The sequence below is a fragment of the Argiope bruennichi genome, chromosome 7 (genome assembly GCF_947563725.1).
Source record: "Argiope bruennichi chromosome 7, qqArgBrue1.1, whole genome shotgun sequence".
Lineage (NCBI taxonomy): Eukaryota > Metazoa > Arthropoda > Arachnida > Araneae > Araneidae > Argiope > Argiope bruennichi.
In genome coordinates, this window is record NC_079157.1 from 121,443,303 (window position 1) to 121,587,481 (window position 144,179).

Sequence of the window (144,179 nt, forward strand, 5' to 3'; positions counted from 1 at the left end):
CTCTTCCATCCTTCTCCTTGTCTATATCTATCTCTCTCTCTCTCTCTCTCTCTATATATATATATATATATATATATATATATATATATACATACAGGTAAAGTCCATTTAAGCTCTTTAAATTCAAAATGGCATCTTGTATAACCAGGGAGAAGTAACATGCATTGTGCTGTTAGACCAGATTGACACCGTGTTGAAACTTTTAGAGGATAAACATAACGAGAGCGTTAGACCATTCAGACCCTCTCCGAGTACGAAGCTTCGTGGCCAGATCGGCAGAACGAGCCACCTATTTTTGCTGGTCTTCAGTTCGAGTCCCGAAAATAAGAATTTTTTAATATATTTTACTTTTCTTTTTTTTTAAATTTATTTTAGGTATTTTTATCCATGATTCCCACACTTAATATGAACTATTCCAAATCTTTTAATTCTAAAATAAAATTTAATGTCAAAATATTTCTCTAGTCAAGAGAAATTTTAGGAGTCAAGTTCACGCACATGCGCAGAATTCATTCCTATTCAAAGCATTGTGCTTTTAGACCAGATTGACACCGTGTTGAAACTTTTAGATTATAATCATAATGAGAGTCTTAGACCATTCAAATGCTCTCCGAGTAGGAAGCTTCGTCGCCAGATCGGCAGAACGAGCCACCTATTTTTGCTGGTCTTCAGTTCGAGTCCCGAAAATAAGAATTTTTTAATATATTTTACTTTTTTAAAAAAAATTTATTTTAGGTATTTTTATCCATGATTCCCACACTTAATATGAACTATTCCAAATCTTTTACTTCTAAAATAAAATTTAATGTCAAAATATTTTTATAATCAAGAGAAATTCTAGGAGTCAAGTTCACGCACATGCGCAGAATTCATTCCTATTCAAAGCATTGTGCTTTTAGACCAGATTAAAACTGTGTTGAAACTTTTAGAGGATAATCATAATGAGAGTCTTAGACCATTCAGACGCTCTCCGAGTACGTAGCTTCATGGCCAGATCGGCAGAACGAGCCACCTATTTTTTCTGGTCTTCAGTTCGAGTCCCGAAAATTAGAATTTTTTAATATATTTTACTTTTTTAAAAAAAATTTATTTTAGGTATTTTTATCCATGATTCCCACACTTAATATGAACTATTCCAAATCTTTTACTTCTAAAATAAAATTTAATGTCAAAATATTTTTATAATCAAGAGAAATTCTAGGAGTCAAGTTCACGCACATGCGCAGAATTCATTCCTATTCAAAGCATTGTGCTTTTAGACCAGATTAAAACCGTGTTGAAACTTTTAGAGGATAATCATAATGAGAGTCTTAGACCATTCAGACGCTCTCCGAGTACGTAGCTTCATGGCCAGATCGGCAGAACGAGCCACCTATTTTTTCTGGTCTTCAGTTCGAGTCCCGAAAATTAGAATTTTTTAATATATTTTACTTTTCTTTTTTTAAAAAATTTATTTTAGGTATTTTTATCCATGATTCCCACACTTAATATGAACTATTCCAAATCTTTTACTTCTAAAATAAAATTTAATGTCAAAATATTTCTAAAATCAAGAGAAATTTTAGGAGTCAAGTTCACGCACAGGCGCAGAATTCATTCCTATTCAAAGCATTGTGCTTTTAGACCAGATTAAAACCGTGTTGAAACTTTTAGAGGATAATCATAATGAGACCATTCAGACGCTCTCAGAGTACGTAGCTTCGTGGCCAGATCGGCAGAACGAGCCACCTATTTTTTCTGGTCTTCAGTTCGAGTCCCGAAAATTAGAATTTTTTAATATATTTTACTTTTTTTTTTAAAATTTATTTTAGGTATTTTTATCCATGATTCCCACACTTAATCTGAACTATTCCAAATTTTTTACTTCTTAGGTATTTTTATCCATGATTCCCACACTTAATCTGAACTATTCCAAATCTTTTACTTCTAAAATAAAATTTAATGCCAAAATATTTCTATAATCAAGAGAAATTTTAGGAGTCAAGTTCACGCACATGCGCAGAATTCATTCCTATTCAAAGCATTTTGCTTTTCGACCAGATTGACACCGTGTTGAAACTTTTATAGGATAATCATAATGAGAGTCTTAGACCATTCAGACCCTCTCCGAGTACGAAGCTTCGTGGCCAGATCGGCAGAACGAGCCACCTATTTTTGCTGGTCTTCAGTTCGAGTCCCGAAAATAAGAATTTTTTAATATATTTTACTTTTCTTTTTTTTAAAATTTATTTTAGGTATTTTTATCCATGATTCCCACACTTAATATGAACTATTCCAAATCTTTTAATTCTAAAATAAAATTTAATGTCAAAATATTTCTCTAGTCAAGAGAAATTTTAGGAGTGAAGTTCACGCACATGCGCAGAATTCATTCCTATTCAAAGCATTGTGCTTTTAGACCAGATTAAAACCGTGTTGAAACTTTTAGAGGATAATCATAATGAGAGCTTAGACCATTCAGACGCTCTCCGAGTACGTAGCTTCGTGGCCAGATCGGCAGAACGAGCCACCTATTTTTTCTGGTCTTCAGTTCGAGTCCCGAAAATTAGAATTTTTTAATATATTTTACTTTTCTTTTTTTTAAAAATTTATTTTAGGTATTTTTATCCATGATTCCCACTCTTAATATGAACTATTCCAAATCTTTTACTTCTAAAATAAAATTTAATGTCAAAATATTTCTAAAATCAAGAGAAATTTTAGGAGTCAAGTTCACGCACATGCGCAGAATTCATTCCTATTCAAAGCATTGTGCTTTTCGACCAGATTGACACCGTGTTGAAACTTTTATAGGATAATCATAATGAGAGTCTTAGACCATTCAGACCCTCTCCGAGTACGAAGCTTCGTGGCCAGATCGGCAGAACGAGCCACCTATTTTTGCTGGTCTTCAGTTCGAGTCCCGAAAATAAGAATTTTTTAATATATTTTACTTTTTTTTAAAAAATTTATTTTAGGTATTTTTATCCATGATTCCCACACTTAATATGAACTATTCCAATTCTTTTACTTCTAAAATAAAATTTAATGTCAAAATATTTTTATAATCAAGAGAAATTCTAGGAGTCAAGTTCACGCACATGCGCAGAATTCTTTCCTATTCAAAGCATTGTGCTTTTAGATCAGATTGACACCGTGTTGAAACTTTTAGACGATAATCATAAAGAGAGTCTTAGACCATTCAGACGCTCGCCGAGTACGAAGCTTCGTGGCCAGATCGGCAGAACGAGCCACCAATTTTTGCTGGTCTTCAGTTCGAGTCCCGAAAATAAAAATTTTTTAATATATTTTACTTTTATTTTTTTTTTTAAATATATTTTAGGTATTTTTATCCATGATTCCCACACTTAATATGAACTATTCCAAATCTTTTACTTCTAAAATAAAATTTAATGTCAAAATATTTCTCTAGTGAAGAGAAATTTTAGGAGTGAAGTTCACGCACATGTGCAGAATTCATTCCTATTCTAAGCATTGTGCTTTTAGACCAGATTGACACCGTGTTGAAATTTTTAGAGGATAATCACAATGAGAGTCTTAGACCTTTCATCGTTGTCTCAAATATGATCTAAAAGCTATGGTAAACAGAAATCCTTCAAAAATTCTTAGGGAATCAGAGCTGCAGTGAAAGCAGGTATCAAGGCTTTAAGACAGGAGACTTATTTGAGACTTTCAGTTGATTTGTACTAATAAGGAACTACTCTTCATTTCTGTTCCACTTATGATTTTGTGAAAAAGCTTAAAAAAGACATATATTGTTGTCTAAGAAAAGAAACTGCTCGCACTTTCTCTTTCAAGTGGGCAACATCATCCGATTCTCATGCAGTCAGATACAACATGTTTTATTTTAAAATGAAAAAGTCATCACTATAGTCGCAATTGGAGAGAAGAAACGTGTTTCACTTGGTAGAGTCAAGTCGGCTTTTATATTTAATGGTGTTATTAAATTCCTTTATTCCAAATATGGAAAGAAATTAAAACGACGAATATAAAAATAGACATGGCAAAATTAATTCCATACATCTGGTAGACAAGTAAAGTTAAGTAGAAGGCGTTTAACTAAATTATATTCATTTTAGTTTTTTTACCTTAAAAAATAATATTTTCTTAAAAATTTATATTTTTTCCTGATGCTGCGATACCTATATTCAAGCATTGATTCTTGGTGCTATTAAGCATTTCACTGTACAGTCGAAAGATAGAAAAAGAAAAAAAAGCCACCTTGCCTTATTCTAGCATATAAGAAAGAAGCATTCGAAAGAAATAAATGTACTCTTAAAGATTTATGTATTGAAAATAAGTGGCTATCTATATATCGTTATAAGAACAAGCTTCAAAATTTTCAACGGCAACACTAATTGTTTTCATCACATTTTATCATTACATTAAACATTTTTAAAAAATCGCTTCAATATTCTAGGTCTATTCGTTTCGAAATTATGAACTAACAAAAGTTTAACTTTCTTGTATTAAAATTAAATTTTGAACTTTTATTCATATTATAAAAAGTAACATTGTTTTTAACCAAAGCTTTTTTTGTTATGAAAATATAAGTATTCTATACATTTTGCACTCGTATTTTCTATTAAAAAAATAATTTTTAATATGCGAAAAAATTTTTAAGTTAGAGTTAAATTTTTAAAATTACAACGAACTTAAATTTGATCATTAATTAAATGGCAATGTCATTTTATTGAGGCATGCAAAATTTCACTATGGTATTAAATAGATATTATTATTATTGAAATAGATAAGTTGGAATTCTTAGCAATGAAGCTTGTTATTCTCTAATGACTAAACGGGAACTTCAGGACTACGTGTTAATAAAATTGCCATTCACTTGCCATTTAAAAATATACTTAATGATAAAAAAAATGTTATTTACGTATGTTGAATTTCATAAAAAATATTGTCTATTTTGCTCATATTTGAAGATGCCACATTTTATGCATCTTATACGAAATTTGTCCTTACATACCAAAAAAGGACATTTCAATTGATTATGCATTTTCACAAGCTCAAGGGAATACTGTAATAGATGAATAAAGTTATATCATTTGATTCAACATGTATTTTACAAAATTATCCCAGCTGAATAACGAGAAATTCGAAGGGGCTAACGAAGATCACACCAAGAGTCCAATTCTCTGAAATTTATACTTTATAAAATTATTGTTTATAATAAAAAAACGAAAAAATGTCTATATTTTAATAAAGTAATTTTTGTTTAATGAAATACGGTAGAGAAAATCAATAGGTACAAAGAGATGATATGTCTTAGCAGATTTGATGCTAGAGGTTCGCAGAAACTACATACTACAGGAATGCGTTCAAATTTGAACCGCGAATCTCAATGCATGTTCCTGTCAAGAAAAAAAAAAAGATTTGATTAAAAAAAAAAAAAGAAAAAAAATTTGATTTTTTTTTTTTTTTTTTTTTTTTTGCAAACGGTTCCCGAGTCATTTTTTAAAACTTGTATCATTCGCGAATAATTCAACTTCATGCGGATTCGATTTGCTGCACCCAGTTAAAGATTTGTCCCACAATTAAAGACCGATTTGTTGGTAAACAAACTGACAAGTTTATGTATCGAGTGAAAGGAAATGTCTCCACGTGATAGTTTCCTTTTCATATGCGGTATATTTAACGAACAAAAGTTATATGAAATAAGTTATGCTGCTATTATAATATATCTGCACAATAAGTATTTGTATAAAAAACGGTTACAAAATCGGAACGAATATGTTTTTTTTTTACTAAAGCTTAACTAGCCAAAATCGAGTTCAAGAATTTTCTTATTGTGAAAATACGTCATTATTTTTATATTAATATTCTTTAATTTTATGCTTTCTGAAGCTGCGTTGGATTTTTAATACTTCTTTGAAGTTTTATGGCATATATTTTTGTAGTTTCCATTACAGTATATTTGTTAGTAATATTTATTTCTGTCTACTATCATGGTTTTTAAAACAATTTGTTTTCTCCTCCTTTCGAATGCTCTTATTAATCTGAATTAAAAAGCAGTGGCATCATTAAAGTGGTAAAGGCAATTTGTATGATAAGAAGAATTGGAAAATATGAATTGCATTCTTCACACAATTTTTATTCTGAAATTTTAAGCTTGGTTTTATCATTTGCAACATTCCTACTGTTCATTATCCCAGTGGTTGCATATTCTTGTTACTTTATATCAAAGTATTAACTAAAGATCTCTCTCCTTTCTTTATCTTAGGCTGTCAGTGATTGCAATAGTGTAACTGAAGTTTAAGACCACTTGACTTGGCCATAGGATTGTTCTCTGCACAACAATTCTTTGGTGTTTATTTATTGGTTGTTTAAACTGTTATTGTCTAGTAATTTTTCTATAGTGACAAATATTTTATATAAATATCATAATAGTTTTATATCATTCTTCAGGTAATAAATTATTTTTACATAATTTTGTTTATGATATACATTTTACTATGGATACTTTTATTTTTTTTACTACTTCGATGATAAATTTTATATATGATGTGCTATTATTTTAATTATTCATTTTTATAACAATGAATAACTATCTTTTGAAATATAATGATATCTTGAAATTTTCTTCATTTCTTTAAATTAACTAATAATAATTTTTTTATTTGTAAATATTAATTTTGCATGCAAATGCAGATCATATAGTTAGATATCCTGTATTAAAAATAAATTTTGAAAAGAAAAATACTTTATTTCAATTTTTTTTTTTTCATTTTCTTAAAGAAATTAAAGATTGAAAATAATTCAAATAATAACAATCTCGGTAAATTTTTAAATGATTTAAATTTAAAATGTATCAGAGGATTGAAATAAAACATTCTATAATTACTAAGGTGATAATATGATGAAGATGTTTATGTTATATATTAGAACAATACATTTTTGATGCATATTGTAGTAGCCTCTATGCTTTCATGAAATTCACAAGATTACTCCTAGATGCAGAACTCCATTATACATAATGCAACCATTATGTATAATGGATTATCCATTATACATTTACTATATATATTGGCTGTTTTGTGATTGTATCTGAGGGATGCTATGGTACATAAATACCAAATATGTATATTTTCAATTTTTATTAAATGAATTTTATTTTATTGCATACATGTATAATATTTAGATTACTTATTCACATATATTTTATCGATATTTTTAAAGATAATAAAATGGAATTTATAATTATTTGGGCACTTTTCTTTTAACAAGATCTCAATCATCACCCTATTTGGCTATAAGTTTTAATGTAATAGGACGGACATTCCTTGCTAAGATTTGGTGATGACCATTTACACTTAGATTTAGGAACAGTTTTTCTTTTTGAAGGCCGTTGATGGGAAAAATGCCATTATTTATAATTTTCTATGAGGTAAATGATAACCATATTGCTTATAAAATCAGTTTCATGTTGAAAATAAGTGTTATTTTGTATATGACTTCATCTTAATCATAATTGTGAACAATAGTTATATTTACTTGCACTAATTTTTTGAAATTGTTATTTTTTATTTTATAAAGTTGTTGTTGCACTAAATTTACTGATTACTAAATTTAAATCGTTTTTGGTGATATTGTGCTTCCAGGTAAAGTTTCGAGTTATTTTGAGGACTTTTAATAACAGCTTTTCATATATTTTATAATTTAATGTTTTGTCTTTCAAAAAAAACAATAAAATCTGCTTATATTAAAATGTACTTCACTTTTACAATGTTTACAAATGTTTTTGCTTTTGCATAGAATTAGTTTATAGCTAATTTGTATTAACTACACGCTATTGTTGAAATTTTAATTTTATCCCACATTATTAGCAAATCTTATGGACATTATTGAGCATAGTGAAATTTTAGTGGATTAACCTACATTTTTGGCAGTTAATCATTAGTTCCAGTTAACAAAACATCTTTGATTTTTTTTTTTTGCTGATTGATTGTTGTCATGCAGTTAATACACAAGTACCAGTTTTGATTGTAATATAAAAATGAAACAAATTGTAATTATTTCTGTAATCACACAATCCATCGCATTTTCCTTATTTGATATCATAATCTAATGTTTTCACAATATTTTTCTGCAGTTTTTTTTTCTTTTACAAATTATTATTAAATGTACATTTGCATGTTTCTGTTTGTTCATATTATGTAACTATTCTGTTTTTGTTAAATAAAAAAAGAAGTGAATGGCTGTTAATATATCTGTTTTTATCAGAGTTTTACTGTAATCTTCACTTTTTGATCTTTGAGAGCATTGTTTGAAAGAATTGATAAAAATTGACTTTCAAACAACTTCAAAAAAATTTCTGCTTACATAATATTTTGATTTAAAAAAATTTATGATAATAAACTGATCATAGTTAACTGCGTGATAGTTAACTGCATAACTCATCTAACTAAAATAAATAGCATTTATGATATGTAAAGTATTTGGTGTTCCCATTGATGTCTAAAATAATAAAACAGACATCTGCAATCTCAGAAAAATTTTGATGCAGTTAAAAAATTCCCTTTTGAATAGTAATATTTTCTTAAAGCAATGATTTATGATCAGAATAAATGCATCTATAAAATAAAAATTGAATTTTAAAGTGTGAAATTGTAGCTTTTTAAAATTTGGCTTAGATAGCGCATCTATAAAATAGCTTTTGATAGTTGTTTTCAATATTAGCTCATTGCGATTTGTTTTTCAGTGAATAGATTTATAATTCTGCTTGATCGGAAAAATGATTTAATCAGTATGGAAAAATGTATTTTTAATAGAATACTTTATTAAAAAAAACCTGAAGGCTAAGGGGAGAGTTGGGAGGAATGGGACAGATTTCAGAAAAAAATGTTTTAATTCATTAGTTTAGATTTACCAAGAGTGCAATTTATAAAAATCTAACAGTATGCTCTTTAATTTATTTAAAAAGAATTACAAAAGCAGTAAAATACAAACAATTAGCTTTTATTTACATAGTAAAAAATTGTAACATTTTTCTCCCAACTTCCTGTATACAAGGGAGGAATGGGACAAGATTCAAGGAAATTAAAATTAATAAATATTGTATTTTGATATCTTTTTCAATCTGTGGTTTGATTTTTGGCATCCAAAGAAGAAATGTTTTGAAATCTTCATCGATCCTGCCATAACTTGAAAACTTTTATTTTCTTTTAAATTATTTCCACTGATTGCAATATGTTATTAATTAATATATTTTTTTCATTCTAGATACTTTTTTTCCATATTCGTAGTATTTTTTTTTTATGTAAAAAAAGCTAAAATTATACATTTTTTTTAATTTAGAGTGAAAAAAGTTTTAATAATTTTCATAACTTAGGTTCATTTTTTTCATTACTTAATATTTACTGTATTGCTAATTATTTTATTGTATTTTTAGTAGAATTTTCTTTTAACTAACTAAAATTAAGCGGTAAAAAAGATTTTAACTAGATTTAAAAAAAATTTATGTGAAATGATGTATACTGATCTACAGTATCTATTCATACTTTATATGATACAATTATTAACAAGTATATATATATATATACGTATAACAAAACATGTTTAGATGCACTGGTGCTCTTAAACAAATTTTTGAAAAAGAGTAAAATTTTATTTTATGCTATTTCTTTTGGTTAATGGAAAGTCAGTTTTTTTGTTGTTGTACATTATTACTTTATATAATTTAAAATATATAACATAATGTATACTAACATTTATATTTTAATAAATTTTTAAAATCATCAATATACTATTTCATTGTAACATCCCAGCAATTAATTTTTTTAAATGCATCAATTTTGCATAACGGCTACTTTTTTGATTACCACTAAGAAATCAACAGTGCTAGTAGAAAAGAATTATTTGTAAATATATGCTTTGGTTAAAACAGCAAGTTTGATTGATATTAATAATTACTATTATGAACTATTCACATTAATTCTTACTAACTGTAGTTATTATTTATAATAACTTTTAGAAGACACATTAGTATAAATAATGGTTGGTTATTATTAATACTAACCAATCAGTTGCCTAGACAATAACATACACACTGATTAGGTGCTTTATTTTCTTATCTTTTTACAACTATACACAATGTGGTGAATAAGATTCATTTTACTGAACAAATATTCTTGGTGATTGAATTTAAACTGTTAAAGATACATCTAAATAATTTTTATTTCATTTTATAATATTAATTTTATGATTTTTTTTTAAAATGAAATTTGATTTATCCTTTTCATCTCCTTCTCTTTTTTGTTTCACCATATTATAATATTTCTTCATTGCTTTGATTTGATAATGATGAAACAAAACAAAAATGTGTGTGGTGTCTTATATTTCAGCTTTAAAATATTTATAAACATAATATATACAAGAAAATTTTGAATGTTTTATTGTCCTAAATGATGTTTTTGTGATAATGCAGCTGTTGGGTGAAATATGTTATATTAAATAGTTTATATTTATGAAAACTGATAATTATTATAAAAAAATCTTTTCAGTGCATCTTTCTTCTGATTTCAGTATTTTTAGTCATGGATTTTTATTTATTTTTATTTCAAGCTTATGACTTATTTGAATTTCTCATTTTTTTAAACTTTACTATTTTGAACAGATAATAATGCTAGAATAACTTTTTTAGGGAAGCTTCAAGGTCCATCATCTAAAGCAATTTCTAGATTTTTTCCAAGCAGTTTTTCCCTTGCTGGTAAAGAGGATACACATCAAGAACTGAAATGTCCATTTTGTTCATATACAGCAGCATTCAATAGTCTCCTGAAAAGACATGTTTTAACCCATACAGGCGAAAAACCTTTCAGCTGCTCTGTGTGTCATAGAGGGTTTTCTCAGAAACAAAGTTTAAAACGGCATTTAATTTTACATTGGGAATAGACTTTGTTGGAATGATATATGAATATTTGAATATATATGAATATTGATAAAAATGAAAATTAAGGACTTAACTAAACTAAATTTAACTTAACATCTTATTCATAAATTTATTTTTAACATTCAGTTATCATATTTAAACAGAATCAAATGAAAAAAAAAACCCACAAAAATATTAAATGTTTACTATTTTTATAAAAAAATTAATTCTTATTCTTTAAGTTTTTCAGGATTTTTTTATGTAATTTAATACATATTTCGAACAAAATATATATACATTGAGACATCTTAAAATAAGAAAACAGACTTTATATTTTATGTCCTCAGATAACAAAAAAGTTATATCATTTGTAGCAAAATTCTTCAGATTGTAAGTCATCTGTAGTATGTATTTCAGTATTTAAATGATCAAGATTTTATTATTATTAGGCTGTGTAGCACTTATACCTTCCATTTATTACTAGGAAAACTGAGCTTGCATTGATAGGTTGAAGAGTGATTTGCATTCTTTTAGCAAATATTTAAATTTTCTTTTTCGGTATTGACACATAATATAATAATTACTTTGTGAATATTTACTGTAACATACACATGTTTAGAAACCATGAACACTTATGTAAGACGTGTATTTTAATTTAAACAATTCTCTGTAAATATATACTTATCTTGATTCCTTGTTTTAATCATTAATTTAAATTAAAGTCTTCTATAAAAAAAATTGGGGGCTTAAGAATGCCAAATTTGAATAGTGTATACTTCAAAATATGGAGAAATGAATTGCGGAGAAAAGGTTTGGAAATGAACAAAAGGGAAAGACAAATGAGCAATCACTTTTAAATGTATAATTCAGTTTCTGTTATTGTCAAGATACATGTAATTTATGAATTGTGAAGGGTCTAGGCATGCAAGAAGTACAAGTAATTATCATGGATACTTTTGTGAAAATGAGGTTAAGTAAAAGGTAAATTTTACTGCCTATTTCTTGTGTAAAGTCTTTTATACATTGAGGCTTTAGACAAGAAATATTATTGATATTTGACATTCTTATGACTCATAATTTTTTTTCCACTGTAAAGGTCTGTGATTAAGAATACTCGAATTTTAACCACTATGTATGTAAATATATATTCTGTCAATGTTTTTTAAGATGTAATTATGATTGTATTTTTAATATTGATATTTTTCTTTCTTTTTGCTATTAATTGCATATTTATTGATAGAGCATTAATTTTTATATCCTTATTGCATTAATTTTTTTATTTGCTGAAAGTTCTGTACTTTATTACATTACTTTAAAAAAATTAAAAACTTTTTTATTTTGTCATTGCTTTATTTTCTTCCATTAACATGAATTTGTATTATTTATTTAAAATGTCTGTTGAATTATGTATTTTTTTCTGACATTTATTTCATTTTTTGCTGCAATAATTCTCATTTAACAGTATCTACGAACTAACTTCAAAAACCAGGGTGACAAGAATCAGATAAAACAAAATTTTAACCATGCTGAAATGTTTACAAAAAGAATAAAATTATTAAATCTTTACTGTTTTTAGATTATTATTTAGAATATAGGGAAAATATGCTTTGAAGCTAATGTTTATAAGTGAATTTTTTCTTTATATGATTTGTTTAATATTTTAACTATTTCATTTTTTTTTCTAAAAGAGAAGGATTTTGGTGATACAATTTCTAATTGCCCTTTTTGTGCTCAATAATTTTTCTTCTGTAATATTAAAGTTTTATACTATTTCACTTTTTATTTTGCAAGTATATTTTGCATATAATATTTCATTCTGAGAGAAAGCAATAATAAAATCATGTTTTTTATAATATAAAGATTTTGTGTGATATTACATTTTTTTATGCAAAATTACTTTTTGAGTTTAAAGTGAATGAATTTCATATTAAAATTTCATTATTGTTTTATTAAATATGAGAATTTATAGTGAGCAGTCTATTTTACTAGCATACATGTATTGATGCTAATAATATTCTTTTTTATAGGTATTGCATTTAATTATGAACAGACATTAAGCCATGATCAAGTGCAGCTAACTTCTTTTCATGTTTCAGTAAACTTGAACCAAAATAACAAGCAAGTACATCAGTTTAAATGTCACCTTTGCAATTATTCTGCAGTATATCACAGCCATCTAAAGAGACACATTCGAATTCACACTGGTGAACGTCCTTACAAGTGTACAATGTGTGAAAAGAGTTTCAACCAAAAATGCCATTTAAAGGGTCACTTGTTCGTTCATGCCTGGAGGAAAAGCAATGATCAGAATATGGATTAGTTAAATTTTTTTACACATAAATATGTTTGCTGGTAAGTCAAAAGAAATAATTATTTAAGTTTTAGCATTTTGTGCTTTAGTTTCTCAAAAAAAGAAAAAAAAAAAGAACTTCCCAAAGATCACTAAACCAGGTATATGCCTAGTGGGTAGTGGGACCTCAAATTGAATTCTTTGTGTGTAGATCAGAAACGATAATAAGTTTAAGAAATCTACCAAAATTTATTTTCTGTCTTTTATTAAAAAAATGGAGCCAATTTAAAACTTAAATATTGAAATCGTGTCTACATAAATTTACTGGAAGGAAAGCAAGGGAAAAAAATTATTATTGACATGCCAATCAGAGGACAATAATGGACCAAATTCCATGAGTACCAGTCTTAGAAGGTATTACGAAGAAAAAGCTTTAGTGCATCGTAGTATACTTTAGAGTGAAATGTGATGAGAAGATGAAAAATATGATGTTCCCAATATCACATGTCTTCAATTTGCCACTGCAAATTATATGTATTAAAAATTTTTTTTTTTGGATAGAGAATTTATTTTATTTTTGTTACATTTGTTTAATTTTTTATGCATATTATATGTGATCCCCTTTTATTTACTTTTTTTTAAAGAATAAATGTATTATAAATAAATGTTCCCTTCCTGCATTACAAGCTAGGTATTTCAGCAAATTAAAAATGTTATTTGCAATTTTTTTATTTACTTCCTCTTTATATTTGTGCCCTATATTATAAAACAAAAGGCAGCACTGATGTTTGATAATCATTATTATTCTAAAATATTATTTATAAAATAAAACTAGTTTAATCTTATACCGTACCTCTGCTATTATGATTTCTTTAAATATTCTGTATAGAATTGTTTTTATTTATTGTTGTTACTTTTTTGTTGTTGTTTTGTTACATTTTATTGGTTTAATCTTTTATACATATTACTTGTTACCACTTTTTATAATTAGATAATAACCGTTGAATTGTTTAGATTAACTGATAATTTGTTGAAATGTTTAGGAACTTAAAAGACCAAATTTTCACAAATTTTAACCAATATTAATTCTGCAAATTTTATTTCCAAATCTTTTCTTTTTATATTTGGGTTGATTTTTTCTTTAAACTCATTAAAAAAAATATGGCATTTCTGCACAGCATGTTAAGCATTCAATACTTGCCATTCATGCCGGTTTGATGGATAACTCACCATCAAAATTCTTAAGATGAATTTTTGATAATAATGTTTTCCAAAATTCCAGAAAAAGGCCAACACGTTAACTCAAAAATGCAATGACGTAAATATATCGAATTTGGTATGAGATTTTGTGACATCAAGTGTAGTTTTGTGTCAAATTTTAGTTTCAGTCTGTTGGAGAAAGTGCGTTTAACACAGAAATTCGATTTTCGGATTCTTTTAATAACATACTAGGGATTTAAAAAAAGCACCAAGGATTAGATTATAGATTTGTTAAAAATGCTGAATCTCCGTCAATTGTTAATATTTTGTAACTATTGTACACTAATGCATTCTCTGAGATAACACTTTTTATTGCAGAGTATGTGGGAAAGTTTTAGGGAGACCATTCTCCTTGGTTATTTCTGATTATATGTCAACAAAGCCTGAATACTTCACATATTAAAAAATTAGAGTAAGATTAAACTAAACATAAATATTATTTACTACTAATAATAGAAGTATAATAATAAACTGTTGATTGCAAAATTTTTTACCTTAATATATCTCTGTTTGCCTCATAGTTTCCTGCTAAGCTTTTTTAGTTGTTGTTTTTTAAAATTCCTTTCAAAAATCCAGATATATCTTAAATTCACTCATTTAAATCTGTTTTTACAATGACTTTTTTTTATCTGCATAATATTTTTGAGATCTTTGATAGTTATTTTGTCATCAAATTTTAGTTGAAAGTATTAAAGGTTATCAACTAAATTGTGGAATTTTAACTGACGATCATAATTATTGCTTTCAACATGACTGTAGGAACACTGCATGATGAGAGTTTAAAATAAAAATAAAATAATTAAGAGTGTATGGAAAAAAAATATTTTTAAATAACTAATGACTATTTCAATATGATGTGAAGTAAACATTAAAAGTTTTTAATTTCATAAAATGGTTGTTTTTAGTTAACATTCTAATTCTGTGGAATGAATGGTATTTTTTGAAGGAGCTTTTTTTTAAAAAATTTTTTTTATTGTTGTAAAATTATAATTGTTTAATATGGTCTTGATAGATTTTTTTTAATGTTAGGAATTCCTTTGTTAAATTGTAGTAAATAATTTTTCATAATTTCAAATGCATATATCTAAATATTCATATATCACAAAATCTCATTAAATACATTCATGTAGTTGTTGTTGCTATCAATATTGTGTCAATTTTAACTCTTCAGTTTTGAGAAGAATACTTACATTCAGATTTTGGAGAAAATATTTTCATTATTAGCAGTAACATTAACAGGTTTTTCAACAGGCATTGATATTTTTTCTAATGTTTTTGCCCTTGTGTCATTTATTATTATTATTTTAAATATTTGATAAATAGTTTAGATTCTAGTTAGCTTGTGGTTTTGATTTGAAATGCATTTTCTTTATATTTTATTATCAATCTATAAATTTCAGGGATTTTACAGTGTATAAGCAAGGAATTAATTATCTCTTTTTATTTTAATGTTTTATGTATTTTCTGAAGACATTATCTAGATTTCTTAAAGGCCTATAGAATGGCTTTTAGATATAAAAGACATTTATAGAAATGACGGAATGAAAATATAAGGACAAAGTTTACTAAGCAGAAAGCCTATTGCTATTATTTATTCCAAAAGGTAGATTAGAATTGCATTAATAAAATTAAAATTTAATTTTTTTAAATAATATTATTCTTGTAAATACTCATTCTTGCAAGTACATATCATGAATCTTACCTATTTCTAGAAAATGAAAGGGAAATATTCTAAATGCTAATGAAACATGCATTATACAGCCCAATTTTTATTAATTGCCTATGACAAATTGATACACATTTTTCTTAATTATTTGTCTTTTCATGAAAATTATGTGGGATAATTTTGAATATTTCTATCTTGTATTATTATATTATCTGTCTTATTCCAGATTTTCCAAATGTTTAATTATGTTTTAACTATATTTTTAAAATTATTCCTGAAAGATACATTGTTTACATTTTATGTAATGTATTAATATATTATTTCATTTTTTATTAATGAGATTTTATTTAAATTTTTTTAGGTTAACATGGACATTGTTTGTTTCACCTGTTTTTATAGATTTAGATGTAGATTGTGCCTGAAAATAAAAATATATATTATGACTCAAGATTGTATCTTTTTATTTCAGTTTTATACTTTATGTATATTTTTCATTTTAGTCTGAACGTTAGCCTTGATACAATATAAATATGAAGCAGGTATGATTTTGAAAATGTTTATTTGTAATATCATACATTTTTTTGTTGTAAATTTTATTTTTTTGTGTGTAGCACAAATTGGGTATGACTTTCTCTCTTGTCTTTTTACATTCCATTTTAAAATGACTTGTTATTTTCTATGTTTAAGAAGAAAAAAATCTCATGCCTTATTTCTTTATGCAGGTAATATTTTGCAGTTTGCTGAAAATCCTCTCTCGTCCACAGTTGAAGATACTTCTCTGATTGATGGTATGACTTCAAATCAAAATTTTAGGAACAAAAATCAGTGCACTAAATGTTCTTATATTGCCCCATATTTCAGCAATCTTCAAAGGCATATTCGAACTCATACTGGTGAGCGGCCATTCAAATGTTCTGTGTGTAGTCAAAGCTTCACCCAAAAGGGACACCTTAAAAGACATCAAATTGTTCACAATAACATTAAAATTCAGTTTTGAAAGAGATATTGGTTAATAAAGGATATATTTTCTTCTTTGATATTCCATTTATATTTTACTAATGAATGGGATAGTTTTGTCTTATGTCATGATTTTTTAATACTGCATATTTGAACATGGATTAAAAACAATGAAATAATAAGTTAAATTTATCCAAGATTTTTTATAATATTTGAAAGAAAAATTCTTTAATTTCCCTAAAACATTCTACAAAAGTTATTGTTATATTATGATTTTTAATAAATTCAAGATTTTGTTAGAAATGTGTATCTTGGCTTATTTGAAATCTGCTTCTTCTTTATTTTAACAAAAATAACATATTTAAGCTTTAAATATGAAACATTATTTATTTTACTATAATTCTTTAGAAACATCTTTAGTAATTCATATAAATTTCTTCAGCAGTAATTTTTGAGAATTGCCTCAGTTTCTTTTTAATTCCTTTCCAAATAAACAGTAAAATTCAATTAACATTTAACATATTCAAAATTTTTAAGATTTTGAGAATCTTTTTTGTTTTTTTTATTGTATGCATTATAATGTTTCTATGTAAATTAAAAATCTTAAAAAAAAATTATTCATTTATGGTCACTAAAAACACGAAATATAGATACATTCGACTAACTAGAGCAATTCAATAATAAAAAGTTTTTATTTTTCAGTTTTAATTTTCAGTTTGAAATAAATATACTAATATTCTAATAAAAAAAGGGGATTGTAATAATTTGAATTAGCCAAGTTTCATTATATTATCTATCTATTTATGTATATATAATAAACAATGATTTTTGAGGGCTAATTCGGTAAGATTTTATAGAAAAAAAAATGCTATGCTGCTAGATATAATATATTATCGCCTTGGTTTCAAAATTGTCCATTAAAGAATGGAAATTTTTCAGGAGACACTAATAATTTTTTAAAATATCCACTAGAAGCTCTAATTAAGGTTAAAAAATGTATATTAGGAGCACTAATTCGATGAACTGTATTACGAGGGCTTAAGAATAATATATAACCAAATTAGTAAGAATATTAAGTTAATGTAAGTAAAAAGAATAAAAATAGAATCAAAAAAGAAATTATGAATCCTGCCTGAAAACTTTCTAACGGTCACCCACAGGCAGGGATTCAAATAAGGGAATTTTTTGTGAGAGGTCTGACTTTCGTCCAACAATATTGACCTCTCGTGACCCGAAAATCCCCTGAAATTGAGGCCTTAGAGATAAACCAGTTTTCACAGAAAGGCCTCAATTTCAGAGGATCTTCAGCAATTTTAGAACTCGTTTTGAATTGATTAAATAGAAAAAGTGGAATGGGATCAGGAAATAAGAGAATATTTTAGAATGAAGTTAATATGGGCTAAATTAAACTAAAAATAGGAAATTAATAAAGTTTAAATTAAATTTTAAAATATAATTAAACACATACACACATTATTAGAATCCAAGTAAATCATATTTTTATAGATTTTGAAACCGAGTCGATGATATGCTATTTTCAAAACATTAGCTTGTTGAATGATTTTGTCAAAAATTTCATAGAGATCTGCAATGTTAGTGATAAAAATTCTATTATATTTCATCTGTTTGACATAGTATTTTTTAATTCATCGTATTCACATGTACACAAATAATCAGACTTCCAGTAGGAGGATTTCGTTTAAAATACGGTTTTACTTAGTAGAAGTCCAAAGTTTAAATTAAGAAGCCAATTTTCATTTGTGTAGTTCTATGGTTTCTTATGTTTTGTGTTCATAAATGGATTCAATTCCAAAAATATTCCTCTTTTTTCATGATTCAGAGGGAACTTAAACATGGAGATTTATCAATCTCTTGGCCAAATCCTTTTGAAGATTATAGTACTTCTTTTTGTATACTTCAAGTAAAATAAATTATGATATCCTTTTTAAACACCTCCCCCCCTTCTACCTAAGCGAATTACAATAATCGAAGTACAATAATCAAAGTATTAACTTATTATGCAGGGAAACAAAACTAACAATGTGTTCGTGATATTTTTTCGCCCTTAAATGAATTGTTAATTCCGTTGTTCTGTTTACATTTGCTATTCCGATCAATATGACTCAAACATTAAATATTGACGTGAACCTATGTTCTAGAAGTCATCGGAACGAATTATGTTTGAAATAAGTAACAATTGTTTTAACAGAAGAAGTTTTGTATAGTGGAAGTATAGTACAATTAATATTTAAATTTAAATATATGTATATAAAATAAAACATTTAAATTAGAATATTTTTAAATCTTGCCTACTTTTCATTTGCAGTTTGGAAAATAATATACTTCTTGGAACTCGCAAATATTTTTATTTTTGTTTTTGCAAATGTTTTTTTTTTTTTCCTCTTTCTTGCGCGATGTATTTGTTTTATTGTCATTAATTAATGGGCAAAACTTGCATTGTGCACATTTATTATTCAGTTGTTGATTAACAATACAACTTGATAATAAATCATTTCGTTTTTTACTGTAATTGTGTTTGGTTATATTACGCGATTCTGCGTTTCTAAATAGATGTTATTTTTACTGAATATATAAAGCAATTAATGATTTGTTGTGTTTTACTAAAAAAAACTAATTACTAAAAAATTACTAAAAAAAATCTTCTTTTCATCAATTTATTTTTATTTCATTTAGTTTTACTTATTCCCAGAGAATAAATGCATTGTAAAGTTACAGTATCCATCAATTATGACATATAATTATAAGCGAGCAGTTTAGTTTCCTTTTACATGTATAGCAAGCAAGTTTATATATGCATATATTTTGTTAACGATTCGGGAAATAATGTAAAATTGTCTAGTTTGCTGAAATTTATTTCATCCAATGTTTTGATTGCAGAATCTTTCGATTTTCCGTGTGTCTTGTATGGACCAGTGTGACAATAGCAATAGAAGCATATAATGCCTAAAAAGTCGTTCTGCCTATAAAGTTCCATTCTCTTTCATATATATTTTCGTTTACGTTATTTGTCATTTTAACTATATCATTCTGGATTGTATAACATAATATGGTTTCAAAAACACCTTTTTACATTCTTTATTCTTAATGCAACGACGACGTGATGGGTATTTCAACGGAGCACCTGGACTCGTAGGTCCTTAATCTCCGAAACCTTATAATAATTTACTTGTATCTATGATTTAAACATGAATATTTAATTGCCTGGGTATCTATTGGACTCTGTAAGGGAATATGGTTATTAAGATTTAAAAAAAAAAAGGATAACATGCATAAAAATTTTATATTACTAATTATGATATATAACTGATTAATTTTAATTAGGTATCCATTACCTGCTGTAGGCACGCCTTCGTCGATTCTGTCCTGTCCGGTTAGGTAGTCAAAGGGTTAATGATCACGACTTTCCTTAATAGCCCTGATAAGGGCATGTACGGTCGATGATCATTAATTTTTACTCTTCCAGGAGGAGTGTTCTGGGTCTTCTCTTCTTCTTAGGATTTCTTGGGTTGTAGGTAGGTATATTTGCTATTGCAGGGTTATTATGATTATCTATTGTATGGAAGAAATTTATGGCTAATTTTTTTAAAGTAATTGGCTATTGTTTGTAAATGGAGTTCTTTGAGGATTTGCTTATTTCTGATGTACCATGGTACTTGGGCTATTTGTCTGGCTATTTTGTTTTGGGTTGTTTCTAGTTTGTTGATATGTGATTTGGCTGCCGCCCCCCCAAACTGGTGAAGCGTAGCTCATTAGCGGCCTGAAGATGGTTTTGTATAGCAGTAATTTATTTTTCAGAGAGAGTCTGGACCCTTTACCCATCATAGGGTATAGTTTGGATCTGCAGGCTTTGACTTTATTTCTTATATTGTCTATGTGGTCTTTGTAGGTAAGTCTTTTGTCTAGAGTTACTCCTAGGTATTTGGTATTATTGCTCCAGTTTATTCTCCTTCTCAAAAGTTTTGGGGGGTCAGGGGTATTTCTCTTTCTCGTAAAGTAGACAGCCTGGCACTTGTCCGTGTTCACCTTAACCTTCCACCTTATTAACCATTTTCCAAGATCGTCCAGGTAATCGTCTGGGTGTTTCATGACGTTGATGGATTCACCGGTGCTCATGATGGCAGTGTCATCGGCGAATAGACATAATTGGGTCTGGCAGTTCCTGGGGCTGGGAATGTCATTGATGTATATATTGAACAATATTGGTCCAATCTTGGATCCCTGCACTACTCCGGCTTCAATAATCCGTTCTGAGGAGAGATTACTCCCTACTCGAACGGTAAAGTGCCTTCCTCGTAGGTATGTAGTCTTAATGCAAAGATTTTGTGGCGCTTGGAGCTGATTTTATAACATTAGAGGAATGCAAACGGCGAAAACGTAGAAGAATTAAATATATTTAATTCTTGAATTGAATGTGCTGCACTTTATGAACAAATTACATAATAATATTTCTTTCGTAACCATAATTTTATTTTCTTAATTTGAATGTTTTTTATTTTCAAAAATATCTTTCAGTTCGCCACCAGTTGTTCCGCTTTCCAATAGGTCGTTGTGAAAAAATCCAAAATGCGTTCTCCAGTTTTTTCGATATGTGGGAACCTAAACAAAATGCTTCGTATTGTGAGGGCATACTGGAAAGTCAAGGAGAGTCCATTTGATTTCACATGGGATACAAAACACCTTTGTTGAATCACTATAGCGTTTGTGCATTTCGAAATAGCACACAAAATATCTAACAAGGAATCATGTCCAAAACAAATATCTTAACTTATCCCTATTTTTGCACAATATTACAGAAAATTGGTAGTGCTATATTTTACCAAAATTGATTAGTGCATTATGATCAGAATGTTGTACAACTCCTTGCAGTTGTTTCGAACAACATTTTTAATTTCAGTTTGAAGTAGCGAGTATGAAAATTCATAAACTGACAGTTGTTTTATGATTCCATTATACATTGTCTGTATGAGATGAAAAAAAGTATCAATACATTTTTTCAATTTATTTACAAGATATAAACTTAAAATTATGAGAACCAGTCTAAATGCGAAAGCACGCTAAAATATTATTAATTTACAAAGAACATTTAGAATTGATCTTCTTAATAAAGCAAAGTATACTAAGTTAAAAATTTTTTTTGATTTTTTTTCTTATATGAAGTACACTAAGATAAAATATTATAAATAAAAAATTCGGCATCAGTAATTTGAAAATATTTCCAAGTTTCATATCTTTCTCAATCTGAAAACGTCATTTTGGAATTATATGTTGTGGTTTGTCTTTGAAAGAGATAACTTAAAATCTTAACAAACTAGATAGATGTAATTTGGTATGCAGCTTTTGTAATAAAATTTTTTTATCAAATCATGGAATATTCTCAAAATGTCCATAAATGTATTTTTGGAATTAAAGCGTTATACTATGGGAGAATTTTACACATTATCTTTCTTTTTCTGCCAGCTATCATTTATACTGAAAGGTATTAATAAATTAAAATTGACCGCTTTTAATTGTAAAATTTTTTAAAATCCCCTTTTTAAATATTTGAAACAAAATCTTGATCTGTGTCTTAGTGAGAGATGTATAGGTGTTCTGAGTGCGTGCCAATTTTAGAGAGGGGTTGCATTATGATTACAAGGCAAAGCTACTGTAAAATTTCGTTTTTCTCTTCGAAATGCGATGAAAAATGGTAGGGAATACTCTGCTTATAGTACTTAATGATTTTACCTTTATTACTTACCAATATCGCGTGAGTTTTTTACTCACGAGGTAGTTAGAACACAATCAATAGGAAGGTACGGGGAAAAGTTCAACAAGACGTAAAGGGTTTAGAATTAATGATTTACACAAAATAAGACGGTTTCAAAAATGCTCAGAGTTTTTCCATCATAAACGAGGAATGTTTCAGGTCTTTCAGTGATAAAGCGAGCTAAAATGATTACAGATGAAAACTTTAAAGTGTTTTCTTCTGCTCCTAGTTATGATTAATTTTCGAGGTTGCAATGGCTTAATGAAGAATAAGTCCACTCCTGGGATCAGAGATAAGTATGAATAACTTTTTGTTCTTTTTCCAAAAACATTTTTCTTTGTATTCTTGGGATTTTAGTTAAGAGAATTATATATATATATATATATCAGTATTGCAATGTTTGTTGTATGAATTTATTGATAAACTTTTGTGCAAAGATTTATAAGACTAAAACTATGTTACTGTTCCCATTTTAATAAAAACATTATTATGTTTGGTCAACATTATTCATCAGATTATTTATATTCTCAACATTATTTATCCCGCTATGTTTTTGACCAGTAATATTTTTTATCCGATATAATTGGAGTAAAACGGTTATCTCTTTCAGAAGTTTAAATTAACGATTTTAAATTAAAATTAAAGAAACATTAGCTCAGTTTAAATTTTTTTTAAATTTACGTTTCATCGCTGAATTCTTTAATATTTCGCAAATATTTGAAAGTTTTGTTTACGTTTAAAAATGAAATGTATTCGCAAATAAAGACTTAAATAGTTTTTTTTTTGTATATTTCTTTAGTTATTTTTTTTTAACCTTCATTCTTTGAAAATTCTAAATCAAATTTCCTATTTGTCATAAAACTTCTAGATTTTTTTTAAATAAATGCTTATCATGATACATATGACAAAACTATTTATTCCTTCTTTAGAAAAGGAAGAAAAAAAATGAAATATGAAATTTTGTTATTTCTCACTATACATTCATTAAAAATGTATATTTAATTGAAAATAATATGTATTTTAAAATACTTGCCGAGTTGTGTATGTTTTAGTAAATCTACAAAGAATGCATGAAACTGGGATCAAATTTAAAAAAGTGATAGGGATTAAAAAAAAGATGTTTTAGGTTAAAATTAAACGAAAGAGACAATTGATAGTCATTTTTTTAAATGGTGCTTTTATTTGTATGCTAGGATACAATGTAATCAAAATCTTCTTTACAATAATAATTATGGGAAAAGAAAATCTTGCATAATCTTACAAAATTACGGTGTTTTAGATTTAAATTAATCCAAAGTGACAAATGGGAATCCTTTTTATAAATTATAAAGGTTCTTTTATTTTCTTTATAATAATTATAGTAGGAAGAATAAATCTTGAAAAAATATCGTATGATTTGTTTAAAAATTTCTCTGAAAACTGTAATAATGAATAACTAAAATCTCAGATTGAATTTTCTTTCTTTCTTTCTTCTTCTTCTTCTTCTTCTTTTTTTTTTTTTTTGCTTTGTACACAAATTAAATAATTTAATTCAACTAAAACCGAGCTTTGTAATATTGATTTTCTTTTCTTTTTGTAATTCTACATATTTTCTCTTAAATCCTCTAAAAAGGCTTTTCTACATTTTTTCATATTTAAATTAGAAATAAATTATCTGAAATCCAGATATTTCTTTGAGCTAATGTTTAGCATATCGGAGAAGAAATATTATGAGAAAAAAAAAAGCTAAATATATTATATTCAAACTAAACTTGTAAAACTTTTTGCAATGCTTTCTAACTTTTTGAACTTTTTAAATGTTATTGAAGGAAGGTTTTCTTTTTTTTTCTCTTTTAAAATAATTAATAAAATAATTTTCCTAAGTAGGAATTGACTTAATTTTTTTTATATATTACTTGTTGTATTTAATTTCTGATTTCAATAAAAAAAATAGTCCATGTCCGATTTTTGGTATTTATGTATTTGCCGCATGTCAGGGATTAACAGCAAAATATTGCATATTTAGTAAAAGTGCTAAATTCACGCCAAAAGTTAATATTTCTTATTGTGCCATACAAGATATTTGTGGCCTTACCCAAGATCCACAATTAAAAAAAAAAAAAAAAAGAATTGTAATCTGCTGTCGCAAATTTCAAGTTATCATGTGAGAACATTTTTTCGATGAATTGTTTACAGCTAGAAAGCGATATTTGAAACTCAGAATCGAAACGGAGACGTTTTGCGTTGAACGTTGACGGTTGTGATTCAGAATCCAAATGGACACGTTCTATGTTTGAAGTTGAGTGTTGCGATTGAGAATCTGCAACACACCGCATACGCTTACGTTTTCTTGGTTTCCGTTGTAAAGCTATTTTATGTCCATGTTTAATTCGATCAGCTTCTGATTTTAAATTTTCATCATTCGTTTTTGTTTCTGAAGGTTTCGACCTCTGTTTGCTCTTTCGTTTCCTTTCCTTTTTTCTTTGCAAGGCTTCATCGGGAGAAAGCTTAGGACGCCCCATTTATGATTTATTCATTGCCTACGCGATTTCGAGCTTCACCCCCCTAATCAACACAATATCATGTTCTTTTTCCGTTCTCGTTTCCGTTTCTCGACTCTTAATAACGTAAGCTACGTAAATGTGGTATCGTTCGATAAAGGACATTGAATAGAATGTATCGATTCCAGTCATAGGGTTTTCGCAAAAATGAGGTCGAAAACCTCGTTCGAAAATTCAAATTTTTATAACTTTGAGAGTCCGTAACTTGCGAATCATTTGGAGTAGCAACGTGAAACTCATATCGTTATGTGCATTTCGGCGAGTACTATCCAACGATACGAGCAAATGCAATGTAATTCGAATTTGTAAATTTCGAGATCCGATCGTTGACCCTATAGAAACCAGAGTTTCGGTAAAACTGTCATTCGACTCTATTCATCGAGACGAGTGTTTAGACGGGTCGTACTCGTCTCTACGTTGCATAGAATCTGAAATATAACAACTTCCGATCTGACCGGAAGTTGACGTCATCGACATTCCGAGACCCATAGGAACTCTATGGTATCTATCTGACATTGATTTGACCACTATTAAGCAAAATCCGTACTGCGCATGCGCATGCGGGATTAGAGGACCCGGGGGTACTTCTAAGTGAAAACCCCATTTCTTTAACATATGTAGTTTACGAAATATAACGGAAATCTGCGCATGCGCAGTAGATGACTCCATGGAAGATCTTCTATTGCCCCGTAGGATTACTGTGATGAAATCCCCATGTCTCTAAAAATGTAGTTTACGAGATATAACGAAAACGATCTGCGCATGCGCATTAGATGACTCCATGGGAGGTCTATAGTCTCGTAGGATTGCTATGGTGAAAACCCCATGTCTCTAACAGCAGGTCAACTTTTTACAAACGCATCTACTTTCAAAGAAGCATATGTAATAAATAATGCAATACTGGTAAAAGCAGGTGAAGCAGATGAAGATGAATATTGCCATTTACGCTTTATTCATTGCCTACGCAATTTCGAGCTTCAATTATACGTTGCCTTCAATTGTTCAAAATTCCGTAACGAAAACAAATCATGTGCTCACATGATAATAAATGAAAATATTTTTTAGAGATTGGCTTGATGTATTTCTATCTTATATCACCTGAAACTTCTTTCTATATAAAAGTAATGAATTAAAATTTTATTTTATTATTTTTTTGCTTTGCATGTTATCAATTTACTTGCATTTATGCATTGTCATGCTTGAAATTCAGTTAATCCTTTCTTTACGGGCAATACAAATTCTATATCGGTAAAATATTTATCTTCTTTTTAAGGAGATAAACTTCTTCTTCTACATCATTACAGCCTTAAAAACCCTTTTACATTCATTCAATTTTTAACAGTTTGCCTTTCAATCTCCCCTTATATGGGTTTAATTCCAGGCAATGGGCCGCGGTGGCCTAGATGTAAATTCTCGGCTTCGGAAACAGAGGACTCAAGGTTCATGACTCGGTTCCACTGAAGAACCGTCGTGCAAGCGGGTCTGGAGCACGCTAATCCTTCCGGGCCAAACGTCCTTCCGTTGGTGTGGTGTGGAAAGGGGGGCGTGCCAGCTCAGGTATCGTCCTCGTCATCTGATTGCGGTTCAAAACTACGAAGTCCGTCTCGAAATAGCCCTAATATTGCTTTAAAACGGGACGTTAATATAACTAAACCAAACTCCAGACGATATTTTACTTCATGCACGAGTACTAAATTTATTATTGGTGAAAGAGAATAAGAATATATTATCCCATGGGCAAAGCTCTTATCTTTCGATAAATACAAAAATGATAAAGCATCTTAACATTTCTTAACCAAAATTTTTTTAAAAAAGAATTCGAGGATTTATTCTTTTATAATTCATGTATTTATTGAAATAAAGCACTCAATAACTCATAATGAATCTTAATCCTTTTATATCAGGAATCGTGATAATTCTTTTACGAATATTATCATCAACCCGGGGAAAAATTCGTTGACATGCTCATTTATCAACGAAATAAATTTACAAATAGAAATTAATATCCCCGTGCTTGGTAACAAGAAGACATCATCTTAATCTTGATTATTCCGTGACTTGTGGTAATTGATAGTTACAGTGTTTGGTGTGTTCTATCGAGGGCTGCGTATAATTTAATTTGAGCTTTGTTTCTAATCTCGATATGCATAATTTTGAATTTTTTTTATTCATAGAAGTTAATCGTAAGATATTTTGACAAGTGAAAAATTAAACGAATTAATTTTAATCCATGTTTTGAATTGGCTCTTTTTGATTTTTTTTTGATGGCGCATTTGAAATGTATCTCACAAAGCATTTGCTTGTGAATGAAGTTTCTAGTGAAGAAAAGAAAGACACAGAATTGTAGGAATATTTGTAAATTTGTATGTTCAAAAGCAATTATTAATTTTCTACGAAATGCATTGCTGCAAACATTGTTCCATAAAAGGATGGAAGCTTACTTCTGGACTCTTCTCTTTTATTTCGTGGAATAAAGCCATGCGAATTCCTTTATTCCAATGTATCTATAAGTTATTATGACCAATTATTACATATCTGCATAAACTTCGATGGCCGGGAGCCATATGTTATAACTATGCTCCTTGTGCTTCATGTGAAATATGTTGTTTTACGGGATAACCAATCATAATTGATAGTGGGATCCTTCATGAAACCAGAGGGATTGTCTCCGAAAAACTTTCTCGCGCACTCTCTTATAAAGATGTTATATCACTGAATTCCTTGCATGGCACTGGCATGCAATGTTTATTACAAAATACTAACCTTTGGCATCAATTTAATACTATTACTAAATCCATTGTGTGATTTTTGGCGAGTGTTTTGTCGATTTATATCTACACGCGGTCAAATTATCTAATTATCAAATTTGTGTCTCTGACGCGTTCTCCTCAACCGATTGAAACAAAAATTAGATGTCGAACTATACTTAAAGTCACAGAATCTCGTACCAAATTTGACATATTTTAGTCATTGTGTTTACGAGTCACGTTTACATGTTTCTGTTGTTGTTTCTTATGGCACTTCCTATGGACAAGCCCGCTGTTATGAAAACAGCGATTTAAGCCGGTGGAGGAGCGTCTCTTGTTTTTTTAGTAGCGCCAACAAGGGCCAAGAGTACGACTTTGCTACTCACGCATCACTCATTCGCTTGCACAACCCCTTTGCACAGGAGGGTACATTCACACATCTCACAGATAGAACAACGGAAGAACAACCATGCCCAAACCGGGACTCGAACCCAGGGCGCCCAGATCACGGGGAAGATGCCTACGCCTACCCCTATGCCTACGCCGGCTTACATGTTTCTGAAAGTACAGACCGACAGACTGTGAACCCTTAGTTGGATTTGGTTCAAAATTTGACAGATGTCTACACTATAGATGTTAAATCTGTGTACCGAAATCTATCCATTTATCTTTTTTTGTTTTGTAATTATCGTGTTAACCTATATCCGAACAGCTTGACAGACAGACTTACTCATAGCAGATTTTACTGAAAATTTGATAGAAATCTGCAACTGCGGTGTAAATACCAAATACCAAATTTCATGTGTCTAGATCTAAGAGTTTCTGTGTTATTTTAGTCATAGACGGACATTTTCGAACTCGGGAAGATCTATAACTGGAGATTCGTCAAAATCTCGAGTTTAAATTTTTTGACGATTACTATTCTTCCTCTGTATTTCTTATATGAGAAAGTAAAAAGAAGCTTTTAACCAGTGCAGCATCATTTATTAAACTACGAGGAAAACACGAAAGGACTCTTACTTATGAGGTTATTTCATATTTAATCCCTCGCACACGGAGGCATCCTCTTAGGACCCACTCATGACGGTACATCATCTTGTCGTTTATTGATTTATTTTTTAATTTGGACTGTCGGAGCTACTTAGAAGATGTAGATTATTTTTTCCCGGATAGTTTCACTAAAAACGATCATATATAGTTATTTTTTAATCAACAAACAAGTTCTTGTACTAGGTGAATGATTATGCATCGAATTACTTTTTCAAGTGCAAAGGGTTAAAGTGGGCTATCGGGGGATTACGCATTACCTAATCTTTCAAATTTTTCAAGGCACCTGAAATATGGGAATGGAAAGACCGCGAATAAGCGCAGTTATGTAGCTAAAATCATTTTTGGCCTTATTGCATCTTCTGTTTTCCGGAAAATATGACTCATTATAGGAATGTGGTCAACACAAGTGCGATCTGTGCTGACCACATACCAATAAGAAGTTGCACATTCTATTCAAGAAGGAGGGGGTGGATAGGCCGGTTATGGATAGTTTGTAAATGATTTGAGTGCCCATGTTACCTTTCGCTGTGGTCGGTTATTCAGATAAACCAGATGGCCAAGTTTCAGGGCTGGACGATAGTTATATCAACCCATTTAATCGATCAGGATATGAGTTGCACTCTATCTGGCAACTTTAAGAAGATGCAGGCAGTCAAATTTGTAAATTCATATTTGGTAAGTTGGTAAATTCATAAAGAGTTGAGTAAAATAAGTCCAAGTTGGTAAATTAATAAAGATGTTTGAACTCTTGACAAAAGTTGGCATTCAATGAAAGTGTATCAGAAGTTAAAATAAAAAAAGGATTATAACAAATATTTCTCTATTTGTATGATTTTCTGACTTTTTACTTATTCTTTGATCTCAGGAGATCTGGTCATTCTGATGTCGAAGATCATGAAGAAGAGCACCATGAAAATAAAGAAGGACATCATGAGGATCATTACGCACTCATCAATTCCTTGTTCGACAATTACGACCAAAGCTCCTCACCAACTCATGGAACAAGTAAGCGAATTTTACTTCCTAAGAAATATATATGCTGATATTCTTAGTCTTACTGCGCAATTAGTTGCGCCAAATACACTGTTCCTTAATGGCGAATCATAGTGTGACGATATTTTAAAAGCATTAAGTAATTATGGATCTGACATAGCCTTCAACAATAAAATATAATAAAAATTATGATTTAATCGTCTTGAAGATTTTGGGCTACTTGAAGATAAAGTAGTCTTTTTAAAATTATACAGGGTGTTCATTAATTATTGTCGGGATTTCCGTACCTCATAACTTTCGAATAAAAAATATTACGCAAAAACCGATTACGTATTCGTAAATTACAACTCAAAGAATTTTACTTGGTAACAATGCGATCTTAGCGCATTTGCTTTACACTTTAATATCATTAATAAAATTCTACAACTCAAAGAATTTTATTAATGATATTAAAGTGTAAAGCTTGCACAATTTGCCCTTTGTAGGTATTCAGCTGAAGGCGATTATGTATTCGTAAATTACAACTCAAAGAATTTTACTTGGTAACAATGCGATCTTAGCGCATTTGCTTTACACTTTAATATCATTAATAAAATTCTACAACTCAAAGAATTTTATTAATGATATTAAAGTGTAAAGCTTGCACAATTTGCACTTTGTAGGTATTCAGCTGAAGGCGATTATGTATCCGTAAATTACAACTCAAAGAATTTTATTAATGATATTAAAGTGTAAAGCTTGCACAATTTGCACTTTGTAGGTATTCAGCTGAAGGCGATTATGTATTCGTAAATTACAACTCAAAGAATTTTATTAATGATATTAAAGTGTAAAACAAATGCGCTAAGATCGCATTGTTGCCAAGTAAAATTCTTTGAGTTGTAATTTGCGAATACGTAATCGGTTTTTGCGTAATATTTTTTATTCGAAAGTTACGAGGTACGGAAATCTCGGCAATAATTAATGAACACCCTGTATTCTATTGGGAGATAGGTTTTTCTACATTTCTTATTTCAGAATTGATGAACTTCCATTGTACCAATGAAAACTATTTAGTTGAATAATAGAGAGTCACATTCAATTTAAATAAAATTTTATAAGTTAGTAGAAATTTATCAAAAATATGAAGATAGGAAACCCCATTTTCTAACTCATTAATCTTTGTGTCAATATTGCTATTTTTTATATAAACATATTTTATATGAGATATACTTACTACAAAGCAACGTTGCGTTTCAAATCTTATGAAAAATAAGGAGGTTTTAAATACTATCAAGGACTTATATAATACAGAGTTTTGCAAAAATAATTAGAACTGTACTTGACAACTGTAAATTCTGTACATTTCTGCAAAACCTTCTACTTTGACAATTTGTAGTAATCTTAATGTATACTCCACTCCAGGAGCGAGGTAATTCTTGTACATTCAATCAAAAAGTAGATCAGGCCAACAGAAACAGATAATTTTTATAATAGAACATGATGAATGTAAACACAAAAGGGCGACCATAGCAAAGATAAGAAGTCTGTTTGTGAATGAACTAAGTAAAAGACAAAGATGGATTAAATGAATCGTAGCAATGCGTTTAACTCAATACTAGAAGGCTCTAAACACTCGTTCAACGAAACTATGGAGGGTCCCCGAGACGCCTTTATATCAATGTTAAGAAGGCATTGGCGATTGTTAGTGATTTATTGAATAATTTTGGCGCGTATTTGTTCATTGGAGATGATTTAAAAAATGGATTATAATTGCAAAATAGTTATCAGAAGAATAGCGTCCTCTTTTGAATATCAACCTCTCAAAAATCAAATATCATTCCGATTTTTCACGGGGTTTGGAATTTCTCTTGTATTTGATAGAGAGACTTGAGCGCTCCAGTATTCTGAGGTACCTGTATTTGAATGTCTTAGGAATGAGGGAAAGGCTAATGGAATACAAATTAACATTAGCGCAACAAAATTGTATCATGAATAAACCTATTATAAGTTGCAAGTGGTATGGCAGTTATAATGATAGGTAAAATTTGGAAAATAATTTAGCTGTTATTTACAAAATATTTGAATTAGAATGCTGGTGATAGTTTTGTATCGTATTTAATCTTATATCGTTTTGAAAGCGAAATAGTCAGAAACTGTGACACATTTTTGCTGAATAATTGTTTCTTTTTTATATTATATAATTTAACTTTTTTTTTTTTGTTAAAACTGTATTTTGTAATACATTTTTCTCATGTTTTTTGATGTGCTTTCATTATAAAATTTTTGTTTTCTATGGCAATTCGCTGTTTTTAAATTTTCAGGATTTAATTATTTGTTAATCGATTAATTTAATTTAAATCTCGTTCCAAACCTGTTTGTTGGCTGATAGTGAATAAGAAAAAATTCTTATTTCAAAATCCCATAATGAATTACAAATTGTAGTAGAAAAAGTTGGAATTCATTGAAACTTTTTACTTTGTTGTATGTTAGCAAATGTGTGTTTTCTGAAAATGTTTTTACTAAATTTATTTCTGTAGAAGAACCAGTGGTCATTTCTGTGAATATTCAACTCATAAGTGTGGATGACGTGAGCGATACCAGAATGGTAATCAGATGAAAATTTTTGTTTAAAATTAAATTTTGAAATGAAATTTTTTTTGATGCTGTTTGTGTCAATAAATAAATATTTGAAGTTCAAATTCAGAGATTTCATATTCATTCAATGCATAAATTTTAATTACTAAGCATACGATATAATTATAAAGCGAATGTATGAAAATGACTGGGGGGTGAAATAATAATTTGCGTTATTTACCGAATCACATAGATTAAATTAATTAAAACATTAAATTCAAAATATTGAATCAAATAATCTTTCAAATATATCGTAAAATTAATATTAAGTAAAATGTCGCTGTGTCGGACAGCAGTTTAAAAAAAAAACCATTGAAAGAGGAAAAAAAAAAGAATATAAATATATATCACGGAATATTATTTGCTAAGAGGGAAATTGTTTCTTTCATATTGAAAAGGGTGTTCTTATTTTTCGAAAAGATAAAAAATTAGCACTAAAAAATAAGTCGTTGTTTCCCCCCCCCCCCCAAAAAAAAATAATAAAACCACCGCCATAAAAAAACTAAGTAATTATTTACAAGATTATGTACATAAAAATTTGCACATGAAATTGCATATAAAATTTGATAAAAAATGTCTTGGAAAAGAAAAGCTAATTACTAAATAATAAATTAATAAAAAATAAAAAGAATCGGCTCCCATGTTTGGATTAAAAGAAAAAAAAATTAAAGAAATAACGTACTCAAAAACCGGTTTGATAATTCTAATATTCTTAATATATTATTGACAGTAAAAGAAAATGGTTACAACAAAAATCAAACCTTTGAAAGTTTTTTTTTTAGAGAAATACCATTTTTAATAAATTGTTCTGAATGTTTTTTTTAAAGAAAATATGGTATTTATTAGTTAAAGGTAATTAGAGATAATTGACTAAAATGCGAATCTAATAGGCCTTTTTTAACCCTTATCGTGACAAGATTGCTTTTTTGAAGAAAAGCAAAAAAAAAAAAAAAAAAAAAAAAACATGTATATAGGTAGCTTCTTTACGCTATAAAAAACATCAATAAATAAATAAATAAATGTTGTAATAAAAATCGTTTAATAAAACTAAGTTAAAAATTATTTTATAGTGATAGTATATTTTTATAAAGTTGTATGTATGGTATACTATACAAAATGAACATAAGGGTTAAAACGTAATAAAGGACTTTAAAAAACTCTTTGGTTTTGTTACAAATATTAATGCACCGGTTATTTATTACCTTAATTTCAAAATTAAAAAAAATCTGTTTTTACTGATTATTATTGATCTTTTGAAGGAGTAATATATAATATTATAATTTCATTTCAATTATTTCTTGAGATGTTGCATCGTTTTATCACTTTTACGGTGTTTGAAAGCTAATTTTTAGCTACGAAAGGATCTCAAACGTTTTTTTTATGTTTCTCTTTTTTTTTTCCTTCTTAAAAATTGATAATTGTCTATTTTGTATTGTAAGATAAACTACTTTTAATTTAAAATCACTATACAATCGACACTTACTTTTGGAATTTTTCTATTTATTGAGATAATATTAAATATTTGAATGCAAACCACCGACTGTGATGATCCAACATCCAATGACTTTGATGGGAAGGTTTGCATTAGTCGAAACCTTCTACTGATTAATTAACAAAAAATTCTGAAATCTTATAAAGCCAATGGATTTTCGTTAATTTTTCATTTGTTGAATTAGCTTAATTGATGTTTATTAGCAAATCAAACTGTCTCTTTATTCAGCAAATAAATTATGACGACTTATAAATTGATAGGAACTTATCATCGATTCTCGTATCACGCTATTCTGGGATGACAAGAGGCTCATGACTCCAGAGTGCCGCGATGAGAACAAAGATTGCGATGACCATTTCGATCTGAAAAGGCGCGAACAGGACCTGTGGAAACCCGATTTGTACATACTCAACTCTAGATCAGCAAAGCAGCACGAGCAGCCGCTCAGAAATGGGATGGTGTACTTGGTGGCAGCGGGGAAAGTTATACTGAGCAAGAGGTAATAAATTTTTCTGTTAAAAGTATAGCAGAGGCTCCCAAACTGGGTGTGATTGTGTGACTGGTGACCCACTGATGTATCGCTGGACAATTTTTAATGGATTCCAACGAGAACTTCGAATGTATATGTACCTTTCCACGATTTGAAGTATGAAATGTGGTTAAAATCTTCAAGTCACAAAATAGCATCAAGACTGAAAAAAAAAAAAAAAGCGCAATTCACAAACAAACGACTCATGTCAAATGGTTAGAAATGAAGACACAAAGTTAGTGTCTCTTTAAAGTGAGGCATTTTGCACGAGATAAATCAGCCTGCTCCTCCAATCTACGCTTTTCTTAAAGTCTGTGCAGTACCTCAGAGCTCGCCCATTTAATCAGAAACTCCTTTTCTTTACGAGCGTTCAGTTTAGTTTGTGCTCGCATCAGTTTTGAAGCAGTGCATTATCATTTGTAGGAACATTTACTATATTTATTAATAAAAATTCTTTTCTTCACAGTTTTTCTAGTTTTGGCTCATAAAACCACTTTCGCGAAGAACTTGTGCTGTTTGCCTCTAAAAAAATGTATTGCGCCAAGAAATGAATTAGGTTACTATAAATTCGGTTTTTTAAATGGGGATCGCAATGTTTGAAAGTTTGGGAGCTTCTGCTATAGCGTCTCTTAAAGCCGATATCAAGCGTGCGTAATTTATGCATAGTTACAAATTACCAGAAGTTCTATAATATTAACCTTTATCTTGTGGGAAATAAATGGTCTATCAGTAAACTTTTTCCTTTAGCGTGGAACCATTTTATATCCTGTTTCGTTGAATTATCAAAATTTGACTCCTAAACTGTGTTTAATTCTCTGACTGCGTAATTTTTAAAAATCACTCATTAGATGCGATGTTAGCAAATAAGTTCAAATATCTTGCAAACAAAGTGAACTGATACTATACGTTACACGATAATTATATAATATAATAAAAATCTGTAATCGTAAAAATAAACACTCGAAACAGCGCAAAACGGGGGATGCAATAGAAAATCGACGGATTGCCAACCCGCAGAAATCGCGATATAAGCAGCCTCAGGGTTAAAACTTTGTCCTAAACAGTCTTTCTTATTCACTTTATAGGGTTAATAATTTTTTCAGTATCACTCAATCTTTAGTTATATTCACATATCTTAGTTATGTTCAAATATCTTATTATCTTATCAAAAACCAGATAAAAAGGTAAGAAAAAAAAAGTGACTCTCTAGTTAGTCGGAAGTGCTCTAGTGTGAATAGGAAACACTTACTTCTCCTATGTTTTGAGATTTTAGTAACCAGTCATCTAAATGTTAAGAAGTATTAAAACTCCTTTCTATAATTCAAAGAAAATCATGAATTCACATTAGAAGCGTTGATAAATCACTACCATAAAACGTTCTACATAACAGCGATAATTTGAATTTAAATATTTTGCGATATTTAAGCCCACCAAGTAGTTTATTGAATATTAATTAATTTTGTATAACAATTTATGATGTGAATATAAAATACAGGGTGATTCAGAGTTCAGGATAGTAAAAGAAGACAAGGGATACAAAACTAGGCATTAGTAGCCTAGTAACATACAAGTGCAAACGCAATGTACAATTTCAAAGGCAATAATATGTTGCACAATTTGACTCACTGGCATGGATTAATGTCTCGAGCGATGTAGTCTTTTAAAAGGACGGTATAATTATGGAACATAATTGGCTCTTGTGAGCATTGAAAATTCATGGATAAGATGGTACGGTGTACAGCAGTGCTCTTGTGTTGTGTTTAGATTACCATTGAGAAAGATAATATGCTTGACTCTTATCTCAATCAGATCTGTTGAATCTACCAGATTCAATTGTTGAAAGATGTCTTCCCAAAATTTGTTCTGTCGAATATTTGTTGAATCTAGTGTACGACCTATAGCGATATCTAACTTTAAACCAATGAAAGTGATCTTTTCACCATTTTCTTGCATTCTAATTAATAGAGGTGTTATCGCTCTCCCCGTAATAAATAATTGTGTCCCCTGTAATAAATAACTGTGGACCTCCTTGAGTAAAACTGCTTATATTTTTGTAGGGCATTGGTGAATGATAGTTACTAAACATAGACCTTTAGTCTGAATCTGGCATTTTTACTGAATCTGGATGCCTTTTTGCCAATCGACTATAACTAAAATTTATGTAACTACAGTTGCAGTCACAAGATCACATACTGAATTTCATTGATGTAAGTCATTATGTTTATAAGTCATTACGCTTACATATGTATAAGCTAAAGTACAAACCCTCAGGCGGTCAATTCGGGTTCAAAATTTGATAAGGAACTGAATTTTAGAAGCTAAACCGGTGTACCAGATTATATTGCTCTAGCTCTTACGTAATGTATTTATTAAATGCCTTTGTACTAGAACATTCAAACATAGATAATAAATATAGATAGTCAAACAGTAGATTTTCTCTGATTGAATTTCGTTCAAAATAGATTAAAATTTAAAAGTTCATTTTAAGTCAATATACCAAATTTTACTCTTCTACAGATCAAGCGTTTTTGGGTTATCGTGTTCACAGACAGACAGAAATAATGTCAAAAATAATTCGATATCAGGGAATCTGAAACGTGGTGATTCGTCAAAACATCGATTTCGAATTTCTTGAAGATTGCAGTACTTACTCTATGTTTTATATACGAGAAAGTAAAAGCACCTTTACACTGAAGAAGTAATTTTTTTTGCAGGTTGACTCTGACTCTTCGGTGCCCCATGAACTTAGTTAATTATCCTCTAGACACGCAAAGTTGCCCTCTCATTATTTGCCCATGTAAGTATATGATTTTATTATTTTTGAATTTCAAAGATATGCAAACGAAAAACAACTTGTTTGAACGAACTTGATAACGATATCATTGAAACGAACTGTTCCTTTATGCAATTTAAGCTTTAATTTCAAAACTTTTCAACATCTTCCTCACAGGTTATGATTTGTTCATAATTATTTTAAGTTATTAATTTTTAAAATTTTAAAAATTAATATCACTTGCTTACTCTTTATTAGAAATATGTGCATTATCTCACATTATAAAGAAATCTATGTACTGCTCTTCAAGCAAAATTATTAGTATCTTAGATGAATCAGCTCTCACCTTGTATATAGTCAACAATTTAATGCATCGCAGCAATTTTACGTACTGTTCGTTTCAATATCCCGAGACTACCACTTTCCACCGATTCTACCTCTATAAGGGGTGTGACCCAGAAGGATGAGCGCATTTCCGGAATTTTTTGCCTTTGACCTTAATTTCTGCCTCATTAAATACTTTTGGATTTATTTAGTTTTCGCGTGTATGTAAGTGTGTCGTCTCTGGCTATACTATTTTATTTTAATACAAAATCGCATATTGATTGCTTAAATAACTAGTCCAAGAAGTAAAAATGCTTTCAGGAGTGGCACGAAGAATATTATATATATATATATTTCTTTTTCATTTAAAATTATTTTTTATTTAATTTTTTCCTGAAATATTAAAATTAACTTTAGAAAGTGAATCGAATTTAAAATGTTTCGACTTTTCAGCTCTCCTCAATATTTTTAATTAAAAGCTAATAGAGTGGAACCTCGTTTAACGAGCATAATTCGTTCCTGAATCTTACTCGTAATCAGAAACACTCGTTAAACGAAAGAATTTTTCCCATTTAATTACATAATTTATTATTTATATTGTATAATTTTTCTGTAAAGAAAGTTGGCTAACAGTATTTGCATGCATTTCAAATTTTGGCGAAAAGGAAACACAACATTATCATTAAATGAATTTGTAATGCACATAGCTACTGTCTTATCACGGCAATACTTCTCAACATACTTTGGTGCGTGGTTTAACACGCATTGCCAAATTTACTTTAAAATAAAGTATTAAAACATTTCTAATTAATGAAAACTGCCAGCCATGTAAATAACAAAAATAAATTTTAATTACAAATTAAATTAACAAATATAGAAGATGATACATTGGCCGTAATTCCATCGACCAGCACGAGGCAGAAGTTCGGAGCAAGCCGGCGAAGGCAGGAAGTGAGTCACTGGTATTCGTTGGAGAGCAAAGTTCATCTCCAAAGGTATGATTGATGCTTATCGCCAGCTGGCGAAACAAACAGTCATTTATCGCCTGTTTGGCCGCTGCAATACGATGCAATAATTTTCCATGCTTTTAGCATCTCCTTTGTTTCATTGGAAGTTTGCTGCCCAGGTTTGTCTATTTCTTTCTCTCTTAGCCAAATCTTCGCCTCAGCTCTTTGCTATGACACAGTATAATGTAAATGCATAAGTTCTTCTGTAATTCTGGCATTATTCTTCCATCAGCTCATCGATATCGTTGCTATCCATCTCTAGCCTCAAAGTCTTGACCAGAGATACAATCTCATCGATGAATGCTCACAGGCACTTATTCAAATCCATTGGAACAACGCTATAAGCCAGAACTTTTCCCACGTAGATATAAGGGCTCTCTTCAAACAAACCCTCAATACAGACTGATTTCAACCAAACAAGCATGTGATGGCAGCGTATCTCTTAGCCACTCGTTATGGCAGACATGGCTCGTTAAACGACAGACTTTTTGCATGTTGTCAGAGCCTGACTAAGGTAGGGGCATACGAGGCAGTTGTCCTGGGCCCCTACATCAGAGGGGGGCCCCAAATTGAATGTAAAGTTATTTTACGTTTCCTTCTTAAATGAACTTTTTTTAAACAAAATATCAGTACAATGTAAAATCCGTCAGTTTTATGTTAGCTTCTTGATTAATCTATCGTATGAACACAAAAAAATCTATATTTCGTAAATCCATGGCTTTCTAGGACGGAATTCAGCTAAATTTTCGCAATTACGATTGACAAATATGGCCAATTGAAAGTCTGTGTTTTTACATATCGCATTTTGTGATATGTTTACAAAAATACGGGGTTCTGATTGGCTTAATTGAGCCATCGTAATTGCGAATATTTAGCTGAATTCCGTCCTAATTGTCAACAAGGATATGAATTTTTCGCAGCTAGATAATTTAGCTAACAATCAGAAAATGTACTAAATACAGTTGTGTGGGATACTATTTTACAAAGATTAAATCAAATTTCTCCAGAATTCTATGGCACAATTAGATATAGTATCACCATTATTTGAATCTTTAATAGATTTTGTGCAGTCTGTTCGAAATGAATTTGAGAAATGTGAAGCTGAAGCGCTAGAAATTGTTTGTTTGTCTGTATGAAAATAGCTGTTGAGAAATTTGTATATTTTTCATTTAAAAATGTACTAATTATTTTTGAGATTTAGGAGTTTCTCTTATAGACAGATGCTTAAGCTAGTTGTAGAAAGCATTCTAATATAAATCTTGCCTTGGCGTTTTGTCAGATTGCATTTTAAATTCAATGGTTAAATGTGGTATTTCGAGTTAAGATTAAGAGTGGTTTTAGTTTTAAGTTTAAATATCATTTTGAATTAATTAAAGAAAAATATCTATATTTTCTTGTTATATATCTATAATGAGGTTGAGGTGAAAAGTTTAATTACTTCCATAAAGTTCAGTTCTTCATTACTGAAGCAGAAGGGGGGGAGGCAATTTTTCCCCCGGGCCCCAATTAGGTTAAGTCGGGCCCGGCATACTGTTTTGGTCTTTATACGAATCTCTCGATATGCGAGATGTTCGTTAAACGAGGTTTGGTTTGTAAATGAAAATCAATAAAATATAAATCAATCAAATCCATCTCTGAAAGTTGGTAAAGAAAAGAAAAAAAAGACTTGAATTGTCTTAAAGACGCCTACGCAGTTTTATCCGGTCTTGTTTCTTAATACAGTATGCGCCAAAATATAGAGTATTGAAACGTGCGCATCTCGAACACGTGTTGCGTTTGTCGACGAGGCATAGCTCCGGCTACACGTGTTCGCAGTAGTGAAAAGAAAGTAGTATTGTGCAGTTGTTGGAAATGGGTCCCTCGATGGAGGAAAAAGTATTTATAGTTGAGCATTGTTTCCGCTCATACGGAAGAGATCGTGAAGGTGGACCGAGTTTGAAAAAGGTGGCAGAACAATTCCAAGAGAAGTTTAATAAAATGACACCAAGTAATACAATAGGACAATAACTGTCTATTATTCTATTGTATTTTAATTTCGCCGTTGTGATAGTGTACTGTGTCAACGGAAGGGGAAGTCTAGTCGACCAGTGACTGTTTCTGCAAATGAAAATGGGGAATGTTAAAAGAGAGTGTGTTCAACTATGAAGATCCACCAAGAACTGTCTGTGCCTGCATTAAATGAGAAAATCATGTCTTTTTGCAGAAGTCTGCAGTAACCTTTGTTTCAGGATATGTTTGAGAATCTGCTTGAACGATATGAACACTGTCTACAGCGATGCAGTGGACAATTTGAACAATTACATATCACATACTGTGGCAAATCAACACACTGATAGTATGTATGTATGTTAATTTCTTTTGAGGAGAAATAAACTCACAGATGACACACATAAACTCACAGATGGCAGTAATGTAATTTTGTTTATCTTTTCATTTCAGTACTGTATAATTTGGCGCATACTGTATTTCATGTTGAAATGGATTAGTGTTGACTTCATTTTGAAGGGGGAAAAATTACTTTTTTAAAATGTGCAATATCTGCCTAAAATCTCTAAAATAGTATTTGGTGTTATTATGTGTTGAAAGATTTTAGAAACATGTAATAACATAACAGCTACAACAAGCATACGAAGTGCTTGCTCTATACCGTTTACAATGGATTTGCTATTTTAAACTTTTCTCTAAACCTATTTACTATTGTTTCAAATCTTTTCTAAAAAGATTAAAATAATGAAAAACCGATAAAAGATGTTTCCATGCACCTTATTCTGTACTTTTGATTGCCTTTTACATTTTTGTATTGAGTCATTACATTTCAAAAGTATATGTTTTTTAAAATGTCAATGTTCAGTTTTTGTATTTATGATATTTATAAATGCATGAGTTACTATGTTGTGTGATAACATGACCCGTAACTAAAGTCGTCAGATTCACTTGACGCAGCAATCCAAAAGTCGTCAGACTCACTTGACGGAACAGCAACCACTCACACACAAGATCGCCAAATCAAAAAGGGGTAAGGAGCATTAAACTCAACAGTCATATCGTTCGTCTCACCTCCGACTCGCTGGAAAGAGATTATGTGGTGAAAGCTTATAAGGCAGTTAACAGCTACGCTACACGGCCAATTGCTTTTGTATTGTGATCTTGTTACTCAGCTGCTAACCACAAGGTCCCATCTATCCTCGTTCATACCAATCCGCCACAAGCTATAATATTATGAAACTGGTCTCCGTTAGAAAAGTACATATGCGCAATGAACAGGAAAAATATGACTATTAAAACAATATGGTTTCAATGTCTGACAGTTTGTTGGACTTATGGGCATGAAATAACGTCCAAACGAATTTAATGAAATAGAAGCAATATTACCGGCAAACTAATTGGTTATCAAAGGCGAATTGTAAAGAATAAGAAAGTAAAATTCTAGTACCTCTAAGGTTACAAGATAAATTATTTAATCAGTTACATTTTGACAGAGTTTTATAAGTTTATTAAAATAACATTGCTTTGTTGTCTACAAGAATTTATTGTTTAAAGATCGTTTCTATGATTAATTCTGAATATTAAGTTTTGTAGGCAAGATTTAATTGAAAATAAACGTAATTATTATTTACGATATAGCAGCTGGCTATCAAATATGGCTAGTATTGAATGAATAGAGAAAATATTTTGCTAATGACGTAACCTGTTCAAATACAATATTCGTTGCTAGAAATGTTCTTTAAACGATGGTCAGTCTCGGTTGTTGAGTCTGCTGTAAGAAAATAAATACATAAAATGAACTGTTAAAGAGCACGAGCAATTCGTTATTTTAATTGTTCGTTAACCAATCATCGATTTACCTTAGATTTTTATAATCTTTTACGGAATTTCCTGAAATAACAAATTATATAATATTTTCTATTATTTATTTATGTGTTGCAACAGAAACATATTCTAATGTGATGGTTTTGGATTCTCAACTTTTTTATAGATTTGTGTTTTTTTTTAATAAAAATTGTAGGGAAGGGCTTAAGAAAATATAAATAAATTACATAATACTTCAAAAAAAAAGTTTCATTCCTAAAAGCTTATCCACACTTTTTTCTTTATTTTTTTCTTTTCTTGCACTTTTCATTCTCCTCTATTCGCCTGACGAATTCAGTAAGGCTCTTATCAACCCTTTCGTATTCCTGTTCCGTCTCTGATGGCAGCGCCACTAGAATGTAAAAAGCTGCACTTATACGAATCTTTGGTTCAACTTCGCTATTTATTATGTATGTTTGTGAATTTAACATGCCTTTTTTATTTGCTGCTTTTGTTTCAATTTTCGTTCACCTCTGTTTGCCTGACGAATTCAGCAACCCTTTGGTACTCCTGTTTCGTCTCTGATGGCAGCGCCACTAGACTGCAAAAAGCTGCACTTATACAAATCTCATGTTCAACGTAGCTATTTTTCATGTATGTTTGCCTGTTTAACATGCCTTTTTCATTTCTGCTTTTGTTTCAATTTTCACTTTCCTCTGTTTGCCTGACGAATTCACTAAGACTTTTGGTAGCCCTTTGGTATTCCTGTTCCGTCTCTGATGGCAGCGCCACTAGACTGCAAAAAGCTGCACTTATACAAATCTCATGTTCAACGTAGCTATTTTTCATGTATGTTTGCCTGTTTAACATGCCTTTTTCATTTCTGCTTTTGTTTCAATTTTCACTTTCCTCTGTTTGCCTGACGAATTCACTAAGACTTTTGGTAGCCCTTTGTTATTCCTGTTCCGTCTCTGATGGCAGCGCCACTAGACTGCAAAAAGCTGCACTTATACAAATCTCATGTTCAACGTAGCTATTTTTCATGTATGTTTGCCTGTTTAACATGCCTTTTTCATTTCTGCTTTTGTTTCAATTTTCACTTTCCTCTGTTTGCCTGACGAATTCACTAAGACTTTTGGTAGCCCTTTGTTATTCCTGTTCCGTCTCTGATGGCAGCGCCACTAGACTGCAAAAAGCTGCACTATACAAATCTCATGTTCAACGTCGCTATTTTTGATGTATGTTTGGTCAGGTCTGATTGTCTGAATATAAGGAATTTTCATGATGATGATACAGTAGCAGAAGTAATATAAGATCTGATATGTTTTTGCTATTCACTTACATTTCAGTTAATACCCTCAGTAAAGTACCTTTGTGTAACTATTATTATTATTATTTTAGTTTTGACTTTTAATGAAAAAATCATGATTGGACAAATGCTAAACCTCCTTTTCACAATATTTGTCTCAGTATAATTTTTTTCTTTTTTTTTCCAATTAATTTCAGTTACTAGATACACAGAATATTTACTCAGAATAGATTTCAGAATATTAATAAAAATAGAATATTTTTGATTTGAAAGAAGAAAGGTCATATAAATTAATTTTAATTACATTTTAATTTTGAACTAAATAAGTTTAATTGATTATCTTTATTAAAAATTAAGATTAAAATTAGGATTTTTATTATTTGTTTTCCATTTTTTTTTACTTTCATTTAAAAATATTTATATAGATATACTTTATTTAAAAACATGAAATTTTGTAGTGCAGTTTAGAATAAAAGATTCTTTCATTCATTTTTTCTTTGATAGATACATTACTGTTTAAAAAATCATTATGTTAAATAAATTCTAAAGAAAGCATTTTTTTTTTAAATTCAAAAAAAATTATGACTAAAAACAAATCTTCAGGCTTAAATTAAATATATTTAACAATTTTCTTTGTTTCTTAGACAAAAAAAAAAAAAAATCATTTAAAGTGTTTTTTTGTTTTCATTTTGTTTGTCATCATGATTTCATTAAAACTATATTGACATTATTAAAAAATAGAAATTCAGATATAAAATTGTATAGATGGAGTAAATATGCAAAAGTTTTAGAAGTTGAAATTTTTTCTTAGATTCTTTACCAGAGGACGAATTGATCCTTCAATGGACAGAAAACGGTGTTGGAATTTTGGACGATTCACAAGACGGACAGAACAAATTTCATCTTATTACTCCTATCATTACACGAGAGATGACTTTGAAGTATTCTGCACCGGGTATACTGTTCATTCAATTAAGTCAAATAATACAGCATTTTAATGATATTTTGTAAATTTAAAATAACTATTGATAAAGAAAGCAACAGCCATTCAATTTCATAAACTTAAAACATTCTATAAATTAAATGGTTGATACTCAATCCATTTTTAATCATTAATAAACTAAGATTTGTAAAAAAAGTTTATTTATTTAAAATAACTGATGATAAAGAAAATAACAGCTATTCAGTTTAATAAAGAAGAGATATTCTATAAACTAAAGGGTTGATGCCTAATCTATCTGGTACTCATTAGTATAAAGTTCATAAAGAAAGTTTATTTAATTAATTTTTGAAACAGTAGAGTATAGCTGTATCTCACAAAGTATACTTTGCAATTTATCTTTTGCTATAAAACACAGTTTGAAAGTCTAAAATTCATACGAAGGAGAAATAGGTAAGAAATTAGAGAATATTCTAAACTCTATTCACAATTGTTGAAATTAATAATTTGATAATAAAAATAACATTATTTTATCAACATCAAGAAACTATTTGTCTTAAAATATTACCAAAAAAAAAAAAAAATTGAAATATCTTGTGTCGGAATTTTCAATGTTCAGTCCGGTTAAAAACTAGGCGAGCCTTTTAAAATCTTCATATTATCTGAAACTATTTTACTTTACTCATTTTAATTATTTATTCATATTATTATTATTTTCAGATGTTACTGGCAGCTTCTCATGCGTAAATGCCACTTTTTCTTTAAAACGCCAAAATGGATACCACATGGGTTATTCGTATACCATCACCAGTTTCATTGTGGTTGTATCCTGGATTGGATTCTGGCTCCCTGTGACAGCTGTCCCGGCGCGAGTGACTCTTGGAGTGACCACTCTTCTGACCTTACTGACCACTGGCAATTTCGTCCGTTCTTCCTTGCCTCCAATCTCTTACGTCACTGCCATTGATGTGTGGGTGGGGATATGTACAATGTTTGTTCTTCTGGCTCTTCTGTTGTTTCCGGTTTCACTCTATCTTTCCAACAAGAAAGACTCGAGGAAGGAAAGTTCAAAATTCGTAAGTGTAAGATCTCTGAGAAGGAGACTAAATTATTTTTTTAAAAACCTTTGGAAATCGTTTGATTTGCTTATTAATGAACAACCGGATACAGTACCTACCAGTGGCATAGGTGATTGAGACCTGCAATTTCTCAGGAAAATGAATAGGATGGAAATGATTATGGATTTTATTCATTTGTTTTCTTCTGAAGCAAAGGGCAATCCTGTATTAGTTTAAACATTGTATTATGCGTATCTGTAGAGTTGGCAGTTTTCCCAACTTTTTTTCTCAAGCGAAATACGGATGTGAGCTAGTTTCCAATAAACAACTCCCAGGAGAGTAAGTTGTCCTCTTATATTGGAATTAAGTCAGATTTTACAGATGCCGCATAAGTGCTCGGTGACTAATTTCATCAATAGAAGATACCACATTTTCCTTTTTACGAGTATCATGAGCTTTCAACTCATGTTCTCGATTATGCTAGTCTTGATTTGAAACATAAATCTACCAAAATCCGTCATATTTGTGGCCATAGGACGTTTATAAGGTCAAATGTCCTTCGATCAGTGTCGAAGGACAGAAAGAGGGTACAGTTACTTCATCACCCTTGCCATCCGACTACAATTTTAAAATTACGAAATCTATCCTTATAGAACCTGTTACGTCATTAGGTAATCTCATCTGCCTGTTGTAGCGTCCTTATGTAAGCAAACGTAAAATTTGATTAGCTTTAAGATGATAATGTTATACAGATAGAATCACTGAATTGTGGTGGAATTCTCCCCTACAACGGAGTACCTAAAACTAAAATTTTCTAAATAATTCTGTTCTATTTTAATCCTTTTCGTAGTCTTTATATTTTGAACCCGATTCTTAACGAAATTAAATTAAAATAAACTAAGCTGAACTGCAATCCCATAGTATCGGAAATTTCACATAATGTCATAAATAATTTGGAAAAATGATTTATTATTAATTATTTATTATTATTTATATTATATTAGTATAAAATATAACTAAACATTTAATATAATGTTTTAGATACAAATAGATGTATCTCAAAGCATGTTTGGACTAAGTTTCGTAATATGCTGCTACGTCAATAAAACAAAAAGAAATTTACTTTAATCAATTAAAATTCAGATCTAACTACTTTTGCTTATAAATATGAATGAGAATGGATAAAAAAGAAAGATAACGTAAATATTTTTAGAATCTTGAATGAGAATTAGATACAATTTCTGAAAGTTTGCTCGTAGAGATTGTATATAGCCTTTTATTATTCTTTTAGATGTAGTTAAACATTTATCAGTAACCAAGGGAATTTATTATGTCATGCTTGAAATAATTCAAGAAACTACTTGTGGTTTATTGTTTTTCAATAAAAAGTCACTGTAGAGTTAATATTGATTGCAAAATATTTGAGAAATCTTTGCCAGATTTTTAGTGTCTTAATCGCAGGGCAAGCAAATGTTGCGTGTCAGAAAAATTTCAGCAATCGATTTGCCAAAAAGAATTGAGTTTATGACCAATACAATAGGTGAGGATGTATTATGCACTAAAACTTTAAATTCCAAAATTATCAACATTAGTTTACATTATTTTATTCAGTTAATGTTTGGACTCTAAAATTATACTAAAAATGCTACTGACAGTTAAAATAAAGTATTTGTAATATACAAACAGCATTGCAAAATATGTGCGTGTGCCCTATTTATTTTATTCTTTACTCAAGATATTTTCTAGAAACATTTGCTTTATATATCACGCAAAATGATAGTTCCCAGAAATAACTGAGTTCCAGAATACGAATAAAGCTGTATTTTTAAACCTATTCTTTTGATTGCCCAACAAGTTTTCTGCATTCTTGAGTCAGTAATTAATAACATTCTTGAGTAAAATTAACAGCATTGTTTTAAAGTTATTAACATTAATTTTCTTTTTCGCATTTTGAGTAACAGATAATGATATACTCAATTACACCCCCCCCCCCCCCCCCAACATAAACGTCTGCATTCGATTAAATATGAAACTTAAAGAAAATTCCTAACTATTATTAATCATGAAAAGAAATTCATAATTATATAATTATGAATTTCGATCTTATCTGGGAATTTGGATTATAATTCCATGACTTCGAAAATTTATCATGCACCTACTTTTGTCTGATTTTTCAATATTGGTTATTAAGATAATAAAGAAAGTTATCTTGATGAATGCATTTTACTCAGATTTATATCAAATATGTTAAATGATTTTATATTTCATTTGTATATTTTAAGTTATATCATAAATAAATAGTAGGTGACATAAAAACGTTTTCTTCTGTAACTGAGACCTTTAGTTTATTTGCTTTACATCATTTTATGGCACAGACTAACTATTTAAATATCATGTAATATTCGAAGTGCTATGTAATATTCGAAGTGCTATGTAATATTCGAAGTATCATGTTATTTCGAGTGCTTAAGTGGCTGTACTTGCTTGGAACAATTAGTGTGGATTTAATAAAAAACATCATTTGAAATGAATGTTCTAACTGCATATTTCTGTTAAAAATATATAATTTCAAAGATGTGCAAAAAAATGTTAACAACATTTTGAATTCTTATTTGTTTTCTTGTATAAAAATTTTAAAATTAAATATTAGCTTCGGTTTATTATTCACTACGTATATTTAATTCTCAATCACTTTTTCAAACATATTTTAATTTTCCATTAACCCTTGGTTTGAGATTTCTTATTTCCAAATTGTATTATATGATAACATGGTCATATCTTGCTCCATGATAACTCAAAAATTATTTTTTTATACTAAATTTGATTCGTTATATTTACCTGCTATAATTTTATCTTGTATTTCAGTTATTGTTTGTTTTAAAACTCTGGTGATTTACTTTTTATCACCGTGAGAAATTTTGAAATGTCTTTGAATTTTAAATTAATTTTTAACTACCACCATATTTTTATTTATTCTGCATGAGCTCGACACAATAGTTTTGTATCAATGAATCACAACAATCTTCAATCGAATAAACATTAATAAAAGAAAAGATTGCAGGGTCTCGCTTGTAACAGAGATCAAATACTTTTTGATTTAACGAGATATCTATATGCTATGTTAAAATGCCCCTTTATTAAGAGTTTAACAATTGATTATTGAAATAATTTTTATATATTTTGTTTTAGAGTCATAGGTGTTTTGTTTCTTTAATTTTTTTCACTTAAATTTAATTTAAAATTCACCATAAAATTTTTATAGAAAATTACTTTCTGTAAAAAAGTGCAAAACTGAAAATCTTATACATATACTATATGTAGTTATATATCCAGAGGTTGAACAAATATATGGAAACACCTAAAAAAACCCAACATATTCCTTACCTAATATGGTGTAGGAAAACTGCTGGCATTCAAAACAGCTTGAAGTCTTCGCGAAAGAGATAAATACAATTTCTGCATTGTTTCCAAGGGGATCTTGCATCATTCTTCCTTCAAAACGGTGACAATTTCAGGTAACGCTGATAGCGACTACGCATTTTACTCTCTAATGTAGAAAGAATGGTTTAATAATATTAAGGTCAGGTAATTGTGGTGACCAGGGGAGATGTTATAAATCCTCCTTGTTCTCAGAAAATCCGTCCTGGACAATGTGGGCTATGTGAACAAATGCATTGTCGTCTTGGAAAACCCCATCACCTTTGGGAAACAAAATTTGTACTATGGGATGGACTTGTTCTGTTAAAACGTTTATGTAATTCTTTATAATAATGCTCTTTAGCTGAGTTATCATGGAGCCCACAGAAAATTCCGATATGGCTGCCCAAACCGTCACAGAGCCTCCATCATGTTTCCCTTTTGTCAACAAGCAGTCTGGATTATAGGCTTGAGATGCTGTACGCTAGATGTAAACTCGGCGAGAAGTGGGAAACAAGATTCATCTAAAAATATTACTGTCTACCACTGCTCCATAGTACGGACTTTATGAATTAAACGTTAGTTTTTAGTTAGTTACGAGCATTACATCACTGGTGAATGGTTTTTGAATTGCAACTCCGCCAGAAATACCTTGCTTATGGAGCTCTCTTCTGTCTGTTTTAGAACTGACAGGGTTTGTGAGCTAGACATTCATTTCAGCAGTAACTTTGGCATCTGTGGTCTGCTGCTTCTTCGTCACAATCCTACTTAATGATCGTCTGTCACGATCATTCCACATACACTTTCGTCCACGCTTTGATTTAACGAATGATATTTTTCCGCATTTCCAATATGTGGAATAAATCTTCGATACAATACCTCCTGACACACTAAAAACCTCAGCTATTTTGCTTACAGAAGGACCTACCATACGCGCTCTAACAATTTACCCACGTTCTAAGTAAGTTAACTCTGACATGATGCAATTGCAACTTCACAGAACAGTGCACCGACAACAAATGAATTGCTCGTTGTATAAGTGGGGTCTTTAGGCGAAAACAGAAGCGCTACCAACATATGTCACTAGAATAAACATTTTTTTATAAGCATGCATTTCAAGAGGTGTTTCCATACTTTTGTCCAATCCCTGTATATATATATATAGCCGGCAATTCTGCCCATCATAGAATTTATAGAAAAGAAATGAAATTTCATAAAGAAACCACTTTCTGTTTTTATTTTACAGGTCAGAAGAGTGACAGACCATCCACTGACATTTGAAAAGTGCAGAGTCTGTGGAGGTCATCGAAATATCCATCGTTCTCACGAAACGATAGAGAGTGACATCAGTTTGGATCGAAAGAGCAGGATCCTTTTTCCACTACTCTTTCTAGTGTTTAACATTACTTATTGGATTTACTATCTAACTTGAAACTGTTTAATCGAATAAATTTAAGCGACAGCTTGGTCCTCTGATGAACTTAAATGCTTATGCCGTTTAATTGCAGATTTTTTTTTCTTTTTACTATCGAGGTAATGACGCCTCTTCCTTATTTTTGGAGGGCTGTGGTGGCCTGGAGGTAAGGTCTCGGCCTCGGAACCGGAGGGTTTCAAGTTCGAGACCCGATACCACCAAAGAACCGTCGTGTAAGCGGGTCTGGTACACGTTAAATCTGTCGGGATGACAACGTCCTCCTTCTGGTGTAGTGCGGAAGTTTGGACAGGAGACGGGGGGGGGGGGGGTTGCCAATTCAGATGTCGTCCTCGTCATCTGACAGCGTTTCAAAATGACGAGGTCCGTCCCAAAATAGCGATAGTGTTGTTTTAAAACGCGACGTTAATATAAGTAAACTAAACTAATCCATCTTCTTGCAAGAAGTTCATTGGATTTTAAAAATGGATTTATATATCATGAAAAGCATAAATTATTCTTAAATTATTTCATTAATTATATGATATATTAATCTGAGTAACGTTGTTGAAATTGGGGGAAAGAAACGTTTGAAGAACTGAGGGAATTAATTTGTTGATTATTCATTCTTGATATAATGTGAATTTTTAAAAAAAGTTATATGTAAATTGTTCTATCTTTTTATTTTATGTTGTTTTAGAAGTCAGGTTTTGATTTTTCAAAATCATTTATTTTAACAGCATGAAGAAACATAACTGGTTTTAAAATTATTATTTATATTACTTATCGATATCGAATCATTCAGTGATTCGTTTTTTAAATTTCGTTGAAAAATAATAAGATTGAAATAATTAGAAATAAGAATAGTTTTTTTTACAAGATAGAATAATAAGAGACGTATTTCAGTTATAACCAAAAAATGTACTCATCTAGACCGATTATTATCCTGTTAATAATATCTTGCCTCCGATTGTCACAAATCAATAACGAAAACTTTAATAGAAAATGCCAAGTACTTAGGCAAAGTGTTCAAGAAATAAAAAAAAAAAAATTCTTATTTGTAGGCCACTTTAGATATAAATATATAGTAATATTAAAAGTAAGCAAAAATCCGAGAATTCTATGAGCTAAAAAATTTCATGGAAACTCAAATCAAAACTAATCATTAAATAGAGATAGAAACAAATAGTTATTCACTAGCAGAAAAAGATGAAATGCCATCTACAAAAATAAAAAGAGGAAATAGTAGTAATGACTTCGATTGGTCCATGAGAGGAGAATATAATGAATCAGTATAAATATAAAATAATAAAAATCGTAGACTTCACCTCATTGACTTTTATTACAATACAGCATAAAAAATGTACATAAAACGTGAAGTTTGTGGTCACATAATCTTTATTCGAGCTTTACTTTATTAGTATACCAATAAATTAGTCACTTTAAATATATATGAAAAAAAAATTCTTGATGCCAAAATAGAAATAGGGATTTGTGCAACGATAATGGCGCAGATAAAAACGAGACATTTTTAAACTCGGCCCAGCGTTACAGACGGCACTGGATAGTTATATTATAGTTCTGGTGACCGCTATTTGCCTACTTATGAACTATTTACGAATGACGAGATGATGCTCGATCTGATCTTTCATTTCAATACCATAGCTCTAAGGTAAGAAATCTTCAGTAATATTAGATGTTTCTTTCAGTGTTTGCTTTTTTCTTATTTTCTGGCATAATACGTTCTCATATGCTTTAAAATGCATGTCCTTGAATTTGAGGGCTAATTCCAAGATCTGTTTTTTCTTCATTATAGTTATTTTTCAAATGCATATCACAAAAGATTATAAAAATTTTTTAGAGGTACAGCTTAGATATTTTTAAAATTATTGGAAGCTTTTTGGCTCTAAAAATTATGCAGGAAGATTCAACCGATATTTAACAGTAATCTTTAATAAATAGATCGTTTATAAACATTTCGAGGTCTTTTTCAAAATACAATAGTATTGAAATGATTAATTTATTAATTTGAAATAATAAATGAATTGATTGTTATATTTGCAAGAAAAGGGTTTTAGATTTTATCTAATTGTTATTATTAAATTAAATTAATTAATTTAATTAAACTTTTTGTCTAAAATAGAAATTAAATGTTAATGGGGCAATTTTACAGTGAAATATTGCAGACTAACAAATTCGGATCTATGGAATTAAATTTTTTTCTCCGAATTTCATGAATTTATATTATTTTGTCTAACAGACGTATTAGTATGCCATTTTTTTACAGTCAATAAAGAATATCTTAAAATATGCCTGGGAAATTTTTTCAAATTTGCTTTTAAAATTCAAATGCAAAATCGAACATCAAAATAAAATTTTATGAGAAATTATATCAAGTTAAAAACACAAACAGCTCCCCCCCCCTTTAAGTCTTGTCAAAAGTATATTTTTCTCCCAAATAAAATAGATAAAGATAAATAATAAAATAGTGCATGCATTCAATGGACAGCTTATTGTTAGGTATTCTAGAATTTTCCTTTTCCTAAAAGAAAAAAAAAATGAGATCTTCTAAAACCATTATTTTTAGATTGCTATTAAAAATTGATTTTTTTTTAATCGGAGAATCAAAAGCACTTTCATGTATCTTTCCCCATTTATATGCAACGAAACGATTATCATAAGATCCTTGTAATAATTGTTACTTATATGGATAATTGTGGCTACTTTACATTTTTATGAAACAGCTAGACGTGTTGAAATAATGAAAACACATTTATTTAATTAACCTAGCCCGTTTTTAGCGTCATTATGACGATAAATAAAAATATATTTTATTTTGAATATGCTTCGGTTTTGTAATCAGATAATTTAAATAAAAAGAAAATCAATTTGCGGCTTATGTCTCTCCCGTGATTTCTCGAAAAAAATATTACATTTCTCCTAATCAAAAATAATTTATTTCTACTGAAAAAGTAATGTGCATTCAATTAAGTAAAAATATTTAATTAAGTGCAATTTATTCTATAGGCAGTCTAAATATACCTAAAGTTATTTTCATAGTGTCATTTGCAGCTCTCTTGTGTCTCAAGAATTTGGATTCCATCAATGCTAACAATTTCTATTAAAGTATATCTTAACATTTATGAGGTGTTTTACGAAATGTATAGCTATAGCTGTTGTATATATACACTCAATATAAATTCTTTTTTCCCTCATTCATAAATAATTATATCTCAAAAACAAAAAGTCATAATTTTATTTTCTGAGAAAATAGACATAATACATAATAAATATATTCAAATAATAATCACTTTTTGTCTTGATAACTACCCAGTTTTCAAGCAAGAGGGTAATCCATTCATCTTTATGAAGATACCTGTTGATCCAATCGAAATACCAACTAGTAGCATGGCTATCGAAATTCCAGCCACTGTGGATGGTCCATGACCTCCCGTTTTCAACCCATCTTTTGTACCCGGTTTTTTTGTAGTTTTGTCTTCGGGTTTATGAGTGGTCGTGGAACCACCGGGGTCTTGAGTGCTGGATCCACCAGGTTTTTGAGTGGTCGTGGATCCACCGGGTTTTTGAGTAGTCGTGGTTCCACGGGGTATTTGAGTGACCGTGGATCGATAAGACGATGTTGTTTCATCTTCAGGATCTGGTCTAAGTGAGAACGGTATTTTGGTCGTTCCTTTTGTTCCTTGCGTTGGCATCGATGGCGTGGTGTGTTCTGTGAAATCCGTCTTGACTTGTAGCTCCAAACTGTGTTTAACAGCCATTAATTTCAGCATCTGAAAAAAGAATGAGTCAAGAATTGTAAATAATTTGTGTAGTTTTGCCTAGATGAACGCTTCTCTTTACGTTGTAGCTGATTTCTGTAAATATGCGAAACAATTTCAATATTATAAGAATAACATTTTTGTTAGAAATTATTTATTTTTTGAAGAAGTATTACAAATATATGAGTTTTAATTAATTATTTATAAGCTTTGAATGTATGATACTGTTTGAAACAGTTTCCAATTTGAAGGTTTTCTGTTGCAGTTTCCACAGAAGTATACTGTTATTTTTTATTCCTACAGGAAACTTACGATTAGAAAATATTAATCAGTCATTATTTTCTTCAGTATCAAGTTGTAAGATATGCAATTTTCTATCTAATCTTTCCCCACTCTGTGTTGTTGATGTTATTCCGTACCGCGCAGTTTCACCTTCACGTAAATTTCCAATTAGTGACATTATATAAACTATATTTTGAAAATATTAAAGTTTTATGACGTTACGACTCATCTCATCAGTAAAATCAAAATCACTTAGAAAATTGTTTTCAAAACAGTCACTGTTGAAATTTATTAAATTTTCTTTATTCATTTTTGGACTCGATGTATTAAAAATTGAGAACAAAAGACAGTGATATATCATTGAAAGCCTTTGGCATTGCACATTATAAAGTCCTTTTGTTAATAAAATAGTCAAATATCTATTAAAATGTGAAACTAAATTCACTTAATCAACAATTAATGTTTTATGTTAACTAAAATAAAAAATCTAATTTTGGTTCATTTTTTAATTCCATTTGTGTTATTGAGTCATAATAAATAAAAATATTTATGTGAAAATGAATGTTTTCATTTATTTATCATGTCTCAAGATGACACGGTATCCCTTTTTCAGAAAATATTATTAAAGCTTGGTGTTTATAATTACTAAGTAAATAATATACTAAATACTAAGTAAACTCAATGAATCTCCTCAGAACCTCATCAATTATACTTTATGAATTGTTAATATGTTGATATTTTATAATTTATATTTTTTACAAATTTGTTTGGCAATTAGAAAATGAAGTTTTCTGTCATCCTACCTGGGCCCTCTTCTCAAATCAGTGGTCCTAGGTCGGTACTTAATCTATCTAGTCAGAAATCTACTACTTCGGAAATGCGATTTTTGAAACTTAATTTATCTCTGTTTAGTCAAAATTATTAGAGTAGATTTTACTAACCATTACAACAATACAAGGACGCAATATACTAGAAATGATAGATTATCCGCATCATCATCTATGGCACGTTTCCCTGTATTCTTGCATATACATATGCTTGCAATGCTTTTTACCACAACATTGAAAAGTATTGTTGCAACTTATATATCAAAATAATTTTTTAGAATTTTCAAAATTGGAAAAGAACATTACACTAGGACTAAATATGTATCAATAAGAAGATTTTTTATGCCATTTTTGTGCAATAATAATGAAAATGCCAAACTTTAATTTAGTTTTTAATTAAAAAGAATTTTTGATTAAAATTTAAAGTATCTCTCCTAGATGCACATTTTGAACATTCAAAGTGTGTTCCTGCCGAAAACGGCAAATTTATTTAATGATTTGCGCTGTATAACACACACACACACACACACACACACACACACACACACACACACACACACACACACACACACACACACACACACACACACACACACACACACACACACACACACACACACACACACACACACACACACACACACACACACACACACACACACACACACACACACACACACACACACACACACACACACACACACACACACACACACACACACACACACGCGAAAATCAATAATGTGGAAGAATTTTTGTTCCAAACTATACTTAAAAACCTCCAAAAGTTATTTTCTCAGTTTATGGGGAAAGATAACTTAAAAGTATGTAAAGCATTTTTTTAAACATTGCGAGCAGTAAATCTGAAGAAAATTAAAACGTTGGTTTCCCATTCTGTTCTTAAAACAGTGCTAAAGAGAGAGTTATTTTTTAATAAACTATTCAGCTATTAAAACTAATTATTTCATCAATTATCACGAATTCTTCATTAAAATTGTCCTTTTACTTCATAGAATTTGATAAGAAAACTTCAAGAACAATTTTTAAAGAATTTATGTATGTAGGTCTTTTTTTTTTTTTATGTATGTAGGTGTTTAACACTATGCCGTCCGTACGTCTATTCAGGATTTTTTTTGATTGATGCCGGGAGGACTGATTCAGATAATTTTAGTTATCACTAGATCAGATAGTTTGCGTGGTATACAATGTGGTGTTGCCAGACGGCATAGTGTTAATATGAGTACTTTTTATAAGTTTCAAAAGTTTTAAGGAGAAATAGAAACAAGAAATACTTACCGGCATATCATCAGATGGTCGGAAACTAATGAAAAGTCCACCGTTACTGTTCATTTTGTCCCTTATACTCTGTTCGGCTTGCAAAGCTGTTTTTTCTCCTTTCTTGATATCTGATGGCAAATCTTTGTGAGGACTCAAAATTGTAAACCTTAGGTACATCTTTTTATCGGCAATCGTCTATATGTTGAAAAAAATATATTTTAAATATTGATCACAAAAGAAAGAAACACTGTGACTGATTAAATTAAAATTCATGTACGAATTCTGATAAATTTTTATAGCGACCCATTCGTTTTAATTTTGTTCATCTACGTTTTTTTTTGGTAATGATATGAATTTGTTTTATCTAAAGAATGAATCGGGATGCCATCAGAATGCCAAAATAATGAAATATGTGCCTAAGTGTTGCCAGTGATCCTAAAGCAAACTGTTATTCAAGGAAAATGTTTCCATATAAAATTGTCAGAAAATCATTCTAGATTGTAATTTCGAGCGAAAGCAGTTGAATTTTGTAAAATGGATATATCTTGCATCCAAATTTTTAAATAACATATGTTGACGATTTTATATTTTAAAATAATATATCAATGAGACATTTTAAGATGCAGTATGGTATAATGTGTAAACTTCCTTTTGATGAAAATCAGAAAATTGAAGCTACTCATTTTGTAAAAGTAGTATCATAGAATTTTATAAATTGTTTTATGCTTTATAATTTCATTTCAAGTAAACCAGCTCGTATATTCCAACTGCTGCAGTTGCTTTCCATGATAGCTTATTCTGATATTTTAGGAACAGATTCCTGACTCTTTAGCACGAATCCGTTTCTTTCCCTTCTAAGCACGATGGGTAACACTTCTTCCTTTGCATATTTCTTTAATATTTTCATCAATAACGAATTCGAAATTATTCGTTATTAATCTTCACATTAATAACGAATGAATTCGCATTCGTTATAAAATAATAACGAACCCTTTTATTATTCAATAACGAATTATACAATGTATGATTTATGCAAATTTACATAAATCTACAAAATTGATGTCTTCTTCGTTTGCAGTAAAAGCTATTATTTTTCCATTTTTAAATCGGAGAATACCAATATGTTTATAAAGACAAAATACCTGGTTCTAAATACGCCCTCAAACGATTATCTCCCCTCTTTTTTTTCAGGATGTAAAACTGCACGTCCTTTTCCTAACCATTTCCGAGACATGATGCCATTTAGTATCACTAAAATAAAAATCTTTTCTAGTATTTCTATTTCAATGTGGGCTGAAAATTATTTGAAAAGCCTACACATGCAATCTTGATCTAAATACAAATGAATAACACCAGCCTGCAACAATTTCTTGTTTTAAAAGTAATAGTTGTTTTTAATGTATTTTCGCATGCTTATTTCAAAAATAATATCAGTTTTTACGTATCAGGTACAGTTTTTTTTAAAAAGTAAAATTTTTAAATAAGTAAAAATACACAGATTTTTTGCGATTTGGATAGGATAAATTAATAAAGTATGTATGTTTATTTGTTTAAATAAATTCTGAAAACCTCTTACTTCATTGAAATTAAATAATACATTTATATTGAATAAATACTTATAATTGTATTTAAAAAAACCTTTTATTTTAAAATTCAAAACATATATGGCAGTTGGATTTCACCGTGAAAAATGAAGTACCTGAAAAATTTAATAAAGCCGAATTAAATGACTTAATTTGTGATTTAGGTTTAACTAAAAAAAATGCAGAATTATTAGGCTCTCGGTTAAAAGAGAAAAATTTACTAACGAGACATACGTCGTTTAGTTGGCACAGGAATCGAGAAAAGCAATTTTTATCATTTTTCAAATCTGATAACTTCTTGGTTTATTGTGCTGACATAACTGGTTTGTTACATGAATTAGAAGATAATATTCCTTATAATCCGAATGATTGGCGACTATTTATAGATTCCTCAAAGAGGAGTCTAAAAGCAGTTTTATTGCATAACGAATCTAAACTTGCATCAGTTCCAGTTGCACATTCCGTTTTCATGAAAGCAACATATGAAAGTATGGAGATGCTTCTCACTAAAATAAAATACACTGAACACAAGTGGGCAATATGTGGTGACTTAAAGGTTATAGGTCTGCTTCTCGGGCAACAAAGTGGATTTACTAAATTTCCGTGCTTTATTTGTGAATGGGATAACAGGGACAGAGAAAGTCATTGGATAAAAAAAGATATGGCCGAAGAGACAAGAATGGATTCCTGGCAAGAAGAATATTTTAAATGAATATTTAATAGATCCACAAAATATTTTATTGCCCCCACTTCATATAAAATTGGGACTCATAAAGCAGTTTGTGAAAGCTTTGGATAAAGGTGGAAAATGTTTTGAGTATCTTATATCGAAGTTCCCAAAATTGTCTAGCGCTAAAATTAAAGAAGGTGTATTTGATGGAACACAAATAAAGAAATTAGTTAAAGATTCCAATTTTGAACAATGTATGACAAACAGAGAGAAGCAGGCTTGGATTGCATTTAAAGATGTCGTAGAAGGTTTTTTGGGAAATGAGAGAAAAGAAAATTACAAAGAACTTGTAACTGAGTTATTACGTACTTATCATCTTTTGGAGTGCAATATGAGCATTAAAATTCACTTCCTTCACTCACATTTGGAATACTTCCCAGACAATTTAGGAAAAATGAGTGACGAGCAAGGTGAAAGATTCCACCCGGATATAAAGGAGATGGAACGCAGATATCAAGGACGGTGGGATGTTAACATGATGACCGATTACTGTTGGTCTTTAAAAAGAGACAGTGATGTGGACCATAAACGAAAAACTTGAAAAAGAAGCTTCTTGACTTCAAGAAAAACACAAAAGTTATCATAATATTGTAAATGAACAGCATTATTGCGTTTAGTTAATAGCAACTACAGTTGTAACTGTATGCATTATACTGCATTTTGTTAATTTTTTCATCGTCATTTGTAAAAAATCCTTACCTGTTACATAAAATTTAGTTTGCATTTTGGAATGACATCATCATTGCTGATATAAATCAATTAAAATTTTACAAACAAAATTTTTTTTTGTTTTTTTTGCAGGCTGGTGTAATGAATAAATGATTTAAATTGGCATAATTAATCGGTAACACATGAATAAACTTAAACATGGTTGTATTCCAGTTTGTTTTCTCTTAATGCTGTTTTTATATTGTTATACTGACAAATAATAATTTAAGTCAAAACTGATTAAACGCTGTTTCTCTGTATGGTAACTTTTGGTCAAATAGCTCTCATTTTATAAAAGTGTCGTTTTGTATTAAGTGTACAACTTTGCTTTCGCCGTTTTTTTTTTTTTTTTTCAAAATTTGAGGTTTTATTTTTAAAATATGAATATCTATTCATGACTGAAAGTACTGCTCATCGCTAGCTATTATTTCCCGCCAACTCTTTTGGCAGTTGTTGGATACCATCTCGAAAAAATGACATATCTTTTTAGGCAAGTCACGAATCGACCCATTTTTGGACATCTTAATGAGAGCTGAAATGCTTATCGGCCAGGCCGGGTGCTTGAGTAACAAATAGTAGTCGGAAGGAGCAAAGCCTGGAGAATACGTGTGAGGTAAGACTTTCCATTTTAGCGTTTCCAAATATATTTTAAGACATGTGTCAGAGCGTTATCGTAATGGAGGATAACTTTGTCGTATTTCTTTTGGTACTGTCACCCGTTTCTTCTTCAATGCTTGACTCAAATGCATCAATTGCGTTCGATACCAATCCCTTGTGATGGTTTCACTCACTTTCAACGGCTCATAATAGATCAGACAGAACTGATTCCATGAGCATAATCTAGACACTGTGAACATTCGGTCTGAAGCATTGAAACCACCCACGACATGTTCTTTCAATAAGAGCATACTTACCGTAAGTACTTGAAAGCACTCGATGCACCTTAACTGTAGTTTTTTCACATGGCAGCAAAAAAATTAACTCCCACAAATTATGAGAATTTGGCTCGAAAACTGACATCTTCGATTGAGAATAAATTTGTGATGCAAATACTATTTCACTGATGTAATGCTGTCGTTATATTATATGTCCAAGTTTAATTTGTGTCATCTTTGATATGCCTATTTCGCTAAGCAACTCCCATTGCAACCAATTATGGAAAAACGGCGGGAGCAACGTTGTAAATTTAAGAATTTATTTATATATATATATATATATATATATATATATATATATATATATATATATATATATATATATATATATATATATATATATATATATATATATATATATATATATATGATGCCTTATTAAATATCATATCACACCAAATTGTATACCAATGGAAAGATATGTTTATAGAAATAAAATACTTGAAAATTTGTTCTATTATTTGAATTTTTAAAAAAATTATTGTTTTCTAACTAGAAAAAGAAAAAAGAGATTCCTTAGGTCGATTAAAAAACCCTCCAATGTAAACAACAATGAGACAGCCAGTCGTGTATCATTGTACTTTAATAATGATACAAGCTTGTTTGTCCCATTGTTATGATATATATGTTTTCCTATGAAATTATTTTCAGACAGAAAATAATCTCATAGGACATTCTACACATGTTATGAGCTGAATCTGAAGAAAGAGCATTCTTCAATTTTTTTGAAATTGCATAAAAAGCGTAAATGTATTAATATAGAACTACTGAAATTTAAAAATGATGAAGCAATCAAGTGACCAAATGATGGGAAAAGGGTTATGAAAATGAGATTACCGCATATAACTTGGTGATTCTTAAGCTGTAGGGTTTCATTCCGGAAGCACTGTAGAGCATGTTTTTCCATTTCGTTAGGAAAGTTCTGTTGGCAACTGCTTTGCCCACAAAATCTTGACTTTTGTCGTCCATGGGCCCTGTGTAACAAAATGGAAGAACGTAACTTGCAAATTATGAATTGTTAACAATCTCTATGAAGTTAAAAATAAATACTTTGATTTGAAAATTTCAAATTATATATAATAATAATAATAATAGGCAATTATGTAAAATCACCGTATTAAATCGCATATACCATAACGTTATATACATATAAATTTATGACATAAAAATAATATGTTCATTATAAAAGATTGGTGCTGTTTTAGTAATATGTAGAAATGATATTGAAAACAGAAATGAACTGGTAATGCGATAGCTAATAAAATGCAATATATAATACCGTTACTTTAATAAATCTAAGTGTTTTTTTAACATTTTGTAAACAAATTTATTAATTAATTTCATAGCAGCTTGTGGAAGTTGCTAAAAGGATAAATTTTATACAATGTTGCAGGTGAATGTGAGAATAAATTAAAGAAAATTAATCGATTTAAATAACAGAAAACTTTTAATTTCACAATTTTTGTGATGATGGATGAAACTGGATATGTCTGTATAATAGGATTTGCATTCATTCTTTTACTGAAATGCCAATTGGTCACTGTGCAAATTTACCAACCAGAGTCTAGGTGATGCCCTTCGAACTAGAAGAAAGGGCAACAGTGAAAGATGTCGTCAGTCATTTCGGACTGTCACATTGGACGAATATGTTGGCTATGGCGGAATTTAACACCACTCATACGGGAGTGTTCACATCTTTGCGATACATGTTGGGTTTTATTAATCGGTAAGCCCAACATGTTAGTGTTAAAGAATCGGTATAATTTTGTAGTTTACTTTTTTCACGAGTCTTCATGGCAAATGATTCTCAATTCACAAAGTCTGCAGTAATAACTCGTGACAAGCACATGACTGCTGTTTGATTGGATAAAAGTGCGAGATCCTGTGAAGAATACATCTATTCGATGATGCAGATTACTACTGTAGATGTCTGTTTCAGGATATAATATACATATGTTGATTGTTTTAAGTGCTTTTGATTATGATATTTTCGCATGGTGACTATTACAAGCAAATCCTTCAAAGAATCTAACAATGGTTGATTTGGTACGATAGCATAATGCTGGCGTTGAATGAAAGATTTGTGATACTTGAAGTTTTATGTGCAGAAATCTGCATTAAATTTCACTTTACTTTTGCAATTAAAAATGTTTTGATAAAAAAAAATTATAATAAAATTACTATGAAAAAGAAGTTTTCATAATTAAGTTCAATTTTTTTTTCATTTTTAATGGGTTACATTCGCGCAAATTGAACTTTTAAAAATAATAATTTGTTTCTTTTTAACGAATTTTTATAGTTTTAATGAACTTATGACTCTTTTTGCTACAAATGGCAAGCTAGGTGACTTTCGCTATTGCATCGCTTTTTGTGATAACAGTTCGTGGACAATAAAATTAAGTAATTTGATCACTTCTAACTTATGAAGAGATTCTAAATTTGTACTATGTATAACAAATGATATTTGATAACTTAAAATATCCTTTCAATCAATGATAGACTGAAACAGAAATTAATAGAATTGTAATTTAATTTTCTTCTTCATCAAACAAAACAATTGAAAATTTACTAAAAATTATTCAGATAAAATTCTTACAATCCACAATGAATTGAAGAGGCCTTCTTTCACCCTGTCCAAAGCACCTGATTATATCGAACTTTGTGGCTTGCATGATGTCTGAATCTTGCTTCTGGACTTTATAAAAATGATGCTTCATATTTAGAGCTGGATAAAATATTTGATCCCCGCTCTAAAAAGAATAAAAAATAGCAATTTAAGCATAAAATCTCCTATCACAGCATTTTAGAATTAAATGCCTTGACAATGTTGCCAATGCAACGCCTTGCCCTCCTCATTTAATTACGGCGAAAGAAAAATAGGCCAGATTGTGCGGAAGCCGGATACTTGGGAGTATACTGTTTTACTAATACTAATTTTTCGGACAGATTGACAAGATTTAAGTACATTTAAACCATAGACAGAATGGCAAACTCCTGAACCAAATCTTACAAAGTGAAAGTACTTTTTCTAGAAGATGGCAAATAAAAATCTTATTTTTGTCAGTCCATTTAGTATTTTAGTGCCATGAATAGAGATCAAAAGGTTAGATAAAAAATTGTTTAGATAACTTCTCTTTTACATTTTTAAATAAATTCTAGAATTGTTAAACTATATCTTTGTCTACAAGCTTTTAAAATTTTTTTTATTTAATTTAAAAATTTTATTTAATTACAAAAATTTCAATACTTAAAACATTTTACATTAGGCTGATCGGGTTGGATTCCATTACGAAACAGACAATGATATAGAGAGGCCTTTATCCCGTGCTACTTTTTTATGGGGATGTCTAAGACACAGTGTATCTCATCTCACACAGCCCTGAACATTGGACGATTTGAGAGCAGCAATTGACACCGAGAGCAAGGACATTGGAACAGATGTTTTGCAGAAAGCAATTGCAAACTTCTACAGTGCCTGAAAAAATTATAAGGACACGCGAAAAATCGCCAAATCTAGAAGCCTTGTTTACAGAATCGTATGCAAATTTTTGAAGCAAAAATAGAAGTAAAACTAAAAAATTTTATGCCTAAAGTAATTAAAATTTTCAATTTTAAATCTGCTAAAATTTAAATTTTGATTTTTAAACCTCAATGAAAACGGAAAAAAGTATAAGGACATTGCTTTTTCTTCAGTAATTATTTAAAAATTTGTATATTTGAAAGCATAAAATGACAATTCCGAGTTAAAAGATTCATTTGTGAAAAGAATTTCCCACTCGGCGACTTTCAGTGTGAATTTTTAAACGATGCCCAAAGGAACTCAACTTTCTGACTCTGAAAAAGGAAAAATTGTTGCTTTTCGAGAATGTGGATTAAGTGGATGGGAAATTTCAAAAAGAATCAAGAGATCTAAAACGGTGGTTTATAATTTTCTAAAAAATCCTAGGATGTATGGTATGAAAAAGCGAACTGGGAAACCAGAAACTCTCACTCGTCGACAAAAAAGAATGATTGTAAGGAGAGATTGCGAGAAAAGAGAAACCGCGAATGAAGTTAGACAAAATTTAAGTTTACCATGCTCAACAAGGACTGTTCAAAATATTTTGAGTAAACATCCTCAAGTTTCTTATGGGAAATTAGTGTCACGCCCCCCTCTTACAAATCATCATAAGAAAAGTAGAGTTCACTTTGCCAAAAAATACATTTCTCTTGGTCAAAAGCGGGCTGATGTAATTTTTTTGGACGAAAGAAAGTTTAATCTTGATGGACCTGATGGTTTTCGTTATTTTTGGTATGATCTGCGAAAGACCAAGAAAGTGTTTTCCAGGCGTCAATATGGTGGTGGCTCGGTTATGGTATGGGGCGCTTTTGCGGCAAATGGAACCACTCCAATTGTATTTATCAACCGTAAAATGAATTCGGACAGGTATGTTGATATGTTAGGAGAAAGTTTGTTACCTGAAGCGTCACTAATTACTTCAGGGGACTATATTTTTCAGCAGGATAATGCTTCGATACACGTTTCTACGAGTGCAAAACACTGGTTTGAAGATAATTCTGTAAATTTACTTGATTGGCCGACGAGAAGTCCCGATCTTAATCCAATCGAATATTTATGGGGACTTCTAGCCCGAGTAGTTTATAAAAACGGCACACAGTATCAATGTACACAAGATCTTGTCGCCGCTATCAAAGACGCTTGGGAAAAAATATCTGTGGACATTTTAAAAGATCTTTCAGGATCTATGACCTCTCGGCTTATTCAAGTGATTGAAAAAAAAGGTAGTTTTCTTGATTATTGAAACATTTTTTAAGTATTTTACAACATGTCCTTATAATTTTTTCCGTATTTTCTTTAATGTTAAATTTTGTAAAATCAATATTTTGAAGCTAAATTATGCTTTTTATGTGGTATAAGTGTTATCACAAAATTATGCAGCAGAAGTAAGAAATATAAAAAGTTCATTTAGGTGAAATAGAAATAAAGCATATTTTCATGCAATTACATGTTGTCCTTATACTTTTTTCGCGCACTGTATTCCAGACTTCCCCATGTCATTTTTTAGAACAGAAATGGTCATATGATGAGGTTTTAAAATTTTTTCTTCAAAAATGTTTGAAAAGTTAATTTTTTATGGAAATGAATCATTATGGCATATAGTTTTTGAATCATTAAAAATTATATAAAGTAATGGTCTTTACTATAGGTTCGTTTATTGTTAAAGCTAAAACAAAAAGCACAATAATGCAGGCTACATTATTAATAATAGTAGTTTAGCTAGTTACCTTCAGAATTTTGAACTGCGCATGGACGAGCCCATAATCTTGATTTTTGAAAATAATATTATCCTGCAAAAGTAATAAGAAATTAATATGAAAATTCATAAGACACATTTTTAAAACAATTTTACTTTTAAATGGTGAAAAATAAAATCTTCAGAAAGTAGAAAAAACCCATTATCTGCCTTTAACACATAATAAATTTAGAAAATTTTCTATTTTTTTAAATTATTTTTTTCTAAAATATAATCTCTCATTTAAAAATTAGGATGATTTTCTAAGAAACGATTTCGTACTGCATTATCGCCCCCCCCCATATCAATGATGTTAATTTAGCAAAGAGAAGAGAAAAAAAAGCGAGAGATAATTGAAATAAAGCAGTAAAATGTAATAAAACCTAACACTAACTTTACTAATTGGGAATTAATAAAGCATGATTCAAATTTCTTTATATTATCTTAAATAGCTCTGAATTAGGATAACAATAATGTATATACAAAAGTGCTGTCTCAATGAGCGTATGTAATATATTTAATAACTAAAACGATTATTATTGTAAAATAAATATAATTAAATTATTAAAATTAGAGGAAGAGTATTCGGAAATAAATCTTCTGCCAATGAAAAGTTATTAAAAAAATTAGGGTTTTATAAAAATTATTTTTATGCGATAATATGAAGTTATTGAAAACGTACATTAACATTTTGGTTAAAATTTAATAAAAAAAGTCTAATTAAAATTTAGAAAAATCCATTCTTTATATATCATGAGCTTACTGCATGCCAAATTTGAATTCTGTATTCAACGATCTATTCTATATAACGTTGCACTCTATATAATTTATTGAATGACTTTTGAATCTTGCATGTCGCATCATGCTTGGCACATCTTAAAGATATTATCGAACTTATAAATCTCATATTAAAAAAAAACAGCAGGAAAAATTTGCATTTTGAGGTAAAAAAAATATGATTTTACTTTTTTTGTCTGAGTCATATTTGATAAATCCGTCGTTGCAAAACACCACTCCCATAACGATTCGACATTGGCTGATGGATCAGGCCAGTCTTTACGCAAACCTTGAAACATGTGACAAGGTACGTCCCTCTTATACGTCTGTAGAAGGAGAAAAAAAGACATTAAATGTATGAAAACTGTAATGAAATTTTTAGTTTGTTTAAAATAATTCTCATCGAAATATGTTATATATTTTATTTTATTTATTTCGATTGTGATTATATCCAGCGTTTTTTTAGAAAAGATTCCTATTAACCCTTTAAAGGGCCATTTTTTTTATTTTTAGGCTTGAAATTAGAATAAGAAAAGGGATTCATTTAGCTTATTAGATAAATTTAATTAATTAATTAATTTGATTAATTAATAATTAAATATCAAATAAAGACACATCATTTTGTGTAAAATAAGGAACTAAAGCATCTAAGTTTCTGTCTTTCTAAAGAAAAATTGTCAGAACTTATGCCAACCTACATAAATTCATACAAAGATTGATAAATTTAATGGGAAGCATACTTAACACGGCCCTAGAAAGGGTTCAAGGATATCTCAATAATTAATTCTTCTTAAGTACTGTGCTAAATTCTTAGAATTAATTGTCGAAAATCGCTTTCCTGTAAAATATAAAGATTTTCTAAACAATAATATGCAATCGCAATAGTAAATTTAATATAGGATTGTAATTTTTTTATAAGTATTATGGAATATTGTTTCTATTTTTTTCTAAAATTCACTGCAAATGGTGTCACTTGTATGGAATAAAAATTTAATTAAATTAATCTATTGAATTATATTTTAATTATGAAAATATTCGTATAATATATTAAGTCATTACATGCACAAAATTTCACAACACTCACAGACCAGAAAATGAAAAATCAATTGCAAAATTTCGATTTTACTGATCAGAACAAGATCTGACATAATAAGCCTCTACATACTACACTAATGTGAAGTAATTTGTCTCAAATTGACTGTCTAATGTACGTAAAAATCAGTTTCCTTATTTCCAAGATCTCTCAAGAGCGGTGCCATTTGATTCTAACATTCTTGGGAGGTATTTGACCCATTTAGAAGAAGGATTTTTTCTGGCTTGAAGTAGCGAATCCTTCATTCCTTGAACCAGTTTCTTATTCCCAAGATCTCCCAGGAGCGGTGCCATATGACTCTGGCATTCTTAGGATGTATTTGGTTCATTTACAAGTTGAATTTTTTCTGAAATCAAGCACCGAATCCTTCATTTCTTGATTCGTTTTCTTATTCGAATTTCCCTCAAGAATGTGTGCCATTTGACTCTCAAATTCTTTGGACACATTTGAACCATTTGTAAGATGCATTTTTTTTTTGGAATCAAATCTTGAATACTTCTTTCCTTGATCCATTTTCTTATTCCGATGATCTCTCGAGAGTGGCACCATTTGGCTCTCACATTCTTAGGAGCGTTTGATCCATTTACAAGACGAATTTTTTCTGGAATCAAGCCTTGGGAAAGCCAAGCAAGGAGATCGAGGAATCAAATATTCCTTGACTTTTTTTACTTTGTGACCTTCAATACTTTCAGTTGAGCAAAATTCATTCATATAAGAATTTTATAAATGGATTTCTAATCATGGGTTTCTTGTGTTGGAAATATTCTACCAGTGAACAATCATATATTTCAATCTCCCGAACTTGATAATTTATCCATTCCAGCTTTAAAAACTCATCGGTTCGCTATATAGTAGTTCTGCCATAAGATATCCAAAGAAGGAAAAGTAACAATGCATAATCAAGAAAACTGTACTACTTGAGATAACGGTGTAGTTATGGAAGATCATGCGATCTCAAAGGAATCGTAGAATTACCAATCCCACCAATAAGCTAGTAATATATATTTGTAGCTTATTAATAATTTTAGAAATTACATGATCCCTACTAGATAATGTAGTTTTTTCAACTGTATATTGTTCCTATGTATTTTTATCATTTTTTGGATAGAATATTTTATTATACCTTTCAAGAATATGCTAGACTTTGACTTCTAATTATTATGTTATAAATAATCCCCCCCCCCATGTTTAAGTGCTGAATAATTTAGAAATATTTTGAGACTCTTTTAAAGATGCTCTAGTTTAAATTTTACATCCTTCATCCAATTTTGGTATATTTTATTTGAAGTTTTTCTCTATATTAAGAAGATAACAAACGCGAATTGGATGAAAATATTTTTAGTAGTATGTCATGCCGCTGTTAATGTATGAATGTACTGTGCCACGTTTCTTAAATGAAAATGGCAAGTTTGGTCGATGTGGTCTTTTTCTCGTTTCTCATACAAATTTGACTATTGAATTTTTAAGTAATTGTAGATAATGAAATCAGTTTCCGTTTCTTCATTCCTTTTTACATTTTTCGTTGATTTAAAAATGTTGGAAATTCAAGTAAACTGATGGAAATAATCATTATCACTCATCCCCTATAGGAAAGATTATCTGGAACAATAGCAGAACTTCCTTCAGTTTTTGTATGATTTACACTTGGTATCAAAAATACAACATATTATTAGCATATTTAATTACTGAATATTCAATCAAAGACCAATGAGTTAAATTTTGTACATTTTTGTGCTTTTCAGAAAAAAAAATGGATTCTTGACTTTTGAAAATAGTATATTTAAAACTGACTGAAGATGAGTATCCACTATTGATTATATCTCACCTTTCCTATATAAACGTAATTAGTCTGATTCCTGCCAAAAAGCTTCGCTACATCCCATTGTTCCTTCGGTAATTTGATGTTAAAGAGATTTTGAGGATCATGGGTGTAATCTTTGAAGGGGATAACTTCGCAGTTGGAGGCCCCTTTGTTGTAAGTTACTCTGTAAACAATACCTGCAAAAGATATAATCACAATAAGTTTCAAACTCTCATTTTGAAAATTTCTTGGTTTCTGAAAGCCATTCTTAAAAATTTTAATTCATAAAAAATAATGGTTTATTTGTACAGTAGTCTCAATTCGAAATCATTCTGTTAAATGGATTTCATACAAAACAATTAATATTAACTAGAGTGTTAACTATTTTAAGCAATGTGTGATAACATTATTTCATTAACTTAAACCGAATCATTACATCTTTTAGGAGGTGACCATGCTGACCATTCCAAGAGTCACAAAATTTATTTTTACATAATTTTATATAATTGAATTCTAATGATATCATTTGCATCTAACGTTTTAATTTCCTTGTCTCTTTTAGGTAGGTTCCTATAGGAAGAGTACCAATTTTTTAGATTATCTTCATTATAAGCTATTCTAAAAGCTATTGTTTTTCCATTGTTAAATCGGTGAATACCAATATGTTTATAAAGATAAAATGCCTGGTTCTAAATACAACATAGAATTCCATTTGCCCTCAAACGATGATCCGCCCCCTTTTTTTTCAGGATGTAAAACTGCACGTCCGTTTTCTTAACCTTTTCCGAGACATATGTGATCTTATTACTCCCATTTCGAAACATATTACTAAAATTCTAAAGTTATGGTCTTATTTTTGTGCTAAATAATAGATACAAATCATTTTTATTTGATACTTCCCTCGAAGTAATTTAAGTATCCTGGTCAACTATACAACTATGCATTTTTGGCATTGTTAGTGTGCATATGTGAATACGGCTTAAAAATTTCCTTTTGGCAGCACCTAAAGTCTCTTCAACGCTGCAATTTTTGGAATTTGAGAATTGTTGCCTCTTGAGCATTTTTTTTTTTATCTGAAGGGAAAAAAAACTCTCTCGCATATAATGATATCAAGAAAATTATAATTTGTGTAAGTACTGGAATAGGACCAAGAAGATTTTGACCTTCTGTGGACAGAAAAATTTTAAGCTCTTTAATTAGGAGAGGTATAAACCTTTCATTTTTTTTTTCTGGTCACAACCGACCAAGTTATGAAACTTTGAATTTTATTATTTTAGACCATTTTTGACATTTTAGTGGAATATTCAACAATCAACTTCCTCTTTCAGACGGTTATTGATTTCTCTAAAATAACGAAATTAAAAGTTTCATATCTCGGGCAGATGTAAATGAAGAAAAGTAATTTTCTTTAAATGTAAATGGACCAAGGTTATTTTATTCGGAATCGGAGACTAAATATTTAGATTTGGAAAATTTTTTGTCAGTACTTTCATTGATTGAAGCAAAATTATATAAAAAAAAGTTCTTTATTTATATAATTCTTCCAGGCCTATTACAAGCTTATTCCTAAGGTTTTAGAGATTTAAAATTGTGCCATGATTAGAATAGACATCCTGTATTAAATCTCGCTGTATAGATATAAGAAGGAAACGTATTCTACTACTTACCCATTTCTGCAATTGCAATTTCCGATTCATACTTCCTTAATTTTTCCTCGAAGACGGGAGTTTCTAAGTCGATTCTTTCCAAATCCGTGCGTATGATTTTGTTTTTAGTATCTAACCAAGTCTGAAAGCAGACATTTAAAAGAAGCATTTATTAAAAAAGTCATCCAAAAGCAAATGGTAAAGCATAATTTTTCAGCTTCTTGTTTGAGTAAGCTTAAGCAATCTTTTGAAAAAGTGCAAATTCAAAGTTTTTTTGAAAGAAGTTTCAATCTTTCAATCTTATTTTTATTTATCTCTTAAGGTGTTACAATTTGTTCCATTGTATCTCAAACGCAAAAACTCGCAATAAATTCCAGAAAAAATAAATTCCATTATTAGAAAATCCTAATAATGCCACTAATAAATTTGAATAAATTAATAAAAGCTAAATAAATAACAGACACATACTAATAAATCCCCTTCTACTGTGGCGGATTGGTATGAGCGAGGATAGAATCTGGGACCTTGTGGTTCGCAGCCCATTAACATGACCACGATACAAAAGCAATTGCTCGTGTAGCGTATCTGTTAACTGGCTTATAAGCTTTCACCACAGACTCTCCCTCCAGTGAGTCGGAGGTGAGACGAAAGATATGGCTGTTGAGTGGTGATGCATTAGCTGTTGATTCTAATGTGCCTGTACCCATTTGAGTAGCGCCAATCGTTATGGCGAGTATGTGTGGATGAGTGGTTGCTGTTGCGCCAAGTGAGTCTCACGGCTTTGTGTTGCTGCGTCAAGTGAATCTGACGACTTTGGTTGCTGTGGGTAGAAGGCGCTACGACAGTAACATGACCTCAATACAAAAGCAATTGCTCGTGTAGTGTAGCTGTTAACTGGCTTATAAGCTTTCACCAGACTACGCAGCGATGAAGTATGGTATATTCTTTCTATATAAAGTGATATTTCGAAATCTGCTATGTTTTTAATAATTTAATTAATGATTTATTATAATAATTTAATTTTAAATACCATATATATGTCTTACTCTTTTTTTAAAATTTTTTAAAGTTTTTATATAATGCTGCTAAATTCCAAATTATAGGAGGATTTAAATGGAAATGCCTTCTTAATTTTAGTTTGTTTCAACTGAATGATGTAATTATGTCTCTATTTTTTTTTATTTCAAATTTCTCATTAAATAATGTTTTTCGCTTTTCAATTAAGACGATCCTTTCAATTTGATCTTGCCTTAAGACTTAATGCATAATGAATATTCATCAAATAAGCAAATAACTGCATATGCGTAGTATCTAATCTAATAACATTCTTTATCTCTTTAGCGAATAGTTTTTTTTAGAGATTATGAAGTTGCTTCGATTGGTGGAATCTCGTAATGGAATATAAACCAATAATCAAATTATTTACAATAAATCACACTATAGTATTTATAGTTCACGAAAAGCATTCCTAATAATATATTAGTTCACATAGGATTAAAAAAAAAGAGAAATAATTAATGAATTGTGGCATAAAGAAATGAGTAAACAGTTTGTAACATATTTTTTACATTGATATATTAGCTCATATAAAAATTGAAGCTTTATAACCGAAGCATTAAGGATTAATAACTAAAAATTATGCAAATCAAATTTTATGAAACATTTTTCAATATTCTCTGAATTACTTGATACTTGCCGCCTTTGGCGACCACTGGTTCGCTGGAATTAATAGTCTCTAAAATATCTTATGTAACTTGGTCTTCAGGTAGTTAATACGTTGAAAAGTCAAATTTTTTTAGAAATTATGAAATTATTTTTATTTAATATTCTTAATGCTTGAATAAATGTTTCGTTTAAAATCGTTTGAATCTGGTTTTTAAGTCTGTTTTTTGAGAAGTTACTTTGATTTTTATATATGACTTTGCATATGCTTTAATACTATTTTACATATTTACATGCTATTTTCTCAAATTCCAATCTTTGGAAAAATTTTCTCATAAATTCTATTACATATTTTTTGCTCAAATTTTGCAGAATAATTTTTCAATATATTCTACAGTTCCTAAATGAGAAAATAAGGAATCTATTCATTACGAATAATTTATAGTTGTTTTAATGTTTCACAAAGTGAAAAAAAAATGAAAATTTATTGTTATTTATTAGTTGAACCCCAATATTTAAATAATGGATAAAAATCTAATTTATTTTTTAGTTCAGGAACTAGATAATAAATTTCTTAAGTTATAAGCGAATCATTTGATAAACTTCTAATTTAAAAGATTTTTTGCCAAAAAATTTTTTCTTCAGTTTTTAAAATAATTTACCATTTAAATGGTATACTTTGGTTTCATAGATATTTTTCCAGTTTTTTTATTCAAAAATTCATGCCAAACGTAGTCACATACATAAATGGCTTCTTCAGAAAAATATTTTTAACTTCACATTTTGATAGATATATAATTCTTATTATTTTAAAAGCCTCATACCATTTTGTTTATTTTATTTTCTGCCAGTTTTCCTAAAATTCGTAGAAAAAAGAGACATTAGCTATTTCTAGCTTTTTAACAATGTAATCTAATTTCTAACCTAAAACAATGTAAAATTTTACTTTTTACTTCATCCTAATTTTTATATTTTAAAGATTCTTCTCTGAATTAAATAATTGTATCTCTTATTTTTCTGAACTCTACTTAATAAATAATGATTTGCGTTATGAACAGAAGATGAGTTTCATAATTTTGCATTATTTTTGGGCATAATAACGTTAGTAATTCGTCTTGTAAAACGAAAACGAAAAAATATCTGCAACATTTATATTGATTTTTATAAATAACTTTGGATTCATCCAAAATTCTTATGTTTTTGTATATTTGTTCTGACTCGTTAAATATTCGTAGAAAATTCTTATGTGTTTTTGTATTCTTGTTGTCAAATTACTTAATATATATATATTTTAAATTTATGAAATATAATAAAAATATATATAGGAAAAAATTGGTATCATTGAAAAGATATTTTTCTAAATTTTAAGAGGATGCAAAAATCATTTTTTACTGCAATATTTTGGGAAGTTATATTTTTAATTTGATATACATTCAATATTCTCAATGGTCAACTTCCCGAAAAAACTTGCAATCAAGTAACATTTAATTTTAAGTAGCTACTGTATAATATTGAATATTAAAGAGAAAACGATTTTTTTTTAAATTTTTGGAAATTTTATGCATGTTTAAACATGCCACACATACATTTAGTTACTATATAAACATTATTTATCATTGTAAACGCTATTAAAAGCTCATGACGTGTCCGGATCTTCATTTTTTATGGAATAGGTTATGTTTTAACCCTATCTCAGGCCATGGGAAGAATGCTTCTCACCAAATTCACCAATTTTTGAATAAAATTATGTAGGTCAGCGTAAATTCTGACAAGGTATCTATTAAGTATCTATATATGCTTCTATTCTTTATTATACACAAAATGATGTATCCATATTTGTTACTTAGTTATTAATTAATTAATAAATCAAATTAAATTTTATCTAATAAGCTAAACGAATTACTTTTTTTAAATAAATCTCAATCCTAAAAATATTTCAATATACCATGACAAGAAAAAAAAGGCCTTTTAAAGGGTTAAGATCGATAGTTTTAAAGATACAAATGTACTGCGTTTTGTTATGATCTAGTTTCAACGAAAGTAAAGATTTCCTAGTTTATCGATTTTATTTAGAACAATATTAAATTATTTCCAACAGGAAAAGAATTAAATATTCTTTTTCGTGTTTTAACATAAATTTTTTGTCACCCGAAATGCTTTATGCTGAGAAAATTTCTTTGCAAATCAAATTATTCTTTGACTGACAGTTGACTGTAATTCAAGTTATTCTTGAACATTTTGATGTCCTCCTAATTTTGAATAATATTTTACTCACATCAACGTATCTTATCTCCGAATCAGTTGGCACAATCACTTCAGAGCGTAATTCCACAGCTTGCAATCTGCTGGTGTCGGGGAAAGGCAGAGTTTCCTTTCGGCCAGAGCAGGTATAACCTTGAATTGGCTAGAAATGAAAATTTCCTATATAATTAATAAAATCGGAGCAGAAAATATGAATAAGCTTGGCTAGATAAATGAAATCTTGAATAAATTATAAAAGAAATGCTTCTGAATTAATCGAAATTAATAATATAAAAAAATGTTGTTTGCTTCTTTCTTGAGCAAATGAAATACAAAATTTGTTGGGGAGATCATGATAAGGTTAAAAAATTTAAAATGTTGATTCTACGCCTTTTTTTTTTATTAAGAGTGATACTGATCCTGATATAGTCGGATATGTTTTTTTTTAAAAATCAAATCCAGAATATCGGGATTTCTGAAATAAATGTATTGATTTTCTACAATTTTAGTCTATTCAAAATATATCCAAAGAATTTTGATAATTTTACGTTGAAAAAATATAAAAAAAGTCACAAAAATGAATTATATAAATTTAATTGATTTTTTAAAATTATATTTTTTATAACAATCTTTAATATTATTGAAATTTCAATGAATAAATAGTATTAAAGTGGTGAGTTTTGGTCAATAATCCCATCTGAGCTTCGGATCTAGTTCTACGAAATGACTTGGTCAGTCCCTTTACGATTTCATGGCCAATCGAAGTCGATAAGACCGACAAATGAAGACCAAATTGAATGAATTGACAAATGAATTGTTAGAATCTACCACGCTCCGTTATGTATTAAATTCTGACAATGCTTTAGAAATTGAGATGATAACTCATTGAATAATAAATACAACCAAATTCCAAAATAATTTTTGCAATATAAATTGTAATTTCTGTAATTTTTCTCTAACTGAATGGATGTAGCGCCACATTGGAATTGATTGTTAAAATTAGAACATTTTTTTTTTCTATTTTAATAGCAACTGCGCAATCGGAATAGTACGAAAGCCCAATCTGGTTACATTTTGTTATTCAAATGTTTTACGATTGACATCCAAATAATGGCTTTATTTTAAAGTCATGCTATATAATATAAAGTAGTTCTAACTGCTACAACCTTTCTTTGCATGATTTTTTCCTTTTTTTAAAAAATAAACCAGGCTGATATAATTCATGCTATATATTATAGGAAAAATGTTTAAAAAAATCCTAGTATAATTATGTAATATAAAATAATTACAAAAACAGTAGGATGGAAATATCCATCATCATGTAAATCTACATGTTAAGCTCAATACAAAATAAATAAAAAAAAATAATATATCTTTGTATCATTTTTATTCCTGTTGATAATTAAAAAACAATTATTTTTCTTATTTCGAGACAAAATACCCTTTGCATTCAAGGTATTTGCACCGGACTGACCTACCTACTTTTGGCCAATCTTCAATCAAATTTCTCTACAAAAATAACATAAAATAAACATATAGTGAAAAAACATTTTCGTCATATATTAGAAGTGGAACAACTGCATAATGACGTAAATTTCTGTCATATGGTTTTGGGAAGATCATTTGGGTATTCGACATAAATTGCACAGAGAATAACAAAAATACAAAAACTTTTTTCCATTCATTACCGCATTTATTAGCAAAAAAATTTCCGATTAGTTATAAAAAATATCCAAGAAATCGCACGTTTCATCTAACCACACCAAATAGTGGAATGACAAGTTCAAATCCGCTATAATGATTGTGACATTTAATTTTTTTTTGGCAACTACATTCTTTATTACGCAATAATCAATTTTCAGTACATTTGTTTTAAGTACAATTTTTTATTTACTAAATGTTATGACGGAAATTTTCTATCATTATGCAAAGAAGAGTTAACATCAATTAAGGAAGTTAAACTTAATAAAACTTACTTCAAGCAACTTAGGATCAGTTATACCAGGTTCAAAACCAAAAACATTGATGAATTGTTCGTGAATTTTGAACCTGGGGTCACCTTTTGTATAATTCATACGTGTCACGATGTATCCAAGAGGTACTATCGTACTGCTTGATGATGTATTCCACGTCCCATCTGAAAAAAAATGCATATATATAGATATGTAAACATAATTTAACTAATGCGCTGCCGAAAAGAAGAAACTTGAAATTTAACTTGGATTTATTGCATCGCGGGAGCCATAATTAGTACAAGAAAAAAACGAGAATAAAATTGTCTCTTTACTATAATATAATTGCAAAGTGGCAGAAATTTTTCCTTTCAGTGACATTACTATGAGATTTTATAAGAGTTTCTTCGACACATATAGACTTAGAAAAGAGAATCTTAGGTACTTTTGCAAAGTATATGTGGTTGTCAGTAATTTTTTTTCGCTTGGCTCAGTTTCAAGTCACCAGTTTTCAAGAGCGCGTGTAAAAAATAATTAAATAAATAGTAGGAATTGGATAAGGAAATAAGAGAACATTTTAGAATGAATATAACATGGGCTAATTTAAGATAAATTTTAATTAATTTTTAAATTTTTAATTTAATTAAAAAAAAAATATATATATATATATAATGGCCACTAACCAACTTAAACCGGTTTAAATTAATAGTGACCAGTTTAATTGGTTAATGACTTTAATTAATTAAAACAATGTGTTAAAATTAATAATGTTTTCACATGATAGCTGAAATTTGCGATAGCAGATTTCAATTCTTTTTAAAAAATTAATTTGATACCCAATTTGTAAAATGATTTTACTATTAAGATGAAATTCAAACTAATTTCTGTTTTCGTTCAAAACATACAATCTCGAGCTTTTACCAATCTTTAAATTAAGGTTTTTTAAAAATGCTTTTTTTAATGTTAATGCTTACTAGACAGACGCTGTTTAATTTGCAGTCTATCTAACAAGTATTTTATTGACGAAATAGAGCGACGAGTATAGTTCGAGTTAGTGACGAAATCCCACTGTGATTTTAACCCACTGACAGATTTCCTTCAAAAACTCTTACAATTTAATGTTGAATTCAGATTCAAACAGTAGAGAAATTTTTTTAAAGTGCGCTTCTTTTTAAACACTGTTGCTCTTTCCTAAGATAAATTGGCTGTAGAGATGCATAACCCACGATTTTTTGAATAACAAATAATATTGCTATTGTTATCTTTAAATATGCGTTCCAAATATCTGTTATTTCAATCATATTATTAATTAAAAATTATTACTTAATATTAAATATAAAATTTATTAATTGTAATTAATACTTAATTTACTAATTTAATTAACGTGAGATTGAATTAATTTATCTGTTTCAGCTTACTTCTTACATTTTTTTCCCACAAAACTATTTATTAAATTTATTTATTAGAGTGAACCATTTTCTGGAAAAGGTGAGTTAAAAATATATGTCATCTCTTTAAAATGTTTACTTTAGTCCTATATTCTACCAATAGGTGGCGCCAGCAGTAAACAGAATACATGTAATCAAAGTCAATCATGTCACGAGCAATTAAAAATGATTTGTATGGAATAGTGCAGCATCAAATGCGAATATCGGTCACTCCCGTAAAGTGGAGCGGTGACTTCGCACTTTCCAGTGAAGCCTCGCACTTTCCAGTGAAGTCACCGCTCCGGCAAATTTCAGTGATATCGTATCGATTGTTACTTTCTATCGTGATCCAAAACCTGTAACCGAAATATCATCAGTAAGATCGAAGACACCCCTCTTTGAAAAGTATTGATCACTTGTATTTGTGACTTTTTGATATTGGTTACGTAATAACCGCTCTTAAAATATTCGTCATCCCTAATTGGCTGTACAAATTTATAGACAAGAAAGTATGAAAATGCATAGAACGATGAACAGAATTATGTGATGTTTCTAAATTAGTATGAGTTATAAGTCAATAAAAATTTAAATTTAAAAATAACTCTTTCCAAAAACCATTAAGAACAGTTATACAAAATATTTAATTGAATTCTTTAGTAATCATTTATCCTGGCGAATCAAATGGTCTCCAAAAGCGGCCATGGATTGCGGCATTTAACTTACCAGACCAAAAAGCGTATATGTTGAGGATGGTGCTTCTCTTCGTTTCGGGATCTGTACCTCTGATTTCGTACATCCACTTGTTGGCTGGAATTCCACGGAAGGTTGTAGATTCCCTCGGTTTCTTTTTATTCAGGTATTTTTTGTCCAGGGCAAATAGTTGTTTCAGAGAGAACCTTACTGTACCATTTATGTCCTCATACGCCGTTAGTGATGGCGGTGAAGGTGTTTTGATCCATTCATTCACTGTAATTTCCGAACAACCTGCGAATAAAGAATAAATAACAAACATTGCATAGAGATAAAAAATACAGCTGACTTTCGTAGAATACAGGAGAGGAAGTCGCATAGCAGTTAAGTTTAGTTTAGTTATATTTATGTCCCATTTTAAAGCAACACTAGGGCTATTTTGGGATGGACCTTGTCATTTTGAACCGTGGTCAGATGACGATGATGGCACCTGAGCAGGGACTCCGTCTCCAAATTTCCACAACACACCTGCGGGAAGACAATTGACCCCGGCAGATTTAATGTACACTAGACCCGTTTACACGATGGTTCTTCGGTGGAATCGGATCTCGAACCTGAAACCCTCTGGTTCCGAAGCCGAGACCTTACCACCAGGCCATCGCGGCCCGCCCGAAGTCTCGTAGCAGGTTATTGCATATGCGAGCCATGCAATATAGGACTTAATATATTCTCTCAACTAAAACTGTGCGCATTGCTTGAGACATGTTACTTTTTCAAACAGTCAGCATACAGGGTGCAACATATTATTTTCCCAACTATTCGTCGTATGTATATGTTTATATTTACAAAAAACCTTTCACATAATTCATGTTATGGCATTTTTGAATGTAAAAAAAATCAATTTCCCAAAAATCGAGCACTTACTTTTGTACAGTATCATACTGTTACAAAATATTTTCTTTTACTACAAAATACCGCCGATCAATCGTAATGACGCAGCGCATTTAATCTCTAATAGTTCAGCAGCTTGCTTGCTGTCTAATCCTCTCCAAATCTTTTACTTGTCGGCGACTCCGACTCCTCTCACACACAACTTCTGACGATCCACACAACTTCACTCTCCGCAGCTTCAGACTGCCCGTCTTTTATAGTTCCGGGAGGCGGGGCTAGAATCTTCAGACCAATCAGAGCGTATCTCGGTTATTACTTGATGGATCATGAAACTTCTCGAACTTTCCGGTATTATCCATTTAGTCGCCAAACTCGCCAAATTTATCGCCAAGTCGCCAAATGGTCGCCAAGCTCTCAGGTTATTGACGCACAGGACAGATCTTACAAAGGTTCTAACCGTTTTTCCCAGGATGACACAATTCGTACCGGTTAGCAAAATTACGGATTTGTAACAATACTTACCCTATAGTTACATTTTGTAAAATTTACATGTATCCTAACAATTATTACATTAAACAGATTTATTTCTGTAGGACAAAAGTTGTCATATATATTTCATCTTAAAATTTGAGTTGACTCAGTTTAAGTGTGGTTTCGATACGAATGCCAATTTTTATTTTTCTCATATACATGCTGGTTACAGTCTCAGTAGCCATTTATATTACCTTGCCATTTATACGGTTCTTCTTGGGAATTTTTATTTTTTGAGGCGTCTATTCTGCATTATTTGATGCATTAAATCTACGTATTCCGATCTATCGTCAAATTTTAAAATGAAATATCTAAATCAGTTTTTGTCTTCTTTCCTTTTGTGTTATGTTCGTTAGGGTATGTGTAAATTTTTACTATTTATAACTATAGGAGACGAGGAAATACATAAGTTACATTTCATTTTCGTACTTTTAAAAATACCATAAGAGGAATATTTATCTCATCCGAAAAATTTCTGTATTTGGAAGCACATGTGTATGACTGACAGCTGCGAAAATAAAGACCGGGCGATGTTAACATGTTGTCCTTGCGAACAACCGGTGTGCGTTGTTTTGCTTTTCTAAACAAGAAAAAAATTAAATTTATCTTATGCATAATTTTTAATTTTTTATCAAGGATTACAATTAAACACTCAATATTATACAATGAGAAAATATTTAAACATTATAGAAAACCTGTATTTTGAACATTTCGCAACTTGTTTATATGGATCTTAACTGACTGAACCATCATCTTTCATTCGATTTAAATTCCACATTCATCTTACGTTCTATGTTTATTCCAAGCACCATCTTATCCACGCTCAAATTTCCAAACACATAATCTGCAACAGATGCCGATATTGTTTTTAGTAATATTAGAATTTATCGGGAGAAGTAATTATATATTATCAATAAATTCAGTCTGATGAATTCTGCTATAAAATAACACGATTTGAAGGAGCAAAATCATCGTAACAATACACATGTTCCGATGGCAAATGTTTATTTACGCAGCTATTATACATCATACTTTAAAATTTTCAGCAATTCTTCATATCTCTAAAGTCACGATTTCTAAAATAGTTTGATTATGAAAGACCAATAAGTGGGATTTCTTTTATTTGCTAAATAATGTTAAGCACGCGATTTATGATATTGTAACGTCTCCCGCTTTCCCACACATAGTTAGGTGCATATGGGCCTTCAGATGTGGATCCTTTTCACTAGGAGGGTCATTATAACTAGTAAATTGTTACTATATCCTGATGTGGGAAAACAGATGTGTATCTCATCTTTCCAAATAGATGTATCATGTCTTCAAGAAAGAGGAACGTCGAAAAATGCAGATGCAAAACTTTTTTTTTTCCCTTTATGAAGAGATTCCTCATATCAAGAGTCGATCCATCACTAGCAACCACTGTCATTAAATGGCCAACCCAAGTGCACTTCAGCCGGCATTAGCTGCGAATTGATTGTTATTGACATGTGCTCAAGAGGCGGTCAGCCACAAAGATGGTTCCTTAACAGACAGACATTCCCTCGGTCGGGTTCAGACCATTAAGGAAACATTGCTGAGCAGCTATTGGGTCATAGGGAACTCAAGTTCGCCATTGCGAAACCGGAGATAAATATCTTATAAAAATAAAATTCTTTTTTTTTCAGAGAAAAAGCAGAAAGAAGGGCTTCGAAGGAGACTTCGGAGTGCGGAGAAATTGTTCCTGGTATTTTCAGAAGCTCCGTGTGATTCGGGTTTCTGCGTTAAGATTAACCCGATGAAGATCGGTAGATTTCTGGAGTTGTCCTCGAGTCGCGGTTTAGAGCTAACAGCCTGTTAGCGGGTTTTGGGTAAATTATTCTCCGATTTGATCAATGAACTTTTTCGTGTTTAAACCATCATTTAATTTTTGTAAACAATATTTACCTAGATCAGAACAAGTTGTCCCATGTAAATATATAAGGCTGTAAATAAAAGAATTATTTGTTACTCTACTTTCTCATTTGGTCGGTCTTGGCAAAGATATTACAATATGCTAAATTCATGTCTCATTGGCCAAAAGACGATAATCTTTAGTTCTTATTTTTACAAATGAGTTTTATAAGTACCGTGAATGTTAATGAGACAATTGTAATTGATTAAGATCTCTCTGACTCACCTGTTCCGTTGATTTGAAAGGTCTGATTGGTGACGAAGTTCTCCACAAAAGTGACGTTCAGTCCAACCATCCAAACCCTGAAAGCAGCCATCTGTCTTTCAGTGTCGAGGGTTTCTTCGAAGGCGATCTGAGTCAAGAGATTAGATCCATCTTCCAGCGTTTCCACCATCTCTCCAATCGCTTTGTAGCTACCAGTGATGACTGGTGGACCCTCATCTGGGAAATAAGCGAAGTGAGCATCAGATATAATATTAAAAGTTTCCGACAACTTCCGCGACTAAATCTTTGATAAACAATGTGTATTCCTTGTTGTTTCAAAATCATTAAGAAACAAGTAACATGAAAATTATTTTTAAAGTCAATTCCTACTTTCGCAAGAACTGAACTCGCATTCTTCACCATCACGTGAAAAATACTGAAATCCTTGCATTTTACCTATTGAGCTACTGCCTGTCGATTTCAATTTTCATTACAAACTGCTAAAACTCTATTTAACGTATTAAAAATTAATTAAATTTAATAATTAATGAATTAATACTTGAAAAAACTGTATTATCAAGTGTCATCCACTGCAAGTTTAAAAAATGTATTTGAACTTGAGTGGATGAATAAGAAGTATTTTATTAACGATTGAAAATTTGAACAAGATATATAAATATATATAGGAAAAGTGTGAACTAATAGTAGAAATCGAAAAAAAGCAAATCATTTTTAAACAAATGTCTTTAAATGATTAAAATAAATAAACAATAAAAATGACTGAAAATTAAGTCTACTCTATTTTCGAAGGTGCGCTTTAGATTTTTTAAAACGTGATTTTCAATAAAAATAATTGTCAAATTTCAAAATAAAATTTTGATCACATATGAAGTTGTTATTTCTTTTCAAGGAATAACACTCCGTATATCAAAACAATAGTTAATTTGACTAGCATTATTATTCATAAAGAATATGGAAATTAAATTAAGTATAATTTCCAAAGTCTAGTAGAAAAATAAATCAGAAGAAGCATTGTGTCAATTATAGAAATATTGAGAAGACATTTGTACTTTAAAATGTTTTATATCACCCGTTCTCTTCCCCTCACCTAAAAAAAAAAACCCCATCTGAAAACTTATACCGCAAACTATTAAAAAGTTGTATAAAGGAAGCAGTTTCTGAGAGATATGATTTGATTTCCGATCGTCCTACAATAGGATCTGTACAATCTTATACAGGAAAAATTTCTCCTAGTTGTATAGAGTTTTAAGTTCTGTAGAATAAGGTCACACTGCAGGTACAAATTTTAAGGTACATCATGAATATAGATATCATAAGTTTTTGAATTTCCCTAGACGCATTAATAAGTTTTCGAATGTTGCCAAATTTGATTGTCAAATACAAAACACAAATACCTAAACTTCATCGAGCTTGATTTTTTGATCAATATCATATTAACCCTTTGCACTCGGAAAGATAATTCGATGTATTATTATTCACTCAAAACATGGACCTGTTTATTACACGAAAAAATAAATACATGCAACTGCTTTAAGTTGAGTTTCTCTGAAAAATGAATCTAAATCTTTTTAACATTCTATAGGTATTTTTAACAGTAAAAATTTAAAAAAAAATAAACAGATAAAATGTTAAAATGATGCACCGTCTTGAATGGTGACTGAAAGAAGACATTCGAGTGTAAAGAGTTAAATTTCTACTGTGTGTAAATTATTGAGTATTTGTGGTAATTATAATTATTTGTTCAAAAAGAGAAAGGTTTTCTTATTAGATGTCCCAAGGTGATAACCTAGGGGCGCCAGAACAACTAGTGCTTATCAGTAAGAAAAAAGACTAAATAAAAAAAACACTGTCACTTGTTCTTCCGACTTTGATCTCTCATAATAAATATATTAAATTACAATCAATATTCAATCATACATTCAATGTCTTATTATATTAATAAATTATAGCACTTAAAATATACATTAATGATTGTTAACTAATTATTTCCCTTTTTTTTAAACAGTTAAAATATCTGAAATAAACAACAATAATCAGATTCGTTTATATTTAACTATGCTATGTTTGTCTATGTGTCGAGAGGGTTTATTTTCCTTTGTCTTTGGGCAAACCTGTATTCATGCAGCAGTTAACATTGTAAAAATGTAATTATATGTTAGGAAATTATTGAAACTTTTTATTCTTTACAGCAAAATTCATCATGAAAATAGCGAAACATAAAAAGATAGACATAAAGAGGTGCCTTTAACTCCAAGGAATTATAGGCTAAACGCTTCATTCAATCAAATAGATTCGTTAATAAATTGTCTTAGTCGCTAAATATTTGTTTGACAAATTAATGACTCTCTTTGTTAAAAAAAAAATAAGAAAGCAAATAACAAAAAAAAGTTTCATTCCTTTTAATATTATTAACAGCAAGGCAGAGTTTGGGAGTTAAATTCCCCCTGCCAAACTGCAACCTGAATATATATGTAATAAAACATATTTTTGAGCAGTTTCGTAGCCGAAGAGAGAGAAGACACTCTGAATTTTTAAACTTCGCTTTTATTCCATCCCGGAAGGCATACTTTATGTACAAGAAAGGGGTGACGAGTACATCAATCTACAGCACGACATAAGAGCGAAATAGGAGAATGAAATATTTTTCTCGATGTTTATATGCTATGGATTCGCTTTTATTCCATCCCGGGAGGCATATTTTATGTACAAGAAAGGAGTGACGAGTACGTCAATCTACAGCACGACACAAGAGCGAAATGGGAGAGTGAAATATTTTTCTCGATGTTTATATACTATGGGATTTTGATAGGGATTTCTTTATACGTGTCGATTTTGGCAAGGGGATTATATGGATCTTTTAAAAGAAAGTGCGGATTAAAGCAGTTTTAGAGCTCGTGAGCATTAATTAAATAAAAGAAGGTGGAATTGGATCAGGAAATAAGAGAACATTTTAGAATAAAGTTAATATGGGCAAAAGTAAGATAAAAATTTGGAAGTTATTTAAGATTTAATTTAGATTTAGAGATATCATTACACATACACAAACACACATATATATCGTTTTATCAATATTAATTTCAGCATTTTTTTATGCTGCTGTGCCCTTCAAAATCATTTTGACATGAGAAGGGTTTACATGTTTCGATGAAACTATTATTTTAGAAATGAATATTTGCACAATTCGTTGCCACATAAAGAATATTGGGGGCACCAGAAACACTGATAGTGTTTTGCATTATGGTCTTTCTAAGGGCTGAAATATTTTCCATTGAGAGCAACAATTAATTTTTAAGAGACAAATAAATTAATAAAACAAAATTGCACTGCATAAGTAAAATTCATGGCTTGAATTTTTGGTTGATTTTAATAGCACCAAGAGTGATACTAAGCGTGTGAAAACATAGTATACAATTTCCCTGAAATTTTTTAAAAATAAAATTTCTAATTATCTATGTACATTTACAAAACAAGTCAACTAATTGAGGAATTTATTGCTCAAAGGTTTCATTATAATATATAATAAAAAAAGGATCCATGTTTTTAGTAGTTAAAATCAGAATTTCAAAACTGTCAGTCACGACAACACTGGACAGAGTAGTACAAAGTGGAGGTCACGGATATTTATTTAAAGCTTTCTTGATTTGGATTTTTTTTGATAATTTAAAGTAGTTAAGAAATTCCGATAACTTAAAATATTTGATTAAATCTGTCTGGTTATTTTAAATTTAATTGTGTAGCAGTTGCATTACTCTTATCTTCTCTTTTGAATACTAGATGGCGATACCTGATTAGGCCATTTCATATGTCATCCCATAGTGCATTGCGATTGTAATTAAAATGCGATGTGATGCTGAACTGTGAAGCCCCGCGCGTGAATGTCTTGTCTTTGTGTTTGTGCTTATTTAGTGTGTGAATGTGATTATTAAAAGAAATGTTCCTAAAAACATTCGTCCTGTTGCTTCCTGCATGGATCATAATAATCTACATACCACCATAATTGATATTTATATATCATTAACTAGCCTTAATTTTTGTATTCAACTTGCAATTTCAGTTGGTCAAAACTGAACCTCGGAAATGCTCTCCTGAAATCTTATTGGCAATTAATCAAGCTTAAAAAGGATTTGTGATCATAAAATACTTATACAAACTTGTGGCATGACTTCCACACAAAAATTTTAAATATCTGTTATAAAAACTATAATTTTTTAAAAGAGAAAAAACAACTTTTTAAATTTGGAGATGTTTGGATTTCTTTGATTTTTCAGAATTTATTCGAAGGGGGACAAATATTTTGGTGCTGATAATTTTTCTTTAACTTTACAAAAGGAGTAATTATTGAAGATACATTTTCTGAAAAGAATCATATTATAATCTCATTTTCAAAATCATGTGTTCGGTAGTTTAAATGTTCTTTTTATACCTAATATTATTTTATGATTCTATAACTATTTCTTATTATGGATAATTTTAAATAGTACTATTTAAATTTTATTATTTTTAATTTTTTTTAAATCAAAATTTTTTAAATATTTTTATTAATTTTTAAGTAACTTTTAAATTTTTACTAATTTTTAAATTTTTTTTATTTTAAATTCAATTTAATTTTTTAATTCAATTAAATTAATTGTATTAACTTTAAATTCTAATTTTTAATTAATTATATTAATTAAAAATTTATTTTATTTTTGTTAAAAATTTTAAATTGATTTTTAATGTTTTTAAAATTTAATTTAAATTTAAATTTTTAAAATTTTAAAAGTCAACAAGAAAGATAAAATGGAGAAAAAATTTTATCTTAAAAGATTTAATTATTATTAAAAGATTACATAATATCAAAATTAGTTGTTTAATTATTAGATTATTTGATTCTCCAAACAGTTATAGTATTTATTTTTATATTTCTATAATTATGTTTTTTTTATCATTAAAGAATATAGGGTATCAACATCATTATCTGTATTTAATCAAAGATATTCATTATATAAAAACGACACATGATTTAATATTAAGGTGGTAGTAAAGATCATAACAAAATGACATTTTACACAAAAACAATCCATCTTATACTGATTTAAAAAACATTATATTATTTTTTAAAGTATTATCTATATTTATTTTCATACTTTAAATCTTCAGAATAGACAGTGTTGAAACTCTTCTTTTTGTTAATCATTTCTAGGGCCTTGGGAATTATACTTCCCAACAAATTTATCAATCTTTGTATGAAATTATGTAGGTTGGCATAAGTTCTGACACATTTTTTTAGAAAGACAGAAACTTAGATGCTTCAGTTCTTTAGCTCTCACAAAATGATGTGTCTTGATTTGTTACTTAATTATTAATTAACCAAATTAATTAATTAATCAAATTAAATTTTTCTAATAAGCTAAATGAATCCCTTTTCTTATTATAATTTCAAGCCTAAAAATATTTGAACATAATATTACTAGAAAAAAATGGCCCTTTAAAGGGTTAAATGGTAATCGAAATATAGGAGTACCACTCCAAAACATTTTGTATGTGTGTAGAAGAACAAGAGAAATTTAAACGCAAAATTATATTGATATAAATTCGATTTTAAGTTCTGTAATCATTTGCTTCCTTGTTTTAATCATCTTACGGCTGCCTATTTCAACTAAATCAAAATTATTTAATAGAAGATGGATGCTTAGTGCGAAGTGCTCTGTGAAATTTTATTTTTCTCCATTCTTTTTTGATAAGGATTCGTTCTGGCAGATAAGGATTTATAAGGAGTAACTATCTGCCAAATAAAAGTTTTACTGGCATCCAAGAATACAAAAAACATTTTCAGTTTTATAATTTTAAGTACATTCATCATTGTATCATTCTTGTCGCTTACTAAATGTAATTTTATATATAAAAGAGCAAAGAGCTTTTAAAGAGGAATTTGAAGTTTATCAAACGCTTCGGTACTTGTATCAAAACATGCTCGTGTAGCTGGAGATTTCAAACTCAAATGTGTGTCTGGAACAAATGAAAAAAAAAGTTTATGTAGATTGCAAAGCAGAAAAAAAAACCCTTTAATTTCTATGTTATTCTAAAAATATAGTATGGAAAACAATGGAATAACTATAACTTTTATGTTTTTTACATGACATTTGACATCTCGCTGCTACTATCTTTCTTATTTTAATGATTATATTGTTTGCAGTGATTCATTTCAAAATTGACCCAAGATGAATGTCAGTCATTCTGGTTCCGACAGGGCATTTGCTTTTTTCTCATTAATGAAAATAATCGGTTATCACAATAAGTAATTCTAAATATGGAAATAATTTCATTTCTGAATATTTTTAATATCAATTTCTCAATATAATATCAATAATATCAATTTCTGAATATTTTTAAACCTGGATGACAATTATATGTATCTGAAGTTGACTGAATGTTGTCTTCAAATATGTACATCGGCGGTTTTCGATTGATATAACACTATAAGTTATAGATCATTATATATATTGTAGCTCGTTTTAATATTAAGTGTAACGAGGAATTAAAAAAATTAAGTTACAAAGTCTTTGCATTCATTGCTTCATTCGTTATAAAAAATTTCAACATCTCTGATATAACTATTTTTAATATTTAAGATAACAACAAATAAAGAAAAACTGATAGAAATAAGCACACTTAACTCACCTTGACTGTTAATTTCACATGCTAGAAAAAGAACTAAAAAGCAGCCAAGAAACCAATGTCCAGCCATTTTTTCTACTTTCTAAAATTTCGAGCAATAATCCGTTACCGCCTACAACGGGACGGTGCATCCCATGTAGTAATCTATCGATTCGAACCTTCCACCCGTTAATTGTATTATCTGTAAGTTTTTTTTTGTGTTACCTACTTGAAACAAAAGACAGCTTATCTCTCATAAAATGTTCCTCCCATTGAATTTGAAAAGAGAAACATTCACGATAGATCAGTTGTGATAAGGTTATCTTTCTCTTGGTTAGCACTATGCACATGCTTTTCAGTTATTCAGTGAAAGGAATGAATAATATCAGTTTGAATTAGGGAGATAAAATGTTTTTTTATTTTTTTTCATTTGTAGACCTTGATTTATAATTATTTATCCAGAAAATTTGAAATAAAAATTACATTTGGATAGGGCTTTTTTTTTGTAATTATTCCTTTAAGGACAAGTGAATTAATAAGGAATTTATTTCAAGGACATTAAACAATTTTTATATTAATTTAGTGATTTGTTTTGGAGAAAATACCATATTGCTTATCGGAATAGCTTTTTTACATTATTTGTGTTTTATTTAAACCCTTTCCGGATATTGGAACAATTCTTGATAACATTTGTAAGTGCATATGATATACGGAGGGAGTGCATTTAATAACGATTGGATGAATCTAACAGAATATTAGATGAAAGTAAAATATGTCACATATATTAGTGTCGACATTATGATAGCCATTTGTAGAAAACGCAAATTTCGTTCGCATTATTCGTTCGATAAATACATTAAAGTTACTAAAAATGGAAAGATAATTTAATCATAAACTTATATTGCATTTTATAATGAAATTACCGTTAAAACAATACTCATGAAGAAGAAAAAGACGTTTATATATATATATATATATCGAAGCCGAGATCTTACCACCAGGCCACCGTGGCCTTAAAGAAATTAATAAAAGATTTTATCTTATGTTTTTATGATGATAAATGTTTATCAAGTAACATCGATTTTAAATTTAATCGATGTAACCAATAACTTTTTTCATTTTATAATACTTTGAGTGTTGTTTTTTTTCTGATTTTTAAAATACAGATCAGGATTTTCTATGTTTACAATAGTGAAATATACTGCGTAATAAAGTTGCTGAAATTTCATAAAAATACTGTGTAAATTTTTTAAAAAAATCAGAAAAAAAAACTGCATAAAAATTTAGAAAAACAAATTAAAACAATTCCTCTAATTATTCATTTCAAACAAAGTAAGCAAATGTAGAATGGGATGTTTAAAGATATTGAACAATACCATAGCAGCCGTAGCTATATGGTTCACTAAAAAATAATAACTTTCCCTTTTATATTTTGTCTCGACTTCACAGTTTTATTAAATCTACAAGATATGTATTTGGCTTATACCAAGTGAACAGTGATTTACATATAGTTTATAGAAAATTTAGCAGAGCTTTTTAGGTGGCCAATATAACAGCGTCTTTAGTACTTGATACTTTAAAATACAAAATGCCACTATTTATTTTTTATTTTTTATTTGATGTATAAAAACAGTGGGAATTATTTTTCTAAGCTTTCTCGTATAGTTTTTAATAAAAAAAAATGTCACCCACTTTCCCACCTCTTCTTAAAATTATAGATTTTTGGCGTCGAGAATGCTATAAAAGCTCAGATTTTTATTTTTAAAGTCCCGCATATGAGAGTTGTCTGCTTTGTAGGATGATAAGGAAAAGCAATAATTGGAAAAGATCCTATTAGCATACATTTTTTCTCTTTTTTTGCAATTAATTGTTGGAATTCGATATTATACAAGGGCTAGAAAATCATATACATATTTTGAAGGACTTTTTTTTTCAATCAGTTTGAAACCGGAATTTAACGGAACTACAACTGTTATTCCAAAATCATGTACCAAATCTCAAATTAAGTCATTGCGTTTTTGATTTAACACGTTTACATGCTTGTTAAAATACAGCCTGAGGGACGTTCAACCTCTCTACGGATTTGTTTTAAAATCCGATGCTTATCTATACTTTAGATGTTCAATTTGTGTACCAAATTTTATCATTTAATTCTCTTCATTTTATCGTTAACATATATTTGTATAGCCGGACAGACATACTTCCTTTGAATGAATTTTTTCAAAATTTGTTAAAATACTATAAGTAGGTGTAAGGATTATATTTTAATTTTCATCTGTCTATCTCAAAGTTTTTCTCAGTTATCGTGTTCAGATAGACAGATATGTATGATTCCAAAAATAAGCTTTTCAGACTTGGGTAAATCTGAAATATGGAAATTATTGAACATCTGGAGTTCGAATTTTTTGATGTTAACACTTTTTCTCTTTATGTATTTCGCAAACAAAGAAAGTAAATAAGTACCGATATTTTGATGACGATACATGCTTTAGACCGTAGGTCCGAAAATCACATATTTCAAAATACGTTTTATCCAGGTACACGATGATTCAAAGCTATTTAGATGAATAAAATTCGTTATAGGACGACTAAAATTACAAATCTTTGTTCACTTATCAATGTTCGGACGAAATCCATTAAATTGAATATATCGTCCTTGTATGTTTGAACAGGACATTTAAAAAAATACAATTGACTAGATGAATGGTTTTCAAAATGTGCTTTTATCACCAGAATCGCAGATCTGCATTAAAATTTGCACTCAACAGGAAAATGGGTAAAGATTTGAGTGAATACTTGATTCTCTGATCTGATTGATTAGGATGTTAAGCGTTGAAAGAGTCATATTGTAGAAGGTGGAAGGTTAATATTACAGTTGATGTAATGATCAGTTTATATCGATTTGCTATTGATAATTGAGCAAATATAAAAGATTTTTGAAAATATTTGAAAATTTTCATATTCTCAGAATGAATGCTATAATGAAGGTTTATTATTTAAAATTTTTCGACCGCAATATAAAAAATGACCAAATGCAATCTCGAAGATTGCATTTGGTCATGCTTTATATTGCTGTCGCCTATCAGCTGTAGAAACTGCTTTCAAGATGATCAAAATTTTACAGGGGATAAAAAAAAAAGAATGTTATTGATTGAAAATCAGTGAAAATTTGCAAATATTTGCTCCTATTATTATTCAAATATTTATTTATTTTAAGATATATTTAATGTCTGCAAATTATTTTTCATTTCAGGGTAAAATCCTAGATGGGCCCACCTCTTGGCGACTTATTTGAAATCTCGCCAAGTTGACTATTAATTGAATATTTGCTATTATTATTTTTCAATTAAAAAACGATACTTGAAGGCCAGAAATAATAATAAATATAATAAATAAATAAAATAAATAAATAAACAATAAAATAAAATAATAAATAAATATAATAAAAAATAAATAAAATAAAAAATAAATAAAATAAAATAAATATAATAAAAATAAAATAAAAATAAAAATCTGCCTAGGTTGATTATTTATTAATAAAATAAAATAATAAATAATAATGAAATAAAAAATAAAATGAATAAATAAATATTATATTTAATAAAAAAAATAAAATAAATTAATAAATAATAATGAAATAAAAAATAAACTGAATAAATAAATATTATATTTAATAAAAAAATAAAATAAATTAATAAATAAAAAATAAAAAAATCCTTCTAGATTGCCACATTGGCGACGTTATCGTCACTCTTTTGGCGAAAATTCAAAAACACGCCAAAAGGTGGCCTGTCCTAGGATCCACCCGCACGCGCGCGCGCGCGCACACACACACACACACACACACACACACACACACACACACACACACACATACACACACACACACACACACATATATATGAATTACACTACAAAAATAAGGTGGATAAGAGACAGTAATTGCTTTCTTCTTGGATAAATACTATGCAATTATTCGTATACTTACATAGCTTCACCTACGTAAATAATATATATATATATATATATATATATATATATATTTTAACTAAGCGAGCTATTAATTAAAAAGTACTTTTTGATCCAGACAAAAATTGACTTGTCAGTCCTTTCTACCAACATAATTTCATCGAAAGCACCAAAGTAGCAAACTCTTTTAATAATAACTTCGCATATTCTCCAAATCTATTACGCGATTTCAATGCTGTGGAAAACCTCTATCTCATTTGCCTTCATGAAAGAGAGATGCTATTATTTGTAAATTATTTTATTAATTAGATTCCAGTAATATAAATGCACTCATAATTCTTCAGTTTCCAAGCATTTTTTTATAAAAACCATTTAAAAAAATTAGTTTTCTTTCTCTTTCATGTTTTGAATAATTTTTCTAAAATTAATTTCTTATGTGCATTAGGAGTACCTAATGGACAGTATACAAATAGTTGCTCTCTGTATGTATGAAGTATAAGCAACAAAATATTAATTAATTTAGGAGTTGTATCAAAAGTAAGAGGAATATTAATTTGCATTTTTTAGCATATCAATATCTTTCATGGTTTTAACTATTTAATCAATAATAGTTTTAATTAACGGTTGATTCTCAATCAGTCTTACTCCAGAAAGATGAAAAAGAGACTCTGGAGATTAGCTGAGTGAAACCGCGTTTACTCTGGGACGATTTCTGGTGGCAAGAGAAGCCATACTATCCCCCAAAAAAGTCATTTAGTCAGTCAAAAATGTAATGTCTAAGAAAATGCACGAATAGAAAAAGGGAACATCAAGTCATTATTAATCAATCGGTCCAAAAGGCTGCCATAAGACTGCCGCCTACTTATAAGATATTATGTAAAATTAAACGTTACCTTATGGTGGTTAGTGATTGTCCCAAGGTAATCAGGCCTTTAGATGTTAGTGTTGCAGCCATCACCTTGCAGTTCCGGAACTGCACATGATTATTTATTTTGTGCTTGCCTACGGTTACTTTGAACAATCGAGGTACGAACACTCACTTTATTTTATGACTACCTTGTTGTTAATTTTCGTCATTTAGAATACTGAAACAGGTGGAGACATAGCGCAATATTTTATGCTAATCCAGAGAGATAAGGAATAAGAGACATACACAAAAGATGGTGATTGAAAAAAAACTGGAAATCTATGGTACTATTTTAAAAAGTAAAGGAAGAATTTGGTTGTTGTGTTCATCACAAATTTTTTGCACGTGGAATCATTAATTTTAGAAGTCCACTGAATGACAAAAACTGCATTTGCATTAAACAAGCCTCTATTCTATAATTGTAAATTAACATAATTCCGATTATCCGTAGGCATATTAGGATGAAATTTGTTTTTTTGTCGTTGCAATCAGAAACGTAATGGTTACAATTATTACTGCGGAATTGCAGAATGGGGAATCAAAAGTGTTATTATTTCGAAAGTCAAAGTATTTAAAGCAATTTTTTTAAATGTTCTTTTCTGTGCTCATTTAACCTTGACGATATCTGAAAGTATCTTTTTTTTTATCAACACTTAAATCTTCGTAATAAAAATGCTTTTCTTGATACTACTCACATATGAACAAAATGTGTGACTCGGAAGCAGACAGGAAAGAGGAGTTTAATCTAAGAATCAATTATTTTAATTGTAAATTAGGACATTTTAACTAATCGAATATGCTTCCCTCTTTCTACGAATTATTCTGCTTGAAAACTTAATTAATGCTATAAAACTTCAATGAAAAATTTTCTGCCAAATTAATATATTATATATAAAAAAAAAATTTTTTTTGAAAAAAATTTTGTTGCGACAGTTTAGTATGAAAGATTTAGTTAAAATAGATCTCAATCAATATTTCTCACGAATCCGCTTACAGAATTTTGAACATACAAGTTATTAAGAATATAATGGATGTTGAAATCAAAATTTCTCCTTTTCTAAGATACTGTTTTAATTTTTCATGAACATTTCATTATGTCAGTCTTATGCTAAAAAACAATTTTCATCAAAATTCATTGTTAACTTTTTGATTTTTTTGGTAAAGAAATTTAATATATATATTAAAATAGTATAACACTTGAAAGGGTTCCAGCTCATTAAAATATAACATAAATCTATTTTGACAAATTTCTTTTAGATAGATACGTTAATTCTACACAATATTTTGAATGCTTAACTGTATTGAAAATAAAATTTTTAGTTCAAAATTTAAATTATTTGACATTTTTTGAAATTTTTAAAAATATCAATGTAGTAATATTGCTCGAGATCTTCAATACAGTATAACAGAAAAGTTTCAGGTCTGTAACTAAAAATATTATTTGCATAGAATATTTTAAAACTCCAGCACTTGGTAAATGAAAAACTGTTTCGTACTGCAGTTGTCTAAATGTTAACATCTGGAAGTGATATTCTAATACCAATAAAAAAAAAAAAAAAAAATACTGACATCGGGCTAATGAGTAAAGATATTAAAATAATTCTTTTTTTTCAAACGATTACTTGCAATCTAACTATTTATAAAGGAAAAAAATCGCAGTTTTAGGTGATTTTTCACATTTTCATTGTCCATTGTACCCTTAAGGAAATAAACAACTACGAGGAGAAAAAATTTTTTTGGAGTACTTGGGATCTAGACCTACTAATTTTGAATGATAATATAACTTCAAAGATAATTTGGGCAGAAATATTTACATTAATTAAATTAAATCAATTAAAGGAAATATAAGATGATAATATTTCCTTTATAATATTTTAAAAATATAAATATGTTGGAGACTCGTAGCATAAAAACATTTTTATCTTTATATTATTTCCAAAACTTTCTCTTATTCGTAGCAATGATAATTTGTTCTTATAAAAAGAAATGCTTTAAATGACGTTGCATTGTGTAGATATAAATGCAGTTACTAAAAACAATGAGAGGTATTGTAAAATAGAAATATTTGAAAACAAATTATTAATTTTAGAGAAAAAGAATTGTACAGGTGAAGATACTTTTGAACAGGAATGCTAGTACTGGTATTTAAAATTATACAGACGATGAAAATTGATTTGTGTATTTTATCAACATATTTGTTCAATCTTGAAAGCTAAAATTATACAGAATAAAGCTGATTTTACTGAATTAATGTTTTAAAAATTTAAAATGTGTGAAAATGGCTTTTATGTAACATATTCCAGAATTATTATGGAAAACTTAACATTTTAACTACTTTTTAATTAAATTTTTATTTAAAATTTGAAAAAATGTCTCTGAGCATTTACTACCCGAGAAGTAATTATCAACCAATTTTAGTCGCTCTGGATTTAGCGATCCCTCCTGCAGTATGTTTTCTCTATTATTAATTATAGATGTCACAATTTACATATAGTATGCGTCATCTATAAACAGTGCCGCGTTAATACTAAAAGCCCCGATATCAGTTATGAGACATCGTCTGAGATACAAATAAGAAGAAAGCGACCGCAGCGCCACTTAATGGAAAATATGGAAGCTGAAATAGAAATGTGCATACTTTGGTGTTGTTTACTCCATATCAGATTCATAAATGATTTATTTAAACTTTGAGAATGTATCTTATTGCATGCTATACACTTACGAATTCAGCATAATTTTAATTATATCTGGCCAAGCCTTTTTAGCGGAATGCATAATAAATTCTTACCATTCGACACTGATTTTAACTTAAAATAGGATGAATTTGATTTGCCCTTAAATAGAATTATATTTTTAAAATTTTATCAAAGATTTTTCTACTTCATACATAATAATCATCTTATACATAGAGATGATAGCGGCGGGAATATTGAGTTTTATTATTTTTTTATTAGCTACTCCAAGTTTTTTTTTTTTTTTTTTTTCATATAATGGTGATTTCTTAACTTAACCTTTCAATTTATGCAGCAATAAACAGTCTCAAATTTAATATTTATTTGTTTAGTTAACCTTTGGAGAAAACAGCACTCATTCCATATTGATATCAACACATCCTATTAATAAGTGCCATATTGATCTCATTTCAAGTAACCAGGTCTGATCCAACACAATTTCCATAGTTTCCGCCAAGTTTACCGAACTATTTATTTACGGCTTTATTTTACTTTCTAACAATTACATCAGTAAAAGGGAGTTACTGGGATCCATTTAGACTCTTTATAGTCTTAAAATCAAGGTTTAATTATAAGATATATGCAATACGCCAAAAATGCAAGTAATTGCTGAATCAAAAAAACAACAAAAAAAAACCTGCAATTACCCAAAAATTTGTTTGTCATCAATGTATATGATTTTAAAAAAACAAAAGGGTTAGAGTTATTGAAACAATTTTCGGCCTAATTTTAATCGAATCGAATATTTTCACACCATTTGAGAAAGTCTATGAGAAGTGATCTGAAAAGGCATGTTGTTTATCAATATATTCCATCTGGAAGCAAGGAGTTATTATTATTTTTTTTAATTCCGTAAATACCATATTTCTAAAAATTGAAACGTTTGTTTACTTCTAATAACAATGCTACTAGATTTTTAAAATCACTGCAATGAACGGTGATTCATCCGCGTCAATATGGTTGACGGAAACCAAAAGTTTATTTTCATTCTCCGTTGCACTCGTGATAGAAGAGGCGTGGCTCGTAGTTGATCCGAGCTCCACCTATTTAAACTTCATTTTAAATGGACGAGTTTTAATATTTTGGCTTGATTATTCCAGATCATTTTTGACATGATTGTCTTGTTGGACTAATTTATTCTAAGTAATTTTTGAATTTCGGTTGCATGTTCAAACTAATAAACTCTAGTATATTATCAATTTTGGGAATGAAAAGTAATATCACTATTGCTGTTTTAGTAATGTGCATGCAGCGCCACCAAACAGTTTGTCTTGTAGAATATTTCCACTTAACTGATGGTTTAATAAAGTCACGGGAATACTATTCTCTGATATTAAAATCGAAGCACTGTACATATTCGATTGCTAAAATTTGTTTACTACTTTAAACAAAAATTGGATTATTGAAAGAAAAAAAAAATCGACAACAAAAGTGGAAGCAGGGGGGGGGGAAATGGAGTTTTCTGTAATTGTAAGTACTTTTCAACTGAATCTTAAAGCTTGTTGGAAGGCTTTGGGGCGTAATTTTTTTTTCTTGTCTTCTTCTGTATTTGAAAATATTATATATACCCTATGTGATTAAAATTATACCGATACTTAGAGATTTGTACATTTTTTCCAACTATCTTTAAAAAAGTTGGATAAACTGCCTTAGAAATTCAATTATATATAATTAAATATATTTTATATTTAAATACATTTATATTACACAAAAATTATATTTTAATTTAAAAGTTATGAAGATACGGACAAGGGGGCATTCCGCCCAGAAACTGAAGAAAGAAAGTCATTTTGTCTCATCTCACTTTACAAAAAGTACATAATGACTTGAAACTTTGAATTTTAATTGTTAGGGAAAACACTTACCTGCATTTTTGTAAAAATAGTACGTATATTATGAAAATGCAAGATTTTTTTTTTTTTAAATCTCAAATTTTTCCACTAGTTTACTTTAAAAAAATGCAGATTTTACAACCAAATTATATCATTAACAAAAAACATACAGAGTAAAATTTAAGCATTATATTAAAATTTAAAGCGAATATTCTAAATTCTTGAGGAAATATTAGTATTTTCAGTTAATAAATTTAAACTATACGTACCCAAAATATTGTATAATTTTTTTCATAGTTTGAAATCCAGATTCCAGTCATAGTATCATTATATTCAGAAAGAAATCGATGTTGCAATAAGCTGCATTTCACTTGCTCTCGAAGGAAAGAGATTTTCCATACATTCATTTTTCTTAAACTTGAATTTTCGATCAGTTATATTGAATTCTATACAAGAGTTTCAGTATTGGCTTGGAAATTCCTGTTCTTTTTTTCTAGTAGAACTTTTTGCAATATTTCAAATTGGAAAAAACCAAACAAACCATATTTTTATTATCATCTATTCACGGACCGTCTGAAGGCTCTATAAAAATTCAATTCAAGTAATAATTCAGTAGAAAATATTAAAGGTCTAGTGTACTGTAACATTTCATTACACTAGGTTAAAGACCACTTTGACTCAAAGGTAATGAAATGGCTGATCAGGCTGTCCAAAATGCTTTAACCCTTTCTAGGGCCGCGGGAAGTAAGTATGCTTCCTACCAAATTTATCAATCTTTGTATGAATTTATGTAGGTTGGCATCAGTTCTGACACATTTTTTTAGAAAGACAGAAACTTAGAGGCTTCAGTTCTTTATCTTACACAAAATGATGTGTCTTGGTTTGTTACTTAATTATTAATTAACCTAATTAATTAATTAATCAAATTAAATTTATCTAATAAGCTAAATGAATCCCTTTTAATATTCTAATTTCAAGACTAAAAATATTTTAACATAATATGACTAGAAAAAAATGGCCCTTTAAAGGGTTAATTAAATCTTCACTAGATTGTCACCTTGGAGAATTCGAAAGAATAATCAAAACTCGTCTTCGCAAAATTCTCATCGAAGAATCGCAATCAAAATGGGAAAATAATGGATAAGGCCACTTTACCTTCAGTACTTTTTCTCAGGTAAAAATAAATAGATGTACTGATGATAAATATTTAGCCCAATTAACTACAAACATGGACTTTGTCAGCATTATGTTAAAATATTCAATTTGAGAAACTACAGTTGTATATGTTGTGATGATTATGATGACATTCTACACTACATTCTTAATTATCTTATTCATCATTATTTGAGAAAAATTAAACCTCAATGAAATATTTTTTAAATTTCATCAAATAAAAGTCGACTTTAGAAGTTCAAGCTATCTTGGATTTCCTGTATCATAATGAAAGAAGGATTTTCTAAATTAAATAATAGTTTATTCTTGTGTTTCGTTTTTTTTTCTCCTATCAGGACTAATCTTCTCTATTTCAGATTCTGCTCTCGTAGGAGTCGTATGTTATTTCACTACAAAGACAAAAGAAGTTTCTATTGGTTGTACCTTATTATGAACCTTTTTTTATTCCTGTTATTATCTTCAGGTATTAAAGCTTTTTTAACATTAGCAAACACTATCATTTCCTGAGCTTTTCAAAATGTATTTAAAGAAAATCGAATCTTGTTAAAAGGGAACAATACCTTGGGTGTATTAAAAAAAAAATGCAAAATGAACCCTTTTTTTAGCATTTTGTTCCAGAGCATGGACTCTATGCAACACTGAACAAATATTTCTATATTCATTCATTCATTTATTTTTTTAAAAACATTTTTCCTTTAAAATTCTTTTTTTTTTCTTTTATTTCTTTTTCTTTCTTTTGTTTGTTTTCTGTTTAAATTGCATATCTTTGGTATGGTTACTTTTGGTATCTTAAATTGCATACTAATTTTTGAATGATACAATTACTATGTAATATTAGGCAGGCTCTACTGCTTGAGTCATTCAGAACTCTGCTTCGTTTTCTTTTTATGCTGCCTCTTTATTTATTTTTTTGTTTTTACTTTTTTATTTTTTCTAGCTATCTTTAGCTTCCTTTGCTCATAGCACACAAGCGTATGAAAGTCTTTGAATGGCGTGTAACTTAACAACTATTTCTATTTTTAAACAAAATTATTTATGTGCTCTGTGCCGGTGTAATGCCCCGTTGGTACATACCTAATCATTATTAGAATACTGGATTAGAAATCTAATAAATAACTGTTTATAATTGTGTAGTATAAAGTGCATTAAATTCGTCATCATAAATAACAAAAATTATGCTATTTACAAATATTTGCAGAAAAATTAATTTTCTAACATTCTGTAACTTGATTTAGAATATAGTTAAATCCACCTGGGTCTCCTTATGATTTGCGTAAGCTATGGATGTGCCAATTATAAAATGGAGTTGATATTACCGTTTTCAGTAATAACGGTTGCTATTCTTTCAGAAAGGCTATCCACTTGTTTTTGGAAAATTTCTAAAAAAAATGCATACATTCTCCTAAAGAAACCTAAGAAGGCATGTCATTGATCTGAGAAGTTGTGATCTTAAAAATTTCAGCTCATCTTACAGATTTTGAAGAATTAGACTGGCCTGCACAAAATCCTGATCTCAATTCCATAAAGCAATTGCAGAGCTAAATGAAATGTTAAATTCGGACTATAATGTCTCACATCAGTGACAGGGTTTCTAGTTTTCTTTTGAAAGAACTGGGGGAAATTTTTGCTGAAACATTCCAGAAACCAGTGGATAGCATTCTTTATAGAGTAGTTGCTATCACTACATTTGCAGGATAGGGAAAAGCAAAATGGTTTCAATTATAATCTTATTCAAGTTACATAATGCAAGAATTTCAATGTTTGTGCAAATAATAATGAACAGCATAATGATTTTATTATTATTATTCATGGTATCTAATTTACTGCAATTTATTTTATGTTCTTATAAGTATGAAGAGATATTTATGAGACTCAGATTTTGTATAGAATTCAATATAATTGATTGAAGATTCAAGTTTGGGGAAAATGAATTTGTGGAAAATCTCTTGTAATTTAGCTTCTACTCTAGAGCAACTGAAATTCAGCTCACTGTAATGTCGATTCGACATAATTTTTATTTAATATAGTTCTAGTGTTGTGTAGAATTTGTTAAAACTATTCGAAATTTGAAGACTAAAGAAAATAAATCTCTCTCTCTCTCTCTATATATATATATATATATATATTCTCTCAAAAGTTAGCTTCTCCTTCTAAGGCAACTGAATTCAGTTCAATGAAACATCGATATCTTTCTGAAACATAATGGCAGAGTACTGGCATTTTTGTATAAATTGCCCTATCTATCTGGAACTAAAATTGAAAATATATGCAAAAAGAAATATCTGTAAATTTGTCTATATCTAAATGGTTGTTATTCAATTTTTCGATACTACTGATTCGAATTCCGCTGAGAATCAAAATTTATTCATTATATATTTTTTCCATTTTTCGAAAAGAATTTATACCAAATTTTATAAAATTATTACATTAAATTATTATTCAATGATATTGTTTAATGTATTTAAAAGTTGCAGTTGAAAATTTGTAATATTTTAAGAATTCGTAAAGGCCTGGAACCCCCCCCCCCTTCATAAAAATTATAACGAATGAGTTTCATTGTTCTTAATGCAAGGTGCGTTGTTCCGAGGAAATACGATGACAAATTGAGAAGTAATATATGTATGCCGCATCCAGGTAGCACAACTTATAGCACAATATTGTACTATATTGTGCGATATTATATGATATTAAACAATATTCCCCGATATTAAACAATATTGCGAATATTGATCATTGTCATACAATATTGTACAATATTTGTGTACTATTAGGGCAATATTCAGAAGATCATTTTTTTTTTCATACTTTTAGCGGCATCAGTACCAATTCCATTGCCATCAAGATTTATTTATTACTTATTTTCATTTCACAGAGTTACCAGAAGTTTGAAAATCTTTCATGCATTAGATTTACTATCATTTCAATTTAATGTGCATTCAAACATATTTTCCTTTGAATTGTTTTGAAATTTATTCTTTCTATTATTGTTATAATACTTTTAATTAAAACAATAATTTTGCCTGAGTTAAAAAAATAACAATAATTCTGAATTATTCCGTATTTGCCCGGAATTTCTTATATTTTTGTTTTTTTATGGTTAAAAAATACTAATTATCTCACTTAATATTTACAAATTGAATTAATTAAACTTCAGATATATAATATTCAGAATAATTCTGTATACTTAATCTTTTTCATATTTATATCGTCTTAATAATAAGAAAAATTTAATTTGCTTAAAAAACTGCCTTCTATTTGTTCATTTCGTAAAGAAATTGTAGATGGCAGCACAAATCACGACTGATAGTTAGCACACCATGCTTCCTTTCCCATGGAATAAATTAAAAGCGTATATTATTTTCAATATTTAAAGATTACGTTATCTGTAGCTTTCATTTAAGGAAGAGATCGAAGTAACTTATATCCCAATAACTTTGCTATCTTTCCCAATTTTAGATTAGGTTGTCAATTTGAAACTGAATTGATGAAATGTTTTATCAAATTTTGAAAATCATAATTATTCATTTATTATCTTTTTTTTATTGTTATGATGCTATATTTAATTTAGACAAATATTTAATAAGAAACTAAAAGCTTTTCAAAACTTTTGCAAACGATTGGATTTCGGACATTTAATATTTCAATGAAATACAGTTAGAAAAAAATATTTTAAAAAGTAGTTATTTATGTTTCTAAAATAAAGCTATTCATATATTATCATTTCTGTTTTGTCCTTTTAAGATTTTATTAATATTTTTTGCAATGCAATAGTACTATCATCCGTAATACTTTTTTTTCTCTTATGGATAATAAAGCAAAACAATAGAAAGAAAACTATAATTGATAAAAGGAATTTATTACAGTTTATATGATGCCTATAAATTGCACTGAAACCAATTTTTTGAAATTTGTAGTACATTTTGAAGAAAGAAGAGCCGCCAGAGCAAAGTAAGTTAAGTAAAAGACATGCGTATTTACGTTTGTAATGTGACTGAGGTAACTGGTTAAGATAAATTTATTTCATTCGCTTCTAAGGAAAGGTTCTATTATTTCTAAATTGCTTCGGTTCCATATGACTTTTATATGTATTTATCAAAAGTTATTATGAGTGTTAGCTTAATATACATTTAAACAGAGTAAAAAAGCTTTGCGATAACAATAATTAAATTAAAAAAAATTAACCAGAAAGGAAAAACGGATTAGATTATTTAGTTAAAAAATATCATTTCATGTCGTCTTTTCATATGGTTATCAATTTTAAAGTATTTATTTTACAACTAGGATTAAAACCTAATAGCGTGGCAAAAGAAAGTTTAAAATTTTGTATCAAACATCTTTCAGGCATAATGCAGTGGGAATAATTTTAACAATAAATGTATGATTTGAAAACATTTTAAAGTTAATAAAATGAAGTAATTATCCATAGCAGAGCCTACAATCAATAAATTTAATTACTTTATTTTTTGGAAAAGTCGTTCAGTGAGAATTAAAAATTTGTGAACTTTGATAATTTCTTAATTCCAAAATCGATAAAAATGTCTGTAAGAGAGAAAAAAAAAATGGACATAATTTAAAATTATTTATTTAGCTTATTAGGGTTATTTTGCCTATTAAAGATGAATTAGGTATTTGAAAATATTTGTGATAAATGAATTATTCAAAAATATAGAACATCCGTTTTAAATTTAAAAAAATAGACAGATTATTTCAAACATTGCTTACATTCATAAATAATATTTTTAACTCTGAAAAGGATTGAAGAGAATGTAAAATTATCTTTTCAATGAGACCAATTTAGTAGCATATGATTTTTTTTCTCTGATTTTAATAAATTAAAAAAATTCCATTGTTTTAATGAAATTCAAACCGTTTTCATTATCACTATAAATAATAAAAGAAAATATCAGGACAAAATTTTTATAATCAAAGTATGAAGGAATGTCTTATATTTTGCATATGAAATTGGGCCTATTTTAAAGCAAGGTTTAAATAAAATTTTTGAATTTAAAAAAATTATGGTAATTACATTTTTTGTCATATTACTGGATGAATAAATATATGCGATCTTTCTTTAAATTTGAAGTTCTGCGTCCTTATTCTAGTGCTCTAAATATTTTTATTGAACCAGTTAATAAATATCCCCTAAAATATAAAAAAAATTGTGAAATGTTTTAGATATTTCAAAAAAAAAAAATAACTACACCTCTTTTAACATTGAATAGTTATATTTACTAACCGTATATATTTTATGAACATGGTAAGATTCAGCAAGCAAATTATTCGGTTACTTGAAATTTCATCATTTCGTATTCCAGATTAAAACTCAAAATTTTAGGCGAGGTGACAAAAAAAAAAAAAAAAAAAAAAAAGAATTGGATAAATTTATCGGCATAATACGAGCTGCTGAAATAGTTCAAATTTCACGTGTCTCAGAATTCGAAGTTAAAAAATATTTTATAGTGAGAGCTGTAAAGCCCTAATTACTAATGAAAGATTTTCTTGAAATTTTTCGATATAACAATCCAGTCGATATAGCTAGTTACTAACGACAACTAGTCTCTAACAGCTTCAAAAGGAGATACTCACTCCCTGACTAAGCATCCGAGGTAAATGAGTAACAGTCATCATAATAGCAATTATGCAGGAACTATGATCGAATCTTAATGTATCACCAACCACAATAATTGTACAATAATAGTAACAGGTACGTCCCGTCATATATATTTGTAACTCAATATCACATCAGATCTCGCCCACCAATGAAGCGAGAACCAACTACCAGACCAGAAGTTTCTATTCCTCTTATAAGAGATGCTACCCGAGATTGACTAATGTATAATAACCGCATAGAAATTACACGAATTTGTTGAATGATTTTTATGCAGCAAAGACAATGAGGCGGGAATTTTGGTTGAATTGTAATGACTATCATCCATCAAGATACAACCCTTTCTTAAGATTAAGTTCAGCCATTGATATATATATGGAAGGGAGTAATAATAAACAAAACCCCATATCGTAATTATATCAACCAGTGGGACGAATCATATTTAAAGTTTTTCATCCAAAATCTGAGTTGCTCCTGAGGGAAGGGGGGGGGGATGATTAGCCTCGAATAAAACAAATTTCCTGATGCAATTAGTTATTATTATTATGACACACACGCACCTTTCGATACCTCCATTCGCTGTTTCATGTTGATTTCCGTTTTCTTCTTTGTGCTTTTTTGGGCAGTAACTTCTTACGATCCTGCCCTATATTGGCTATACAGGAGAATAGGGTGCATGGTGGACATTAGCACCATATTGTAACTTTTTGTTGGCGATAAGTCACCAAATATGACAGCCTTCTTTATCATTTTCTAATAACCCTAAAAGCGAAAAACTGATGCCTCAAAACTGATAAATCGCCAATTTTCTGCCCGTGCCTTTTGAGGCTTCAAAAACCCCAAACCAAAACAACAATTTTCTAGCATGATAATTAAACATGGATATAATGTATGTTTTTTAAGCCAAACGCACACACACACGCACACACACCTAATCACAAAAAGCGCTAAATCATTCTTCAAATCCAATTTCCTCATCTAGATTTTAAATTAAGATTACTTAACTAGCAAAATTAAAATTCGGAATTTATGCTAAGTAATGAAAATTAATGGATTTGAAATGATGGTTAAGGAATTGCTTTATAACCTACAGCATCATCTACATTAACAACAATTTCCATTTGTTATATTTAGTTAAGCTAATTAAATTGGAATGTCGAATCACACTTTTATTTATAATATTTCTAAATATTCTATATTAAATTCTATACTTTCAGAAATATTAATAAATATTCTAAAATAATTAATATTTTTTATTACTGTTATTAATAAAAAAATGAATAATTTAGTTAGTTGTAATTAAAATCTATCTTCCGCTTTAATATTTCATATGCATATTTCGATTTATAAAATATCACCCAAATGGGCGTTCAATGGCCTCGTGATATAAATGTTAGTTGCTAGAAAGTTTTTTTCGCTCTGTATTTACTAATAATAAAAGAGAATATGTACGAGTATATATTGGCATTCTACATGACAGAACAGTTAGTGACAGTTAACAAATTTGGCATAAATAAACTTTGAATGATGGGATTTTTTGTTTGTAATTTTTATTATATTTTAATTAATTAAAAACTAAGTTATATTTTGGAGTCTTCCATTATAAATCTCAAAAATATTAGGCATAAACATAATTAAAATAAGTTTAATAATAAAAACTGTCTTTTAAATTATATTAATTTAATTATTATACTATTTTTTCCAAATTTTTTTAATTTTTAGAATATTTTTGTTTTTAATTTTCCACAATAAGTTTTACTGCTAAAATGAAATTTGAATCGTTTTCATGGTTTCCTTTAATAATTAATCGCTTGGTTTTCTTTTATTGTTGAAAGACAAGGAAGGAAAGTTTTGTTTAATATCTATCCTAGTTACATGCGGAGTAAAAAGTGCAGTTACAGTATCTCAAAAGTTTGAAAATAGATGAAACAGAATATTATTCTTTTAATAGTGCTATGATGTCATGAGATTGGTCATTAGAATAGTTTATATGCATAATTAAACCTCTCCTTCTTTCACTCTTTGTGTGTAACGAACTATACAGGAAAAATCAGTGGATCTAGAGTACAAAATTTCGCACAAACATATTTTGGAGGTTGAGAATGTGCTCCTTGGAATATTTTTTTTTTGAAATTATAATTAAAAAAATATTTAAATAATATTATGATGCTTTATCACCATAATTCCTAAAAAAATTAGCATAAAATGGTTTTGTGACCTCTTTAAAATTTCATACCTTTCTTTTGCAGTCTAAATGACACATTTATTGTTACAATGAACCACACATAAAAAATTCAATTTGAAATTTTCGAAATTGTTAATACTGCCAATCCAGCTAATCGCCAAAGATGTTTAGCTTCGAAAGGTAGACGAAAATATCAGTTGCATACAAATAAATTTTAAAAACTACAATATTTAGCTCAGTTTGAATGAAAAAGGTTTCAAAGAATGATGCAAATTATATTTAAACATTGAGAATAGCAATTCGATGACAGATTTTAAAAAATGATCTAATATTTCCACAATATTTTTTTCCGATAGTAATGGCAACACTAATCTTCCTTATTTATAGAAAAATAGAATTTAATAAGGAAAATTAGCCGTTTAATTAATTGTCACAAAGAATTTTCTAAATGCTTCTAAAGTTTGATTTGAAGAAAATGAAATGAAATTTGAAGAAAATTGTAGTTTCAGAATTTTCTATTTTCTACAGCTTATGCACTATTTATGATTTTCCTTTTTATTTGTGCAAATATATTTTTAATGATTTTTCTCTCAAAAATAATTTTGTGAAATATATTTTACTTATAGCTGTAAATTTTAACTCAACCAATCCATTTTTGCCTGAAATTATGTTCTTTAAACTCATTTCTTATCTGAGAAGTTGTTTACAATAACCTCTCAAAAATGTTAATATCATTCCTTTGATGCAGTTGATATAAATATCTCCATTACTGCTTCTCCGGTTGAAGGAAGGTTTCAGTAATTACTTACTGCAAGTAATCAATAATTAATTGTAGATAAATTGCTTTGTCATTCTTGCTAAGCAATTATTTTTGATAAAATCTTTTGCATTTAATTTGCGTGCATAAAAACGGAATAAACGTATGAAAATTCTATTTTTTAATCATATCTCCTTTACCATTTGTCTAAGGTAAGTCAATACTTCCCCATAGATAATTTTTCATGTATTGTGAAAATCATTGGTTAATCTTTTGATCATTTTAAAGCCAAAATTTTTGTTAACAACGTTTATTATAATATTTCCAATTTTGATGATAAAGTGAAATACGTAAAGATGGGAGTAAATATTAAATGTTACTTCTAAAAATAAATTTCCTAACTAGTAAAAAAATTAGAAAAGTATAGATAAAAAAATAATATTAATAAGAAAATCAATGTTTAGTACAAGGATTTAAGCATCATTGTATTTTTTACTTGAGGAAGGGTTTAGAAATGAATTTTATTCTTCATTTCATAGAAAATCAAGTAATGAGCAATTAACACACACATCTTTTTTTACATACAGTAAACTATATATGATCATTATTAAAGCTAAAAGAACTTTCATGTATGGACCAAGTACCATAAAATTAATAACGAGGAAAAGAGAATTATAATATATTTAAGGTAAAACATTTAAATGTTTCTGAAGAGTGAGATATTTTTTGCATCTCTCTTTAATGAAAAATTTTTTTGCTTAGCAAAGAATTTATCGTTATTGTTTAGTAGTCAGTTCAACAACAAATCTGAAATTTTTTGAACTCGTTCGCAAAATGTACATTCAGATAATTTCCTTAATTATTATGATACAGATATTCATCAATAAAACATTGTTATTACCAATAGAATTACTATTACAGAACTTTTTTCAGTAAAATGCTTACCATAGAAATATTATTTCAGTTTATGTAAACCATAGAAGCATCAATATTTAATCTTTCGTTCTTCAAGTTTTGATTTTGCATCGTATTGAACTTCAACTCTGAAATTTTAAGTTACAAGTTTTTTTTTTTTTTTTGCCAATAACCCATGCGCTGTAAATAAAGAAAATTAATACATACTTCTATTTCAAATTTTAACGCTCACACTCTTAAGTTTTATGGACTTTTATTGAATTGAACTACAGGGAGGTCAAAAAAAAACTTTCCCTATATATGAAACCCTAGCGGCCTATCCCCTCAAGCAATCGAACCAAAATTTCAGACATGGTTATTTGAAGGTATGCGCTAGAGATTGTGATGATTCTAAACAACGCAGAGCTCACGGTTACGGTTACAGTGAGAGAATTTCGAAATTTTCGAATGGCAACACCCATTTTTTTCTTGCTCAAATTGATCAGGATATTGAATAACCACAAATGATGTTGGAACGATTAGCGTGTGACGAAAATTGCCGGTGTAAAGCATTTCCATTGAGAGAATTATAAAGGACTAATGACAACACAGAAAGGAAAGAGAAAAAAAAGTTTTTTTTTTTTTTTGGAATGCAAAGTTATAATTACAGGTTTTCAACGTGTCCACCTTCGCAGACGACAACGCATTGCATTCGGGAGATTGTGGGCAACAATGCCGAACGTAACATGAAACGAGGAATCTGCATAACTTCACGTGTTATGGCATCTTGCAATTCTAACACATCTGATTGAAGAAACACTCTTCCCACACTGCTTTGCACGTGGTGTTCTGCGCTTGGTGCTTCTACTGTCTAACACTGTGAATTATGCAAAGTGTGTCAAAGCTCCTCCTCTCTGTGTTGTCATTAGTCCTTCATAATGTTCTTCTTTGCAAATGCTTTACGCCGGCAATTTTCGTCACACGCTAATCGTTCCAACGCCATTTGTGGTTTTTCAATACGCTGATCAATTTGAGCAAGGAAAAAGTGGGTGTTGCCATTCGAAAATTTCAAAATTCTCTCACTGTAACCATAACCGTGAGCTCTGCGTTGTTTAGAATCATCACAATCTCTAGCGCATACCTTCAAATAACCATGTCTGAAATTTTGGTTCGATTGCTTGAGGGGATAGGCCGCTAGGGTTTCATACAGTGGGTAAAAAAAGTATTGGCAATTGCCTTAATTTATTCATATTGACAAATAAATAAAATGTTATGCAATTTTAGTTGTCGTAATTAAATACAAGACATCTTAGATATATAAAATAGTAAAACTTTTATTTTAATTTGCATTTTCTACGATTTTTTCTTTCAAAATCGAAAATTTGCATGTGAAAAAAATATTGGCAAAGTTTCAACTGTTATGCAAATTTTGTTACATTTAAGTCACATGTTTCGACTGATAAGAAACTCTACCAGTATTATGTCTGCAAAACTACTCCAAAAGTGTCTATGCATTATTTTGCGATTACTGCAGTAAAATGACTTCGAAATCGAAGGAGTTGGACGTTAGTGTTAAAAACACGATTATTAGGCTCAGAAATGGAGGTTTAACTTATCGTGCTATAGGAGTGCAGTTGAATATAAGTTTATTTACTGTCAGAAGTGTTGTAAAAAAGTTCAAAGAAATAGAATCAACGGAAAATAAGTCTAGAAGTGGACGACCTCGAATATTTTCTACAAGAGAAAAACGTGCCATTATTAACAAGATTAAGAAAAACCCTAAAATAAGTGCACCCCAGATAGCTAGAGATGTTGCTTTCACTTCGCAAAAGACTTTCAGCGTACAGACTGTACGGAATGTTTCACACGAGGGACGTTATTATGGAAGGGCAGCTAGAAAGAAACCATTCATCTCGCAAATAAATAGGAGAAAGAGGTTAGATTTCGCAAAATCCCACGTTGATTTATCCGAAGAGTGTTGGAACACATTTATTTTTTCCGACGAATCAAAGTTTAACATTTTTGGCAGTGATGGGCGACGATATGTATGGAGGAGGCCAAATACTGAATTGGAAGAGCAACATTTAACTGCTACCGTAAAACATGGTGGAGGCAGCGTCTTAGTTTGGGGCTGTATGGCAGCTAATGGAGTTGGCAACCTGTATTTTATTGATGGTATTATGACAGCACGTACATACATTGACATTTTGCGCCATAACTTAAAAAAATCAATGCCCAAAATCTTGGCTTGGGAACATCATTCGTTTTTCAACAAGACTATGACCCCAAGCATACAGCGAATCTCACCCGTGAATGGCTACTCTATAATGCTCTTCGCCAGTTAAAAACCCCACCTAAATCGCCTGACATCAACCCAATTGAAAATTTATGGCACTTGCTGGATCTAGAAATCAGGAAACATAATATTTCAAGTAAAGACGACCTAAAACGTTTACTCTTGCAAGAGTGGCACAAAATTCCCAACAGTACAACAAAGAACTTAGTTTCCTCTATGAGAAATAGATTACAAGCTGTTATAGATGCAGAAGGTATGCATACAAAGTACTAAACATGTACTGATTTTGTTTTCGCTCATAATTTTGCCAATACTTTTTTTATCATGTAAATTTTGGATTTTCTCGTAGATTTTGACTAAAAAAATATTTAAATGAAAATTTCGTTATATTTGTTTGTCTTTTCCCCTTCTGTAATCGCTATGTTAAAATAAAATTTGTAAACATACTTTGTTAGCAAATATGATCATTTATAGGCAATTGCCAATACTTTTTTTATCCACTGTATATAGGGGAAGTTTTTTTTGATAACCCTGTATTTAATTAATTAAATCCAACAAAAGCATAGCATACGATCAACTGTTATACCAACCAAGCTGTTATTTGAAAATTACAAAATATACGCACATATAATTTCAACTTAATGTTATTATTCACTAATCCTACTTCCGTTCCTGAACGTCAAAGTTATACCTAAGGTAGAAATGGAAGTAGACTATCTTTTTGGTCATCTTTTAGGGAGCTGATCAGCATTTTGGCTAGAGTTCAAGAGAGAACTTGATCGTGATCACTAATTCTTCACTAAAGCACACTTCGATCCATCAGATTTTGAGTAATTTCGATAAAGAGTGGAATTAGAGGATACAATTAGTAGTTTTACATTTCAAGAACATTCTTTACCTAAGCTGGCAAAGGTAGTGGGATCTTAAAACACAAAATAAGACACATGCAGCTAAATCTTTTATAGGAAAATGCTCTTCTATGAAAAATAGAAAAAGCGAAGCTATGTTAACGCGTTTGTATCTTGTTTTGGGCTTTGGACAAATAACCGACTCTCATTAATCCGACAGAATCAAAGCAGAGGACTGCCGATTAAAAAAAAAATTCCAGATTAGTAGAAGTTTTTATAGAAAAAACATATTTCAATAACAAAACCTATTATTGTTCCATAAAATATTACAAAATATACAAAATTATACAGGAAATTGCGCTATATGTAGTGAATTTCACAGAATAAATAATTCTGGATCCTACGATCGTACCTTCTAGGCTACGCCATTCTATTTTATGCCATGTTACCTTATTGCTTATGACATTCCAAGGAAGTTAACAACCTCATGGAATGACTTGTCTGCCCTTTAATGCTCTCCACATTCCCTTTTAAAAATGCCGTATTATAATAGCGATCGGATTGGTGTAGTACCGAATTATTGAAAATCTTCTGTGCTGGATTTACTCATGCTAAAAAAATTTGTCTGCTACATTTTTGTTGAGTTCCCCAATTTTAGATTTTCGACTCTTACACAACTTTAACATGTCTTTGCATGATGGAAATTTCCATCATTACTTTTAGTGAACAAAAAACTGTTCTCAAAACAGGTGTACTGTAAATTGGTTGTTGCTGGCAACTTTTTTTCCTCCTGTTGTTTTATAAGGAACGTAGTTATAAAAAAATCAAATGTCACAATCATTATAGCAGATTTGAACTTGCCATTCCACTGTTTGTTGTAATTGGAAGAAACATGCGATTTCTTGAATTTTTTTATAACTAATCTGAGATTTTGTTTGCTAATAAAAGCGATAATGAGTGGAGAAATTTAGAAGAGAGGGACACTGAAGATTTTGTACTGAGCTTAACGTGTAAATTTACATGATGATGGATATTCCCATCTTCCTGTTTTTTTAACTATTTATTTATTTATAATAGAATTTTTTTAACATTTTGCCTTTAATTTAGAGCGCACGAATCATATCACCCTGATTTACTTCACTAAATAAAGAAAGAAATCATGCAAAGATGGGTTAAAATAAACTCGCTCGACGTTGAGAAGAAACATCGCATATGAACAATTTATTTTTATCTTTAGAATCCATAGTACATCAGTTTTTAATTTAAAATAGTATCACTGAAGTGTTGTTATACATTTTAGACACTAATCGAGTAATTAATACTTAATTATATAGTTTCTTCTTTAACCATTTGCCCCAGTTTTATTTTAGACAAATACAAGTTTGAGGCAATCTGATTAAAAAATGCATTAATGGAAGAAGAATCTATAGTGCAACATTTTTTTAATTTAACCCTTTCTAAGGCCGTGGGAAGTATGCTACCCACCAAAGTTATCAATCTTTGTATGAATTTATGAAGGTTGGCATAAGTTTTGACAAATTTTTTTAGAAAGACAGAAACTTAGAGGCTTCAGTTCTTTATCTCACACAAAAAGATGTGTCTTGATTTGTTACTTAATTATTAATTACCCAAATTAATTAATTAATCAAATTAAATTTATCTAATAAGCTAAATGAATCCCTTTTAATATTCTAATTTCAAGCCTAAAAATATTTAAACATAATATGACTAGAAAAAAGTGGCCCTTTAAAGGGTTAAAATAGTATTACTGAATGTTATCATACATTTTAGACACTAACAGAGCGATTACTACTTAATTATCTTTTATCTGCTTCTAACCATTTGCTCTAATTGTATTTTAGACAAATACAAGTTTGAGGCAGTCTGATTAAAAATATGACTCTCGCATTAACAAGAGGAGTGATTTCGGAAAATGCTCTTTTCAGTAATAAATAATAAAATATTTACATTTTTTTCAGAAGTACATTCTGCAATTTTATAGCTTATATGTTATTATTATTATTTTCAGATGGGCAGTTCTACTCTACTCATTTTGCTCACTTTATTCTGCGTTTATATTTACACCAGTACAGTATATGCTTTGCCATACTATAGAGAGAGCAGTATAATGGCTAAAATGGCGAAAGGAACTGGACATGCTATGGTCGATTTTGCTGTGGATACAGTTTCTCATATCTTGAAATGATGCGTGGAAAATCCATCAACTGCACAAAATGAATTGGGAACGAATCTGAAGTATTAAGTGCAACACTTCCTGCGCAAACGTCCTTTATAATTCTGTTCTTCTTTATCCGCAATCTTTAATGCCCAAATAAAATAAAATAAAAATATTAATTTTTTTTTTGAAATCTTGATTTATTTCGATGAATGATTAACTCTCCCAATAGCTATTACGTTTATTGTAATAGCTATTGGCAAATTGTTTGATTGTTTTAAATTGAAATCGAATAATTTGATTTTTTGTTGTTGTTGTCCCTTTGTGGTCTAAATTGCGTGCTAACAAAATGACACGATTTTTTCAATTGCTTTGAATTACCTTTATCTTTTCGTTTGCTTAAGTGAAAAAGTATTATTTTCATTTTTAAATTTCATTTATCTTAATCTCATTCAAGTTTTTATTTAAAAAAATCAAATAAAGATAATTTGTGGAATTGAGTTTTGTAACGCAGGTTGAATGGACATTAGAATAATATTATAAAATCTTTATAAAATTTAAATACATCTAGTACTAGTTATCGCTTAATTTAAGTGCCATTTATTCGCTTTTCCATTAATCAATTATTGGCTATAAATTAAAATATATTGCACAATGCTCAGCCCTTACTCTTTTTCAAATAATAACAAGCTTATAGAAAATATTTGAGGAAGTGTTTATACAGTATGTGCAGTGTATTAACAGTTCCTTTGAAGCAAAATATTTAAAAATTATAAATAAAAAGTTTTTAGTATTATCAAGAATCTATTAAAAATGCTTACAATTTTGAAATAATATTAATGAATTGAATTGAAACTAACATTAAGTGTACTGAAAAAAAAGCTGGAAAACGTTTAAGCTGGTTAAATATAACCATAACAACAGAAATAGTTTATAACAAATTTCAAAATATGGTATCCTCGAAATGGAATTGAATTTCAAAAATATAACTTTTAAAACTGTCAATAATGATTTAAAAAACTTTAAAAGCCATAATTTTAAAAGCGTTCTATATTTTAGAAGTCTTATTATGTTTTGTTTGTTGTGTTATGTATTTTTTTCTAATTTTCTTTCACCTCATTTAAAATTTAAAATTTATTTAAAAAATGATTAAACTCTAGCTAATATTAAAACATTTTTGCTGAAACTTTAAAAAAAATGAAAGCACTTTATAAATTGTTCAACAATACAGCATTATGAAAATTAAATTTTAGTTATGAAGAATTTCAAAAAAATTTATCAAACACATACTTTCAACAGAAACCTATTCATCTTTGTAAAATAAATAATATCTTCATCATGAAAAATGGGAAAAAAATTTTAAGAGAAATATTTGGTGCAATTACAAAAAAGATTTTTTTTATTACAGTAAAATATAATGTTAAAAAATAAGCTTAAAATATTTTTAAACATAAAAATTATGCAAAAAAAAGGAGAGAAAAACTAAAGATTTGAATTGATAAAAAATAATAAAATATATAAATATATTTTAATAAAATAATAAAATATATTTTAATAAAAAATAATAAAATAAATAGGAAATAAAAAATATAAATTAATAAATTAAATAAATTAATAAATTAAATAAATTAATAATAATAATAAAATTAATAAGAAAATAATAAAATATATTTTTTTGAATTATAAAATGATATGAAGTTTATTTTAACGCTGTAATATTTTCGGAAATTAGCTGGAGAAATTCAAATATTTTACTTATTTTTTAATTAATTCAAATTCAAAAAAACAAGTTGAAAATAAATAAAAAAAATTTTAATGTAAATAAATTTAATAAATTAATTAAATTGAAAAAAAAATTAAATTGAAATTTTAAAAAATCGTTCCAAGATGCACATTTCTATCCACCAAACAACATCTGTGCTAAATTTGATGGCTCTGGAGATAACGGTCTGTCCAAAATACACACACATGCACACTTTTTTTTATCATTAGTAGATTTATAATTGTTTAAACAATTAAATTGTTCTACAGCTGTAGGAACAATGCGTTATTCAGGATAAAGCATGCGTGTTAGAAATAGCTTGCACATGTTCAATGTCACGCCCTTTAATCGAGAGCCCTGCAGTTAAACCAGAAACCAAACATCCTCCAAATAATAAGCAACACATTCATAAGCTTATATTCTATCACACCACCAGAAAATGAAATGCATTTGAAATTGCATTTTAAAAAATATATAAATCACAGCATTTTATGTGAGAGTAGCCGCTTTTGGCGACCATTTGATTGGTCTGGAGTATTGGTTGTGTTTAATTTTAATTACGATGACTCGATGCTTATAATCCATCCACTCATGCATTAAGTTGAAGCCAACTCAACGGCATAATGTTTTAATAGCATTTCATGTGCTCACTTTATCATACAGATGAACCATCCTAATATAGTGAAGCCACATGACATCACAGTATTGTTAAAAATGTCTATTATAATTATATAATATTAAAATATATAATTAATTATTATATATTTTAATATAATATATACTATTATATTAAAATATATAATCAAGTCTTTAGTTAGTGATATATACTGCTCATAAATTTTCTAATTTCCTCGACATTGATTCACTTTCTTATATAAGTCACACAGATATTAAATCGAATTCGACTTCTTATTCGTCTTTAAATGGTGTAAAATTAAGTTTTTGTGTAATAACATTTACCAGAATTAAGTCGCAACATTGTCAAAATTTCACTGACTTTTTTTATTAATTAAAATTTTATTCCCTTTTATTGATCAAAATTCTTACGACCTCCAAGGTATACATGTGCCAAATTTGATAGCTGTAGGTAAAACCATCTGGCTTGTAGAGCGCCGACGCATGCGTGTGCGCGCACACACACACACAACATTATTATAATTAGCAAGGATAGATATAGATTTTGTTGTATAAATGCTATTTATTGATTGTTTGAAATTTGATTTTGCATTTCATAGATATTTAGCTACAAAACAATATATCATTAAATAATGAACATTTTCTGTGGTAGTAATTTATTATACATTAAAGAAACACATTAAAACATGATATTAAATATAAAAGAGCTTGTAAGATTTGTCTAGTAGAAATAGCACACATTGATAAGATTTCAAAAAAGAACATCACAACGGAATATCAATTTTTATTAATGTGAACAAATGGAATTGGCGAGAAACGTCAATCCAAATCAGAAATTCTTCGTATTGTTTGTCAGAGCAAAATAAAAAAAAAGCAAGAAAGTAACGTAATATGCTGCTCCGAACTGGGGAAATCGTATTTTAGTAAAAGCTGCGCAATATGGTTACTTCTAGTAGTTCTTGAAGACGGTAGAGCGTATTTTATTTCGAAACATTTTGACACAGTATTATCTTGGGATTACTATTTTGTGCTTATTTTATGTGTCATTTATTCAATTGGATGTATTTGTGCACTTTCTCATAACGTCTACACGCAGATGATTAAAATCTAGATTTTTTTGAAGGGGATTTTCCTGAAGGGAATGCTGCCTGTGAAAATTTCTAGTCCGATGACATGCGAACATTCCTTAGGCAATTCAGTTATACGGAACAATGGTGAAAGGGCGTTAAGAGTATGGATTCATTTTTCCAAAGAAAAAAATTTTTATGTTAACACATTGCGTACGGGTCACGAGATTTCTCGGTTTTAGTAGACCGAACGTTGTGGCCGGGTCACGAGATAACTTGGTTTCATGTTTTTTTTGACTAAATCGATGCATAACCAACCAGAGGCAAATATTCAGTACATTGACAGCAAAGAAATCTGCAAGATATACGCTTGGGACAGCATATTTTCGGGCACACTTGTACGATCTAAAATCATCATAATTTTGTTATTTATGAAGCAATAACAGACGAAACGCGCAAAAAAAGAAAACTCAGAAGTGATCCGTAACAGATGGAACGAGAAGCACGAGAAAATTCGTGAGCTGTCCTTAATGTCTTGAAACAAGATACTGCTGCAAGTCGTGCTGAACACCATTGCATAAGGGACTATGCTTTACCAAAGATCGCACACTAAAGCATTGTTCAAGTCTGCAAAATAAAATTTAAAAAATTCTTATGTAATAAATACACGTATAAAATATATAGTAATATTTAAGAATACTTTATGTAAATATAATCCAAATGTGTATTAAAAATGTGCATACATGCATCCCATTGCTTGGAAAGCATGCTTCTAGAACATTCAAAAGTGTGCTGCCGCGTTGAGCGCTGTTCGCAAGGTGTTACCTTACAATTCACCGTGTAGCCATATTCACATGATTGTTTCAAAGGGCAGTAACTAGTGTTTCGAAATCCTCTTTTAAGGACTTTTTGATTTAATTTCTTATATCGGTGTATAGCAACAGTAATACTAGAATAAGATTTAAACTGAAAATTTTGAAAAAATAACAAGATGGCTGCTGTATGGATAATTCTACCATTAAAAATACGATTAAAATATTTTTTTCTTGAATTGTAAAAAATTGTATAGGTAAAAAGAGACTTATTTTTATTGCAGAATTGTCATAATGTGATATGAGATATCGCTTAATTTATCATGTATCTAGCTGGCACATTTTTTTTTTAAATTCACGAAAAAAATTAAAAGTTTAAAAAAATAATTTTCCTAAATTATACGCAACCATTCAAACATACATATTTTTTGTATCTTTTTTTAAATATTGCATTCTAGACTGTAATAATAAAAATGATACAATTTATTTTGAGTTGTTGAATGAAGCTAATTTTGTTTCGTATTATTTCCACCAACCAGCACGGTGAGATTCTCATGACTCTCATTCTTCTTCTGTGTAAACACCTAAGTATTTAGAAACGGTTACCCTTGGAAACTGAAATAAAGAAAAGATCTCTTTTCCTTTGGAAGATATCTTAAGGGTAAGAATTATATGATCGCATTAGATCAATATTATTAGACTGATTTCAGTAACAATAGTTGGACGGATAATGCAATACGTGGAAAACGATAGTTGAATGCATAATTTGCAATGCTTGGAATATTTTAAGCGTACTTTTGATGAGAAGCAAATTGATACAGCAGTTTGTTTCATTAGAGATTGACAGAATAGCAATTGTTCCATCTATTTAAGTCAATAGTAATTGGTTTCGCAATTAAATTGATTAGTCTATTCATGAAATTTGTTTATCATTATAAGAAATATTATTATAGTGTGGTGTTGCTTTGGTTTGGGGTTTTTGAAGCCTCAAAATACACGGGTAGAAATTGGCGATTTATCGCTTTTCAGGAGTCGATTTCTCGCTTTTAGGGTTACTAGAAAATGATAAAGAAGATTGTCGCATTTGACGACTTAGGGCCAACAAAAAGTTACAACTTGACCCTAATTTCCGCCATGTACACGATTCTCTTGTCTGACCAGTAAAGGACAAAATCGTAAGAAGTTATCGCCCGAAGAAGCACAGAGAATAAAATGAGAATGAATCCTAAACAGCGAAGAGAGGCATCTAAAGTTTATATAAAATTTTTCTAGAAAGTTTCTATAATTTTTTTTAGTCTTCAATGCATCTCAGAACTAGGACTTAAAGTTAGAAGAGATCCAAGTGCTTATAAATTTTGTACACCATCTTACAGATTAATCTACAATGCTTTTTTTTAATTCCGACCCTCAGAATCTTTTAATTCCGACCCTCAGAATCTTTTAATTCCGACCCTCAGAATCTCAGAATCAAAAAATAATTATTTAACATTAGCACATTAATAAACGCGTACCCTTTAAAAAACTTCCTTAGTTTTGCTATTTATTATTTTTTAGTATTAAATGCATCTCAGAATTCAGACTAAAAGTTTTAAAAGGTCTAAGCGCCAATATATACAATGCTTTATAATGTTGAGCTTCTAAAAATTGCCTAGCAGTCTTCGAAATAGTTCGTTAAGAAGACGCTGATGTAAATGTTCTTTTTGGAACCTAACATAATCTTTTATCATTTCCACATGTTTTCTCTTTTGGTATTTACAATGATTACCACTTTTAGTCTTTAATTCTTTATTATACTTCTCATTTAACCCTTATCATGGCAAGATTGCTTTTTTGAAGAAAAGCAAAAAAAAAAAAAAAAAAAAAAAATATGTATATAGGTAGCTTCTTTACGCTATAAAAAACATCAAAAAATAAATAAAAAAAATCGTGTGATAATCGTTTAATAAAATTAAGTTAAAAATGATTTTATAGTGGTAGTATATTTTTATAAAGTTGTATGTATACTATACAAAATGAATATAAGGGTTAAGTTAGTAAGCAATTACTTTTTCCAAATTCATTCTTGAATAATAACTGCCCTATTGAACCAAAAAAATTGAATAAAATTAAGCGTTTGACTAATAATCAAGTTCTAAAAATAAAAATAAAATATTGCATTGTCATCAGAAACTCACAACTGTACATGATTTTATAATCTGAGTGAAATTGGTGAAATTTTGATTATAAAATTCTACGTTTATAAATATGAAATAGAATAAGAACACATAAAAACACTAGAAAATCTGACATGCTATCGAAAAATGAGCCAAAACGCTGATTTGATTCCTCTAACGTTAACGAATGATTTTAAAGTTTTTTTAACCGTCATGTAATTTCAGAAAACAATTTGTTTCCAGTTTTAGAAAGTAAACGAACCTCCCAAGATGCCTAAAAAGAAAAAAAAAGAATTCATCAAATGCTGAATATATTATTCGATTTGCTGTCCCACTTTGTATCGCTAACAAGATTACTTTTCGCTATCTCCAGATTTCATTTTCTGTTTTTACTGTCATATAGAATATAATTTTCAACGGATGGCATCTCGCTGCAGTTCGACGAGTTTGTTGCCAGTAATTTATTCATGAATTCTAAATTGATTTCAGAGGCGCCACTGAGAGTTCCAATTAAAACTTTGCCTTCTCTACTGTATGTCTGAAATATTGGAAGTTGCGTCGCCCTTATTTTGATGTAATGAAGGAGGAAGTGGGACTTTCAGACAGTGACTTGCAAAATGACTTTAGATGTTATCTTCAGAGATAAATCTTCCTTTTTGAAGCATATCAGTAGCACGAGTCGAATAAAAAATAAATCGTTTACAATCATGACTGAATTTCAGTACATGCTCAACTCAAGCATTTCTGATATAATGATGCATATTTCAATCTGCCCTGCAGTACTCTTGAAAAATTAAATGAAATATAGTGATGGAAGATCGTTTTATATAATACTTAACAAAATAAAAATAATCAAATCTTTATATATTATATATACTAGAATATGTATTATTGTAATAAATGAGCGTTGTAACGTTCTGCCATCTGTGAATTTATTTCTCGCCAAATTTAATGTATTAATTTACACTCCACTAATATTCCACAGATTTAATATATATCGATTCTCTATATAGGAAAGTTCGTATTCGTTCGGTTCTTATAGGATTACGAATTGAAAGGACTTTAAGATAAAACACAAATTTATTTGAAATTAATAAAAGAAAAAATTAGCAGAAATGGTCTCCCAAAAACTTTCTCTCATACACTCTAATAAAGGTGTTTTACCAGGGAATTCCTTGCACAGCGCTGACGTACAATAGTTACGAAATATTAACTTTTGGCGTGAATTTAGCCTTTTTGCTAAATATATTGAGTGAACCTTGGCCAGTTATTTGGCGATTATTCCCTGGCATGTTATTAATGGTATCCGAAAATCGAATTTATGTTTTAGGGGCGTTTTTCTCAACCGAGTGAAACTACAATTTGACACTCAACTACACATGTAGTCACAAAATCTCATACCCAATTTGATGTATTTGTCATTGCGGTTTTGAGTTACCGCGTTTACATGTTTCTGAAAGTATAGACGGACAGATGGTCAACCCTTTAGTTGGTTTTAGTGCATAATTTGATCGATGTTTAGATTATAGATGTTAATTATGTGCTTTAAATTTTATCTATTTAGCTATCTTCGTTTCGTAGGTATTGGGTTTACTAATATTCGAAAAATACACTATCAAATTTAGTATAAAAACCGTATACCAAATTTCATCCATCTATTTAGAAGTGTTTTTAAGTTATTTTTGTCACAAACAGACAGACATTTTCCAAAAAATTGTTTTTTTGAGCTCAGGGAGGTCTAAAACGTGGAGATCTGTCTAAAACTAGAGTTCGAATTTCTTGACAATAACTATACTTATTCTACACTACGCATGCAAGAAAGAAACAATCCGAATGCTACAATTCAAATTAGCTCTCCTACAAAGACAACTGAAAAGTTCAAAATGCTGCATGTCAAATCGGCTCAGATTCTAAGAGTGAGTTCAGCAGTTTTGACTCTATTAAAACACCGATGATCGTTTGTTAATCTTACTCAGTCAAAATACGTAAGTAACACTGAAATCATGGAATGGAACAAGACTTTTAAACACTCTCAGAAGATTAGTCAATTTCATGGAAAAGAATAGAAATTTTGTGTCCCCAAGTAGCCAAATATACAGCCTAATTTGGCACCAAGTTGCCAAATTTAGCATAATAAAACTCTCAAAAATATACTTAGCCTACAGAATTCACAACAGAATTGCTTACGCACCCTTTTTTCACATGTATAGTATAAAGAGTTTTCCAAAATACCTTTGGAAAAATTATAGAATTATCGTGTTTAAAAATACTAAGCGTATCGTCACATATAAACACAATTTATTGGAGAATTCACGAAATATTAATATTATGAAGTATGAAATATAATTTATTAGACAGTTAAAGGGAAATCAATACAAAGTAAAATTATTTGGCTCCAAACTCTCCAAATGGTTCAAGAGGACTATTGGCTACTAAAAATTTCAAAAAAAAAAATTATTTAATTTTTTTTTTTACTTGCTCCCTCAACAGAATATTTTTAAGCATCAAACTTTGCCTTGTAAATCCTACTAATTTAAAAGCTTTACAACGTTATTCTAATTCTAGTTCCAATTTCTTTAAGAACGATTTCTCTCAAAAGGTTTATATTTCATTCTTGAAATGCATCATCCTGATTTTCAGACATTTCAACAAAAATTTGAATTTTATTTTGAAATGAAAGTTATTACATAGAGAAGATGATTCGTGGTTCCTACGACAGAGAACGCATATCTATCCGTAGTAAACAAATACTTGGAGACAAATGAACATGATGTAGTCAGGCAGGGGCTTATCCCCGGTAATAACAGACTACAAAGCTCTTAACAGTCAATCCGTTGCTTGTGACCATCTCTGTCGAGAGCGGAGGCTGAACTGGGACATAGCAGAGTTGTTCCTACCTTCTTGTCCGTGAGGCAGGTGGAAGACTCATTGCTAGTGGTTGTTACGGAGAATAGGGTGCGTGGGTATGCAGTTTTACAAAACATTCAGAGAAGTACTTAGCAAAATTTTAAGTGAACATAAATTTAGTTGAGAAAAGAACTGGGAAAATTTAATTTGAGGAGTTGTCAAAAGCTAACATTAAAATTTGTAATTTCTCGAAATTACGTTATCTCTGATTCTATTTTTTTTAGATTTGAGTGAATTTTTTTTTTGTGAAACGGATTTATTATTTTAGAAAAGGCCGCGCATCCACTGTATGAAGCTATATGTTCCCTATTTTACCACAAATGATGCATTTGGGTGAATCTATTTTTTTCTTTTATTTCGCAAGTGTGTGTTTCGTGGCTACCGTTGCAATTCAAGCACTTAGGTTTAATGTTACAGTTGTGGTCTAGTCAAGAATAGAAATGTCACGGAAATGATATAAGTCAATCTGAAGCGAGTAGTTGGAGGCAGGAATGGTAAGAAGGGCGAGGAAAGTTCTCATTGACTTGCAGGAGCCATGGATATTGATTGAGGCTAACTTTGGTGGTATTGAGAGTCTTGGAGGCTATAAAGTGGTACTGGTGGATGGATAGGTGGTTTTGAGGGTAGACCAATCAGGAGTTGAGGATCAGGCTATGTATTGTGGTTGCAAATTTGAGATTTTCATCGAGAGGAATGTCTATAAGGATGAAGAGTTTTTCATACTTATTCTTAAACTTTTTTTGCTGAGTTTTATTGCTTGCAGAATATTGGAGAATTTCTTTTAGTAGTTCCTGGGATTCTCCCAAGCAGTTGTTTGATTTTCTTAAATTGGGTAAAATGTCGTTGCTTTCAGTGATAGGAGCTGGTCTATGAGGTATGGAAGTTATTAGACTTTAATTAATACAATAATTTTCTTGTTGTAACAAAACATGATTATTAAAAAAAGAGATAGAATTGTTCTGTATGGAAGTTTTGTGCTTGCTAAATATGTTTCATAATTTGCATAATAATACAAAGCTCAGGGGTTTGCATTTTTATTTCCCCATAACTCTTTTAAACTATAGGTGGAAAGATAATTAAAAATAAGCCAGTTAATGTCGCATTACAGCGACATTTTTTTTGTGAAAAATGTTTTTATGATAGCTACATTTATTAAGCACGTATAAACCGAAAATCGATCTTGAACCTGAAACTTGTTTTTTGACCTATTCTTCTGATATTGTGTCGGAAAGCTTTAATCCGTTGCATTAACTTTCATCCTCTTTTATCTTCGTAATCTAATGCTAATTGGTACTGCTTTTTTTTTACGATTTCCGTGATAAATCGACTAAAAATACAAACCGTCACCAACTGAACTATCTGGCTAGCTTGGTGAAATCTTAACAACTTATATATAATGAAGCTTTGCAACCTTGGCTTGATTTGAAAATCGGCAAGTAAATCAGGGATGCAACCATCTTGGCGAGATCTTGAGTTCTTATGTATAACAGAGCTCAGCGATCTTGGCGTAATTTAAAAATAGCCAAGTTAACGCATTATATTCGTGTTCTTGGCATAATCTGAAAATTGTCATGCAATTCCGTGAGTAAGAACACCACGACAAAATCTTGATATCTTTTATATAACACAACTTGACATTCATGACGTAATTGTCGGGTAAATCCCTGAATCAGGTAATCTCCAGGTAAATCCACGAACCATACAAATAAATAATTGCCTCATAACATAATGAGAGAAGCGAATGTTGAAGGGAGTGAAATTCTATTTCCCTTATATCTGACCCCCCGGGGGGCACCTCGGAATGAGGATGAGATGCTTCCGGCCTGGTGGTTGGATCTCGCCACTCTGGAGGGTACACAAATAGGTGGGAGATCTGACTCCTCCCATCGATGACGGGACGTACTTCCTTCGGGGAGGGTTGTACCGTGGCCGGTGATGGCCCTTAAGACTCAACCACAGTTCCCGCCAGTGTTGCTGTTGCGGCGGTCCGGTCATTCAGTTTTTATGGTTTAAATCCGTGTGCTTTCGTGGCGGGTCGGAGAGTTAGACGGCTGACTTCCCTTATATCTGAATAAAAGGAGTGCATCTTCGTTTCCCGGCTTGCCGAGAGGGATCATTTCAAATAAAATCGTGTAATATTTTCGACGCACAGACAAAAACGAGAAGTATTTCTTTGAAAATGATTTCCCGCAAAAAGCTAATTTTTTGCTTTTGAAATATGCATTTTTAAAACACAAGTGTCATCACAACGGCCTCAAGAAATATCATCTTTCTAGGCAGAGAAATTTGAAATTTCCATAGCTACACTTTGATCTGAAATTGGAATTTTTTTTCAATGCTTAGAGCAATAAAAGTGGAGGATAAAATATCAGGCAAATAAAAAATTTCTGATATAAAAAGTAGGATTGAAAGCCGTTTCAATTTTGAGAAATATGTCTCCATATATGAAGAAATCGTTGAGATTTGAAAAAGCGCAACCACAACTGGTGCATCCCATTATATTTCCCCTTGGATGCTTGGGTGATCTAAAAAGGTGGAAGATATTTATCATTTCCAGTTTTCTGCCATTTTCTTAGAATCTGCAGATGAATAGTCTGCTTTTATAATATTCATATTTGAATATTTTATACATATTAACTGAGGTTATACGAATCTATCAGAAGGAGACTTCAGTATTCTTCAGAATTTCATAGACTTTCTTTCAGATTACTGATTTATTATGATTATAAAGGAAACCAGAACACAGAACAAGTGATTGGATCTATTCAAATTTTTTCTTCTTCTGTTTTCTGTGTTGACAATATTCTGGCAAAAGAAAGCGAGTTAATCACAGTTTTCATGAATTACGAATAATATTTTTTTATTTAATTCGATGATTAATAATCAGATTGTTTACTTTCTCGTACACGAAATATAGAGAAAGTAGAGTAGTCGACAAAAAAATTCGAACTGGAGAGTTTGACGAGTCTCCACGTTTTAGAGCTCACCGAGTTCGAAAAACAACATTTTGGGAAAATGTCTGTCTGCCTGTCTGTCTATCACGCTTTGGGCTAGACGGGTGAAATTCGGTATACAGTCTTACAACCAAATTTATAGATTTCTGCCAAATTTTGAGTAAAATCGGTTCCATGGAAGTCTATCTGTATGGCTCTTCGAATACGAGTTAACACGATAACTACAAAACGAAGAGAGCTACATAGATGAAATTCTGTACACAGATTTCAAATCTTTAGTATAGAGGTCTACCAAATTTTGAGCGAAATCCAAGGAGAGGTTGACCATCTGTCGGCCTTTACTATCAGAAACATGTAAATGAGATAACTGAAAAACGCAATGACTTAAATAGACCAAATTTGTAACTTGATTTTGTGGCTTTAAGTGTAGTTTTATGACAAATTTTTGTTTCAATCGGTTCGGAATAAAGTGCCTAAAGTACAATTTCGAATTTAGAATACTATTAATCGTATATCAATGATTAATTACCAAAACACTCGCCAAGGAACACTTGATAGATTCAGTAAAAATGCTAAACACACTCCAAAGGTAAATATTTTTCAATAATCATATACCAATGCCATGCAAGGCGTTCATGGGATAACATCTTTATGAGATAGCATGCGAGAAAGTTTGGGGGAGACCCCCCCCCTGGTTATTAATATTATTTATATTGTTGACAAAATAATTCAATGATTATTTTAGGTAAAAAATTAAATGGTAGACAGTTACTCCCCCCCTTTTTTTCTTGAAATTTCTGAAAATTAGGGCGCTTGTTATACTTGAAGTATTAGTTTTATTTCCATTTTGCAACTGATATCCTTTATAATGATTTCAATTACTTAAAAATATTATAAATACAGCTATGATTCTTTCCTGATTGTGTTAATCTTTGATTCTGCGTGTGATTGAAATATTTTGTGCACATTGTTGTATTATGTTGATATGCGATGTAAATAAGTAAATTTGCAATAATAATATTCATAAAAAAAGCTTCTGTAATTCCCATAAAATTTAGTATATGGTTCTAATTAAAACGAATTTTTAAATTTATAATTCAAATTTCATTTCCTATAAGCTATAAATTCTGCATTGCAATAAAATAAACAATAAAATCTGAAGCAGAGGAGTCTTTTTGTACAATACTGAAATCAATGCAAGTCCAAACATGATTGATTTAAATATCCTCAGCAGAGGATCATATATGATGGTATGGATATATGCTTTCCTTACATCAATCTATTGGATATCTTTATATTAAATCTTTAGTTTAGACACATCAATGGATTTAACGGAAAAAGTTGTTTTAAAAATTGCGAGATTAGTTAGACTCCAGTTCAAGATTAACTCGACACCAGAGCTTGGTTAGCAGAAGCTTCATTTCTTATTCATCAATGTCGGATGTGTAAGTGTTCCAAAGACGTCATTTTCAACAGGTAATGTGAATCCTCACTTAGTTTATTTTAGCAAGATGGGATAGTTGAGTGTTTATTTTGTAATACCATCAATTGACTCGATGTTTAAAAGTTTCAGCTTGGTATAATTTTCCTCTCATATGTTATTATAATGTATTAAAATGTTCATTAGAAAACATCTATAAAATTTGTATTTAAAACTTTTTGAAACTGATCACCTGTAATGAATAAAAATTAATTTATAAATATGAAGTCACAGGTAACCAGTTTTCCCATCACACGGGAGTAAGAGTATATTCTTCACCTAAAATTTAGAAATAATAATAATTTTTTTTAGTATATGATGTGTCCTTTTATTACTTAATGTTTAGTTCCATGCATAAAAAAGTATATATTTGAATTTTTAACGTAATTGTAAAATGACGTCCATGAGTGCAATTTATAGAAATATTTTATCGCAGGCAAGGGCACTGGTTCCCTACTTTTGAAGATTTAGATTGTATCAAATACTCTCAAATAAGTTATAAAAGTCTTTTTTAAGAAATCTTATGCAAGTCTTTTTCAGTTTTTTTTCTTTGTGTGAGCACATATGTCGGTGCCTGTATATGTTTGATTGTGTGAAAAAGACGACATTGTCATTGTATACAGTGTCGGTAACGTTGTATTTATTAAAAACTCACTTCAATAATTGCTTTTAAGTGTAAGCTATTACATATGCAAGTCAAAATTTCTTAAAAAATTAATTAATTGATTAACAAAGAGAAATTTAAACAGAAATTAAGCTCCAAAGCATTTAAAGCAACACATTTCAGCTTGAAAGTATCAAAAATTATGTGTGAAAATAATTATACAAGACGACTGAAGAGAAAGCAATATTTGACTGATAAAAGGAAGATAAAACGTCAAGTATGGTCTTAAATTAGAATTTATAGATTACTGACGACTTCAGAAAAATAATTTTAATGATGTAAATCATTAATTTTTCCAGGGTTATAAAGCAATGTCTTTAAATGAAGTAACTTCGAATATTTAAGACTGAATATATACTATAAACAATTTTTTTTTCTGATAGAGATTTTTAGTCCAACCGTGTCACTATCAGAAAAACAATGCATTGCCAAATAAAACTAAACAACGAAAGAAAACATTGGTAATGAATTTTAATAGCTTTGAAATAAAAATATAATAAATCAACATAAATATAAAATAATAAAATTGTAGACCTCAGCTCACTGACCTTTGCTATCCATCTTAAAAAATTTAGATATAAATAGAATGTGTACTATCCGACAACTAATATTTTTTCTTGCTTAACTTCATTTACACATGTATCAATCAATTAACATATGCATTGAAAAAACTTAGTTGATTATATTAATGTTAAAACAGAAGTTAAGATTTGCATTTTGATAATTTGCAGACCAAATGGGAGGGAATATTTGTAACACTGCTAAGGCTTACAGACGGCGGTAAGTAATTATGTACACTGATATTAGTGCAGCATTGTTCCATTCTTGGACGACATAAATCCTATTTCAAAATTAGTCAACTATTTCTAGTTGACAAATGAAATTTATTTGCCTTGCTGATTATAAAATTTTCCAGAAATTCATCACATAAATTAATTTTGTTCATTGCATTATGCATCTCTCTGATTTTCTGTCAACTCCTGCAAAATTTTAATTTTAAATTGAAGAAGAAATGATTAAATTTCATTTAAACCAAAAACTTTTTTGCTGAAATCAGACATATTTTAAAAAAATATGAGAACAGAAAACAGAATCATACAACCTTTATTTATACAACAGATATTCATAACTTATCCAATATCTCAAAGAATTATCCAATAAAAATTTCTCCGATTTATCATAAAATTCAAATTTTAGTTTACTTTCAAATGGATTTAAAGGACGTAAATAATATTTTGATTTGGTCAATAAATATATTTCTGAAAAATTTACGAAGTCTTAATCTTATACAGTCATTCTATCTAATGAATCATATTAAGTAAAATTGTCTTCATAATTCAGTTCTTCAACTCCAAGAATATGGCATTAAACAACAGTCACAATTCTGAGAGTCTATAAAAAATTTAAATTGCAGTGATTCGTCAAAACATTTATAAACTCAAACTGTGTAAAACTGTATTCTTTACTTTATTTAGATCATTTTTTATTAGATGCATATGTTACTAACTGTTTAATATGTTGTTATATAATACTAACTGTTTAGAAATTAGATGTTGGCACCTGATTAGAGTGGGCATCCTCTATCCGTATAAAAATGTTTGCCTTAAATATTACAGAATTAATGAATTAATAACATAGGTCATTTAAAAGTTCACAGTAATAAAAGTTCACACTTTTTTTTTCCCGCACTTATCTTTCTAGAAAATATATTTCAAGCTTATTTCCTTTCTTACAGACACGTGCTGACGATGACATTGTTCTAGGTTTAGTTTAAAGTAAGAGTTCCCTTAATCGTTTAATCCAAGCTTTTGTCAAAGACAAATCGTTTCCTACTTTTCATTTTATAGTTTACAGCATTGCATAGATAATACATAGAATATAATATCCAATAGAGCTATTGATATGACTGAATAACTACAAAGCCGCTCTAAATGTCAGTTAAATTCTGTTACGGCACTCTAATGTGCGGTCGCACTGAAAAGTTTCCACTCTTTTGTCGCATGTAAAATTAACCGCCTTTTGTTTCGGACATTATATGTATGAATAATTAGTATCGAAATGTTCTAAACGTCTTCCATTTCAAAATTAATATTAATCGCTTTTGACTTGAATGAACCATTACGAAAATATACATGTTAATTTAAAGAATAATTTATCGCACATTTCAGATTCTTTGATTCATTGTGCGGCAATGAAATGACAGGTTGCACTAAATTGCCTTTTAAGATAGTGGCAAACGATATTTAGAATTCCTCCACAGGGTTTATTTTTCATTTCTATCAGTCACTTTCATACTGTATTAAGGTCTTTAATAAAGAATATAGCAGTTGCATTACTCTATCTTCTCTTTTGAACAATAGATGGCGATACCTGATTAGGTACGCATCCCATAGTGCATTGCGATTGTAATGATAAGGAGATGAATTGCTGTTCTGTTGAGATGAGCGCGCGAATGTCTTGTCTTGTGTTTATTTTGAGTGAAATGTGATTATTAAAGAAATGTTCTCGAAAGCATACGTCCTGTTGCTACCATTGCATTGACCTTAATGAACTTTATTTCTACACAAGTATAGAAAATACAAAAACAAATATTTCATCAACAGTTTCAATAGAGAAACTGAAGAGCATATATGCTTGCAAGGAAATAAATACTAAGTTCAATAAGATTTAACAGGGCAGTATTTTTCGAAATAAAAACCAATTGGAATGGTCACCCCAAAATTTTCTGACATACTTTTTAATGATGATGTTATATCAGAGAATGTTTTGCATGGCATTGGCATACAATAATCAAGAAATATTAAACTTTGGAATAAATTCAACAGTTTTATTGAATTTTTCATGATAAATCCCTGGCGTGCGGTTAAAATCAAATTCCGGTTTTAGACGCGTTCTTTACAACTTATTGACATAAAAATTTAACATAAAGCTAAGTTTGTAGTCACAAAATCTTATACCAAATTTAATAGTTTTAAGTCATTACGTTGGTGAAATATCGTGTTTAAATTTTTCTGAAAGCACAGACTTACAGACGGTCAACTATTTTTTTTGGATTTGGCTCAAAAATTGATAGGTGTCTACAAATTTGGTTTAAAGATGGTGCATCAAATTTCATCTGCCAGCTGAACCAGTTTTTGAATTATTCTTATCACAGACGGATAGACATTTTCCAAAAATGCCTTTTTCGAATTCCAGAAAGTCTGAAACATGAAGATTTGTCAAAATCCCGAGTTTTAATTCTTTGTTGACAACAATACTTTCTCTATATCTCGCATACGAGGAAGTAAAAAGGGGAAAAAATAGTACTCTGCTTTTGATTAAGGAAAAAAAAATACTATTCCTGAATTTAAGCGCTTATATCACAGTACATCAGAAATAAAACAAGTTACTCAAAATATTAATATAGTCAATATAGTCTAGTTAATATAAAGATTTATGAAAAGCAAACTCATGAATAAAATGACCGTCTTCACTTTTTTTTTAAAATCGAGCTCAGCTTTGTTTTGGCTGGAACCAATATTTGCGAGAAAGAATTATTTACTCTACTTATTTATTTGAAGTAATGCTGAACTACTAAGCTAATAGTATTTTGATTTTTTTATGTGTAATTCAATCTGTTCTTTCATCAATTCTCTCAACAAATACCAAACCAGCACAACTACAATTGACTCTTCTATTGAATTACTTCATATGTGTTAACAGTTATTAACGAGCGAAAACGAGAACCAAACGTAGGCGAGTCAAAGGGCAATTTATAGGAACTACGAATCATATATCCCAATTATTTCAAACAGCGAGAAAGCAGTCAAAAATTCATTATTTTTAAAAATAATACTTTAAATTCTTTCCCTTTCGTAATTTAAAAGGCAATATAAATTCGAAAAAGCAAGTTTTATTACGACCAAGGAAAACTCTTGATAGAAAATTTAAAAAGCAAATAAAATTTCATATTTACTTTCGGCATGTTAGAGTTCCTATTTATTTAGATGCATTCTCCACAAAGGTCTTACTTATGTATGGCAGCTTTTCCCCGTACTCCAGATTGCTCAATATATGAGAAGGAAAAGCTGATGTATAAGTCAGCAACTCATTGGCTCCCTTAGTTTCATGATATTGATGAGGGTGGTTGATGTGCCCATTAACGTAGATGGGATGTATTTAGTTGTCAAGTTTCCACCTAAGATGGAAAAGAGGAATCTTCTATCTTAGGTAAAAGGAATCTTTCCAACATTATATTATCTTGGCAGCTTGATCATTCGGCTTCCCACATATCTTCCGACTTAGCAATGTCTCATTTACAGTTATTTTAATTTGTTACCAATCAAAGTTAATAACTACCTGCATGTAGGTAAATTGTATTTGGCAATAGTTCTTTGGATATATGAGTGTTTATGATTTTGATGTTCTGAAAATATTTGCGAAGCAATTGAAGTGAGCATTTGTCATAAAGTTATGAAATGAACCAAACTACATATTCAAAAGGAAATGCATAATTCGAATATTTGTTGTTGTTGTTTCTTATGGCACTTGCCATGGACAAGCCCTCTGTTACAAAGACAGCGATTTAAGCCGATAGGGGTGCGTCTCCTGTTTTTTTAGTAGCACCAATTAGTGCCAAGAGTACGACTTTGCCATTCACCCATCACTCATTCGCTTGCACTACCCCTTGTTACAGGAGGGTACATTCACACATCTCACAGATAGAACAACGGAAGAACAACCATGCCCAAACCGGGACTCGAACCCAGGACGCCCAGATCACGGGGAAGACGCACTACCCCTACGCTAGGACGCCGGCCGAATATTTGTAGTATATGTAGCCATAAATGATTATTTAAATAACTTTTGTTTTGATATGACATGTTTTTAAAACGGACTAAAAAGTATACATAATTTTTTTTCAGTCTTATACAGATGTACAACCTCACACAAATTCTTACCTCCATACACATTGCTCTGAAATAATGCGACTATGAATTTTTAAAATTCATAAATTTTTAAGCGTTCTGTGTAGTGTTATAAATCTTTTTGTGTCTCGTTTGTGTGTGAAATTTTGCAATCGATTTTAAACTAACATCCCGATGAGCTAATTATTTGGCATGGCGCCATCTGTTGGTAACAAAAGTTTTTTTAACGATTTTAGAATTTGTACCGAATAGAAAATTAAATAGAAAAATAAGAAAGCAAATGGATACTCCAGTGCTATCCAATTTTGAAATAAGTTTTAAAGTTTCAAGTCTCTAACTCATCGGGAAGTTCGCTTAAAATCGATTGCGAGATTCGCACCAACAGGTAAACAGATAGTACTGAAAGTGAGTTAATAAAACGTGTTAATAAAATGGAAAGTTATATACTACTCATAAGACTACAGGTTTTTGTTTTCTTTTTCTTTTGAAATTTGATTTTCTCAGTCACAATCGCTAATGAATAGAAAAAAGTACATAGTGCATGTTAAGGATGCTTGAGAACTACTTCTGCTCAATGGTATTCGAAATCAAAACGAAATAAAATGTGCAATGATGTGAGAAATGTATATTGAAAGAAAGACATTTGATGCATTAATCCCATTTCAAATAACTAAGTAGTTTTTTTTCTCTTGTGAGAACATGTAAATATCTGAAAGCTTTCATGAAAATTTTAAATATTTTGTTACTATTTTCAAGTAGTTTGATGAAAATTAGATTATGTTTTTGAAGATTATGTTTAGATTTTTATTAGATTATGTTTTTGAAGACGTTTCGAAATTTGCCTGTTTCCTTGCTCTACCTACATCGACAACAAGCTAAATTTTCGACATCTGTTTTAAAATTACATTTCCAGTTTTTGTTACTGTATAATGATACAGCTTTTGAATTTTTTTCAGTCTAAGAGTCTTTTTAGGAGACTAGAGAGTACGTTGCCAATAATTTATTCATAAATTCTAAATTGCCTTTGGAAGTGTCATCCAGATTTCCAATTAAAATTTTATCACGTTTTCTGTTTTTCAGAGTTACTTAAAGTTGCATAGCCTTTCTGCTGATGGCATGAATAGAAAAAAACAGCAGAAATTACAAATAGTGACTTTGTTATTCGCTTACAAAATAAAGCTAGCTATTTTCAGAGCCACTTTATTTTTCATATGGACGCATATCTCATAAAAAGAGAATGAAAGCTTGCTTTCTTTCGACATTGAGGACTGAGTTATGTATTTTAGACCCATACATTCTAGCACTTTAACTTGTCTTCCAGATACAATATAATTAATCATGGTCATTGTTAAATTTAAAAATAATTTTCGGCTCTAGGGAAATTGACTTCGAGCATTCGTGCATAGATTATTAATCAAGAAATTTTATAAAAAGAAAACTTATGATTATTTTATATTATGTGTATTGATACACACTCATGTCTATAAACTAAGGATAATGCCAGCTCCGGTAAATAAAGGTTCAGAAACGAAACAAACGTGTGGCTTATTCATAACGAACGTTTATTAAACAAAAGATAAAGAACAAGAAAGATGGCGTATGTATGATACCATTCATAAAAACTAAGATTTTAATTCCCTTGCGAAATTGCAAAAATATCTCCGTTACAAAATCTACTTTACATGGTTGGTATAATTTCTAGTTTCGACACAAATCGAAATGAACTAATAAAAAAAATTGAAAACTGCTATCGCAAATTTAAAGTTATCGTGAGAGAATATAATTTTTTTAATGTCACGCGGTATCAGTCCGAAAGAAATCCAATTGAAACATATGAAAAAAATTGAATTAGGTTACTGCAGATTAAAAAGTGCATAGATTATGAAATAAAACCGTTAGTGAAAATCCCACAACTTAGTTAATTATTGGTAATAACACGGAATTGAATATTTTGATGGTTGGCACCGTAAAGATTATTCCAGATAATGTATCAAATTAAATTAAAATTTTTTATTAAAATTAGATGAAAACTAAACAGATAAATTTTTTTGTCTACTCGTGAATACAGCAATGCGTGAACACAACAATTCATCCATCTAGATCAAAATGGTTTGAACTAGATGGATGAAATTTAGTATGTGATTTTTACATCAATTTTGTAATTTCTATCAAATTTTGAACTAAATCCATTTCCTAGAAGTTTACTTATCTCTCTGCCTGAGTATAAATGGGCACGAAATTTGAAAATTGTATAGAGTTGGATAAAATTTACCACATATTTAATATCAAAAATCTGGATTCATATCAAAATATGAACCAAAATCATTCAGCAGTTTATCTTCTGCATATCCTAATCCCGCATGCATATAAATGCGATTATTCAAAGACACCTCAGCTAAGATAATGAAATTTGGTATTCAGTTTAAATAGCCAAAGTGTATATCATTATAAAATTTTGAACCACATCTGTGTGAAGGGATTGCCTTCTCTCGGTTTGTACATTCGCATGCATGTATACGCAACAGCTAAAAAAAAAAAAAAAGCAACCATTGAATAAATGAAATTTAGAGTATAGAGTTTGCAGTTTAAAAGTATAGATTAATTTATAATTTTAAATCGAAATCGTCAAATGTTTAACCACCTGTTGCTGTTCTTTCAAGTGCATGTTGCTGTATATATTTTTCCCCATGTCAACTAATTCTATATTTTTCTTATTCTACTTCTGCACAGTCCTTCTGGAATTCAGAAATTGTTTTGTGATATTTTTAACTGTAAATTCCTTGTTATCAATTTTATATCAATTTTATTCCATTTTCAGAAATCAAAATTTAAAACAAAAGGTCTTTATTATATAAGCAAATGATGATGATGTCGTGTCCGTGTTACCACGGAAAGGGGGTGCAGTAGCTTCTGAGGGCAAAGACCCCTGAGCACCCGAGGGCAGAAGTCTGATTTCTAGCTCAATGAAGTTGAAACTCACACATTCGCTTGCACAACCCCTTTTTACAGGGGGGGGGCACATTCACACACCTCACAGATAGAACACAGATGAAGAACAACCATGCCCGAACCGGGATTCGAACCCGGGACGCTCAGATCACGGGGAAGATGCTCTACCCTTATACAAGGACGCCGGCAAATAAGCAAATATCATCTTTAGAAAAAAAAATTATTCTTGTTTTCTTTTTGTTGAATGCTCTATCAATTTCAGAAAACTAATGCTCATTTTCAACTCATCTATTAAATTAAAAACGACGATATAAAAATCTTTGCAGTTTTTACTTTTAATAGAAGTTTTATATTATAGAAATATATCAAACAAAAGCCTGTTGTTTCCAACGCTGATGTAATATATTAATGAATTAGATGTTTTATTTTATTGCTAATTAATGAAATAATGCATTACTTCATCATCTTAATCAGAGAAATAAAAAAATTAAATAAAATACTGAACTATTTTAAGGCTTCCAAGGATAGTAAACGAATAGAATGCACAAGAAAAGAAAAGATATTTTCTATTTTTTTCATCATAAGAAATATTTCAAAACATCAATCACATTGCCGCGTAATCTCCGAAGAGCGAAACAAAGCAGAAGCTTTCACATTCAAATTTTCATTTTCTACAGAAAATAATTATTTTCCAGTTGGCAAGAATTGTTTTTTTTTTCGATTTAAAATAACTGAAAAACGGAACAATTTCTCAAAGGATCAAAATTATTGAATAGGAAAAAAGAAAAAGAGGAAAAAGGAATTATAGTGTTATTATTGATTCCTGAAAAAATGAGTTAAATTATTTTTGATGTTTATTTTAGCATAATTTGTCTTTTCAAATTATGTAGTGGTGATTAAACGAATCCATTTTTTTCTGTGACTGATTTATTTAAATTACTTTATGATTATTCAACGAATATATTTTTTAAATTTCCATTACTTTACAATTTTGTATGATATTTAATTGTATTTTTCAATAAAATCTTCACGGGTTTATTGTGTTATAAAAATAAAACTAGAATTTCAGCATAACTATATAAATAAAACTTTTCCTTGAAACAAGTTTTTTTGAAAGTTATGACAAACATTTTCTTTAAATATCAAAAATATTAATTTCAAAAATATTATTTGTTAGTTTATTTTATGCTATATTTCATGCATCCAAAAAGTTATGTTATTTCTTAAATTGCGTTAATTTTTATTTTAGTAAAATTCTTTAAATTGGAGTACAAAATTGCTATAATTAAAGTTCAACTATTCAGAAGACTTAGCAAAATTCGCAAAAAAAGTTACAGTTTTTATTAATAGGTATCAGTGTACCAATTTCTAAGAAGATTTGTTCTTATATAAATGGAGGTTTTTCATTGTTTATATTATACTTTTATCAACAAGCTTTAGAGTCGGATCTATGGGTTCAAACAACACAGGGGGGAAAAAAAATCAGATAATGTAATATGCGCAATGTGCGTCAATAAACAAATAAAATCGTGTCATACTGTAGTGACAAATGAACAAAAACAGCATTGCATATGCTCAATGAATCGTCCATTATTTTCAATTACGCATTTCATTCTGTATTCGATGTTTCGTATTGACAGCATGAATAGGAGGTGTAATGACTTCCTTCAGATCTTTTGACATCTGTTTTTAGGCATAAAGTATTTCAAAAACATTATGGCCTAAAATCGCAAACTATTAGATCGGGAGATTGGGGTGTCCATATTGTTTGAAGATAACGACTTATTATATGCGCTTCTGTAACATGGCTTTTTAAAGAAATTTAAAGTGAATAATATGAGGTGGTGCATCGTCGTACATAAAAGTGCTATTTTGAAAGTGATTTTGCTGTTGTCTACGATTTAAAAAAACTTAGCAGCGTCGCGCGATATTTGATTCCAATTAGGGAACATGCAGGCTTCCTGCGTCTCTTTGATGTTGAAGGAGCTCCCACTTCTAGTTTGAAGCTATCTCCTGTAGTGGCGGGTAGTAAGATAATAAAACCATTGCGTTTGTTGAATGCCATTTCTATCCTTTGGTGGCTGGAGTACATCTGGCGCAGTCTCTTGGTGGTGAAGGTGGCAGGTTGAGAACGCCGTCCAATAGGAACTCTGCTGCAGAGTATAGTGGGTGTTGGGTTTCAGTGGAGAGTGTGGCCGGCAAAATTATGTAAAGTGCGAGGATAAACTATTGTTTGTTCAGAGCCAATCAGCATGCATTTAAGTTAGGATGAGAGTGAGTTTGGAGAAACATGACAAAATGCGTCCTGTGAGTATTCTTAAATCATTTTATATATTGGTGAAACGCAACCTTCTGACGAAAATTTTAACTAATTTTTTGTAGATTTTCACAGAAGACACTTGCATTCATTTCTTCAAGAGCTATAGAATCGACTCAAGAGTCTTCTGAATAGACAAACTTTAATTAACTACCTTTTACAATCTTTTTTAAGAAAGCTACTTGAAGACTTGAACCACTTGATAAACAAATAATATCAAAAAGAAAGCATTATTGAGCGCAATTTTTATCTTAGATTAATATTCGAGGGTTACAGATGCCAAGTTTCATTTTAAAGAATCGGCTCGTGAATTTTATTCTAATTCTTTATTCCACGACAATGTATATATTTATCAATTTAGCCCTTTGAATTTTGTACTCAACATTGTTCAACTGCACTCGGATAAACACACAAATTTCCTTTAACCCTCCAAGTGGCAAACCCGGAAAAAGACGGAATCTTTTCTCCCTTCAAAACGGCGGACCCGGCTATATACGGAAACAAAAACTCCCTTAAAACTGTCACTGCCCATATTTTTACGGGTTCCAGTTTTTCCCTTCCCCCAATCTCAAGCCGTGAGATAATGAGTAGGGAATGTGAGATAAGGAAAAGTGAATCGTTATCAGTGGACAATATAATTGAGGTTTTCCTGCTCGCGCCCTTTTGAGCATTTTAAAATCTCGCTTACGTTCTGAGCCGTTACTTTTGAGATTTTGATAATAATTACGTATCCAAAATTAAGTTTAAATAACGAGAATAAAATTGAACCTATGAAAATATATACCTGGATTGAATACATGCATAAACGTATTATTATTAATAATTTGTGGTGGTAACATCATAAGCCAGATAACAACTTCCGGACAGGAGTGTACACTTTTGTCTAGTGGCTATGTTACTCGGCTATGAACTCTAACGTTGCGAGTTCGAACTTCAAACATGCACAAATTTGATCCATAAGATTTTAAAGCTTTCTAGCATAAGAAAATAGTTAATCTAAAAAAGAAATAAAAAAAATATATAATTAAAATTTGACAAGTTTCTTTTTTATAGCGTGCTTTCATTTAAGGATTTTAGAATTGACATTGCTTATGCAACTTATTTTTGAAAATAAGACACTAAACTTATTTACAGAATTTACTTAACGAACGAAACTTTCTAACTTTTAATGAATTACTTTTTTTTAGTATTCATAAATAAGTGTGTTTAAAAACGGGGAGATATATAGAACAAATATATTAAAGTGAGATTTTCTGGAAAGATTAGCATTCGTTACATTAAATCCTTATTTATTATAACGTAATAAACTATATATGAAAATTGAATATTTGTTTCATTCTTTAAACCTTACAGAATTTCACACTCCTTGACGAATTCGAACAAAAATGTAAGCATTGTAGAAATATAAGTTTCATTGTTTTTATATTTTTCCTCTTGTTTTTACTAATATTTTCAAAGTTAATATAAGCGCAGTTTTTATAGGTTCTATTTTTTGTATCGAAATATTAATCTTATTTCACTGTACAATCTTATATATACATCGCACGATTCTGTTAATGTGAAACTGGTTTATATTGACATTTTTACTTTTAATGCTGAGTAATTTAATCCACGAATTTTAATCCGCTTGAAAGTGAGTATATGTGTGAGTTAAATGTGAGAATTAATAATTTTAAAGTTGTTGCCGTTATTTTAACTCTTTGATCTAATTTTATCTCATATGTTAGCATTTAAAATTTTTTTAATGCTACAACTTTCATTTAGACTATTTTCTTCTCCTGTTTGGTCAGTTCGAGTTCACTGGATGTGATTTTAACAAACAAGACGGGATATGATCTTTGTTTTATTTTATTTTTGATCACGAGAGTAAAAAAATTCGGAAACTCCCACTTCCAAGTAATTTGAAATTCTTTATTCTTAATAACCTTTAGCCTCACATTTTCATTTTTTAAAAACCGAACTAGTTTGAAGAAGGGTGTCAGACATGAAGATCGCTTGCGTATATTTCTATTAAAGTAGCGAATATCTCTAATTATAACAAATATGAATGTTCGTATTGGCAATCTCCAGATCAAACTGTTTGAACTGAACACACTTCGCCCTTAAATAATTAGAAAACTGTGAATGTTCACCTAGAGATGAAATTTTCAAAATTTTAATTAGAATTTCTGTTAATTGAAAATTACTTAAAATTTTACCATTTATCAGCGATAAAATCCGAAATTATTCCAATACAATCTATACAATGTGTCATTTATACATTTGAATGTATCACCAAGAAAATTCATTCTTTGAGGTAAAATCAAGATCTTGAACTTTTAGTGTCTTATTTATTGAGATGCTAATTATGGAGTATTCTCTTCAGTTACATGGTTTATTTGTATTTCAGTAAAGAAATTTTTACCCCTTTGCTTTTAGCTTAGATCTTTTTAACCTTTTAACTAAATCATCATCAATGGGTAAAAAGCCGGAATGAAATATAAGGATAACAATGAAAACGTTTAGTTTCAATTCAAAAATAAAATATATTATTTAAAATATGCTAAAATATTTTTAATTTAATTAAAAGTAGGAAAATTACATGAGACAAAATTTCGCATCATTGATAAAAAAATTCGAATTCACAATTAATGTACAAATTATTTTTCTACTGTGATATTTTCGAATGAACTTTAAAATTTTAATAATTTTTATTAACCCTTTAAAGGGCCTTTTTTTCCTAGTCATATTGGAGTAAAATGTTTTTAAAATTAAGATTGGCCTAGGAAAAGTAATTCATTCAACTTATTAGATCAATTTAATCTGATTTATTAATTAATTTTGCCAATTAATAACTAAGAAATAACTCAAGACACTACATTTTATTTGAGATAAACAATTGAAACCTCTAAGTTTCTGCCTTATTGAAAAATTCGTAAGAATTTATGCCAACTTACATAACTTTATTCAAAAGTTGTTGAATTTGGTGATGAGCATACTTCCCTTGTCCCTTCAAAGGGTTAATTAAAATTTCAAAGAAATGATTCCCACTGTCCAAAGTATGTAGGTGCAGATTTTGGTAATTCTATTTCAAATTGTCTGGTCTGATTTTTATGCGAAATGTACAAAGAGAAAATAGGGCAACCGTCAAAAAATTCGAACTTGATATCTTGACAAAAATTCACGTTTTAGACTTCCCTAAGAAAAAAAAATCCTTTCGGAATTATGTCTGTTATAGCGATAGATAATTGTGGGAAGTCAGTTGTAGAAATTCACACAATTCTTTATACTAGCCGTCTTTGGCGATTAGCTTGTTCGCTCAGATTATTTACTTTTAATATGGAATGTATTTTTAAAAATAATTCAACGTACTATTTGATACGATTGAAAGACATGAATGTAATTGAATCAGTCTGCTATAAATTACTGGGTTCAAATTAAAATTGTATAAAACTGCGAATAAAAGTGAAAATGAAAATCATACTTTTTAAAATAATACTCAAAAGAAGGTAAATTTTTCATGTTATTTTTAACAGTGGCAAAGACATGCGATTGAGAGTTTTGATGAATGAGTTTGAATTTTATCATGTCATCGTTTCAGATTGAAATAAATTCAATCAAAATAATTTAATTCTTTTTAATTCAAATTAATTAAAAGAAAATATTAGAAACAAAGAAAAAATTTATACAAAAATGAAATTGACATCATGGAAAATGCAATTTTTAAAATTTTAAAATGATACAAAAAATTATATTTGTGACTTAATGTTTCTGGAAGCACGAGGAAGCATGAGCAATGTTTCTATGCGCATCGGTTTCTATAAAGTCATAGTGATAATCCATCTGCATAGTGATGGATTATCATCACTATGATAATCCATCATAGTGATAATCAAGCCTATTTTACAGCCCGATTACTTAATCGATTTCTTTTGAAACTTCTTTCCTCTGACTTAACCTTCCGTCGGGCGCAATGCAAATCCTAACAAGATAGGGCGCAATTCATCTAAGGGATTAATTTACTCAATTAATGCAATTTTTGAATGCATGTTAAAAAAACATATTAAACAGAACTTTTCACTTACATTTGAGTATATTTAGTATGAGTATTTGAGTATATATGAGTACTCGATTAATGTGACTTCATCTCACAGATTAGTTGCGCCCAATGGAAGGTTAATGAAACAGCACAATAAGCCCAAAAATGTGAAACTCCCTTAAATTAGCGAGGTGTTGAATTACGCACAAAAGTAAAAACGTTCATTAAAGTAGCCAACATATTGTATGTTGTTTACATTAACTGTTGCCATTCAACAATAAGTAATAAGAGGGATTTCTGCTATGTGCGTTGACGTTTTATTGATACAGATTATTGAATATTGGAAGACTGAATTGTGACTACCGAATTTAAGGCATCTGGGAGTATGGAAACTATAGTTAAAAAGTGGCAATCTTAGAGGAATCAAAATGACATCATCATTGG

General features: G+C 29.5%; 2 protein-coding genes and 1 long non-coding RNA gene across 3 annotated transcripts; 2 read left to right on the plus strand and 1 right to left on the minus strand.

The window, feature by feature from the left end:
- Positions 1-23,026: 23,026 nt before the first annotated feature.
- LOC129976481 (glycine receptor subunit alphaZ1-like) lies at positions 23,027-50,854 on the plus strand. Its single transcript, XM_056090089.1, has 8 exons — positions 23,027-23,115; positions 30,022-30,161; positions 32,669-32,736; positions 34,518-34,756; positions 37,501-37,583; positions 44,800-44,943; positions 45,649-46,004; positions 50,650-50,854. The coding sequence occupies exons 1-8, from the start codon at positions 23,051-23,053 to the stop codon at positions 50,833-50,835; spliced, it is 1,281 nt and encodes a 426-aa protein (XP_055946064.1). The 5' UTR covers positions 23,027-23,050; the 3' UTR covers positions 50,836-50,854.
- Positions 50,855-54,052: 3,198 nt separating this feature from the next.
- Positions 54,053-89,922, minus strand: LOC129976127 (uncharacterized). The gene is made up of 13 exons (XM_056089528.1): positions 89,757-89,922; positions 83,097-83,312; positions 79,553-79,813; positions 77,427-77,587; positions 75,485-75,613; positions 71,569-71,689; positions 69,926-70,098; positions 67,196-67,333; positions 66,223-66,285; positions 63,533-63,686; positions 61,774-61,910; positions 56,999-57,175; positions 54,053-54,605 (listed from the first exon to the last, which is right to left on the minus strand). Exons 1-13 carry the CDS (start codon positions 89,821-89,823, stop codon positions 54,141-54,143), a joined length of 2,262 nt encoding a protein of 753 aa, XP_055945503.1. The 5' UTR covers positions 89,824-89,922; the 3' UTR covers positions 54,053-54,140.
- Positions 89,923-109,020: 19,098 nt separating this feature from the next.
- LOC129974905 (uncharacterized) lies at positions 109,021-115,295 on the plus strand. Its single transcript, XR_008784995.1, has 2 exons — positions 109,021-109,107; positions 114,963-115,295. It is a non-coding gene; the product is annotated as an uncharacterized LOC129974905 (long non-coding RNA).
- The last annotated feature ends 28,884 nt before the right edge of the window (positions 115,296-144,179 follow it).

Bases quoted from the DNA above. Each gene is read 5' to 3' on its own strand.
- LOC129976481 (XM_056090089.1), top strand. From the start codon at position 23,051: ATGATTAATTTTCGAGGTTGCAATGGCTTAATGAAGAATAAGTCCACT. The intron at 30,162-32,668 runs GTAAGCGAATTT...TTATTTCTGTAG, and splicing joins CTCACCAACTCATGGAACAA to AAGAACCAGTGGTCATTTCT. The intron at 46,005-50,649 runs GTAAGTGTAAGA...TTTATTTTACAG, and splicing joins GGAAGGAAAGTTCAAAATTC to GTCAGAAGAGTGACAGACCA.
- LOC129976127 (XM_056089528.1), bottom strand. From the start codon at position 89,823: ATGGCTGGACATTGGTTTCTTGGCTGCTTTTTAGTTCTTTTTCTAGCA. The intron at 63,687-66,222 runs GTAACTAGCTAA...TATTCTTTTTAG, and splicing joins CGCAGTTCAAAATTCTGAAG to AGCGGGGATCAAATATTTTA. The intron at 61,911-63,532 runs GTAAGAATTTTA...TTTGTTACACAG, and splicing joins TCTTCAATTCATTGTGGATT to GGCCCATGGACGACAAAAGT.